The sequence below is a fragment of the Dama dama genome, chromosome 23 (assembly GCF_033118175.1).
Source record: "Dama dama isolate Ldn47 chromosome 23, ASM3311817v1, whole genome shotgun sequence".
NCBI classification, from domain to species: domain Eukaryota; kingdom Metazoa; phylum Chordata; class Mammalia; order Artiodactyla; family Cervidae; genus Dama; species Dama dama.
In genome coordinates, this window is record NC_083703.1 from 61202772 (window position 1) to 61318739 (window position 115968).

The 115968-nt window shown below is 49.9% G+C and overlaps 3 protein-coding genes, 1 long non-coding RNA gene and 1 other non-coding gene across 7 annotated transcripts; 4 read left to right on the forward strand and 1 right to left on the reverse strand.

Annotated features, from left to right (window-relative positions):
• The first annotated feature begins 8405 nt into the window (after nucleotides 1–8405).
• HM13 (histocompatibility minor 13) lies at nucleotides 8406–47061 on the forward strand. 3 transcript variants are annotated; one of them, XM_061127005.1, is made up of 13 exons: nucleotides 8406–8707; nucleotides 16704–16802; nucleotides 21882–21964; nucleotides 28335–28423; nucleotides 30226–30311; nucleotides 30410–30535; nucleotides 31223–31280; nucleotides 34136–34219; nucleotides 37107–37143; nucleotides 39387–39489; nucleotides 43604–43689; nucleotides 45566–45712; nucleotides 46620–47061. In XM_061127005.1, the coding sequence occupies exons 1-13, from the start codon at nucleotides 8525–8527 to the stop codon at nucleotides 46717–46719; spliced, it is 1281 nt and encodes a 426-aa protein (XP_060982988.1). In that variant the 5' UTR covers nucleotides 8406–8524; the 3' UTR covers nucleotides 46720–47061. The 3 variants fall into 3 exon arrangements, with proteins under 3 accessions (XP_060982988.1, XP_060982985.1, XP_060982986.1); XM_061127002.1 differs by lacking the exon at nucleotides 46620–47061 and having other exon boundaries at nucleotides 8407–8707; nucleotides 45566–45731; XM_061127003.1 differs by lacking the exon at nucleotides 45566–45712 and having other exon boundaries at nucleotides 8408–8707.
• Nucleotides 47062–50207: 3146 nt separating this feature from the next.
• Nucleotides 50208–57378, forward strand: LOC133045009 (uncharacterized). The gene is made up of 3 exons (XR_009690105.1): nucleotides 50208–50958; nucleotides 51463–51576; nucleotides 56358–57378. It is a non-coding gene; the product is annotated as an uncharacterized LOC133045009 (long non-coding RNA).
• Nucleotides 56107–56242, reverse strand: LOC133045357 (small Cajal body-specific RNA 14). Its single transcript, XR_009690231.1, has one exon. It is a non-coding gene; the product is annotated as a small Cajal body-specific RNA 14 (non-coding RNA).
• A 20431-nt stretch (nucleotides 57379–77809) lies between the features above and the next one.
• On the forward strand, nucleotides 77810–78964 carry ID1 (inhibitor of DNA binding 1). The gene is made up of 2 exons (XM_061125827.1): nucleotides 77810–78330; nucleotides 78502–78964. The coding sequence occupies exons 1-2, from the start codon at nucleotides 77908–77910 to the stop codon at nucleotides 78541–78543; spliced, it is 465 nt and encodes a 154-aa protein (XP_060981810.1). The 5' UTR covers nucleotides 77810–77907; the 3' UTR covers nucleotides 78544–78964.
• Nucleotides 78965–97174: 18210 nt separating this feature from the next.
• Nucleotides 97175–102642, forward strand: LOC133044442 (cytochrome c oxidase subunit 4 isoform 2, mitochondrial). The gene is made up of 5 exons (XM_061125828.1): nucleotides 97175–97231; nucleotides 98340–98421; nucleotides 99748–99912; nucleotides 100723–100854; nucleotides 102332–102642. Exons 2-5 carry the CDS (start codon nucleotides 98340–98342, stop codon nucleotides 102466–102468), a joined length of 516 nt encoding a protein of 171 aa, XP_060981811.1. The 5' UTR covers nucleotides 97175–97231; the 3' UTR covers nucleotides 102469–102642.
• The last annotated feature ends 13326 nt before the right edge of the window (nucleotides 102643–115968 follow it).

Consider the following 115968-nt stretch of genomic DNA (forward strand, 5'->3'; position numbering starts at 1 on the left):
TGTGAATCCTATGACCCAGCCTCCCTTGAGAGTGCTAGTCACTAGTCATGTCTGACTCTGTGCAACCCCATGGACTGCAGCTCACCAAGCTTTTCTGTTCATGGGATTCTTCAGGCAAGAACGCTGGAGTGGGTTGCCATTCCCTTCTCCAGGGGATCGTCCTGACCCAGGGATCAAACCCAGGTCTCCTACATTGCAGGCAGATTCTTTACCATCTGAGCCACCAGGGAAGCCTCCAAGAGATACAGAAAGGGGAGGAGAAAATAGAGGGAGCAAAAAAAAAAAAACAAATTAACATATCAGGTTATCCTGGTAGGTAGCACATTGCACATGGAAGGGCAATGCGCTATGAGGATTTTTTTTTTTTTTTTAATAGCTGAGAAAGAATAGGAAAGTGATCAGGGAAGGCGACAGAAGCTGAAATCCATGAGAAGGAACTAGCTTAACAATCAGGGAGAGAGAAGATCTGGCAAGGGAAGAAGCTTATGCAAATAGCCTGAGGCAGAAAATAGTTTAATACAAAAGAGGAGAGCAGTCAAGCATGAGTTGGACAAGTGGGCAGGGCCAGTCCAAGCAGGGCCTCAGAGGCCATAGTGAGGAGCATAAGGTCATTTCAAGGGCATTTGGGAGACATCAAAGGGTCTCAAACAAAGAGGCGTGATGTGCAGGTGACTTCAGGAGACAAATAAGGAAGTTGTTAAAATAGCCTGGAAGAGGTGATATGTCCTGGATTGGCCAGGTGCCTTGGACATGGACAGCTCAGATTTCTGCATCTGAATCGGCGTCAAATCAAAGTCTGAATTTAAGCCTCAGAGCAGACCTGCTGTTTTTACATCAGCCAGGCAGGGGCCTTCCCATAGCCAGGCCCGCTTTGGACATCCCCATTTCACCCAGGCCCAATCTGTAAACTGGCCTCGGCTGCCCTCTGCTGGCAGAGGAGTGGACTAGTGCAAGGGGAGCAGCTGCCTCCTGAAGCAGCACAGTTCTCAAGTAAAAGAGAGGATATCTGGCTGGCATCCAATCTTCCCCCTTTGAGTTAATAGAATCTCTGTCATCCAGTAGCTCTCCCTTAATCCCCACCAGGGAGTCCTGTTGATTCTATTTTCTAAATAAAATCCTAAATCAGGAATGTCTTTATATCTAATCACATCCACTTCTCTCCATCTCCATCAGCCACACCCTAGCCAAAGCCACCACCATCTCTTCTTTGGTCTGTTTGTTCACTATGATTCTTGTCCTGGCCAATCCATTTCCCACTCAGCAGGCAGAGTGCTCATGGTATATTCCGACTCCAAAATCCTTTCTCCTCGGTGTGTATTTCCCCATACCATTCAAGTAAAGTGAAGTGAAATTTGCTCATTCATGTCTGACTCTTCGCAACCCCATGGACTATATAGTCCATGGAATTCTCCAGGCCAGAATACTAGAGTGGGTGGATGTTCCTTTCTCCGGGGAATCTTCCCAAACCAGGGATCAAATCCAGTTCTCCCGCATTGCAGGCAGATTCTTCACCAGCTGAGCCACCAGGGAAGCCCCCCATGACATTCAATGTTGAACCAGTAGGGAAATCCCCAATATACACATAGCCCCATCCACCCAGGGCATACTGCAGGCATGGAAAACTGTATGAAGATTCAGGAGAAAAGAGACGTTCACATCAAAGCCTTACAAATGCACTTGCCCGCCCACCACTGGCATGTATCCCCTCTCTCTACACGGTGTCCCAGCCTCACCATCCCACTGGCTCCTCTCCTTTCTCTATCCTCCCTTTCATTTCTGTCTTGTTCTCTTCCACCCACAAATTACTGATCATTTCTAATGCAAAGCATATTTGCCATCTCTGTTTCTTTGGCACCTTCCAGAGAGGGTTCTTGGGGTCTCACATTCTCTCAAGCAGATTGTCAAGGTTTTTTTCCATGCGTGCATGCATGCTAAGTCGCTTCAGTGATGCCTGTCTCTTTGCGAACCCATGGACTGAAGCCTGCCAGGCTCCTCTGTCCATGGTATTTTCCAGGCAAGAATACTGGAGCGGGTTGCCATTCCCTCCTCCAGGGGATCTTCCTGACTCAGGGATCAAACCCACGTCTTTATGTCTCCTGCATTGGCGGGCGGGTTCTTTACCGCTGGCACCACCTAGGAAGGCTTTTCTTCCCACACTATATATATATATGTATACAGTTCCTGGGCTTCCCTGGTAGCTCAGACAGTAAAGCATCTGCCTACAATGCAGGAGACCTGGGTTCAATCCCTAGGTCAGGAAGATCCGCTGGAGAAGGAAATGGCAACCCACCCCAGTATTCATGCTTGGAAAATCCCATGAACTGAGGAGCCTGGTAGGCTACAGTCCATGGGGTCACAAAGAGCCGGACATGACTCAGCAACTTCACTATACAATTCCCTCCCCAGGAAAAATACCAATGCCAAGACAATAACATTTTTACCTGAGTACAGGGTGGTGCTAACATTCTGTGACTAACATTCCATCATTCCAACATCGTATGGTATGACCTGAGATTATGTAAATCCTCACTGACCCCAGACTCAGATCATGTAATAGAAGCTTCATTCTCCCCCTCCCTCCAAAGAGGACTTGTGTCAGTAGAGCTGGACACCCTGACCGCACTGAGTCAAGAGAGCCTCCTGGTTCCTGAGACAAACACAGCATGTTAACTCAGGCCATTGTCACGCACAGGTTTGCTAGAGAAGAAAATAAAGCCACTGTGCAGAGAAAAGCCAAGAAAAGATCCTGACAATACAGACATCCTGGTATCGAGTGGGTAACTGAAGCCCAGCTCTGTCCCTGCCTGTGCTGGCCAGGGGTTGGTTTTTCACCTCCTAGGAGTTCTAGAACCCGTACATTCCTACCTTTGCCTAAAGTACATCCGGCTGGTCTTCTAGCCCTCACCAGCCACAGCACCCTGCCTCGCTGCTGCAGAACAGCACTGTCTTTCCCTTGGCAAACCCAGCATCTGGCCCCAAACCAACAAGGAAGAAAGGGAGTTCAAAATGACAACTTTTTCTTAAAGTCTTCAAAGACCTTTTATTTCCTTTTTGAATGTCAGGAGTAGAGGGATGAGTTCATCATACTCTTTCCTTCATAGTAGACTACATTCACTATTTTCCACAAGGTCCCTACTTTACTTTTGTATGTTTTTTTTGCTTGTTTTCATTACCAACGCCCACTCTTATTCCCATCCCTCTGTATGCAGCCATTCTAATGTGCTCAATAAGTGTTCTTTAATATGTAAATATCCTTGTTAGGTTTGCAATGTTGCTATGTAATATGTACTCTTAAAATTTATTTTATTGAAGTATAGTTGATTTACAACGTTGTGTTAATTTACATGGGGGCTTCCCCTGTGGCCCAGCGGTAAATAATCCGCCTGCAGTGCAGGAGGCATGGGTTCCATCCCTGGGTCAGAAAGATCCCCTGGAGGAGGGCATGGCAACCCACTCCAGTATTCTTGCCTGGAGAATCCCTATGGACAGAGGAGCCTGGTGAGTTAGAGTCCATAGGGTTGCAAAGAGTCGGACACAACTGAAGCGACCTTAGCATGCACGCACATTAATTTATATTGTACAGCAAAGTGATTAAGTTATGCATTCTTTTTCATATTCTTTTCCATTAGGGTTTATCAATGTGATATGTACTTATAATTTACATAAACCGTATCACACATTTTCTTAATGCTCAGCTCTGTTTTAAAGATCTACACATGCTGAGGAGGGCAGGGGTATTGTAAGGGATGTAATTGGCACCCCATTCAGATGCTTTTTACCAGACATAGTGATCTGACCCCTACCCGTTGTGAGTTTTGGCTAAGAAACACTCAGCTGCCACCTTCTCTGGAGAATTGCCCTTGGTCAAACAGAAGCCAACTAGACAGGGAGACTTCCTCTCCCTCCTTCACCTCTAGACTGTGGCCAGTGACCACAGAAGCCTCAAATTTGTGCAGATAGTGCACCCCAGAGGTCCCCTTGGACTCATGCTGGAGCAAGTCCCCAGCTGAGACCCCATTCTCACCTGGCCTTTTATCTCCTGCCTTCCTTCCTTCCCTTCCTCCTAAGGACACTCCCCACCAAAGGGACTAAAAGAAGAATTCTCATCGTAGGCTCTCTGACCTATGAGAGTGACCACACATTATCATCCAAACTAGTATACACTTGAGGATGCAAGGGGTTCTATTTATATTAATAATCAGCCAGGGACATCCCTGATGGTCCAATGGCTAAGACTGTGGGCCCCCCATGCAGGAGGTCTGGGTTCGATCCCTGGTTGCGGAACTAGAGCCCACATGCCGCAACTAAGAGTCAGCATGCTGGAACTAAAGAGTCTATACGCCACAGTTAAGACCTGGCACAGCCAAATAAGTAAATATTTTCTTTAAATGATAATAATCAGGGAGGTTCAAGAAAGAGGGGACATATGTACACCTGGCTGATTCATGTTGAGGTTTGACAGAAAACAACAAAATTCTGTAAAGAAATTATCCTTCAATTAAAAATAATAATAATAACAATCAGGGAATTCCCTGTGGTCCAGTGGCTAAGACTCCGTGCTTCCAATGCACAGGCCTAGGTTCGATCCCTGGTGAGGGAACTAGATTTCACATGCTGCAACTAAGACTTAGCATGCCACAACGAGGATCAAAGATCCTGTGTGCCATAACTAAGACCTGGTGCGGCCAAATAAATAAATACGAATATTTTTAAATAATAATAATAAGCTATGGCAAAGGGCAGAAACCATACCTGTCCTGCCCAAACCAGGACATGCGCTAACCGAGCAGGTATTTGGCTTCTTGCTTCTTGTTGCCGTCTAGTATCCCATGGTATACACCCAGCACATTTTGTCTATTTGTTCCCCAGGGGCACACATCTGGGTTCACTCTAACTTCCTGCGACCACCAGGGGAAAAAAGAAAAACAGACAAAAAAAAAAAAAACACTGCGAAAAAAAAAAACACTGCAGGAAAATTCTTAGACAAGTTCCCTAATAGAGCTGGGTGAGAACTTCTCTAGGATAATAGAACTGAAAACAGCCACATGAGCAGTTTGGGCCTCCAAAAAGATCTTCGCAAATGAGGATTCCAGCCTTACTGTAAGGAGGTATAGGAGCACAGAGAATGCTTCCCCCTGTTTTTTTTTTTTTCTCCTTGTTTCTTTTACCTTAGTAAAAAACCAGAGTTTTACTAGCTGGCTCTGTGCTGCTAGAAGTAACAGGAGTTCCCTGAGGTTCTCTGAGGAAATCACATGTGACTCAAGCTTTGAGGGATGTGTAGGGGTTAAGCAGGGTTGTGGGGAAAGATAAAGTAGGTTAGGTGGAGGGAACAATATACTCATTCATTCGCGTACAAATATTTATTGAGCACATATATTTAAAGGCCCTGTGACCTCAGCAGATAATATAACAGTAAACATTTACACAGAGTTACACTGTTTTCCTGCCTGTTCTCTCCCAGGGATCAAGAGCACAGGCTCACCTGGGCTCCTGAGGCAGGAATATACCTCCTACAAATAGAAGAGGTCTCCTATACCAGCATTTATCACACTTAATGTGTGTTTGGATCACCTGGAGATCTAGTAGGTCTGGTGGAGCCTGGGAATCTTCATTTCTTATAGCTTCCAGCCGATGCTGCTAGTCCAGGAATCACACCCTGATCAGCAAGGTGCAACCGAAACACAACACCATCATCACACCCAAAAAATCCACATTCCAGTTTCCCCAAGCATCTGAAAATGATCTTTAAAGCCTTCTTGAAATTGCTGTGATCCAAGATCCAATCAAGGATGATACATTACATTTGCTTTTTACCTCTCTTCAGTCTCTGTTCATCTACACCATGAATTTTATTTTCTTTCACAGCGCTGGCATTTTTGAAGAGTTCTGGCTAGCTATCCTGAATATGCCACAGTCTGACATCTTCAGATTTTTCCTGATGTTTCCTCATCAGTAGATATAGATTAAACGTGTTTGGCAAGAAGACTGCTCAGGTGATGAGTCCCCCACATTGCATCACATCTAGTCCTTTTGTCCCATCCCATTCAGTAATGGCTAAGTTTGATCACTTGGATAAGGGAGTGTCCACCAGATCACTCCACTATAAAGGCAAGTTTTTGTTTTTATAAATAACAAGTCATCTGTTATTGTGTGACTATCCTGTGCCTTAAAAAAACCTTTCTCCCACAGCTTAGCATCCAATAATGATCCTTACTTAGTATTTTCAGAATTATTTAAGCACATAATAGTGTGTGCAAGTGTGTGTGTGTGTGTGTGTGTGTGTGTGTGTGTGAGAGAGAGAGAAAGAGAGAGAGAGCATATTTGAGAAAAAAAAACTGGAAAACCTGAAATCCATTTACAGTGACCAAACACAGTAATAAGTGAAAGGGGAGAGGGTAGGATCTACATCTTTCTTTGGAGCAAGTGTTTGGTAATTTAACTATTCCAGGTTAACTAGACAGGCCCTGTTTTTGACCTCGGCTCAGATCTCTCTGGGAAAGTAACACCATACAGGAGGTTCCAGCAGATAAAGCCTCAGGGCACCACCCCCCCTTCAAGATTGTCTTATCCCTGTCTCCAGAGACTATCAAGACAGGCTAGCTCCAAGCCAGAAATCCAACCCTTCAGAAGCCTTGACAGGAGCTTTCTGAACTTGAGTCGACCCCTCAGTTCCCTAGGTCATATTCACAGTCTCCCACGAGGGTAGAGGTAGATGGCCAGATCTGCCCCGGGCCAAACTAAATCAAGTGCTCAGCCTAGCACAAAGTGAGAGTGTCTCTGATTTCCAATTGTACGCTCTCAGATGAAGAGCCTGGAGCCATGAGGCCCAGCTGCTGGGCAAATCCTGTGGCCTGAATTATTGATGGATGAATTCATCAGGCACACTGCCTTCACCCATCCACTCAGGTCATGTCCAGCTTCTGAAAAACAGAGCCTGCAACTGTACACCATCTGCCCAGAACTAAGTCACTCTGGGAACAACTCCTTAGCCTTCTTTGTAGCTGAAATATGAGAAAAAGCAGAGACTTTGGAGCCCTACAGACCAGAGTCCAAGTCTCTCCTCTTCCTCTGCTGAACTGTGTGACCTAGCTAGCTAGTTTACCTCTGTGAGCCTGCTTCATCATCTGCAAAATGGGACTAATCGTATCTCAGCAGTGTTACTGAAATCAAACAGAACGCTCTTAAAGTTACTAGTATAGTGCCTGGCACTAAGTAGGCAAACAACTCTATTATTCAATTTTTTAGTCTGACTCCTTGCCTTTGTCTCCTCTCACTATGAACCCTATACTCCAACCCCACCTCACCACCTGTCTGGCTTGGATCCAGGCCGTGTGATTTTTACACTATCTATATCACTAATCAACTTACTGCTCTAAATCTACCATTTTTGCCAGCTCTGTGATAATGGAGCTGAACCTTGTAAATATTTCTCCCTTGCCAACCGACATATGTTAAGTCTTTTCAGTAGAGTGTACTAGAGGAATACTGGAAGAGGATAGATCTTCCCTTCCTGGCTCGAGGTTGGCTCACTTCCTGGGTTCCTGGAGAGCATGCTCTTTTCCCACTGCTTGGTCCAGAGTTTCTCCAGTGCTCGGTGCTTGCAGGGTGCAGCTCTTCAGTTTATCTGCCACCTACTTTCTCCAGCTCTTAACTAGGGCATCAGAAGCAGAGCCAGGAACCCCAGACAGCCCAGGCATGCACCCAAGCCCGAGTCACTCCTACCCACACCCTCTCCTCACCCCTGAACACACATGACACTGGGACCCCCACAGGCCTGGCCATCAGCAAAGCAAGCCTCCTGACCTTTGTCCCCTGGAACCGGCTGGAACCACTCTGGCCCAAGCCATATACAAAAGCTCACTAGATTCCTAGAGAGAGAGGTCTCTATAAATTATTAATCTCTCTTAACATGCTATATAACATATAACTACACAGTAATATCCTATCTATTGTTTTATTTTTATTCATTTTATTCCTCCCAACACCCCCTCCCATCACACTAAAATGCAAGTTTCATGAGGGCAGGGGCTGACTTTTGCCTGTTTTGTTCCCTTCTGTGTCTCCAGAGCCTAGGACAGTGCCTATTATACAATGGGGTATTCAGTATTTAAGGAATGAGGGGATGATTAAATATTGGATGAATGCATGCATGTGTAAACAAATTGTTAGTTATTAGGAATTTCGGGGAGTGGGACATCCCGGGATTAAGGAGATTGACTGGGAATGGGGAATGGGGTCCTCAGGTCTCCCTCGGAGTGGATGCCCACCGCAGTGGTCCAGAGCTCTTTTCCCTACCACCAGTATGTTGCTTAGCAACCGGCCTCCTGGCCCTCCGCCGCCGCTAGAGGGCGCGCGGGCGTGGAGACATGAACGCGCACGCGTGCGCGGCGCGGGCCGGCGAGGGAGGCACGTCACTTCCTGTTTCTTTAGGAGAACGTGGCTTTCCCCAGAGCGCCCGATCTTTCCCTCTGCGTCTCCGCTGCAGCGGCCGGAGCTGGAGTCGGACCCCGAGCGCAGCTTCGCCATGGACTCGGCCGTCAGCGACCCGCATAACGGCAGCGCCGAGGCAGGCGGCCCAACCAACGGCACAACGCGGCCGCCTTCCACGCCAGAGGGCATCGCGCTGGCCTACGGCAGCCTCCTGCTCATGGCGCTACTGCCCATCTTCTTCGGCGCCCTGCGTTCCGTGCGCTGCGCCCGCGGCAAGGTAGGGTCCGCGACAAAACCGGGTGCTGTCCACCTCCCACCCTGACACGACTGACACGGACCCTCCCCCCACCCCCGCTTTAGATGGGACAGACACCTCCTCTGTCCGGAAACTCACCCTTCCCAATATCGCCCACCACGGCTTCCCCACCCGAGGCCACATCCCGGGGCTGACCTTAGATGCCTCAGGATGTGGGCACCCATCCGCGAACCAGGTGCCCGAACTGACACCTTCCTCAAATAGGGACTGGTTTCCATCCCCTTTCGGACCTTGATGCGTCCCTCTCTCTGTGCGTCGTGCTGGAAGCCCTGTTGGCAGACCGTCACACTATGATTCGAGCATTGTTTTGAACCTGCTGGTCCCAGCCAGACCAGCTTCACCCCCGGCTCTGGCTGCTCATTCCATGTGGGACACTCACCGCATCCCAGGCTCTGGGTCAGCATCCTTCTGTACCTGCCGGGGCGCTGGTCCTAACACCTCCTGAATGGTACAGTTTCTTGTCATTCCTCACCCTACCCGCCTCCCCAGGTAAGTTCTGGAACCCAGGCTCATCCTTAGGCTCTCACACCTGTCCAGCTGGAATCTGTGACCCATAGAGTACAGATCAGACCCTTGCCCCACCTCAAAAAAAAAAAAAAAACTAACACAGAAATGTTAACTCCTAGAACCCCAGCTCAGGCCCCAGTTTTTTGGATCACTTTCTGGAACCAGTTCCAGTCAGCCAGATCCTCAGAACTTGGCACTTTGGTGCCTCTCTTTTTTAACCAGTCATAGACCCCAAGTTTGCTGGTTTCCTCTTCCCTGCCTAACACCCAAGTTTGGACCTACCCTAGCCTGAGCCCAGACCCTATTCCTAACCCTGTTCCCACCCCAGACCCTGACCCTACCTCAAAGTAGTTCCTCTCTTCATGCCCCTTAAGACAGTCCTTCCACCAAATTGGAGTAACTCAGCTGAGTTGCTGAGCTGCCATTGGCCTCTCTTGTAAGACTGGGCCAGACTCCATCCCTGGCCTTCAACATCTGTCCTGTTGTATACCTAAGAGGATCCCAGGGCCTTCCACCTCCAGACTTCCTCCCTCCCATCCTCCTTTTCTATAGGAAGCTCTCTAGCCTGTTGCACCAATGGCTTCTCACTTCCTGTCAGCCTGTCAGTCATCCTCCACCAGCTCCTGATCTGTGGCTCCCTGCTGCTCCTCCCCCACCCAAACCTGAAGTTGAACCTTAGCGGAAGCTCTCTTACCCAAGGAGGGCAGACCCGCAAAACAGCTGCCGCTTTTGAAACTGCTCAAACCCAGGTTCTCGAAACATTACCCAACTTGAGCAGTGGCTGGAGCCTGCCACCTTTCTTTCCCAAGATGGGAGAACTTGCTGCTGGTTCCCTCTAGGTCAGATGCAGGGGGGATTGGTCAGGCAGGGCTTAGGTGGCCCCGTTTGCCTTACTCTTCTGCCTCTTCTAAGCAGAGTTCAGGTGGCTTTCAGCCTCCCTGTCGTGCCATACAGGCAAACACTTGGTGCAGGGAGAAATTCCAAAATAGATCAGGACAAAGGAGGTGAAGGGCAGTGTGGAATGAGCTAGGCACTTGATGTGAGGGGCTCCCCAAACTTGAGTAATTCTCCATAGCACCTTCTACACATGAATTACTAATCTCTTTAGAAAACACCTTCCAAACAACAGAATTTCCTGAACCTCCACTGTTGTCCAGGACAGAGGGATGCTGCAAAGATGAGTGGGTCAGAGCCCTGTCACCAAGGAGTTTAGGTGTCTGGATGAGTGGGGAATAACTAGATCTGAGATTGTAATGCAAGTAGTGCTGCAGGGTTTAGGGAGAATATTGAGCACGCCTGGAGCTGGGCAGGGCAGCCTTGTGCTGGAGGTGGGCTTGAGCCTTCATGTAGAGGTTGAGTTTCAGCCAGAAGACATTCAAGGCAAAGGAAACTAGGGAAGTAGCTGCACACGGCAGTTTAGGAGTTGGTGAAAGGTCTGGAGTGGCTGGAGCAGAGGGTAAGAATCGAAGAGAGCTTTAGATCTACTGTAGCATCTAAATACCTCTCCCCAGCATCTCCTGAGAGACAGGGGAATTGGAAGACTATGGAATTACCATCAGCTTGACCATTAGTAGCCTCCAGCCACCAGGGTATCATAAAGCTTACAAGCCTTCACTCTCTGATTCTCCCAGCTACTGACTGAGGCAGGCAGAGCCAGTTTTATTATCACCATGGTACAGAGAAACTGAGAGGCAGAGAAATGATTTCTCTGCCAATTAGGGGCAGAACCAGGTGTTCCTAGTCCTGGGCTCTCTCCTGGATGCAGTTGCCTGCATCATACAAGTGGCATTTTGGCCTGGGGAGAGGAGAGGCCAAATGATTCCCATTTTCTACCCTGAGTCATGTTTCCATGATCATTTGACAAGGGGAGAAAAGTTAGCTTGGGGGCCGAGGAATTTTGATTTCTCACTAGTGTTGGACCCCCACAGCCAGCTGAGAGAGGGCATATGAGGACAAAATTCTCCCTGGAGCCAAGCTGTCCGTGACAGACAGACTTGTGAAGTCATGGGAGGAGAAGGTGAAGCGTCCAGGAGTGTGTTAGGAGGAAGTAGCCATCGGCACAGCCATCCAAGAGCAATGCCTATCCCTGTCTGAGACCTGTGTTCCCAAAAGGGAGCAGGTCCCAGGAACAGCTACCTGTCAGATTGATCAAAGGCCTTTGGCTGGTAACTCCGAGGAGCCCCCCAGCCAGCTGGACTGGGCTCCTGCTCTATGCCAGGCCCTGGGCTGGCTACCAGGAGTGCCAGACAAAGAGGCCAAGCCTTACCCTCACAGACCTCAGTCTCCAACGAGAAATAGCTGTGGGACCAGCCAACTGCTCAAGGAGGCAGCCATGATCTTTGCCAGGGTGGGCAAGAGCTCAGCAGGCAGGACAGGAGAGGGAGATGTAGGACCACAGGCATGTTCTGGGAGGCAGTGAGCAGTTTGATGCGAATCCAGTACACGTGCTGGGGTGAGATAACAAGAAGATGCTCCAGGAACCTGCAGCCTTTCTGAGGTATGGAATCCCGAAAGCAACGAAACAGCTAATCTTCATAGCCACTACATGTTTTGTGTTTGTAAAAGTTCAGGCAACACAGAAGCATGAAGGAAATCCCGCCCCATACCACTTCCTTGGAAGTAACCCAGTTTGTTTGGTGTGCATCCTTCCCCACCTTTTTCTGTGCGTATACAGACATGTACGTGCTCATGTGTGTACACATATGTAAATTTATTTTTATAAAAATGGGATTTTGCAGTACATGCTGCTCTGAAACCTGATTCTTTTTTTTTCCTCCAAAGCGGTATGTCTCAGTCATTCTCCTGTGTCGGTACATGTAGACTTACCTTGTTGTTTTATGGCGGGGAGGGTAGGTTACGCACACTCGTGGTATAGAATTCCAGAAGGACTGAGCAGAATCTCCCTCCCACCCCAGCTGCCCAGTTTCCCTCCCCAGGGGCATCCCCTACTACCTCTTTCTTGGATATCCATCGAGAGGTGTCTGTGCCTCTGCAAGTAAATAAGCGCACACTTCCCCCCATCTTTGCTGTATAACTGTTGCCCTTTGTTGTTTCCGTTGTTTAGTTGCTCAGTGGTGTCCGACTCTTTGAGACCCAATGGACTGTAGCCCACCAGGCCTCTCTGTCCATGGGATTCTCCAGGCAAGAATACTGGAGTGGGTTGCCATTTCCTTTTCCAGGGAATCTTCCCAACCTAGGGGTCGAACCCATGGCCCCTGGCGCGTCTCCTGCATTCCAAGCAGATTTGTTACTGGGGAAGTCCACATTTTGTTGTAGACACACTCTTTGTACCTTGATGTTTCGACCACTTGTATGCTTCAAATCTAGCACACCAGCACACATGGAGAAGTTATGTTTCTTAATAGCTGTATGGTGTCCCCTGTACCCCACAACCATGATTCTCAAGGTGTAATCCCTGTACCAGCAGCAGCAGCAGCACCTGGAAACTTGTTAGAAACACGTACCTGTTCACAGGCCCTACTGCCAATTCTGACATGTGCTCAGGTGTGAGGACCCCTGATTTGGAGTCCTCCGCTAGTCAGTCAGTTTGTGTCAATCTGCTATCATAAGCCATGCTGAAATTAATCTCATTATACATTTGTTACTTAATGCTTCTCTGTGTATTTGTAGGGTAAATTCCTTGAAATCGATTTACTGGGTCAGAGGCTCTATGCGTGTTTAATTTCGATGGATTTCATCAAGTTATCTAGTGCAGAGATTGTACCAGTTGATACTCCCACCCGTAGTGACCTTGATTCTCATTAATGGCTGCTTGGTAGTCCATTCTCCAGAGGTTTCTGAGCTGTTGTTCAATGTGATCAGGTCCTTCAGAAAGAGCTCCTGATAGAGGAAGGGGCAGGCGGGAAGGGGCTGGTGAGGTGGAGCTTGTGGAGACTGCAGTGGAGGGTGAAGGACTGGGGTGGGGGTAGTTTGGGAGATTCTTGGGTGAGTGAGTGCACATGCAGTGAGGAGAGGAGACCTGGGATGACAGAATGGTCCATGAATCCCAGATCCTTTGTAGGGCATGGCCTGGAAGCAGAACTCCCAGAGCTCCAGCAGAGCCAATGACTTGAATGAAGTTGGCATCCTGCTTCCCTTGCTGCTTTTGCTTCCGCCCTGATAACTAAGCATCCAGAGTGTCACTGGAAGCTAAATTTATTTCTGCTCTTTGTGTCAGCTCCCAGCCACTCACACCCACCCCAGGAGCCATTGTATTTGCATACGAACATCTAGTTTAAAAACCCAAATTCATTTGAACCAGTCCTAATGAGATGGATGAAGCTGGAGCCCCTTATACAGAGTGAAGTAAGCCAGAAAGATAAAGAACATTACAGCATACTAACACATATATATGGAATTTAGAAAGATGGTAACGATAACCCTATATGCAAAACAGAAAAAGAGACACAGAAATACAGAACAGACTTTTGAACCCTCTGGGAGAAGGCGAGGGTGGGATGTTTCGAGAGGAATCGGGTGGAGAGGGAGGTGGGAGCGGGGATTGGGATGGGGAAGACGTGTAAATCCATGGCTGATTCATATCAATGTATGACAAAACCCACTGAAATGTTGTGAAGTAATTAGCCTCCAACTAATAAAAAAATTAAAAAAAAAAAAAAAAACCCAAATTGAGTCAGTGGTGAATCCAGCCAACTTCTAGTATATTTGTAACTGCAAAGGTTCTGTTGCTGTCAGGATTCTGTTCCTCAGAAAAGTCACAGGCCCCCTGAGCATCTTGACATAACTTTCCAGCAGAAATTTCCAGATAGGAAAGGCAGAGGACATCTAGGGGGTAATAGCCAAGAGTTTGCGCTCTGGAACCAGACTGCCACAGCATGCCTCCTGGCTCTGCCACTTGGCCAACTGTGTGACCTTAAAGCAAGTTACATCACCTCTCTGAGCCTTGGTTTCCTTATCTGTAAAATGGAGGTATTAAAAGTACCTGCTTCCTGGGGTTATTGTGAGGATGAAATGATGTCAAGCACCTAGAATGCTTGGCACCTAGAAAGCCCTCAGTAAATGTTGTCAGTGTTACTGTCCTGGTCAGTCAGATTTCAAGTCTTCTGTGCTGACTCAACATTGCACGTGGGGTATTTCTAACAGTCACACGCAGAAGGCCAGATTTGACTGTGTGGTGGAGCATCTGTCCAACCTGGTTTGCCATCAGATAATATTGAGCCTCTTCCCACCCAGGATCCTGGGCTGAATTGACGTGAATGTGTGGAAACGAGCAGAGACACTGGTTTGCAGGTGATGCCAGAGCCTGTGGGTCCTTTCACACCACGTGCCCTGCGTCTGCAGGTCCCTCTGCCCGTAAACGCTGCTTGTACACAAAGCAGACTCCTCAATTCAGTCAGCATTTACCTGGCTTCTACTGCATACCAGACCCTGTGCTTGGCCTTCACAGCTTTGCCTAAGTAATATCTGCTCTAACCACCTCTGACACTCCCTGCTTCCTTGCAGAAGTAGTGTCCTGTCCACTTTTGCGTGACTCCCTTGTACGTAATAATAATGCAATTTGTACAACTGGTGGGAAGCTCAAGGCACAACACCAAGTACTTCCAATGCAAAAATCGTTGAATCCTGGCAACCCATTTTACAGCTGAGGAAATTAAGGCTCTGAGAAAGAAAATAACTTGCCCAAGGTCCCACCGCTGGGAAGAAGCAGAGCTGGCAGTGGGGCTGGGCCCTCTGACGTCCAAGCCCTCCCTCCACCACTGGGTACTCATGCCACGTATGGCGGCAATTCTACCACGGGTCATGCTACACGGGGATATTCTGTTTACATGTCAAGGTCTTGGCTGACCTGCCTGTGAACACTTTAAGGTCGGGAGCTCATTTAGTTTTGTGCCCACCCTGCTGCTACACAGGAAATACAGTGACTCTGTGGCGGTCCACGGAGAGGGCCATGAACTTGCCCACACCCTACTGCACAGTGCTGCCAAATGCAGACACCAAGGGCTGGGAGGAAGGAAGGAGGATGGGCCTGCTTCTCCATGTCATTATTGCTCATCTGCTCCTAGTGGAGCTGCCAGAGAGTGACTCACACAGCTACCTGTTCCTTTCAGAGGGGAGGATCTCCCTCAGCCCTGGCTGTGTTGGAGTTTGGCTTAGGGCCTCCCCACTTGCCCCTCCCTGATAATCACAGCTCCTTACAGCCGCAGTACTTTAGTTTGCCAGGTTCTTTGACATCTCATTTGGTTTAAGCCTCTTGGCCCTTTTAGAGGTAAGTAAAGCTATAGATAGCGTTGTTCTGTTTGACAGATGAGTGAACTGAGGCTCAGAGAGCACACGATCTGCTTGAGTCACCCAGCAAGCCGTTGTTAGAGCAGTCACTCTAGGTGCATCGTCATGCAGGGACGGTCGCTGGGTCCTTGTGGACTATGAGCACAGAAGTGGATGGAGAGCCTCATGGTCCTGAAAGCTTTTGACTTTTAGATTTATATTTTAAATGTTTTTTAATATAAATTTAAACCAGAAGTATTGGAGAAGGAAATGGCAACCCACTCCAGAGTTCTTGCCTGGAAAATCTCATGTCAGAGGAGCCTGCTGGGCTACAGTTCATGGGGCTGCAAAGAGTCAAACACGCCTTAACGACTAAACAACAGCCAGAGTTACACCAATATAGATTTTCATTAGAAACTCTTTTTGTCATGAATTCCATGGAGCTGATTTAATTTTCTGTGTGATACTGTTAATTCCATTTTCCATTTTAATAGTACTGAAGTGATTTTGCTTGCACTCAGTTGTTTCATGTAGGTATTTATCCTCTGTCAGCTCTATACCCAGATCCCATTCCTGCTAACTCTTTTATCTGCCATTGTGAGTTTAATTGTGGCTTGTACTCTGACCAGATTCATTTTCCCAGTCATGCTTCTTGAGTTTGAGTTTCATCAAGATTTGCTTCTCCTTGCAGTTGTTGTCTTCCCAATGCTCAGTTTTAGCCATTGTTAGTTTTGGTTTGTTGTTGGTCTGTTTCCACTTATAATATTCACTACTTACTGGATAAAAGACTGACCATATTTACACCTCAGCTAACCTGTAAGAAAACTGGAAGTAGTCCTCATGAGGCCTAGGACTGCTCTCCTGTTGCCAGTGTCCACTTTTTTTGTCAGTGTTTTTCTTCCAGTTGTTAGGTACCCACTGCCTCTGCCACACATGCACTGGGTCCTCCCAGGACTGTCCCTGTCGGGGTCCCAGTCTCTTCAATAGCAAGTCAGTGGGATCAGAGCATCCTGCCCCGGGGTGGATAGACAGTAGCCCTGGCAGAGGGAACAGCACTAGCAAAGCCTTGTGTCAGGAAAACATGGGGACCCCTGAGGCACCTCCATGACCAGGCAGAAAGTGGGAAGATGAATGAGCTGTCGTGGCACCAGGTTCCCACCAGCGTCCACAACCCTTGGAGGCCAGAACCAGTCCCCTCTCTCAGCATGGCCTTTCTTTCATCTAGAACGCCTCGGACATGCCTGAGACCATCACCAGTCGGGACGCCGCCCGCTTCCCCATCATCGCCAGCTGCACCCTCTTGGGACTCTACCTCTTTTTCAAAGTAAGTCCTCTGTCACCTGGTGTGTCATTTGGCTTAAATAACTTTATTTTATTTTGTTCTGTTTTTCCCATCACAGGAGACATGCATGTTCATTTCTAGAAAATAAAGAGCAAGAAAAGTAATAACAATTCACCCCTCGACCCACTTCCCTGCTGTGATGCCGGGGGGCTCCTTCCCACCAGTCTTTAGTTCCCTTCTCCGTGGAGCTTTCTGTTCTGTTCTGTTTTGGTTTCATTGTACTCTCCATGTTGGGGTGGGGTATAGCTGTGTCTCGGACATACCTCTACTATACTAATTGCTTTTCTTTTTTTTTTAATCTATCGAGGTTTATTTTCCCAATAAAAGTTACACAGGCTCAGTGTTGAAAACCTGGAAAGCACAGAAAAGTAAAAAGGGGAAAACAGCAGCCATCCAAACCCCCCCTGCCAGAGACAGTCACAGAGCCCCTTTGGAGGTGTGTCCTTCCTCTGCATGGTCCCCCGTAGCTGTGACCACGTGGCGTGCTCAGTCCTGCAGCTGCTTCCCTCACTTCACATTGATAACCTCATAAGCATTTTCTCATGTATCACAAACTCACAAACTTTTTATCTTAGTAGAACATGTACTGTTTTCTGATGACAAAAGTTATGCAGAAAACTGAGGAGAAAAATACACAGGTCATCACCATTAACACCTTGGCATATCTCCTTTCAGACTCTTCATAAGCATATTTTTAATGTAATTATAGTCATTTTATAACTTCTTTTTAAAAATAACACAGTACAAGCCCTTTTTTCCTGGTCATTGAAGATTTTTCAAGGGTAACTTTTTTTTTTCTTTGCCACCCTTCATGGCCTATGCATGGTTCTAGTTCCCTGACCAGGGATTGAACCTGTGCTCCTTGCAGTGGAAGTGCAAAGTCCTAGCCATTGGACCATGAGGAAAGTCCTTCCTTAAGGATCACTTTTCATTTACATTTTAAAAATACATGTATGTAGTTTAAAAAAAATTTTTTTTTCAATTTAAGAGAAGATGCAAATAAACCATAATACTCTCCCCAGCATAGTTTCTTATGAGTTACTCCATTATGCATAGATCTACATTTATGTAAAAATTTTCAAACAACTATATATACATCAAACATACAGTTCTTACCAGGGAGATATTTTTGTCTGAGCACCGTCAGATCTGCCTCGTTCTCTGTGACAGCTGCTTGTGGTTCTGTTTCACGGATGCACCCTAAGGGGGCATCCAGCGGTGGGAAGCCCCAGCCCTGCAGCCGTGGGCATCGTTGCGGGCACCTCTCGGCACAGTCACATGTTGTCAGGTGTATCTGCAGTAGGGCTGCCAGCTCACACAGTATCTCCATGTGGTAATCAGAACAAATGGTGCCACATCCATCTGATTTTACCAGTTTACATGCCCTCCAACGGTTACAAGTGTGCTGGCTTCCCTGTGCTCCCACCTACCCCGAGCAGCATCAAAATCCTTTACTTTTACCAGTCTGTGGGTGAGTCAAAAACGCCTGCTTCCCGTTCCATCGTCCCTCGTTCTTGGATCAGAACCACCCCTTTTAATGATTTCAGAATATCCCTCCCAGGCAGATATACCACGGCTGGCTGACAGCATCCCCCTCGCTTCACGCAGAAAATGTAGTTCTGATTTTTACTCTTGTTAGTAAGAAGGCATCGGATAACATTAGGTGTTCACTGTTTTTTTCCTTTTTTCCCGGACCTTGGGAGAAGAGGTGGATTTCTCACTTGCTTCAGTTCACAGCACACCGCCATCAGCCACGCCAGGCCACCCGCCTTGTTTTCTTCACCCCTGACACCCATCTCCATTTTTCACCTTCACTTCCCTTCACCAGACGCACCTGCCCTCGTGCATTTGTGTCCTTGGACGTGTGTCTTTTTCAAAGATGTATGGTCTGAGTGTGTCTTTGGAGAGAGTCTCGTCTCCATACGGAGCACCGTGTTCCTTTCCCTCTCCCCTGTACCCTTGCCGTCTCTCCGTGGCTCCGTGTACATGAGCACGGTGCATCCGATTTGGCTTTTGGCAGCTATTTCTCAAGTCTCTACTGTACTAAGTGCTAGGAATACACACCCAGGCCTTTGCCTCAGGACCATCTAATATTTTCAGTATTTAGGATTCTCTCCTTACGCTCGATTCCCCAGAAAGGAATTCCTGGCAGCAGAGGGTATGAACATTTTTATTTAAGGCTCCAGACACCTGTTGCTCAGCTTGTCCTCCTCTCCAGGCAGGTAAGCCCCAGCCTGCCTTGTGCCAGAGGACACAGTGTCCATCCCCGCCAAGTCACCAGAGTGTCATGTTGTGATTTCTGAAAGGCAGCTGCCTGGATAACACAGGCACCAGTTTCTTCCCAAACTCCAGGCTGACCACTGGATGTGGTTTGCATAACAGTGGCTCTCACTCTCTCCTTCGGCCCCTTTCCTCCTCTCCTGGTTAGGGCACCGGAGTTTGTTGCATTTCTCAAGATCATAAAATTTACCTTATCGCACCTCATTTAAACCTGATTGCTTTGAGGCAGCTTACGAAAATTAAATCCAATAGCATAAGGAAAATAAAGGAAGAAATTGGGGTAAAGGAGAAAAAAGGATAAAATAGTAGAAAGCAAGGAAGCTTTGGGTGAGGACCCTACCCAGACCCTGTGCTCCAGACTCTGCAGACTTGTACCCCTGCCAGAAGTGCCCCTGACACGGGTATAGCCGTGACTTTCTAGCAGCCGAAGCACAAGTTCAGAATTGGCCCACAATTCGTAGTCCACACAGTCAAGCTGACCAGAAGCTCAAAGACATGACCAAAGGGAAAAATTTTCCCCGGGCCCTTGTTAAAAGAGCACTGTGTGAGGGGGTAGCACATCCTTGCGAGTTAACTCGGCCCGCACACCTATGCGGGTAGGAGCGTTCGCCCTGTGGCCTGTTCAATCCGTCTACAAGTCTCTGTTGAGAACTCACGCCGTGTGCTGTGCTGGGTGCAGGGCACTGCAGTGGGGAAAGCAGCTGGCCCACCCCTGCCCTCTAGGAGCTTGAAGTGGTGGAGACAGACACCAGTCTAGCAATCAGTAGATAAACATGCGGTGAGAGTCTCGGGAAGCGCTGTGGAGTCAAGGCTTGTAGCGCCAGAACAGCACGGAGGGACCTGCCCCTGCCCAAGCCCCCACTTCAGACAGCAGCCCCTTACCTGCCTCGCTGCTCAGCCGGGAACCCTAGACACACCCTCCCTCCCACAGCCCACAGCCCTGGGCACGTCCTGCTTCTCTAGCCCAGAGATCTGGAGTCTGACCCCCTCTCGTCATGTCTTGCATCCTCCCACACGCAGTGCCCTCCTGGCTGGGCTGTCACCTCGGACCTCAGCCCTGTGGGGTGTGCCTTCCACACCGCTGCAGGGGGATCCTCTCAGGCCATCAGACCAGGTCACAGCCTCGCCCTCAGCCCTGCCTCACCAGCGCGTCTTACCCAGACGAAGCTAAAGCCTTATTCACAGCTCTGCAGGTTCCGTCTCCCTCCTACCGTCCCAGCCTCGTCTCCTGACGCTCTCCTTCCTCCCTCAGCTCCAGGCCTACAGACCCTCACTGTTCCCTGCACACGGGAACACAAGGCCCCCTCAGGACCTGTGCACCCACCCTTCCCTCCGCCTCTTCCCGCAGACATCCTCACAGCCGCTCCCGTACTTCCTTCAGGTCTACTCCTAAGTGAAGTGTCGGAGGCTTTCCTGGGCCCCCTGAATGACAGTCCCGCCCCACTCTGCTTGCACTGCTGTGCTTTTCTTAGCACCCATCTCCACCTGACGGGTGTTGCACGTTCATCTCTTGAGATTCTCCCTCTCTGGCGCCTGAACTCTGTGAGAGCAGGGGCTTTTCTGCCTATTCCAGTGCTGAGCACGGCGTGCGGCACATAGCAGACGGTAAACATGAGCTGAATTAATGAAGGTCATGTCGAGGAAAGCTGCTCAGAAGCCCAAGTGAGGAGAAGAGAGCTTCCCAGACAGAGGGGCATGTGCCTGGGCCACCCAAAGGTGAGAACATACCACACCAAGGCCAGTGTGGCACGAGCTGCAATCACGGAGGCCTGCGGTGGTCACCACGAGGACATGAGAAGCCAAGGAGAGGATGTGGACTCGAGCAGGGAAGCTGCTGAGAGGTGTTAAGCAGGGAAGCAAGGTGATCAGACAGGCGTTTAAACAGATCCAAGAACAGCCTTGTTTGAGAGTCGTCAGTGGCCCCGTGTCCCACCCCGCAGCACATTATTTCCCCCCCAGTAAGAGGGCCTCACAATAACAAAAGACGATATGATACTGTGATCATGGAGCCATATAGCGCAGCCTTCCCAAAGTCCAGAGTTAACAACATGTGACCACTGGCTCTGGAGCCCTGTGAGAGAAACGTTCCTCAGGTTCACCCAAAATAAGACCCTGAAGCATCTGTCAGGGCCTGCCATCAGAGCTTCAGGCAGCATTGTGGGAGAGGTGGCCCAGGAGAGGATGGAGAGTGAGCAGGGTGCAGGTAACTCATAACTGGGTGGCCACCCACAGGCTCCCTCAGCTTTTGAGCAGAGAGGAGGAAGCTTGGAAGAGTTTGTTCTGGGGTTCAGATGGCTCTCTTGGGACTTTGAACATCAGGCTCCCCTCCCCTGTGACTGCCACCCACACCCACACACACACAGCCACACACACCCACACCCACACAGACACACACACACACACACACACACACACACACACACACACACACACACACACACACACACACACACACACACACCCGTTGCCTGTCTCCAAGTGGAACCACCAAGGGCAGACCTGCAGACTCCTTCAGTCAGTTCAGTTCAGTCGCTCAGTTGTGTCCGACTCTTGGCAGCCACTTGGGGAGGCATATCTGAGGGCTTGAGGGTCCTTCCCTTTTTCCCATTGCCAGAGAAACTGGAAGCCCCCCCACTTCCCAGTACCATTTGAGATTCTTCTTGACACTGTTCCCCAAGTCCAGAGTGGGGAGACCATCTCCAGAAGAAAAGCAGGGAGTCTGGTTTCCTCATGGCCTCCGACAACCCTGACGTCCTGTTTCTCTTTGTATCTCTGCCTCAGATATTCTCCCAGGAGTACATCAACCTCTTGCTGTCCATGTATTTCTTCGTGCTGGGAATCCTGGCCCTGTCCCACACCATCAGGTCAGAAGGCATCTCTGCGACCTTTGAAGCAGCTTTCTCAAGAGCCAGTACAGGGTCTCGGATGAGAACGTGACCTTTGGCGTCATTCAGAGCCAGGTTTGAATCCTGGCTGTAAAAACCCAAGGGAACTTTTCCCCTGGGTTATACTGTGGGTGACCCTGCGTGAGAACCAGAGCCTCTCTGGGCCACGGTTTCTTTCCAAGGAAGGATAAGACTGTCCGATGGGTGTTTGCCACCACGGTTGTTGGGAAAATTATCTGTGAACAGTAATGTCGTGGTAGTTGTCACAGTACTGAGATGAGTTTTGCCGGTGCCACCTGCTGGATGTCGTGGCTGCTGCGCACGCGCGAAGCTGGCTTCTTGTGGTCTCAGCTCCTAAGAGAGCAAGGCAGTATTGAGAGAAGTTAGGAGCACAGGCTCTGGAATTTGACTACCTGACTTGGAATCCAGACTCTGCCACTTAATAGCCCTGTGACTTTGGGCAGGTTACTTAATCTCTCTGTCCTCAATTTCCTCACCTGAACGTGAAGGAAAATGATCATACCTTTCTCATCGGTCATGTAGAAACTTTTAGGACAGTATCTGACACTCAGTATGTTCAGTAGCTGTTAGCCATTGTTGTTATCATTGTAATCTGTTGCTTTTAATCCTATGACACATTCAGAAACTGAAGCTCAGAGAGGTTAAGAAATTTGCTATGATGACACAGCTGATAAGCAGCAGAGCAAAGATTCAAATCTGAGTTTCTGTGGCCGCAGAGCCCATCCTCTTCACTGCCACCCTGCTCTGATCGTCACGTGCTGTGTGTTCAGTGGGGATGAAGGAACTAAACCAGGAGTCCTCGGGTGGGGCGCTTACCCAATGGGAGGGGTGCCCCCAGCCCAGCCCCTGGCTGTGACTGCACAATCACCCCAGCCTGCTTCCATCTGGCCCCTTGAAGAGGTACAGCCTCAGGCTGACAACCACGGAGGTGGTCAGCAGACCAGGAAAAGTTCCCGGAAGGCAGGAACGCAACTTGAACGCAGCCCTGAAGGGTAGGAAACCTGAATGAGGGTGTAGGAGGGAGAGGCCAGGCCAGGAGCCAGAAGGTCTGTGCACATTGTAGGTGCAGTCAGGACCTTCCCAGAGCAGTCAGAGAGGAGGAGCAGGATCCTCAGGAAAGCCCTGGGAGTTGGGGGAGTTTGGCCTGGTTCCTTGAGGCAGGACCTGGGAGTCAAGAATGTGGGCCCAAGAGGCAGTCAGACCTGGAACCAAGGCTCAAGTTACTCAAGCTCTCTGAGCATCAGTTTCTTCACCTATAAAATGGAGTAGCTCCTTGGAGGGGCGTGGGAACGTTCAAGTGAGCATGTCTGTGACATGCCCAGAGCAAGAGGGTATGTCCAGAGCCCACCGAGGGTGAGAGCAACTGGCTCGAGTCACACAGCCACATGGGACTGAGGTCAGTGTTGTCTTCAGCTTCACCCACCTTCACCCACAAGGCTGTGTTCTAGGGCTACACTCCACCCCCAACCCCCCCAATCCTTCTGGAGATCCTGACTGACGAGCCCAGCAAGATAGTGGCAGAGCTAGTCACCCTTCCTCTATGAACAGACCTCTCCTCTCCTGGTGGACAAGGTGAGGAAGGTCATTTCCCATGCTGGTTGTGTCAGTAACTCAGTTGTGTCCAACTCTGCGACCCCTGACTGTAGCCCACCAGGCTCCTCTGTCCATGGGGATTCTCCAGGAAAGAATACTGGAATGGGTTGCTGTGCCCTTCTCCAGAGGATCTTCCTAACCCAGGGATTGAACCCAGGTTTGATACCGCATTGCAGGTGGGTTCTTTACTGTCTGAGCACCAGGGAAGCCCAAGAATACCGGAGTGGGCAGCCTATCCCTTCTCTAGATCTTCCCAACCCAGGAATCAGACCAGGGTCTGCTGCATTGCAGGCAGATTCTTTACCAGCTGACTTACCAGGGAATCCCATGCTGGTTAGGAGCCCCCCAGTTCTAGCGCATCCCACCCCCTCAGCATCTGCGAGAGTCCTTAACACAGCCCAACCACTGCCTTAGCATGAAAGAACCAAATATATTTTGTTTGACCAGGTGCTGAGGAGTTGATTATTTCACTTTATCTCAACAGCCCTACAAGAGAGATCACCAGCCACCTGCCCAGCAGGGTATTTTGAACCTGTGTCATTTTGACACCCTAGATCTTCCTATTTTCCTTTTAGGACAGTAACTGAGAAACATTGTCCAAAATTTCTCATGGATTAACCAAGAAAGAGTTGTCTATCTTTTAACCAAGTCATAATTTTTATTGATAGAAATTATTAGCAGAAAATAGAACTAAAGCCACTACAACTGCACGTGGTAAAATCTGTCAGTGACTCATTTTCCTGAGACGATTTAGAGCACAGTGTGACTTGGGAAGATGAGGCCTTGTGAAAATGATGACTGGCCATGGGCATAAGGGGTACTCACCATTCAGGGTCCAAGCTATCCTCTGAAAAAGAAATTGATCCAGACTGAAAAACTGGGATGAATGGGATGAAAGAAAGCCTTACTATAAAATGTACAGGGAAAAGAACTGAATCAGATAAAAATAATTTTCGCAGAAAAGGGGGAGGGCATAATTTAATCATGCTATTTAGATAGTTGATCTGAGAATTAAATTTACCTTCCTTTGAATGGAGTTTTCTTAAGTATTTTCTCCGAGAAGTCTACAGTATCGTTAAAATTTTGGTTGGGTTTGTATGTATCCCCAGACATAGTCAGACCTTCCTCAGGATCCAAACAAGGACTGCAGGTTCAAGACAGGAAAACTGAGGCTGAGAGAGCGTCACAGCTTTCAGGAGCAGAGTGGTTTTGAGCACGGGTCTAACTGTGCAACCAGGTATTTTTTGTAGTTTTGGCAAAAATGAAGGAGAAGAGAGAGCTTAAGGATGGGGCCCGGGCACGCTGTCTCTGATGGGCCTGTGGTTTCCTGAGGACCAGCAGAGGAGGGATCTGTTTGCTGAGAGGCTGTAGGGGCTGAGCCCCAAGGCACGGAGTCCAGGCGGTGGCGTTTGTGGGATTCCTTCCACTTCCCCAGCTGCCGTGAGCCTCCCAGGGAAGGAACCACAGCCTGGGGTGTCACAGTGAAGCGAGGACCCACAGCCTGCCTTCACCCTCTACAACCACCAAGACTCAAGCCTGTGCCAGTACCCTTCCTGCCAAGGGAACTGTGCAGCTTATTTTTACCACCTCTGAGCTCATATCCCACCCAGCTGACCTTTAGAGGGAAAGGTCCTTAAGACCATGATCTGCAACCCCAGGAGGGAGAGGCCACTCAGCAGTTTGCCCTTTGCCTTCACCCCCAGGGGAGAAGGGCAGTAGGATGTGGTTTCCCAGCAGAAAGCAGTGACCTTTAGGCTTGACGTGAGCCTTCGAGGGCTGGAAGGAGTGAGTCTCTGCCTTCTACAAAAACCTGCATTCAGAGGTGTTCAGCAAGCATTTACCAGCTGCCTGTCAGGATCCCTGCCTTTAAGGCAGGCTCACACCAGCCAGGTTGCTTGTCTCTTGCCCCGTGTTGTCCAGCAGCCCCTCTTTTTGGGATAACAAAGACATCTGTCTAGAGACTTCATACTTGGAGTTGAAGCTGCAGTTAAGCTTACAGGGTGCCAAGCATTCATGTAATCCTCTTAATGATCCAATGAGAAAGGTATTGTTACAGTGTTCCAAATGAGGAGACAGTTGCAGGGAACAGTTAAGTAACTTTGCCAAGGTCACACAGTTCAATGGCAGGGCCAGGATTTGAATCCAGGAAACCTGGCTCCAGAATCCATGCTCTCAAACCCTTGACCTCTGCTGGTCGGGCTCCTGAGGTACACGCCAGGCTGGAGTGGAGGGCTTAGCTCCTCAGGCCTTCTCTCTGCCTCTCCACACACCCTCTGGCTTCATGCTCCTGAAACATGATTCAGCGAACTGAGCTGAAAGTGGCTTCCAGCCTCATCCCTCCCAGCTGCTGCCCCCCAGCTGCTCAGAGCCTGTTTGTGGAAACCCACTCCCAATTGCATCTTGTATCAGTCATGTCTGCATAATCACAAAGCCTTGTCATTCATGCCACAGCTCTGTAGATGGGGAGGGATTGGCTGTGTGTCAAGTGGAAACTAAGGCCCAGAGATAGTTCTTCATCCACATTTTCTTCCTCCAAGCTCCAGGGTCTTAGAGAGCTCCCTTTTCCCTGCCTTTACTGTGCCCTGGCTACCCTTTGGCCTGGGTCCATTTTCCTATAGCTGGGAGCACCATTGTGGATTTGCATGCTTCATAAGTCATCAGTCTGATCTGGTGTTACTGAATGCTTTCAAGTTCAACCACCTACAATGATAGACTTTGAGTTCTTATGACCCCTGTTGAGGATCTAGCGCTGAGCTAAACTTCTCCCTCTCCTTCTCCCCTACTTTCACAGCAGCTCTTTGAATCAGGTGATATTATCCCCACATTCAGCAGAGAGACTGACCCACTGAAGTGAGCCCAGGGCCTCACGTGGCAGAGCAGGCATCAGGGCTGGGCCACCCCTGTTTGTGTCTACTCCACGATACTGCTGAGTATCCAGACCCGGGCTGAGCCAAAAGCCCTGGTTTTCTGTTCCTGCTCCGAAGGTGATCCAGAAAAGAAAGTCTCTGCTCCCTGCCAGGCCAGGAAGTAGACCATGCTGAGTAATCAGAATGCTTCCAGAGATGAGGCCAAGCCCATCCTGAGCCACAAACAGGCCCTGTGGAAGGAGTGAATGTGAGCCCACTCTCGCCCAAGGGGCTGTGATTCATCTCACTCATCAAGTCCAGCCGAGTTTGTAAAAATCCCAGGCCTGGAAAATCGTGGAGTGGGGTGACCATCAGGTCATCTGACTTAATAGATCCTGGAAGGGAATCCAGGAATATGCATTCTTTTTTCTTCCTATGTTTAGTTCCTTTTATTTGTATTATGAAGCTGACACCATGGTTATTACTCAAATAAGAGGTGAGAGTAATTCAGCTTATACTGTTTCCGCCTTTATCTGTGTTGGCACAGTTTATATAATAGTTAAGGAATCATCTAGAAGGAATTGCTGCTTGCCAACATCTCTAAGTGTTCTGGGAAACTGATAATTAAAGGAAATGGTCAAAACAAATCCCCTCAAGAAGAATACAGTATTCTTCCTAGTCAACTCAGGCTTGCTTCGGGTCTACTAACTGCTTAAGTGTGCTAGATTTTTGCAGGGTTTAAAAAACATATTAAGGTAGTTTCAGACACTTATAAGGGTTTTTTTTTGGGAGGGGGGGTGTTTAATCCCTGAGTCAGGAAGATCCCCTGGGGAAGGAAGTGGCAACCCACTCCAGTATTCTTGCCTGAAAAATCCCATGGGCAGGGGAGCCTGGGGCGACAGTCCAAAGGGTCTCAGAGTCACTGAGTTCCAAGGACACACACAAGAGGCTACCTGTGACAGAGTAATTAGATAGCCATTTTAATGGGAAGTCTCCAGTAGCCTCAGAATGCAAAGGAACACTGCAGCTTTGATTTGTCACACTGCACACACCTGGATTGTGTTTGAAATAAACACACTTCTGAGAAATTGGAACAGAGGGTTTACCTTTTTGCTTCTAGAATCAACAAGAAAACTCACGCCACCTCACCATCTACCTCTCTGCCTTGAGCCCAGGAGAGAGGGCTACGCATCTCATTTCCCTTATGAGTCTGCCCACAGTTTGTGCATCATGGCTTTACTGTGGACCAGGCTGGGTCCACTGCCTCTGGCTGGGCAGGGAGCTGGCAAGGAGGATGTGGTTTATCTGGGGCCACTTGTGGTTAATGCGCCTCTCTCAGCTGCTGGCCTTCCAGCCTCCTCAGCAACATGGACCCAGGCATTCTCACTCTTAAGGAGTCAGATCTCATCAGGCTACTAGTCGGCCCCTTAATTCAGCCCTGCTGTCTGCCTAGACTCAGTGGGTCTCCTTGAAGAGTAAGGACTTACCCTATGCAGGCTTAAGCCAGAATATGCATTCTTGACAGGGGATTCTCGTACAGATTGTGGATAAACCAGATTTTGGAATCCATTGCTCTCCTAAAAACTGTTTTATGTGAAAGTCTGCCTCTTTTGTGTTTTTGGATGATAACTAAGAGGCTGCATGGAAGCCGGAATCATAGAGACCTAGGTTCAGGTCTCAGCTCAAGATACTGACTTCCCATGTAACCCTGGGCAGTCACTTGCCCTCTGAGGGCCTCTGTTTTCACATCTTTACAATGGGCACAATAACACCTACCTCTCAGGGCAGCTGTGAGGTTGTTGGGAGATAACAGCTTGTAAACAGATGTCTGGGATTGTGGGGCCCCCACAGGGGCTTTGTTTGCCAACCTGCTTTGTCTTTCCTTTCAGCCCTTTCATGAATAAGTTTTTTCCAGCCAACTTCCCAAACCGACAATACCAGCTGCTGTTCACACAGGGCTCTGGGGAGAACAAGGAAGGTCAGTGCTGCTGCCATCCCCTGCCTTGGCCGTACCTTGGGTGTCTTCCCGCTCCCCTCCCCTCCCCTTTGTCTCTCCGATACTGGGATTCCCCGGTACAGCAAGTGATGGGCAAGGTGGGCTCTGGGATGTCATCCCCGCTCTGCTGCTGGGTGCACACTGTTATCTCTCTAAGCTTTGGGTGGTTTTGTTGGGCTTTTTTGGTTTTGTTTTGTTTTTTCATCTGTAAAATGCGCATCATAATGTAGTACCTCCCTTATAAGCATGTTGTTAGGACTGTGAGTAAGTGATGAGTGGAAAGCATTCAGCACAGCGCCTGGCTCAGTAAACGGTAAACAGTTGGCTCCTGAAGCTATTTTTATCATGTCTGTTTTTAGTGTGATTACTTCCCTAGCTAAGATTGGAAAAGGGGGTTCCACGGCTCTTGAAAAAAATGAAAGCCACAGGAAATTGGGGAAAGCCTGGGTCCTGTGAGTTAGTTAGGGTGTGGGTTCAACTGCTGTAACAGGATTATCAACAGCTTGGACAGGTGGAAGGTGTTTCTCTCTTATGTACATGTCTGAGCTTGTGAATGTCACACTTGTTGGGGATGTGCCCAGCACATTCTGCCTTGTCCCTGGAGAGCAGCGATTTTATATGATTCCTTTGTGCATCTGTAGGCATCTGTGTCCAGTCAGTGACATGGGGGTTTTCACCCGTCTTGTGCTCTGCCGCACTCGGGTCAATGGGTCCAGGGTAGCATACCATTGCTTCGCAGGCTGTCTCAAAGGACATAGAGGCAACTGTTCCCCAGGCCCATTTAGCTGCAAGGGAAGCTGGAAAATGTGGCTGAGAGCTAGTCAGCCTCAATTTCCAGTTGAAAATCATCAGGGTATTGTTACCACAGAGAGGAGAACAACGGTTGGGGCCAACCAGCAGTCCACTGCAGTCTGGAATCTGAAAGGAAAGCCTGTGCTCTGTGACCCTGGGCACGCTCCACCACCTCTCTGGGCTTCCTCATTAGGACACTCGGAGGTGATGGAGAAGGGGTCTAACATCAGGGTGTCTGCCACAGGCTCCCCAACAGAACAGCCTCGGGGCCTCCCACCTGCCACTTCTCCAGGCCTCCCTCTCTCACCTGCTTCCTCCTCTACTGGTGACGCAGGGCTACCAGCAACCTTCCTGACTCCTTTGGCGGCAGAGTAGAAAGATTACTGAATGAACTGGGACCTTGCAAGGGCCTTGGGCTTGGTGCAGTCAGCATTAGTTGAGCACCCACTGTATGCCGGCTCTGTGCTGAGTGCTTTGTAAGGACCACCTCACTTGCTCCCCATGGCAGTCCTATCAGGGAGGTGCTGTGACCCCCATTTTTTTGTTTTGTGTTTATTTTTTTGGTCGCACCTCTTGGCATATGGAACTTCCCCAACCAGGGATCAAGCCCATGCCCCCTGCAATGGAAGGGTAGAGTCTTAACCCCTGGGGACCACCAGGGAAGCCCTGTGATCCCCTTGTTACAGATGAGGAAACAAACTCGGAGAGGGAGCTGCCTCCCCTGAGGTCGCCCAGCTGCTAGTGCAGAGCATGGGCTTCCAGCACCATGGACCACCTCCCACTGACCCTACATCAAGTCTGGGTTGTCTCTGGGCCTCCATTCCGTCCTCTAGGAAATTGGAGGGTCTGGGGTTGGGGAGGGCTTCAGTGAGCACCCCCAGCCTGTGGGTCTCTGACGGAGCCCACAGCCATGCCCTCCTCCGTCCAGGGGCTGACAGGTGGGAGGGGCAGCCCCGCCCCGGGGAGTGGACTTACCCGGCCTCTCTGCCCAGAGATCATCAATTATGAGTTTGACACCAAGGACCTGGTGTGCCTGGGCCTGAGCAGCATCGTTGGCGTCTGGTACCTGCTGAGGAAGGTGAGTAGCCAGGGCCCAGGCAGTTGCAGGGGGGTGGTGGAGCACTGGAGGGACAAGGTGGTGACCGGTGAGGTGGCCTCACTCTCGCCTTCCCCCAGCACTGGATTGCCAACAACCTCTTCGGCCTGGCCTTCTCCCTTAACGGGGTAGAACTCCTGCACCTGAACAACGTCAGCACTGGCTGCATCTTGCTGGGCGGGCTCTTCATCTACGACATCTTCTGGGTGAGTCGGGCTGGGATGCACAGGAGGTCCAGTGGAGGGCAGCCACCTGACCTACGAGTAAGGCCCCAGATCAGATCCTTTCTGGGGCAGTGCCCTCAGCTGTGAAGTCGATGACAGAGCAGAGTCCCAGCCCCGCTTGCCGAGAGCTCACTTTCTTTGCCCTGTGCCTTCCAGCCGCCGTCTCTCCCTCACAGTGAGCCCAGCCGGGGATTGCTTATCCCTTGTCTTTCCAGCAAGCGAGTTGAGGCTCAGAACAGCTGAGGCAGGGGTGGTTAAAGCAGATGATTGGACACTGTTGAGCAAGACACTGTCCTTGACAGAGACGGCGCTGGGCTCAGGGACCTGCCACCCTCGCTCTGAGAGGCAGCCCTGACGGGGTGGTGCTGGAGGGCTTCCTCTCTCGGGAAGGACAGAGCCCTGACCTGACAGCCCAGCCAGGACATCAGAGATCCTTTCCTAACTCCTTGGAATTGCCCCTCATTGCTGCCCAGACAAGCAGCCCCAGGAAGTGTCCATTTGGCCATGTTGGTGGCCGCCTCCTCTCAACTTTACATCTGCTCTGGAGCCCTTCTTGGCTCCCTGTCCCTCTCCCGCCCATCGCAGGCAGCCCCTCGTTGAGAAGCCACACACGGCCATTGCTTCCCATCTGCCCGCACTTCCCTCCAGACTCCACTCTTCTCCTTTTAGGTATTTGGCACCAATGTGATGGTGACAGTGGCAAAGTCCTTTGAGGCACCAATAAAATGTAAGTGACCACCCCACCATGGGGAGCCCGTCTGCCCCCACCCTGGTGGCCCATTCCCGCATGGTCCCTGATTCAGTTAATAGCCTCCCTCAGCTGTTCCTTCTCCAAGTTCCCCGGTGTCTAGGGCCTGGTTTCCTTCTTCTCTGATTTGTCGACTGTTCCCACACAGCTGTCCTCTGGCCACCTGGTCATAGAGAGCGGTGTCTGAAACAGCCTGTGGCAGGGCAGGCAGGGGCCTCCAGAGGAGGACACCCCCACACCAAGACCTGGAGCCCCTCCCTGGCTCCCTGTAACACATAACCAGCAGGTGTTGTCTGCCCCATTCCTCTCTCACTTCCCTGGTTGTGTTCTTCAGTGTATCCATTGTTATAAATATTAGAAACCTCACCTACAGACATCTGTAATGTGGAAATGTTGTCATTTCACACGCAACAAGCCCGGTGGCGGAGCATCTAGAGTTGGGTTTATGACCATCAGTGGCATCGCCAAGAGCCAGGGCCACCTCAGCCCTCCACCCCACCATTCTCAGCAAGTTCAGGGACAGAAAAGAGGAACTTTATGTCTCCCTTTCATCAGAGAGGGATGTTTTTCCCTGAATCTCCCTGCAGCCTCTCTCATATTTCACAGGCCAGAATTGGGTCACAGGCCCAAGTTCATTGTTCCTTATCAGGGGGGGTTGAGAAAAGCATGATGAACTTGGAGTTTAAGCCTTAGACTGATCAAGAATCACTCCCTGGCGTCATGAGACCCAAAGAGGAGGACGGAATCCATCGGGCATGATGGAAGGAGGAAGGGGGATCCTGTTGGGCAGTCAGGGTGGAGCCTGTCCTGAGAGCCAAGCAACAGTTGCACTCTTCATGGTCTGACTCCACAGCTGTACATGGGTCCCCTCCGTGAGCCGGAGAGAGGCTCCTGGTCACACGGCTGCTCCTAGATGCTGTGCAGGGTCGCGGCTCAGTGACCCCAGAGGAAAGTTCCTCCCAGCTATGGCTTGGATGAACCCATGGGGCCTCTCCAGGCCCAGGAACTAGGCTCTGCCACTAGGAGTGGTACAGAGGACAGGGTCACTGCCTTCTCCAGTGCTTGGGGGCAGTGTTTTGAGTTGGCAGCCTCCCAGAACCAAGGGTCTAAGGTGAGGGCAGTCGTGCAGAGCAAGAGAACAGATGCTGGCCAAGCCCGAAGAGCAGCTATGCCTCACATGCTGTGATGGATGAACCCAGCCAACGGGTCAGGAAAGCTTTCCTGGGTTCCGAAGAATCAATATGTGTTTCACAAGCATGAAGGAGCAGTAGGGGCATTTGAAAGAGAGAACAGCTTCAGGCCAGGGCTGCAAGCAGAAGAATGCTTGGAGGGAGCAGAGAATCGGAGAGGGAGTATGGTGACTTCAGGGGAGCAGCAGAAAAGAGGCCAGATTTGAGGAAGCCGAAGATGGCATGTCAGGGAGCCCAGCTGCTGCCCAGTGGGCAGTGGATGAGCCATTGGAAGACTCTGGACAGGGAAATGACAGTCCCCTCTGGTTTCTGGTGTTTGGAATTGGGGTTTTTGTCTTGGGGAGAAAGCTTGTTGCCCTCTACTGCTAGGAGTAGTCCAGCAGAGTGGTAAAGTGGACAGTTAGTGAAGTCAGAAAGCCTGGATTTGGATCTCAGATCTGATATGTGCTGGCTGTGTGGCCTGAGTGGGGAGGCCTCACCTCTGTGGGCCCTGGTTTCTAGATCTGCCACTCAGGATTGAATGATGGCAGGTTTAGGAGGATCAGACAAGGAGAGCTGTAAATCACTGTGACTGTATTCAAGGCAGGAAAAAGTGGACAGGGAAGGACCTCTGTATGATTCATTGGGGAAGCACCATCTTGGCCCAGAGCACACCCATCTTACCTCTGTTTATATGCCATTGGCCAGAGCTGGGTCACATGACCACCCCTAGCTGAAGGGAAGTCAGGAGTTCGGTGACCAGATTGTCCTGTCTTAGTCCTTGTGCCACACTTGATTCATCATCTGGGAGGACAGCCTCACACAGAAGCAGGACTGGGTCAGTAAAGACGTAACAGTTAAAGCTTATAGTGTGTTCAAATAACCTAATCTTTACCGCAAGGCTATGGGGTCCGTTTGGTTGTTATACCCATTTTACAGGTGAGACAGTTAAGGCCCAGAGTAGTTAAGTAAACTGTGCAAAGTCACACAGCAGAGCCAGGATTCAGACCCATACAGTCTGACCCTGAAGCCCACACCATAACTGGTGAACTTTTGCTCCAAGGCTATCTGGATGAAATCCAGTTACAGCTGCCCCTTGCCATAACTGGACATACAGGGAGGCATTTTCCTCAATCTGTATTTATCCAAACAAGTTGGCCAGCAGGATTTCTGAGTAAGGGGCTGTAAGCAAGGGATTTGTAGGTATGTAGCCTCCTCCTCATCAACAGATGCACAAAGCATGTGGCCCAAGCTCTTCCTTCTTCAAAACGAGGGTCTGTCCACAACTGTGGTGAGACGGAAAGCCTATTAGATGCCAGCACCATGTGGGCCCTTTCATCTTTTATATGCTAGGCTTTGGGGTCAGTCCCATTTAACCAAAGAGTCCTGGCTATTAAAAGGCATTGAAATTGTATGACATGTGAGTTACAGCTCAGTAAAGGCATTAAACCTTTAGCCTAGGTGATTCTAGATTCTTACTGCTCTAACCAGCTGTGATTCCAGATGGACACACCTCCCTTCAGCCCATCAGCATTCTCTTGACTCCCCATTCCCATCCTCCCAACCAGCAATGCAAGTGTGTGAGTTCCATACACCAGAGGCGGAGGCTAGGAGTGCATGAGCTGGGCTCTCACCAACTCCTCACATCCCTGCCTCCCCCTCCAGTGGTGTTTCCCCAGGACCTGCTGGAGAAGGGCCTGGAAGCGGACAACTTTGCCATGCTGGGACTCGGAGACATCGTCATTCCAGGTGACGGGGCCAGGGCAGTGGCCAAAGTGGAGGGGGATTCCATGGAGAAGGAGTCGTCCTGTGAGACACAGCCTCACTCACCAGGAGAGGGAAGGAGAAAGGGTTAGGCTGTGCGATTCCCCCATCACCACCTGCCCGGGGTTTGGTGAAGGGGGTCTACCTCAGCCCGGTGTGGGCTGGACCTCAGAGGGACGGTGGTGAGCAAGACTGCCCTCATAGAGCTTCTGGTTGGGTGAACAGACATTGCTTGAGAGCTGCAGAAATAAATGTATATGACAGACTGAAATATAAGCACATTCGATCACAGTCTTAAAGGAATCTGACCCCCTCACACTTGCACGTACGCACACCGTTCCCAGTGTTTACAGGTGACACAGGTGTGCTAGAACTGCCACAGTCTCCTTGGCCCCCCTCCCCGGCGCTGGGAGGACACCAGGGAAAGCATGCAGTGTGTGTGGACAGGGGGCACACAGCTGTGCTCCTGTGTCTGCAGTTTTAGCAGAGGGACCTGTGGCCTGCACCTGCTTGACCACACGACCTGGCCTCTGAGTCCATTATATGTGTGGGTGCTAGTCAGCACACCTGTGGACATGGGCACAGGTACCCCTGTGTATGGGCCCGAGCATGGGCACACATCCTGGGGGCCTGCAGCCCAAACTGCCGGTCAAGAAACTCTGGGCAAAGCTGAGCTGCCTCTCTCAGGGCAGCTGAAATGGCTGAGACGTGGACGCTGTGTGCCTGCAAGACCTAGGCCCAGTGACGGGTGCTGCACACCCAAAGGGCATTCTGATTCCCTAGTCACAGAGGCCCAGAGTCAGGGTTAGAAGCACCCCTGGTGTTTGCTTACAAGAAGAAAGCTGGGAACAAATTAAAAGCCAGTTTGTTTTCCAGTGTAGGAAGTAATAGCCATCCTGCTAGTGAGCGGGAGTGAACAGGCACTTCTGTGTGACACTTTGCTTTTGTGATACATATGGTGGTGAAGCAGAGGCTTTCTCTCTCATACCAGTGAGCGAACTGAGGCTCAGCAGTGAAGGGACTTAACGTCAATTCACACACTAGCCAGCCAGAGGGCCAGGACTCAGACCAGGTCTATCTGACTGCAAAGAAAGGTGATATTGTCAGAACTGCTTTTATGATAGTAACAACAAGAGTAAGATTATAATCCTGGAGCCATCATTTGTCAAGCACCTGTTGTTTGCCAAGCAGTATGCTCAGTGTTTTTTTATGTATTATCTTTGCTACCTTTAGCAGCCTGTTGAGGTATAGAGTGTTTCTATTTTGCTGGTGAGGAAACAGGTTAAGAGAGACTTGCCTAGGGTCGTGGTCTTGAATCCAGGTGTTCCCATAGCACGTGGTGCTGGGAGGCAGGGAAGAAGCTCCATCAGGGATGAAGAAATGGATTTGGTTCACCCTGCAGAGCAGGGTCTGTCCCAGGCACCCGCAGACTTCCCCAAGTGTCCTTGTTGAGTGCTTCTGGGCTCCAGGCCTGCACAGGACATCTCTGCGTATCCACAAATCCCTGTATGTATCGGAAGTCTTCCAACAGTCACAGTTGGTGTGAGTTATTGCATCCTCACAGAGCCTCAGGGATAATCTTGAAGGAAGAATAGGTTGTGGGGTGTTATTTTAAGATCAAATGCAGTATTATGAGTAGAAGCTCTTGGGAGCTCTGGCCCGTGGATTAGTTAAAGAGCAGTTGCAGAATTCAGCTGCCAGGGGCCACTGAATTCCTAGTTTTGTTTCCAGAAAGGCAGCATTTGTCTGTTTTCACCACCCACCGGCTCCCAACTGTAGAGTCTTCGCTGGGGACTGAATCATTTTCTTCTTTGAAATGAATCACATGTTGCCAGTCAGTGCTTCTAATCAGCACAGAATGTTTGGTTCCTAAGAGCTTGCTCTCAGCCAAATGAGGTTCAGCCCTGCTGTGTCCGAGTCCAAAGACAAGTCAAGGACAGACACAGGGATGGCCGTGTGTGTGCAACATACAGAGGCTGGACTGGGTGGCTGTGTCTCAGGGACTCAGGTTTCTGGGGGTGAATGGGCCATATTTCAGAGTGCAAATAGGAGTGCAGTGGGTGGACAGAGTTCACCGTCCCTGCCTGAGCTCCTGTAGAGCCTCCTAGTGTCTGCTTCTGCGCTCTCCCACCGACCAAACAACTGCCACAGAGGTCTTTTTCAAAATCTTTTATGTTATTCTCCCACTTCGAACACTTCCAGGAGTGTCCCCTTACTCCTAGAATAAAGACCCAACTCCTCTCACCCCCACGGGGCCCTGCATGGCAGATCCAGCCCCCAGCATCTCCTGCTCTGGGCTGCAGCCTGCCCTGCCACACCCCCTGAGCCCTGTTTCCTCAAGACCTTTGCACATGCTCTTCCCTCTCCCTGGCAAGTGTCACTTCCTCAAAAAAGCCCTCTTTCCTCCCCACCCATGACCCCCAGCCTGGGTCTCATCCCATGATAGACCTTCCCATGACACAGGAGCACCCTTTCACAGTTACAGTCTCACATTGGTCTTTGTTAATGTTTGATCAGCATGCCCCGCCCCCAGGTCTTGCTTCCCACTGTGTTGCCTACGGCACCTAGTGTTCAGGCATCCTGTAAGCGTTTGGTTGGGCCCAGGGTGGTACAGCAGATGGTACTGTGAGGTGCCAGTCGGTGTGGTCCCAGGCCAAAGCAGTCTACCTGGGACAGTGCGGCCACTTGTTCCCTCTTCCAGTGAGTGTCCCCCATTGTTCCAAGTGGACTGAAGGTAGAGAAGCGATTTCTGCCGGCAGTTGGCAGTCTCAGCCACGCCTTGTCCCCTGATGATTGCTCTGTGGCTGGGGACCCAGTTGTCAGTTGTATGCTTCTTCCCTACTTCCATCTAACCCTGGTTTTCTCCCCGCAGGAATCTTCATTGCCTTGCTGCTGCGTTTCGACATCAGGTAAGCCACTTAGGAACCCTAGTCCTCAGGTTCCACAAGTGAGGCCCTCCCCTCACAGGCAGGAGGTTCTCTGGGGTTCCTCAGTTTGGAGGAGCCCAAAGAGGGTAACTCAGGTCCCAGACCCTCCACCCAACAGCAGCCAGAACAATTCTGATTTTATCTGCGCTGTACATTCTGAGGTTCTAAGTGCCCAGAGCCTGGAGAGGGTGGGGAAGGTGTGACTCATAGGCTGAGATGGAATCCCAGAAGGTCGTGGTGGCACCCAGAGTGCTTTCTCTGAGTGGTCTTGGCAAGGAAACTGACCTTTGCAGGCAAGGTTTCTCATCCTGAAGTTAGTGGTCGCTCCTGCCTGGGGCTGATGGGGACAGTGTGGAGGGAGTGCTGAGACAGGCTGGCCTCGGTGGCTCCCAGGACATCCGGCAGCAGTTGCAGTCCTCATTGCCACCGACTTTTTCAGCCACGGGTCAGGTCACCATATCCCAGCTGCTCTCGCTGCTCCCCACCCTCTCCTTCCTCAGACATTCTTCAGTCCCTTGTAGAAAGTGAGCACAAGGGAGAGGGAAGGGGGCCAAGCTGAGCCACCACTTGAAACTCAGAAAAGGTCACACCTTTTCCGGTGAGTGAATGCACCTGGGCAAAGCTGGGCCTGCCACCAGTAGGTGGCGCTCAGTCTTCCTAGAGGAGGGCTTTCTGCATGTATATGCTTAATTTTGAGCTGGTTCATGGACTATTTCTTAATCTCCTTATGTCCAGTAGTTGCAAAAACAGTAATAATGTTGAAAGTGGTAGTGAGAAACCCATTGCCAGCATCATGGAAATCCAGGCTGCATGCAGAACTGAACTTTTCCCCTGCTCACGTCGCTCTGCGTTGTTTGGGTAGGGCCACTGTGGAGCCTTTGGAAGAGACCTCGCCAGTCTCTTAAGTAGAAACACATCTGTGCTGGCTGCTCTACTGCTCAGTTTTCAGAGGTCATACAAAGAGAAACCTGTAGGAGTCTCCAGGCCATTTGCTAGAGAACCAGGTTCAGCTGGCAGCACCCTCTGAGGAAGCATTCTTGTCCTGCAGGTCCTTGGGAGCTTGTTCCAGAATCTGTGCACCGTTCCCAAAGGGAGTCTCTTGCACTCCAGGCTGCACAACAGGACTGTTCTCAGTGGACTGCGGCTCCCAGCTCAGAAGCCGCCAGGGCAAAGGGGAGGGAGTCAGTCCTCCTTCATTCCACAGATGTTGCTGGACACACACAAAGGCCCTGAGCTGGCACTGTGAAAGGGCATCAAGTGATGGCAATGCCAGGATGCTTGTGGGTCAGCTCTTCTGAAGCTGACCTTCAGTGAATTACCCAGGAGGCCACTGGCGTTTTATCCTTGTAATCAGCATCTTTTTAGTATCCATGATGAGTTACTGAACTATTAGCTCCACTGCAGTTAAAAGTAAGAACTTAGCTTTACAGTTTCTGATCTGTGTTCCTCAAAACATGAGCCCCAAACCAGCAGGGACCTACTCTTTAGCACAAGAAACTGTACTTAATACTTTGTAATCACCTATAAGGGAAGAGAATCTGAAGAATATATGTATATCTGAATCACAGTGTTATACACCTGAAACTAACATGATATTATAAATCAACTACATATTTTTTTAAAGCCAAAAATAAAGTTATAAAAATAAAAAACACACACACACAAATACCAAAATGCAGATCCCCATATCTGTTAGATCAGACTCCCTGGGAACTAGGCCTAGCACTCTGTTCTGTTTTTCGGGGTTTTGTTTTTGTTTTTTTGACCACGCTGCTCAGCTTGTGGGATCTCAGTTCCCTGACCAGGGGTTGAACCCAGGCCATGGCGTTGAAAGCCTGGAATCCTAACCGCTAGGCCGCCAGGGAACTCCCACACAGTTTCTATATTTTTTAACATGCTGTCTGGGTGATTTTTATGCTGACCTGAGCTTCACAGCCACTGTTCTCGATTATAACATTTGATATTCAGCAACCATCGGGGAGATGGCATGTGGCATTCCCATTTTGCAGATGATTAAACTGAGGCCGAGGGACGGAAAATGACTGGTCCAAAGACACTTAGATGGGGCAGAACCAGAATGCACGCCTATCTCCACACCCCCCAGCCCATAACCTCAGCCCCACACAGCTTCCGGGGTCTCCCCAGATCCTCTCCTAAGAGGGCATGTGGCTCTGCAGTGCTTGTGTCTCACCTTCCTCCTCTGTCTCCCCATGCCGTTGCTGAAGCTTGAAGAAGAACACCCACACCTACTTCTACACCAGCTTTGCAGCCTACATCTTCGGCCTGGGCCTTACCATTTTCATCATGCACATCTTCAAGCACGCCCAGGTGAGCACGACCCCTCTGTGTACCGGGAGTGCTTTCACTGCAGGTGACCGGGACTCCCGTGTCACATGTGCAGGCGATCCAGTGGTGCAGAGCAGGCGTGTCCATGATTCTCTTGAACTTTCACCCATAGTTGTTGCAAGATGACAGCCCGGCTTCAGGTAGCACATGCATGCCAGTGGTGAGAAGGGGGAGGAAGGAGGATGCCAGCCGAGCCTGTGACCGTCAAGGAAGGCAAAACCTTTCTCAGAGCCCTCTCAGCAGATTTTTGCCCACATCTCCTGGGCCACATCAGTGTTGCGTGGCCCCAGCTGTGGCTTCTCAGCCTCAGTAGTGGTGGCAGACAGAACGGAATTGGGTGGGTGTTTGTTGCGGTCTCAGCCCATTGCCTGCTCCCCAGGCAAGTGATAGGATGTTAGGATCTCCCTCCCATTACTCCCTTAGCCAGCCAGGCTCTGCCTTCTCCTAGATGGGTGCTGAACTGCCAGGTGGACCAGGCTGGGAGCTGTCAGTGTGGCCTGGAGAGGAGGAGTCCAGGAGGGGAAAGCCGCAGACAGGGTGCTCTCTGCTGGAAATCAGAGCACTTCCTTTGTGCCAGGCTCTGCTTGGTGCTTTGTGAGGGTTCTGTGAACAGATGAGGAGCTGCAGTTCAGGTGCTCCGTGGAAAGTGTGGTGGAGCCAGGGTTCAAAATGTGTCACATGAAGACCACGCCCAGGTTATGAACCCCCAGTCATGGGAAAGGCTGTGTGGAGTGGAGTCTTAAGAGAGCCCTGGTGGGAATCCAAGCTCTACTGTCTGAAGTTACACTTAGGATTCCTCATTGATTCATGAAAACAGAAAATGAGGATAAATAATTGTAGCCACCTTGGGGTTGTTTGAGGGTGAAATGAGTTAATGTAAGTTAAGTGCTCAGAGCCACGTCTGACCCAATTGGTATTGCTGAGCTCCCTCCATCCTCCCCCCTTCCTCCTCCCTTTCTCCCTTCCCTGGGCACCGGCCACAAAGAAGCCACCTCTGAATTAATCACAAAAGCTGCTGACCCAGTTAGTCTGTTAGTTTGCCAGGCACTGTGCTAAACCCTTTCACTCATTAACTCATTGAGTCCTTAGAGACACTGTGAAATTGATAGTAATACTATACAGAAAGTTCAAGGTCCCCATCAGTAGAGAAACCAAGAACCAGTGAGGAAGCCCATTTCATTCACATCTGCTCCAGATGACCTCAGGAGCTGTGCAAGCTGAGAGGGACATGCACTTGGCAAGGAAGGCGCAGAGTGCTTGGGCCTCCTCTTGGGAGGTGGCTTCTCCAGCTGTCAGCCCCAGCAGATTCCAAGCCCAGAGCTATCCCCTAGGTGGCCGCCAGGTGGCAGGCTTGCCTTCTGCCTTAGACTCGGAAGGCTCCACTGGGAGCTCTCACACAGGCTGGGGGCAGAGGTGGAAGAGGTGATCCTCAACATGAGAGAAAAGGAGCCTTCCCTGCGTGACACAGCAAGTCAAGCTGGGCCCTGGCTGGAGCCCTAGACTCCTGACCACAAGCCGACCCTACTGCCTAGCAGCAGCCCGGCTATTCTCCCTGATCATCCACATGCGTATTTCCCTGAAAATCTTTGAGGTGGGATCTGGACACAAGGGGAACCTGTTCTTTGAGCTCCTCCTCCCTCACCAAGACATACGCAGTCCCTCTGCCAGCAATTCCCTATCGAGGGGGTCACCTCTGCCTATATGTTTTTTAACCTCTATCAAAAATGTACTCCAAGCCAGGACTAGCAATCTCCAAGAAAGGTCATTAATATGATCAGGTGCTCTCACTGTACAGATGGATAGGAAAGCCCAGACAAGAAAATGGCCTATCTGTGGTCACAGAGTAAAGCCGAGGCCCAATGGACACCCAGGAGTCCTGATCCCCAGCTCACTGCCCCAAGCTGTACATCCCATCCTCTCCTTAACACTGATTTTCTTTGGAGAGGGTCCCTGATGCCTGAGAGGAAAGAAAAGAATAGGTTTGTATCCCTCTGATACTAAGCAAACACTTCTTCCCAAAGGAGCACCTCAATTGCTGTTGGCTCTTAAGTGAGGTAGACCTTGGTGGGGCCAAATATCTACCCACCTTCCTCCCAGGAAGCCCTCTATTTTGCCCAGCCTGGCCTTGATGAAGAAAAGACACTGGACTTAGTGACAGAGGAATCCGTGTCTGTATCCTGACCAAGTGTGTGATTTAGGGCAGATCTTTTTTCCTCCTCTGATCCTCAATTTCGTCATCTCTTAAGTGTTCTACTTTTCAGAAATTAAATTTTAGTAAGTTTGTATTTGTTTTATTAATTTTTGCTTTGCCTTCATTCTTTTCCTCCTTTGGGCTTCCTGATTTGAACACTTACATTGTTTATTTCTAGTCTTTCTCATAAATGCACTTAGAGTTATAAACTTTTCCCTGAGTACTGCTTTGGCTGCCCCTCCTGAGTCTTGATGCAGGCTTTTGTCGTGATTTCTGTTGTTCCTGGCCCAAAGCCGATCTCATAGCAAAGACTTGATGCAGGGGAAGAAGCTCAGCTGCCCGAGTTTAAATCCCAACTCAGCCACTTACACACCCTGTGTGACTGCAGGGAGGTCATTTCCCTCTGTCTGAACCTCAGTAGCATCATCTATAAAACTCAGATCGAAATGCTCAGGGTGTAATTAGGTTCAAGGATAATCTGTGTGAAGTGGGGTAGTTCACAGCCCATCCATGGCAGGAGTCCGAAAATGGCCTGATGGTCAGCCTCCGGGGACTGTGGAGCCCTGTCCTCTAGCCAGGGGCTGGCCTGGATTTAGGAACGAGGCTTGGCTTTAGGTACGATGTCTTCTTCACCCTCTCCTGAGTCATCTCCAGGACACCCTCTGAATTTTGTGAGGGAGCCATTGGCTTAGTATTTACCAGGCCCTCTTCTAAGTACTAGGAAGACAGCAGTGAAGAAGACAGCTGTGGAGCCTGCCCTCGTGGAGTTAACAGCCTAACAGGAGGCAATCTCCAGACTGTAACGGCCCAGGGATGTTTCATTCCAAGTTGCTAGAGAATGCCGTGAAGAATTGCAGGGGGCCCAGGAGTGTGCAGCAAGAGGGCCTGACTCAATGCGAGCGAAGGCTTTCCCACAGAAGTGACTGCTGAGCTGAAGTCTGAAGGAGAAGGAGAGTAGGCACAGATGGGAAGAGCATCCTAGAAACGGCACGTGCCGAGATCCTGTGGCTGCAGGTGACAAAGAGGACCGAAATGAGACCAACGTGGCCAGTGCAGAGCAGGGCGGGTGAGGTTGGAGAAGGAAGCAGGGGTCACATCTCTTGAGGATGTCAGGCCACTGGGAGCAGTAGGGGCCATGGAGGGCTGAGCAGTAGCATGAGGTCAGCTTTCAGACACTGTGAGCGGAAGAATGGCTTTGGAGTCGGGGTACCCGAGTTCAACCCCCAGTTTACCATTTAGGCTTTCCAAGGCCTGAGCTGCCCCCTCCGCACTCCCAAAGCATGAGCCTTCCGCTTCTACACAAGGAGAAGGGTCATGGGGGTATGGAGATGGACTAAAGTACTCTCTAGACCCTGTGTTCAATGCACACAGTAGGTGCTCCGGGAACAGGATCGGCTGGTGTAATTGCCCTGTCCTCCAAACCCAGCTTCACTAGGAGTCTCCTCACAGGCTCTGGGTCCTGACCAGCTGGGTGACCTTAATCCCGGGCCGCAGCAGGTGCTCCATCCATAGCGGCTATGTCATCATCATTGTCATTATAACAGCATCTCCTGGAGCGTTGTTAAAAGTGCAGACGTCCAGCCCCAGACCGAGGCAGTCAGGGTCTCTGGGAGTAGGACCAGGGTCTCTGGGAGTAGGACCAGCTCACCAGGAACCTGGTGTCCTGGGCAGTTGGGGTGCTGCCAGCCAGACTCCAGGGCGCCCTGAAAGCCCTGCATGATCGAGTTTCTTTGGGCTTCTTGCTTCTTCTCCCAGGGAAGTCAGGAGCCCCAGTGTAGGCCCAGGCACTGACTTGCTTCGTGAACCTGTCCCTGAGTCACACCCAGCAGAGAGCTGGGGTGACGGGCCCAGCCCTGAGCGGGTGCCCTGCCCAGCATTGCCTCACCAGCCTTCGTTCTCTCGCAGCCTGCCCTCCTGTATCTGGTCCCTGCGTGTATCGGCTTTCCTGTCCTGGTGGCACTGGCCAAGGGAGAAGTGACCGAAATGTTCAGGTAAGAGGGGGCGGGGAGCGGAGGTCTGCCTAACACTGCAGGCTGCTGGCGGAGCCTGTGGGGACTGTGGGTACATGCCTCCGGGGGAACACTGTTTGCACCACCAGCCTTGCCCTTTGCATCAGCACATGGGTGCCAGGCCCATGGGCACCAGCAGAACCCTTCTGTGGGCCAGTAGCCAGGGGTGGGAACGGCCTTGGGGCTTTCGAGGCAGCCCCCACACCAGATGCCAGCTGAGTCATGAGAAGGGACTGGCTGGTGTAGCCTCCCAACCCCAGGCTGCCCCACTGTCGGGAGCCCTGGGTTCCCATCCCGACCCTGCTGCCATATGACTTCAGGCAGGTCTTCCCCTGCCCCCAGCCTCAGTGTCCACACGTGAGTGATACAGGGGACTCTAGTGGGATGGAAATGCCCGATGAGAAGTTAAGCGTCAGCCTATGTCCAGTTGCCGCTGTGGCTGTAACCCAGAGCTGGCTGCTTTCTGTCTGTCTTAGTGACACACTTGCCCCTTCCCTGTGGCCATCCGCACACCTGCCACACCCGTGATCAGCCCCACCCTGACCCCCAGGCCTGCGTGACTCCAACAGGTGTCTCCACCCCAGCAGCACCAGCCCCGCCCGCCAGGGACCCAGAAATAGCTGCCAGCTGCAGCTGAAGCTGCCCACTCGAGGGCCTTCCACCAGCTCCACCTGCCTGGCCTCCAGGTTGTCCTTCGAGTGCCTGCCAGAGCTTTCTGCGCACCTGGCTGCCTGTGGGGGAGCCTGTGACTCACCCCTCCCCCGTACCTGCCCCTGCCCTGCCTCAGAGCCCCGTGCTCCCAGCCTGCCTGCCCAGGGCTCCTGACCTGGCAAAGCCCTGTGGACTCAGGCGAGGCTGGGGGTGAAGCAGGTGGCAGGTCTGGGGGCAGGAGTGGGGCCTAAGCCCTGAGCACGGTCCCTGCCCTCACCCTCCGCCAGGACTGAGGGTGCCCGCCTTCACCCACTTGGTGCTTGGTTTCTGTAAAAGTTTGCCCACGTGGGTACCCCACTTTTCTGTCCCCCACCCCCCAGGAGGTTTTTAGTTTGAGGTAAATAAGCAAATAGTCTCTCTTCTCTTCTGCCCATCTCTCTCCCTAATTCTCCACCTTACCTTTGGTTTTACTTTTCGCTTTAGTGGCACTATCCTTTTTTTATTCATTTACTTCTTTTTAAATGATAACACATTCACATAGTTCAAAATTCCATAGCATGAGCGGGACAACCAACCCCCTCATACCCCAGCCACCCACGAAGCCAACTCTGTCCCTGGACATTCAGAGATATCTCTGCACCTGAAAGCATGTATGTGTATACACATTCTCATGCAGGTGGTGGCATTCTTGGAACATTCTGCGTCCTGATTTTTCACACCAGGGTGTGTCTGAGAGATGTTTCCACAGCAGCAGAACATCTCCGTGTGTGCTCAGTCTCAGCCATGTCCAGCTCTTTGCGACCCCATGGACTGTAGCCCGCCAGGCTCCTCTGACCATAGGATTCTCCAGGCAAGACTACTGGAGTGGGTTGCCATTCCCTTCTCCAGGGATCTTCCCAACCCAGAGATGGAACCTATGTCGCTTATGTCTCCTGCATTGGCAGGCAGGTTCTTTACCACAAGCGCCACCTGGGACACATATGTATACATCTAGGGCATCCTTGTTCTTTTGCAGAGTGTCTCCCTGTATAGGTGCATCTTTTCTTTTTTATCCTCCAAGTAACACTGGCTTCTTTCCACAGAGTTCGAAAGTGCAGAGATAGATAAAAGTAAGACCCACTTCTGCTCCCTGGAAGAGAAATCTCTGTCCTCGTTAGTCTTTTCCTCTCCATCTCTTTTTTTCTGTCTCTGTCTGTCTCTCACACAGCTACGAGTCCTCAGCGGAAATCCTGCCTCACACCCCGAGGCTCACCCACTTCCCCACAGTCTCGGGCTCCCCAGCCAGCCTGGCGGACTCCATGCAGCAGAAGCTAGCTGGCCCTCGCCGCCGGCGCCCGCAGAATCCCAGCGCCATGTAATACCCAGCGGGTGCCCACCTGCCCACTTCCCCCCACTGCCCCGGGGCCCAAGGTAGGGCAGACCCCCCTGCTAGAGTGTACGGGGCAGGGAGCATTGCCGGGGCAGGCAGCAAGAGGCAGCTCCACCACCACCAGGCAGTCACAGCGCCCAGCCGAGGGGTGGGGGAGCAGGGCCCCAGGACCCCAGCGGCCTCACCGGTACTGTGGGGCTCACCTGAGATTGGGAGTCAGCAGCCCTGGTCGCACAGCAGTGGACACTGTTCTCGCTCTCTGTATATATATAACCTGGGGCAAGTGTAAAACCTTCACTTTCCCCCTTCGGAACCTCTCTTTGTTCATATAGAAGTGGGCACATACCTGCCTGACGGGGTTGATGTGGTAAGGAAATGTGAGCATTGTCCTTGGCATGAACTCACTTGCTCAGTAAGTGGAGCCCAGAGGAAGAGCTAAGCCAGGGTGCCTGCCTGCAAGAGTGGCACCTTGCCACTTGTCAGTAGAGCAGCCCCCCTGCCCGCCCGCCCACGCCCCTGGGGCTAAGCTTTTTGACTCCTGTCATGTGCCCTGGGAGGCAGCCCTTCGTCCTGTAGCCTCATCCTGGCTGCCCCTCTTTTTCCCCACTCTTTCCCCAGTGGAAGGTCCAGGAAGCTTAAAATGGGTCTGCACAAGCCCAACCTCTCCTCCACTTGCTGCTGCCCTTGGCACCACCAGGCACAGAGAAAGTGGAACCCAGCAGCCGGTCTGAGGAGGGTGCACGGCAGGGCCGGGCCAAGTCCTGGAACGTGCTGGGCCAAGGATATGTGTGCCCAGGGTTTTCCTGCGATGGTGGGAGGTGGGCACAAAGATTCTGCCCTTCCCTTCTCTAAATGTGTCGTCCTTGTTGTTATGTCTTGTTTTTCTGGTCAGTTATGAGGAGTCAAATCCTAAGGATCCAGCAGCAGTGACAGAAACCAGAGAGGGAACAGAGGCGACCACATCGAAGGGGCTGGAGAAGAAGGAGAAGTGATGGAGCTGGTGCCTGACCCTGCAAGGGCCGGACACCCTGGCGGGCTGGCCGCACGCTGGCCCGCACAGTGCGGGCCTGCCGCTGGGGCAGGCAGCTCCCAGAGAGGGGCAGGGGCAGCAGGCTCCCTCCAGCGGGGCCTCCGGGGCCTGGTTCCCTCTCCCCCTTCTCTGGCCTTCTCTGCTGCTCCCCGTCTCCTGCCTGCAAAGGAAGCCCCCAACTGTCCCCACCCCCCCAACCCCGGGTGCCAGGTGGGAAAAGTGGGTCTGATTTTTAGACTTTTGTATTGTGGACTGACTTTGCCTCAAATTAAAAACTCATCCCGTTGCCTGGGCAGGCCACTGTGCTTCGAGAAAGTTCTCACCCAATACCTTAGAGTGGGTTTCCTGCTTCTCACCCTCCCACCCAGAGACTTTCATGTAAGCCCCTTCCTGGGGCCGTGGACTGTCACAGCCTGCAGTGAGGCCCTGACCTTCTAGCCCCTCCATCGTGGCTGCCCACCCGCAGGTGGCCAGGGTGCCAGCTTAGCACCCCCAGATGCCCTCTAACCAGCAGAGGGGGCCCTTGAGCCCTGTCCCCAGCCATCCGGTTCTCCTGCCATGCTCCTCCCAGTACTTGGGGGCAGTGAGGGTGCCGGACAGGTACTGGCTGCATCACCTTCTGGAGGAAAGGTCTGCGGGGAAGAGGCTGTGGTACCAAAAGGCTGGCCTGACTCAGCAAGAGGGCCATTATCTGTGAAGCCAGGGAAGCAGCAGGGCCACGTGGGCCCCAGGAAAGAGTGGATTTTATTCCCACACTGGCAGAAGCCATCCTCTGTGATTTCAACGTTCACATGGCTTCAGCTGGGGAGCACTGGGACTCTAGGTCACCCTAGACATGGAGGACCCACCACTCCCCTTCTGCCCATTCCTGGGATTCTTCCCAAAACGACTGCTGCAAAGCCAGAAGGATCCTGATTCTCGGAGCCATCCCAAGTGCCCCTGGAGAGGCTGGGGAGGGGGCTTCTGGGAGGCCGTCCAGGCACGAGAACCGGAGATCACAGAGCCAGGGTTTCTCCACAGTTTGCCAAAGACAGCAGCCCTGGCCTGAAGGAGAACCCCCAGTGGACCAGGCAAGGGGTGGGCACAGCCTTCATTTACCTGCCTAGTATGGGGTCACTGGGTAGAGAAACTAAGGTCAGGGAGGATGGCCACTGGCCTGAGACTCAGACTTTCAACAGCCCAGAGATCTCTGCCTAAGCTTCCAGGTTTAAAGGCTGAAAATGACAGTGCCACCAGTATGGAGCTTAAGAACAAGTGGGAGCAGATAATGGGAGCTGCTGCATGTATCAAGCACCTCAATACAGGATTTACTTAATTCTCATACTCTCCATCTATAATATTAGCCCCATGTACAAGTGAGAGAAATGAGGCAGCTTACCTACCCCCTAGCAATCTGAATCAAATTCCACAGTTCCTAAGGACTTTGCAACTCCTCTGCAGCAGACCCCTGGGCCTGAGTCACTATCAACTTCTCTGGGCTTTCTGGAAAGGAAGGATGGGAAATCTCAAAAGCTTCCCCCAGCCAAGAGGGTCCGTTTCAGGGGCTTCTCGGATCTCTGCCGCCTCCAGCCGCCTCCAGAGGGGAGGCCGTGTGGTCCTGGAACAAGGCCTCTCTGAGGGCGGCAGATGGGGCAGGCAGCCCAGGCACACAGCACGGTTGGTTCTGCGGTCCGTAGCCTACAAAGCCCTCATTGAGTCACCGCCGGCCCCCGGCAGAGGCTGAGGTGGCAGTGGCGCCGGGCGCCTGCCACCTAATGACCATCCCGGCCCCGCCAGATGCTCTACAGACCTCGGCAGCGGCCATCCAGGGCCCGCCCGGCCAGCCGGCACCGCAGAGGCCACTCTAATTCCAATTAACCAGCTTCAGCTGAGCAAACAGCGGGCAGTGGTGGCCCAGCCCGGGCGGTAGGCCCGGCCCGCAGAGCCTCCGAGTCTAGACTCCAGATGTGAACCGCCACAGCCAGAGTCCCATGGAAAAATGGCACCAGGCCGGGCACGGATCGGGTCTGCATGCTCGAGAGGCGGGGGTGGGTGGCTGGGCAGGGCCCTGGGTGGGCCTACTGCCAGCCTCACCCTGCGGGTGGGAGTGGATTCTTGGGAAACAGCTCCAAAACCCCCAAGTTCGCCCCTGATTTGTTAGGTGTCCCTCAGTGGCCTCCCTCTCTCCTGACTACGGTTGAGTAGAAGGGGGCTACTGTAGGGGAAGAGGGAGGCCAGCCCTGCGGAGAGCTCCAGGACACTATTTCATCTGTATTTAACATGTCTAGCATTATGATAACCTATTTTAGAAATATTCATGTAATGGTTATAACACCCCTGTGAGGGAGGTGTCATCATTTTTACAGATAAAGGAAATGGAAGTAGACATTAAGGGCCCCAGAGGGATTTGAACCTAGGATGCCTGGTTTGGGGGATGTTCACCGCAGGTGCTGCTAACATAAATCAGGATGCTCAATTCCGGGTTCCCTGTCTTGGAGTGGCAATGGAGAAGAGGGTCAGCATCCACAGCAGGGCTGGCTGCCCACTCTGTCGTGTTTGCTCAGCTGTCAAATGAGTAAGCTCCAATTTGGAAGGGTGGCTCCAATTTGAGGGGTGGCTCCAGTTTGGGGGGAGGGGGTAAAGCCTTGACATGCCCTTTTGGGGCTTCAGCACCTGGTATGAGTTGGGCACAGGTCAAGCCGCTGGGCAGGGCAGGGAACACGGGTCAAGCGCGGGCTCCCCAGCTGACGTTGTGATCAGGCAGACAGACTTTAAATGGCTGAAGGAATGGATAATGTCAAGTCAATGATCATGTCACGATCCTCAGGCAGGAGAGGTGCCTCCCACTCCCACAAGCCTGTCTGGGGTCGGACCCTGAGTGGCAAGGCAGGATCCTGGGCGATCCGGTCAGAGTTCAGCCATTCTCGCACAAATGGGAAAACCGAGTGCTCTCTACACCCGTCCCACCCACGCCAGAAAAGGGCCAGACTTGCCCGAGGTCTCCTAAGGAGTGGAGACCAGAGGCGGGGCCTGCTGCTCCCTGCCCAGCCCGCTCTCCCACCGCTAGCGTTCCCTCCCCGTTCCAGGCCAGGTCGTGGGAGGCGGAGGTTGGGAAGGAGGCAGCATCCTGCCCGGGTGCGTCAGGAAGGGCCGAGCGGGAAGGAAGGCACCACCCCCACCCCCGCCGCGGCCACACCTGGGCTCTCCAGGCGGGCATGGGGGCCCAGGCCGGCGCCTGGCTCCAGCGAGTCTGGGCCGCCTCCCCGCGCCTCCCCGTGGGGGCCGCCAGATGGGCCGGCCGCCCGCCCGCCCAGCTACGCGGGCAGGAAACAGCCGCCAGGGCTGCCAGGAAGGCAGGCGCGAGCGGCGGGGCGGGGCCCAAGGTGGCCCCGCCCCCCGAGGGGAGGCGCCGGGAAGGCCGAGACCTTGAGAGCCTGGGAATCCCGGCTCTGCCTCAGTATTTGTTGAATGACTCGCTGAATGTCCCCGCTCTGGGACAATCCTAGGGCACATAGAAAGCGCTTCACAAATGGACGTACATTGTCTCGGATCTACTGCTTATCAACCATGAGGCTCTGGTCTCTGAGCCTCAGTCTGCCCACAGGTGGCTGTGAGGATTTCAGTGAAATAATCCATGGAAAGCACACAGCAGATCTTCAATAGATGATATTTATGGAAGAGTCTTTAAGATGTGTAAAAAGAGATACTAATCTGAGGAAATTTGAGGGCAAGAAAGATATTAAGGTCTGGGTAGCTTGTAATCTTTTGTATGCTTTGTATTTTCCAAATCTTGAGTTTTTCAAAACCAAATACAACTGAAAGTAAAACTACATCCATCCCCAGCAAAAGAAAAAAAGAAATATCAGCTATTATCTCCATCTGGCAAACTGAAAGTCACCCAGTCGTGTCCAGCTCTTTGGGACTCCCCCCTGTGGGAGACAGTCCATGGAGTTTTCCAGGCAAGAGTACCGGAGTGGGTTGCCATTTCCTTCTTCAGGGTGTCTTCCCGACCCAGGGATCGAACCTGGGTCTCCGGCATTGCGGCCAGATGCTTTACCATCTGAGCCACAGGGAAGCCCCCATCTGGTGAAGGAAGGAGGAAAGGAAGCTCATTTAGCTTTCATTGCTGTTTCCAGGAGAGGATCCCAATCCAAGGAGAAGATCCCAGTCTGAGGAGAGGGAAGAGGCCGGCAGAATGGGAAAGACTGAGGTATAAGGAAAGGTGAGCAGATCCCACAAGGCCAGGCCACAGAGCGTAGGCCTTATTCTGGAGGCAGTGGGAGCCAAGGAAGGATTCTGAGCAGGGGGGTGACATAGTCCTTTCTAAACATTAGATTGGGGAAGGCCTGGAGGCCAGGGGTGGGGCTCCAGGACAGTAATGATAATGCTGTGAGTGATAAAAGGGCAAGGGCCATGGGGGCAGATGAATAAGAAAGATGTAAGAACTCAAAGCAGTCCAGAAGGTGGACGGTCATAGATATTCCTCAGCAGCATGGCAGGACCATGAACCCACGTGTCCCAACACTTCTTACCACCTTCCTCTTCCTTGGAAGTTGTTCAGCCCATACTACTCCCAACCTTACAAATGTCCTAAGACCCCTAAAGGAGCCCTGAGTCTAGGCCAATGCCGGGAAGAAGCCTAAATTCCCAGCAGCTCTGAGCTGAAAGGAACCAAGGGATGAGCATGCTGGGGTAGAAAACTGAAACAGTATTTCCTCCTCCCCAGCGATCAGAAGCAAAGGACCTGTGATCTTGTTTGCAAGCACAGTGCTCGTCCCTGATACCCCATGGGCGTGCAGTCTCCTCGTGCAATGTATGGACTTCAGTGCTCGAGGGACACGTAAGTGCATGGGCAAACCTATATGTAGGTGAACCTGTACGTGAACCAGCCTAGGGAACTTGTGCACACCCATCCTTGCAGGCAGCCAGGTGGTGTCCAATCTGTTCTGGGAAATGTTAACAGAAACCTTCCTGGAAGAAGAAGAACAGCAGCTGCCATTATTGAGCACTTCTTGTGTGCCAAGCACCATCCCCAGTGTCCACACCCTCCATGTGCCGAGTCTCCATCGTAGGGATGAGGAAATAAAGGCACAGAGAAGGAAGCTCCCCACATAGCAATCAAGAGCCCTGAAGTCGGGACTTCCCTGGTAGTCCAGTGGCTAAGACTCCAAGCTCCCAATGCAGGGAGCCTGGGTTCAATCCCTGGTCAGGGAACTAGATCCCATATGCTGCAACTAAGAGTTTGCATACTGCAACTAAAGAGTCCACATTCTGCAACTAAGACCCAGCACAAATAAATAAACAATTTAAAAAAAAAGAAAAGACTCCTGAAGTCACGTGAGGACACCACTCCCTTGTCATTTTTCATGTCATTCAATATTCATTGATAAAAACCTTTTATTGGGCTTCCCTGGTGGCTCTGTGATAAAGAATCCACCTGCCAATGCAGGAGACATTACCTAATTTAGGAAGATCCCACATGCTGTGGAGCAACTAAGCCCGTGTGCCACAACTACTGAAGCCCGCACACCCCAGAGCCTGTGCTCGGCAACAAGGAAGCCATTGCAGTGAGAAGCCCGCACACCACAACCGGAGAAGAGCTTCCACTCGCCACAACTAGAGAAAAGCCAGCGCGCAGCAACGAAGATCCAACACGACAAAAAATAAATGAAACAAATAGATCAGTTCAGTTCAGTCACTCAGTCGTATCCAACTCTGCGACCCCATGACTGCAGCAAGCCAGGCTTCTCTGTCCATCATCAACTCCCAGAGTTTACTCAAACTCATGTCCATCAAGTTGGTGATGCCATCCAACCATCTCATCCTCTGTCATCCCCTTCTCCTCCCACCTTCAATCTTTCCCAGCATCAGGGTCTTTTCTAATGAGTCAGTTCTTTGCATCAGGCGGCCAAAGTATTGGAGTTTCAGCTTCAGCATCACTCCTTCCTGAATGTATATTCAGGACTGATTTCCTTTAGGACGGACTGGTTGGATCTCCTTGCAGTCCAAGGGACTCTCAAGAGTCTCCAATGCCACAGTTCAAAAGCATCAATTTAATTTAAAAACTTTTATTATCCAGAAGTTACATCCATGCTTTGTAGAAAATTAGCATATATGTTTAAAAATGGGAAAATAAAACAACATTTTCCTGCCACCCAGAGATTACTGTTAACAGCTAAACATAAATTTCAGACTTTTTTGTAGTATGTATTTTTTAACACAAATCCTATCTACAGTGCAATCTATTTTGATACCTATTGTGTTACCGTAGTTAATAGCCTTCCTCTTCTTATTTTGGTCAGGTGTAATACCTGTAATACCCAGACAGCCTCCAACCTCTTTGTCATTTTAAGGCAGACCAGGTGAGACAAACAGGCCATCTGCATGTGAAGGCAGATCCTGGTGAGGCGGATGAGCCCCTCCGGGGTCTGTAATGGGCCCTTCCTCCCCAGGGCACCCTGCCCTCTATAAAGCGGTGGCAGGGCCTGGCCCCTTGCCCTCCTGGGACGAAGCGTTGGGGGAGGGTGATGGCAGAGGGGACACAGAGAAGGCTGAGCCCCTGGGCGCAGAATTTAGGGCCTCTCCACATGTCTGTGCCCCTAAAGTAGGCACCTCTCTTGCTGCTAAGACCTGAGTTGCCCCCCCGCAACACCCTGGGGGCCCTGGAGTGGGGAGGGGAGAGGAGGTAGAGACATATGTGTCAAAAGTGGTAGGTGCTCAGGGGAGGAGGGATGGGGGGGAGTAGAAAAAACCTGGGCTCAAGGCTGCAGAGCTAGCTGCCGTGGTGCAGAGTCCAGGGGAGGGGCCGGGCCCCTTCCTGCCTTAGAGGTTCTCTGTGCAACTACACGTGTGAGAAAGAGAAAAGAGTGTGTTTTCTTGTGGAATCTGTATGAGTTTGGGGTTTGTATAAGTGTGTGAGTAAGCGTGAGGGCACGGAAGCCTTACGTGAGGCAGGGCTGCAGATGTATTTCTGCGTGGCGGTGGTGAAGTCGTGCTCACACATCTGGATGTATCTTGCCCATTTGCAAGAGTGTGTGTTTGTGAGAACACTTATGAGCCAGCGCCTGCACTGGTGTGTGTGTGAGAGAAAGAACACGATTCCATGCAACTGTGGCAGCGTTTGCGTGGGAAAGGGCTCGGGGAAAGGCTCTGCTGTTTCAAGCTGGTGAACCTGTGCTGCTCCACTTGCTCTCTGCCCGTGTACACGAGACCGCGTGTGCTCCAGGTTTCCTGCTATGGTCTGTGCACCCCTCTGCCTGGGCCCCTCCGAAGCCTCCGCTTCCTCATCTGTAAAATGGGGACACCAGGTCACTCGGTGCCCTTGTGGTTCTGATTACCTCTCTACTACCGACCTTCTATCCAAATGCTGGCCAGTCCTTTCTGCTCCAGTCAAACTGACAACACCTTGGGGAACATATGTATACCTATGGCTGATCCATATTGATGCATGGCAGACACCAACACAATATTATAATTATCCTTCAATTTAAAATGTTTAAAAAAAAAAACTCACAACACCTTGATTTTTAAGTCTAAAACCTGCTTCTCCCAATTTGCTCAGCAACTATTAATATTTGCTAATCACCCTGGATTCCCCCAGGACATATTTTCCATGAATGAAAGAGCTATTCAGGGACCGGTGCTGGGAAATGCCCCCATGGAGATGCTGACCCATGTGCACTCTGTGAAAGGCTCCAACTCTAAGTGTTGAGACCCAAATATGCAGCACAATCAGTGGGAAAGTTGCAACTGGGGCGGTGGGGGGGAGGGTTTTTTCCTTCCTTAAAAACAACATTTTGTGTTCAATCTGTGTCTCTTTTAAGCCTCACAGGATGGAGATGTCCTAAAATAAGAAATTAAACAAGAGGGGAAATCCCATTATCTGTTTTCTTAATGGGTCCCTCAGGATTCCATAAGGACTCCCTTCCCAGTCACTGTGTGGTCCAGGCCTGAGAACACCCAGCTCCCCCCACCCACCCCCCGCGGCCCACGCCCACCCACCACCCAGCCAGGGAGGCAGTTTCCCAGGATTCACATGGTAATGAAGGCATCCATCTTCTCCCAGACACACACTGGGCCCTCCGACCCTCCCAGGCCCCTGCACAATGGTCCCCAGTGCAGAGGCCCCACCACCTGTTGGATTTTCCCAGGGAAGTGTGGGAGAGAGTAGAGGAGGAGCGCCTCTTGCTCCCAGCCCCCAGTCCATTGGCCCCCTGGACCTGGGAGTCAGACAGTGAAAGAACTCAAGTCCTCATCACCCCCTTAGCTGACTGCATCCTCAGTTACCTCATCTGCAACATGGAGGTGGTGGGACTCAAGTCACGGTGTGACTGGAAGGATTCCGTTGGGAATAGTGTGAAGTGAAATGCAGACAGGTCGGGAGCGGGGTCAATGATAAGTGCTCAGTGATCACTACCTCTTTACGTGGGACCAGGCGGGATGAAGCATATTGCACTACTGTCGCAGTGCATCGCAATCCCGCGGGTAGCACAGCTAAGATCCACTTACAGAAGAGGACACCCAGGCCCAGGAAGATGGGCTTCGTGCCAGGAGCACCACACTTCCCAAAGCCACAGAGCCATGTTTCAAGTTTGCCTCATCCCAGAGCCTAAAATCCTAACCACTACTTTAGATCATCACCATCATCATTAGCATCACAATTATTGACTTAGATAGTGATCCTGGCAAAGGCCACATGAATGTCCCTAGGGAAACTAGGAAGGGTGGGAGACCTGAATATTATTCATCTATGTCTCCCCAGGACTTGGCCAGAGCCTGGCACAGGGTAGGTGATTAATAGCTGAGGCCTGTGTGAGTGACATAACTGAGAAACAAAACGCACAGCTTTATATTCTGGGTCATGGAGTCGGTTTCATTATCTTTTACTTTCTCTTGAGCATCTACTACAAAATGCTCATGAATAAATTATTTCCTCAAATAAATGCATAATTCCACCTTGTGGTAATAGAGGCTGGGGCAAGGAGGAGGAGGGCATTCAGAGCACGTAACAGAAAATCAAAATCACTGACTCTGTAAGCAGAATCCTAGAAATCCCTGGACCACAGAACCTCCTTCCCACCCCCAAGTTACTGCTCCCTGGTGCAGAAACTGCCTCTCCTGTACCCTGCCCAGATCCCATCCCCACTTCCTTAAACATTCAGAAGGAATGTCTCTATGTATTTACAGGTAGAAAGACAGAATTAAGGATGACTTTATTTTGCTTAAGGTGAACTGTATGTCCAACTTCTCTATAATGAGTATGTATTATTTAGGTTGGTGCAAACAAAATTGCAGTTTATGCATTATTGAAATTTTCCATTTGATATTGGAATACATTTTCTTTCTTTTTTTTTTTTTTTTCTTTTCTTAACATGTATGGAGCCATCGCACAGAAAATCTGATAACTATACAGACCCTGTCGGCAGGAACCATATGTTTTGATGTATGTGACTGCCTATGGTTGCACTGTACAACTAACAAATGCAATCAATACCAGGAACAGTCACAAGATATTGGAATACATTTTCAATAAACGTGGTTATGTTATACATCATCTTAATACACATTTCTCACTTTGGTTTTTGCTAATAACTTATTGCTGTTTGTTTTTATTTATTTCAGACTATGGAAATGATGTTAGACAAAAAGCAAATTCGAGCAATTTTCTTATTTGAGTACAAAATGGGTCGTAAAGCAGCAGAGACAACTGGCAACACCAACAACACATCTGGCCCAGGAATGCACAGTGCAATGGTGATTCAAGAAGTTTTGCAAAGGAGATGAGAGGCTTGAAGATGAGGAGTGCAGTGGCTGGCCATCAGAAGGTGACAACAAGCAATTGAGAACACTCATCGAAGCTGATCATCTTACAACTACACCACAAGTTGCCAACGAACTTAGTGTCAGCCATCCTACGGTTGTTCGGCATTTAAAGTAAATTGGAAAGGTGAAAGACTTGGTAAGTGGGTGCCTCATGAGCTGACTGCAAATAAAAAAAAAAAATCATCATTTTGAAGTGTCATCTTCTCTTGGTCTATGCAACAACAACAAACCATTTCTCAGTTGGGATTGTGACCTGCGATGAAAAGTGAACTGTATACAACAACCAGCAATGATCAGCTCAGTGGTTGGACAGAGAAGCTCCAAAGCACTTCCCAAAGCCACACTTGCACCAAAAAATGGTCATGGTCACTGTTTGCTGCTGCTGATCTGATCCACTGCAGCTTTCTGAATCCCGGTGAAACCATTATATCTGAGAAGTATGCTCAGCAAATCAATGAAATCACCAAAAACTGCAGCCGGTATCGGTCAACAGAAAGGGCCCAGTTCCTCTCCATGACAACACCTGACCAAAGGTCACACAACCAAAAGTTGAAGGAATTGGGCTACGAAGTTTTGCCTCATCCACTATATTCACCTGACCTCGGCCAACCAACTACTATTTCTTCAAGCATCTTGACAACTTTTTGCAGGAAATACACTTCCACAACCAGCAGGATGCAGTAAATGCTTTCCAAGAGTTTGTTGAATTCTGAAGCATAGATTTTTATGTTACAGGAATAAGCAAACTTATTTCTAGTTGGCAAAAATGTGTTGATTGTAAAGGTTCCTGTTTTGATTAATGAAGACGTGTTTGAGCCTAGTTATAATGATTTAAAATTCGTTGTCCATAACTGCAATTACTTTTGCACCATCTAAATATCATTTTTGTTGTTCAGTCCCTAAGTTGTGTCCAACTCTTTGTGACTTCACGGACTGCAGTATGCCAGGCTCTCCCATCCTCCACTCTCCCACAGTTTGCTCACATTCAAGTCAGTGATGCTATCGAACCATCTCATCCTCTGCCAACCCCTTCTCCTTTTGCCTTCAATCTTTACCAGCATCCAATGAGTTGACTCTTCACATCAGGTGGCGAAAGTATTGAAGCTTCAGCTTCAGCATCCGTCCTTCCAATGAACTATCATTTTAACCAGCCTTAATACAAGAAATACATTATTATGAAAAAACAAATCATGTAGAAGTACATGTCAGAGAAAGAGGAAGGTCCACTTTCAACCTGAGTCGGAGACCTGATCCCACATCCCAACCCCAGAGACAACCCCTATACAGTCTGCTGGAGTAACTGGGCATTTTATTTTATTTATTTATCTTTGGCTGCACTGAGCAAAATGAGGGACCCTGGAATCGAACCTATGGCTCCTGCAGAGGAAGCTTGGAGTCTTAACCACTGGACCATCAGGAAAGTCCCTCTCTGGGCACTTAAAAGTATATTCTAGGGAAAGCTTGAAAACGTTATGCTGCATAAAAGAGACCAGTCACAAAAGACTACATTTGTATGATTCCATTGATAGGAAATAGCCAGGACAGGCAAATCTATAGAGACAGAAGGTGGATTAGTGGCTGCCAGGGTCTGAGAGGTAGTGGGGGGAATGGGAAGTGACTTGCCAATAGATTTCTTTGGGGATAATGAAGATGTTATAAAATAAATTGTGGTGATCACTGCACAACTCTATGATATACTAAAAACCATTGAGTTATGCACTCTGTAATTCTACTTTATTTATTTTAGGCTGCAGTGGGTCTTCGTTGCTGCATTCTTCGTTGCTTTCCTCTAGTTGTGGAGAGTGGGGTCTACTATCTAGTTGTGGTGCTCACTTGGGCTTCTCATTGCCGTGGCTTCTCTTGTTGCAGAGCATGGGCTCTAGGGCACCCAGGTTTCAGTAGTTGAGGCGTGTGGGCTCAGTAATTGTGGCTCCCAGACTCTAAAGCACGGGGTCAATAGTTGTGGCACATGGGCTTAGCTGCTCCACACCATGTGGGATCTTCCCAGATCAGGGATCGAATCCTTGTCTCCTGCCTTGGCAGGCAGATTCTTTACCACTGAGCCACAAGGGAAGCCCCCAGTTACATACTTTAAATGGGTAAATTGTATGATATGTGAATTATATCTCAATAAAGTTGTTAAATAAAAGCTTTCTTGATGGCTCAGATGGTGAAGAGTCTGCCTGTAATGCAGGAGACCCGAGTTCGATCCCTGGCTTGGGAAGATCCCCTAGAGAGGGGAATGTCAATCCACTCCAGTATTCTTGCCTGAAGAATTCCACAGACAGAGGAGCCTGGTGGGCTACCAGTTATAGTCCATGGGGTCACAAAGAGTCAGCCACGACTGAGTGATCAACACTTACACAGTTGTTAAAAAAAAAAAAAGTAAATTCTATAAATACTCCTATCTTGGAGCCCTCAGCCCACTGACAGGGTATTTCCTGCCTCCAAGCCCTGAGTCCCACCTCCAGGTGGCCGTGACCCTGAGCAAGTCTCAGGTCCTGTCACAGGTCCAGCTGAGTTTCTCAGGTTGTTCACAGATGTCTCCTAACCACATAATACACAATCTCAAACGGGGAGGAAGCCCCAGAGACAAAGCACTCTCCCTTAATCTTTTCTGGGTCCAAACCTTTCCCTTTTACATTTTTTTTTTTTTTGGCCACACTGTTCAGAATGTTGGATCTTAGTTCCCTGACTAGGGATTAAACCCATGCCCACTATAGTGGAAGCACAGAGTCTTAACCACTGGACTGCCAGGAAAGTCCTCTCCTTTTACATTTTAATTTTATTTTATTTTTAAATAGATAATACATGCTCATGGTACACAATTTAAAAAGTAGAAACATCTCCCTTTGCACCCCAGAGGCAGTTTCCTAGTGAGTTACATGCAAATATGAATATTTTATTTTTCCTTCTTTTTAAACAAAAATGGTGGCAGTCTTTGCATACTACCTTACAACTTGTTTTGTTTTTCCACTTAAGAAAGTACTAAGAGACCTTAGTATTTCAGGATAAAGGCAGCTTTCTCATTTTTTCACAGCTGCATGTATGTATTCTGTTATATGGAGAGAATGGTCTTTATTCAATCCCCTAGTGATGGACAAATGGGTTTTTTTCCAGTTGACTCTTCTTCCTGGACATACCTCATTTCACATGTTGAGTTTGTCCTTAGTATACATTCCTGAAAGTGGAAGTGCTGTCTCATGATTTCCCAGAGCCCCATAGTATTTCACAGTGGAGTTAGCTATTCTCCTTTTGATGGATATTTAAATTGTTTCCAATTGGGTGCTCTTATGAACAAGACTGCTATGAACACTTTATATTCCTCACAGACCCCTTTGGCAATGTGTTAAAAGCTGTGGATCTTTCCCCACAAAAAAAAATACAGTAAATTTACCCAACAATGAAACCCATCTAGAAGCCTCAAATTAAGAAACTCTGATCTAAAGCAACTGCTGTCATCCAAACAGAGAAACACAAGGGTGGAGATAAGCAGGGGCCACCCTGCAGTACAGAGATAGGAAGCTTACAGAAGCTGGATCACAGTCCTTAAGATTCTGCTCAAGAAGTCAGACCACCATCCTCCTCTGCTCAAAACCATCCCAGGATCTTGCCTCACCAAACTCCTCACTGTGGCCTCTGAGATCCAGCTATGCCTCTGCCCCCATATCTCCATGACCTTCACCTTCTAGCAGCCTTCTCCTTGCTCACTCAGCCAGAGTCATATTAGCCTCTTGAACATACCAGGCACCTTTCTGCCTCAGGACCTTTGCACTGATTTTGACTTCTGCCTGGAACGTTTTGTCCCCAGTAGCTGAAGGAAGTGTGAGAACCAGTTCTTTACTGAGCTACCCACCTTCCCAGAGAAGACTTTTGCCAGCCCCTGAGATTGCAACCTATCCCAACCCCGGCCCTCCCTAACCTCCCCCTCCCTTTCCTGACTTATTTTCCTCTATAATATTTATCATCAGAAGAGATAATATATACTGCATTTACCCTGCTCTCTGTGTGCCCTTATCCCCTAAATACAAACTCCGCAGGATAGTGACTTCCCTCTGTTCTGTTCACTCTAATATCCCAGTGTGGGCCCAGAGCCAGAGGTGCAGTAGGTGCTTCATAAATGTTGATTAAATGAAGAAATGAGGTTGGTAAAGAACTCAGCACAAAGGAGGGTAAAGGAGGCATGATACATGGGAACCCATAGGCTTTGAGAAACCCAGACTTCAAGCCTAGCCTTGCTAAATTCTTCTTCGACCGTCACCAAGTCACCAGTCATTCAGGACCTCTGTGTTCATCATCCCTCAACTGGAGTTGATGGTTAGAGCATCTCTACTCAGAGTGGCTGTGAGAATTAAATGAACTCCTGAGAAATCTGTATGCAGGTCAAGAAGCAACAGTTAGAACTGAACATGGCACAACATATTGGTTCCAAATCAGGAAAGGAGTACGTCAAGGCTGTATATTGTCACCCTGCTTATTTAACTTTTACAGACTACCTCATGTGAAATGCCAAGCTGGATGAAGCACAAGCTGGAGTCAAGATTGCCGGGACAAATATCAACAACCTCAGATACACAGACGACACCACCCTTATGGCAGAAAGCAAAGAAGAACTAAAGAGCCTCTTGATGAAAATGAAAGAGGAGAAAAAGAAAAGAAAAGAAAATGAAAGAGGAGAGTGAAAAAGTTGGCTTAAAACTCAACATTCAGAAAACTAAGATCATGGCATCCGGTCCCATCACTTCAGGGCAAATAGATGGGAAAACAATGAAAACAGTGAGAGACTTTATTTTGGGGGGCTCCAAAATCACTGCAGATGGTGACTGAAGCTGTGAAATTAAAAGACGCTTGCTCCTAGGAAGAAAAGCTATGACCAAACTAGACAGCATATTAAAAAGCAGAGACATTACTTTGCCAACAAATGTCCACCTAGTCAAAGCTGTGGTTTTTCCAGTAGTCATGTAACGATGTGAGAGTTGGACTATAAAGAAAGCTGAGCACCAAAGAATTGATGCTTTTGAACTGTGGTGTTGAAAAAGACTCTTGAGAGTCCCTTGGACTGCAACGAGATCCAACCAGTCAATCCTAAAGGAAATCAGTCCTGAATATTCATTGGAAGGAGTGATGCTGAAGCTCAAACTTCAATACTTTGGCCCTGTAATGAGAAGAACTGACTCATTAGAAAAGATCCTGATGCTGGGAAAGATTGAAGGCGGGAGGAGAGGGGGATGAGAGAGGATGAGATGGTTGGATGGCATCACCGACTGGATGGACTGAGTTTGAGCAAGCTCCAGGAGTTGGTGATGGACAGGGAAGCCTGGAGTGCTGCAGTCCATGGGGTCGCAAAGAGTCGGACATGACTGAGCAAATGAACTGAACTGAACTGAATGATTTCAAGCCCTGATAAGTGCTTAATAAATATCAGCCAGCATTGCTGCCGAGAGGCTGATGACAGGGCTTCCCTGATAGCTCAATTGGTAAAGAATCTGCCTGCAATGCAGGATACCCGGTTGGATCCAGGGGTCGGGAAGATCCGCTGGAGAAGGGATAGGCTACCCACTCCAGTATTCTTGGGCTTCCCTTGTAGCTCAGCTAGTAAAGAATCCACCCGCAATGCCCGAGACCTGGGTTTGATCCCTGGGTTGGGAAGATCCCCTGAAGAAGATAAAGGCTACCCACTCCAGTATTCTGGCCTGGAGAATTCCATGGACTGTATAGTCCGTGTGGTATTTTTGTTAGGCTTCCCTGATAGCTCAGTTGGTGAAGAATCCGCCTGCGACTGAGCGACTTTCACTTCCCTTCTTCATGATGATGACGGTGGAGGTGTGGTGATGCAGACAGGGGTGTGTGCTGACACCTCGCCCCCTAATACCGGAGGCCTGAGGAAGGAGGTAACATGGCGGGGGGAGGGGAGTTCAGCCCAATTCCTGAGCTGTCTTACTGGTACTTTGCAGAAAGAAGGTAGAACTTTCGGGGTGGGGGGTGGGGGGAGTGGGGGGACGCTAGGGGTAAAATGCTTCCACCAGAGAGCCCCTTAGACCCTGTCGTGGGCTCCCCGCTTCCCAGCTGCCCCTGCCGGTGGCTATACCAGCTTCACCTCGCCCGCCGCCCGCCCGGAGCCGCCTTGGGGGGAGGGCGGCGGGAAGGCAAGTCGGTTTTTCCCAGAGTAGCCCCCCTCTCCCGCGAACATCTGGCCGCGAACATCTGCCCTTAGCCTTTGTCTCCGGGCCCAGGCCGGCCTCGCACCCATCTGCCGCCGCCCGCGGCCCCCGCCCATCTGTGCGCGGCTCCCGGCGCCCCCGCCCCCGCCCCCGCCCCCGCCCGCCCGCCGGGTCTGTTCCCACCCGGCGAGCGCAGGAAGCGGGCGGCCCATCTGCCCGGCGCGGCGGGTCCTGCCGCCAAGCGGCCCCAAGGGGCGGGTCGCCCTCTTTCAGGCAGGTGCGCGCCCCAACAAAAGCTGGGGTGCGGCGCCTCTCCCCTCCGGCTCACCCCGAAGTCACTGCCGGGGCTGCAGAGATGAAGGGCGCTCGGACACCCCGCCTCTTTGCAAAGCGCTCCTTGCTGACCTCCCGCCAACCCTGGACGCCTGGAGTCCCCCGCGCAACTCTCCACCTCCAGCCCCCAACCTTTAACTGGACTGGCCCTTCTGCCTGGAAATGCCTTTTTCCCTTCTTGTTTGCCTAACGTTTTACCTAATGCGGTGTAGAAATGACGGAGAAATATAGCGATTTGTGTTCCCAGTACCTTATTCCCACCACCCGGAGCTAACAACCCAGCAGTTCGCTATCTTTGTTCCCCTCACATCTTTTAGCTTGTTTCCCCACTCCATTCCACGGCTTGCAAGATCTGACCTGGGATGGAAACCGCGTCCCCTCCAGTGAAAACGTGGAGTCCTACGCCAGGGAATCCCCCTCCCGTATTCTTTAAAGAATAAAATTTTACAGATGCTGCCAGCTTTCCCCTGTAGTCAGTGCCCCTGCCCTTTTCTCCAAGACTACTTGCCACCCTCTCCACTTCCCAGTTAACATCACAAAGTGGCCGTGTTTCTTCCAGGCCATGTATATTTTTTTAAGATTTATTATTTTGGGCCGCTCTGGGTCTTCTGGCTGTCCTGTACCTGGGCTTTCTCTAGTTGCCACAAGCAGGGGCTACTCTTTCCTTGCCCTGTCGGGCTTCCCATTACAATGGCTTCTCTTGTCGTGGGGCACAGGCTGTAGGCGTGGGGGCTTCAGTAGTTGCAGTGCACAGTTTAGTTACTCCAGGGCGTGTGGGATCTTCCTGAACCAGGGATCAAACCCCTGTCCCTGCATTGGCCGGTGGATTCTTAACCACTCCACCACCAGGGAAGCCCTCGTATACTTTTAATACACAGAAATTTATTAACGTTGTTTGTGGCTTTTAAAATTTATACTTAAAAAATCCTTCTGCATTTCCCCCTAAGCAGCAGCATATTTTTGCAGGTATCCAGCAGCATACATACAGGTCTAGTTCATTCCTATTAATGAATGTCTACCACTCCACTCAATGGGAATGAATTTGAGCAAACTCCAGGAGACTGTGGAGAACAGAGGAGCCTGATGTGCTGCAGTCCATGGAGTTGCAAACAGTCTGATATGACTTAGCAATTGAACAACAACCACTCCACCATTATTTCATTTCCCTGTTCTCCTGTTGTTGAATGGGTGGGTAGTTTTCAATCTGCTCTGTTGTCGGCATAGCTGCCATGTTCCTGCCCCATGCCTTTGGCATCTCGAGGGCAGGATTTTCAGAGTATGTCCGTGGGAGTGAACTGCTGGGTCATAGGGAGTTCCCATGTTCACTTTTACTCAATATTGCCAAACTGAGCTCTCAAGTGATCATACCAGTTTACATACCAGCGGCAGTTGAGGATTTTTGTTTTCCCACACCCTCACCAATTTACATTATCAGACTTTGAAGTTTTTGCAATTTGATGTGGCAGTTGTCTCCTGTGTACATCCCAGATGTACAGATGTTCAGGCTCAGGAGCCTCTGCCTCGCTCTTCCTCACTCTTTTCCATCTCAGCAGGCATATTACTTCTTCCTACAAGAAGTCCTCCCTGATCTCCCTTAGTTGTCTGGGGTATCTCCCAGGCCACGCCTTCCACAGCACTTTGTGCTTCCCCATCACAGCCCTAGGAACTGGGGGGTGTCTGCCTGATCCCCAGGTAGGGATCAGGTTTGCAGGGCCATTGAGCAGGCTGCAAGGACCCTGCAAGTGCTCCGGAGAGCGCTCCTGGAAGGTTCGTTCCTCTCCAAAGTGCCCCCCTTGGAAGGGCAGTAGTTAACTTACTGGTGGCATCTGGTCCCAGGAACCGACCACCTGGCTCCCTGATGGCATCAACTTGCACCTTGTTCTTTCAGTGCTGTGCCTAGAGTTTGTGTGTGCCAATTACAGAGTGAGTGGTTGGCATTTCATGCGACCCAATGGACTGCAGCACACCAAGCTCCTCTGTCCTCCACTATCTCCTGGAGTTTGTTCAAATTCATGTCCATTGAGTCGGTGATAATAACTAGTGTCTACTGAATGCCAACTTTGCTAGGCACTGTCCTAAGCTCTTTGTGTGACTTAACTCATTGAATCCTCATAGAGAGGGGAGCTCCTACTGTCCCCAGTTTCAAAGATCGGGAAACTGAGACACAGAAAAAATGAAGTGACGTACAGACTCATAGCTTATAAGCAGTAGACAAAGATGCAAATCCAGGCCTCTTTTCACCTAGGAAAAGGGCCCCTTTCTCCCTTGAGTGTTTCTGAGATGTCAACTTCTTTTTAACCAGAACAGTTCTGCTTTTGCATCAGCAAAAACTAATGAGACTTTTTAAAAGACCTGAGAGATTGACCTGAGTCACAGTATTTCAGGTGTATAGCCCCACCCATGACCTGAGGCAAGGGTGCAGTCGGAGGGTACTTAGGGTTGGGGTGAGTGGAGAGGGTGGAACTGCTTCAGGCTTTTGGGGTGGGGAGGCACCTGGGCAGGCCCTGAGAGACACACCCTCAGCCGTTTCCGGGTTCCGGGCCCCAGGGTAAGAGGGGGCACCAGGTGTTCGGGGCAGGTGAGTCAAGGGAGGGCCCTCTGTTAGGCACCAGGCAGGAGTGAGGATTTCTGCTTCCGGGAAGGGGAGCTCGGGGCCACCAGTGCAGCCCCAGTGGGCATAGGGGGAACTTACTAAAGCCCAGCACCAGAAGGCCCTTGCCCAGTCTCCCTCCTTCCACCTCCATGGGCCTGCTGGGCCTTGCAGCAGGAGTGGTGGTCTCTGCAAGCTCTGCAGACGGTACCCTGACTTGGGGCATCCCTGGCGGGTGGCATCAGCTTCTATGGCTGCCAGGATCAGACCAGCTCTCATGCATCTGCCCCTGGCAGAGCCCAGTTCTACATTCTGAGGCATGAGTTCCTGAGCACTGGGTGGGCATGGTTGAGTGTTTGTGTGTCCTCGGGGCTTATGCACAATACTGAAGTGTCTGTGTGTATATGTGTGTGTTGCAGGAGGTGTCTGCATGCTGAGTGGCTTCAGTCATGTCTGACTCTTTGCCACCCAATGGACTGTAGCCCATCAGGCTCATCTGTTGATGGGATTCTCCAGGCAAGAATGCTGGAGTGGGTTGTCATGCTTTGCTGCAAGGGATCTTCCCAATCCAGAGATTGAATCTGTGTCTCCTGCATTGCAGGCAGATTCTATACCCACTGAGCTACCTGGCAAGTGCTGTTGGGGGAGGTATCTACATCTAAAAAGACTATGGGGGAATTCCCCTGGCAGTCCACTTCACTTCTTGGTGGCTCAGACAGTAAGAATCTGCCTGCAATGCAGGAGACCTGGGTTCGATCACTGGGTCAGAAAGATCCTCTGGAGAAGGGAATGGCAACCCACTCCAGTATTCTTGCCTGGAGAAGTCCATGGACAGAGCAGCCTGGCAGACTACAGTCCATGGGGTTGCAAAGAGTCGGACACAACTGAGCGATTAACACTTTCTTTCCAGTGTTTAGGACTCCAAGCTTTCACTGCCAAGGACGCAGGTTCAACCCCTGTTTGGGGAATTAAGATCCCTCAAGCCTCCCAGTGCAGCCAAATAAATAAATAAATACAATTTAAAAGACATTGGGGGACTTCCCTGGTGGTTCAGTGGTTTAGACTCCATGCTCCCAAGGCAGGGGACCCAGGTTCGATCAGGGAACTAGATCCCACGAGCTGCCACAACTGAGATTTCACATGCAGCCACTGAATGCTGCAGCTAAAGATCCCACGTGCCTCAAATGAGACCTGGTGCAGCCAAAAAAAAAAAAAAAAAGACTTTAGGAGTGGTGGGAGGCAGTATGGGGTCTTTGAACTGGTGAAGGTGGTGCTGGTTGGGCATGTGCCCTACAGGGAATCAGTGCCTGGGGGAGCCGGCTTGTGGATTTGCATTTGATTGTTTTCTGTAAGACGTGGGCACTGTGGGAGCTGTGTGTCAGCATCTTGATGTGAGCAGTATTGATCTGGGTGTAAGTGTCTGTTGTGTTTGGTGAATGTGTGTTGCAGTGTAGGGTGTATGTCTGGGTTGTGCTGTTGAGGGTGCTTTTGCAGTGTGTTGCTTTGGTGTGGTTCTGCTAGGTGTGGCAATTGGGTGTTTCGGTGTGTTGCCTCCTCGGTCTCTGTGTGTTCACTGATGTGTTGGTTGTACAGATCTGGGTGTTGGTTGTGTGCTCTGAGGTCAGCGTGTTGATTGTTCTTATCATGTGGTACTGTGCTGTGCATTTGGCAGGTTGCTCTGCTGGTTGTGTGTTGAGGTGTTGCTGTCAATGTGTCAGTCATGGTGTCAGTTTGCACCCATGTGCTGTGTTTGTCGTATGTCATTCAATGTGTGTGTAGCAGTGTATCTGTGCAGCAGCTCTGCAGGCTTGGCCTGTGCTGAGTGACCTAAGATGGGAGGTCCCTGGGACCTGACTCTGTCCCTCCCTTTGGTCCTAAGACCCCAGGGCAGCAGTGGTCCTTTGTCAGACCACAGGAAGGCCCCACCTCACTCCTCAACTGCAGGGGACCCAGGGAGGGGCCCAGACTGGAAGGCTCCAGCCTCCTGTTCATTGTTCTGGGGCGTCTTTGGAAAACAGGATGGAAAGCAAAAGGTGGACTCAAGCCTGGACCCCTGTACTCTCAAACATGACCCAGGGGTCCAGCACAAAACCTCTAGGATGGAGGGGTGGCAACAGGCCTCATTTATAGATGTGGAAACGTAGGTCCAGAATGGGAAAGGGACTTGGCAGAGGTTTCCACAGCTATTAGGGACAGATAGCTTGAAGTCCCCACACCCTCATGCCCCCATCCACAGTCTCCTGCTGGTTTGGAGGGCTGAAAACTTGAGGACCCTGGAAAGACACAAAACTGTGTTCTGGCTCCCATTTCTGAATGCTTTCCAACTGATGTGTCATAACCTTGTGGATTAAGTTCAACTTTTGTCTCCATTTTGCACACGAGGTAACTGAGGACCATAAGGTAACCATTCATTCAATATTCGACAGATATTACTCTATTCTAAGTACTATGCTGTGTGACCTTGGGCAAGTCACTCCCCCTCTCTGAGTCAGGCCCTCTGCTCAGCTCCGGGGACATAGCAGTGACTGAAGGAGCTCACAGCCCGGAAAGGGTGTGGAGAAGATGGACAGTTACCAAGAAAACGATGATCATTTCAGATGGTAATAAGTTCCATGAGTGATGAAGACCAGGAGAACGGAAAAGAAAGTGAATAACCCAGGGAGGCTTTAAGAAGGTCTCTGAAAAGGAGACATCTGACCTGAGCCTTGCCGAATGAGCAGTCTTTTAAAGACCTAGATGGGCCTTCAAGGCAGAGGGAAAGACCCTGAGGCAGGACCACAGTAGGTAGTAAAGGAGGCCCTGGGGCTGGTGAGACAAAGGGAGGGGCAAGAGGTACGGTTGGTGGGGCTGGGGGTGCTGTCAGGGCCTGCGCTTGGATTCTCTTCTCAGCATGATGGGCAGAGAGGAGTGTTGGCTGAGCACACAGTTCTGGGGGTAGAGCGTGCAGGGGACGCTTGTAGTCTCCCATTACGGGGGGGTGGGGACAACCAGAGCCAAAGGTCTCTCCCCCGCAGCTCCGGCAGCCCCAGCCCAGAGGCGCCGGCCTGGCGGCTGGAAGACTGCGCTGTGGGCACATCTGGGGAACAGCTGCCGGGCCAGGGCCAGAGCGGGTCACGTGGTTCAGGCAGGACCGCCCTGGAGCCTACAAGGCCAAGACTCCCGGGAGGGGCAGTGGGGAATGTGCCGGACATGTACACAAACCCTGCAGTGTAGACACACATGCAGTGTAGACACACATGCACACAAGCCCCTCAGCCCCTCACAGCCACTCTTTTAGGAACCAGACCACTTAGGTTCAATGCCACATCCCAGATGTGTGATCCAAAGCACTCAGCTTCTCTGGTCCCCAGTGACCTCAGCTGTAAAGGGGACATAGTATCACCACCTAAATCATGACTCGTTTTTCTCTCATCAAGAAATACTCATTGAGTGCCTCCTGTGTGCCAGGCACTGCGCTCTGCTTTGGGTCACAGCAGTGACGATGACCGCTGTGGTCCCTGCCCTCCTGAGCTCCCTATCTTAGGTTAAACTTGGAACCAGGCCTGACCCAGAGTGAGCACTTAAGAAATGGGAGCCATTTGCCTTGAGCCCTGGAAGCCAGAGGAAGGATAATAAAGGCAGAAAGGAGCCATGGTGACAGAGACATAATAACCAAAGACCTCGCCATTCATCACTTCCTGGAATAGCTTGTTTCATTCTCATAACCGCTCCACAGAGACAAATAAGGGTTAGGTCCAGTTTACACTTGGGGAAACTGAGGCACAGTTTATCAATGGAAGACCCAAGATTTCAAGGTGTGAAGGGCTGGGCCCTTCTCCTCTCTGGGCCCCAGTATTCCCATCTGTGAAATGGAGTACTATATTCACACAGCTGCTGCCAGTCCCAGACAACAGCTGTGAAACTCAGAGGTGTGTGTAAAGGCTTTCTGAGGGACTAATGACAGACTTTATTTTGGGGGCCTCCAAAAGCACTGCAGATGGTGACTGCAGCCATGAAATTAAAAGACATTTGCTCCTTGGAAGAAAAGCCATGATCAAACTAGACAGCATATTAAAAAGCAGAGACATTGCCAACAAAAGTCCATCTAGTCTCATCTATGGTTTTTCCAGTAGTCATATATGGATGTGAGAGTCGGACCATAAAGAAAGCCTAGCACTGAAGAATTGATGCTTTTGAACTGTGGTGCTGGAGAAGACTCTTGAGAGTCTCTCGGACTGCAAGGAGATCAAATCAGTCAATCTTAAAGGAAATCAGTCCTGAATATTCATTGGAAGGACTGTTGTTGAAGCTGAAGCTCCAATACTTTGGCCACTTGATGCTAAGAACTGACTTATTTGAAAAGACCCTGATTCTGGGAAAGATTGAAGGCAGGAGGAGAAGGGGATGACAGAGGATAAGATGGTTGGATGGCATCACTGACTCGATGTACATGAGTCTGAGCAAGCTCCAGGAATTGGTGATGGACAGAAAAGCCTGGCGTGCTGCAGTCCATGGAGTCTCAAAGAGTCAGACACGACGGAGCAACTGAACTGAACTGAAGGGCTAGTAGCGGAACCCTGGGGTGGGACTGTTGGGGGGTCATTTAATGAGTCCTCCAAACTTTCTGGCCAAAAGAGTGGTCTGGGTCTGTTTTCCTGAGCTGGCTTGGTAGTGGGGTTGGGAGGCAAATACTCCCCTAATTCACACTACCAAGGAGAGGGACGAAAAAATGCCCATTTGGTAAAAATATAAACAAGGAGTCTTTATTCCAACTCCTTGTCAGACCTTAAAAGTGCTGGAGATAAAAACCAAAGTCTGGAAGTACTGAAAATTTTCTGGAGTGAAATGAAGCCAGATTTTTTTGCCCCCACAGGCTTAGGTGTGTGTATAGGGAGTGTCATTATTTCAACTGGCAAGTTTGAAGGGAGCACAGTGAAGGGAACATTTCAGGGGATCTGAAACCCCACCTTCCAGAGTTCACTAAAAACTGCTGGGAGCTAGGACTTCCCTGGCGGTCCAGCAGTTAAGATTCCACGCTTCCAATGCAGGAGGCACGGGTTCGATCGCTGGTCAGGGAACTAAGATACCACATGCCCTTTAGCATGAACAAAACATAAAAAAAAAAAAAAAAAAAATTGGGAGCATAATTGCAACCAAACGGTTCCCAGAGGGCCAGGCCTAGACTTGAAAAGATGCTATTACTGTCTACTGTATGGTGAGTATCTGCTCTGTGCCAAGACCACAGTAGGAGCTTTGCAAAGCTTAATCTCAGTGACTCCTAGAAATAGCCTAAGGAGTTAGGAACTTCTATCATTTTGTCAATGAGGAAGCAAAGGCTCAGAGAGGTGAAATGTCTTGGTCCAGGTCACACAGTATAACAAGGATTTAAATCTTGAACTGTTAGACCCCAAGCCCTAACCCTTTACACTATTCTGTAGCCAACTGTCTCTCCTCAAATGATCAGATTTTTACAGGTCCCTTACACGTCTTCATTCAGGCCTTATCTCTTTGTGCTTTTCCCTCATAAAGTGCCTAGAGGATAAGTCATCTCCTTTAGGACGCTTCCCTTATTTCCTCCAAAATAGGACTCATCCTTTCTTTGTGTGGCTAATGCACATAGCAGGCAATTTGCATAATATAGTCTTGATACAGCTAACACAGGACCTGGCAGGAGGTGGACGCTCGTGAATGTGAGGTACACTTAACTATTGGGAGTCCTAATGGTCTCTTGACTTTCTCTCCTCTGTTTGTCTGCAAAGGATCTTTGAGAGTCTACCTCGTCCTAATCAGCAGTCAGGTCAGAGGGAGGTATACTAAACATTTGGAGTTCGCTTTTTTCTTACATAAAGTAGTACATGAATACACTTCTGTTTAAAAATATATTCAAGGGGACTTCCCTGGTGGTCCAGTGGTTTAGAATCCACCTTCCAATGCAGGGGACGTGGGTTCAATCCCTGGTCAAGGAACTAAGGTCCTATATGCCATGAGGCAACTAAGCCCACATGCCACAAGCAAGAACCACCTCAATCAAAAAAATATCATATATGTGCAAGTGATAATCACTTAGTCATGTCCAACTCTTTGCAACCCTATGGACTGTAAGCTGACAGGCTCCTCTGTCCATGGAATTCTCCAGGCAAGAATACTGAAGTGGGTTGCCATTTCCTTCTCCAGGGGATCTTCCCGACCCAGGGATCGAACCCGGGTCTCTCACATTGCAGGAGTTTCTTTATCATCTGTGCCACCAGGGAAGCCATATATAAAAAATACCTGGTGTAATGGATCATAGACCTAAAGCTATAAAACTTCTGGGGAAACAAAAGAGAAGAGCTTTGTCATCTTGGGTTAAGCAGAGATTTTTTAAAAATATGACAAAAATGCATGACTCATAAAATTAAAAATTGATAAATTGAACTTCATCAAATTTAAAACTTCTGCTCTTCCAAAAACATTATTAAGAGGATAAAAAAAACCTAGACACACACTGGAGAAAACATTCATAAATCATTTATCTGACAAATGATCTGTGTTCAAAATTTATGAAGAAGTCTCAAAAGTCTATAATATGAAAAAAAAACAACCAAATTAAAAGAAATGGACAAAAGATGAAAGGGTGGCATGAGGGAGCCTTATGATGGAACTGCTCTGATCACACAAGTCTACACATGTTAATAAAAATGCACAGAACTAAATACACACACAGTAGTGCATGTTCAGTTCAGTCCAGTCACTCAGTCATGTTAGACTCTTGGCGACCCCATGGACTGCAGTACACCAGGCTTCCCTGTCCATCAGCAACTCCGGGAGCTTACTCAAACTCACGTCCACTGAGTCGGTGATGCCATCCAACCATCTCATCCTCTGTCATCCCCTTCTCCTCCTGCCCTCAATCTTTCCCAGCATCAGGGTCTTTTCCAATGAGTCAACTCTTTGCATGAGGTGACCAAAGTATTGGAGTTTCAGCTTCAGCATCAGTCCTTCCAATGAATATTCAGGACTGACTGGTTGGCTCTCCTTGCAGTTCAAGGGACTCTCAAGAGTCTTCTCCAACACCACAGTTCAAAAGCATCAATTCTTCAGTACTCAGCTTTCTTTTTTTTTTTAATTTATTTATTTGGCTGTGTAGGGTCTTACTTGCAGCACATGGGCTCTTTTGTTGCTCCTCATAGTACGTGGACTTCCTTGCCCTGGGGCATGTAGGATCTTACTTCCCCAACGAGGGACTGAACCCACATCCTCTGCATTGCAAGGCAGATTCTTAAGCACTGGGCCACCAGGGAAGTCCAGTACTCAGCTTTCTTTATGGTCCAACTCTCACATCCATATATGACTACTGGAAAAACCATAGCTTTGACTAGATGGACTTTTGTTGGCAAAGTAATGTCTCTACATTTTAATATGCTATCTAGGTTGGTCATAACGTTTCTTCCAAGGAGCAAGCATCTTTTAATTTCATGGCTGCAGTGCATGTAAATCAGGTAAAATCTGAATCTCACCAGAAATCAGGTGAAATCTTGTTGTGATATTGTACTGTAGGTAGGCAAGTTTCCCATTAGGAAACTGGGTAAAGGATATAAGGTGTCTCTGTTATTTCTTACAACTGCATGTGAATCTACAATTAGCTAAAAATTATTTTTATGAGCAAAAGAAATGAATATCTTCATCAAAGGAGATAATGGATAGCATATAGGCACATAAAAAGATGCTCAATATCTTTAGTCATTAGGAAAATACAAATTAATACCACAGTGAGATACCACAACTTATCTTTTGGAATGGCTTTTAGCTTTTATTAGCCATTCTCATGGATAAGCATACAACTGTTAGAGAAGACATGGAGGGAAAATGAATGGAATGGGATACTGATGGGAATGTAAAATGATGCAACAACTGTGGAAAAGAGTTTAGCAGTGTTTTTTCTTTTCTTTTTTGGCTGCAAGGCTTGCAGGATCTTAGTTCCTGGACTGGGGACTGAACTCATGCCCTCAGCAGTAAAACTGTGGAGTCCTAATCACTGGACTGCCAAGGAATTCCCAGCAGTTTCTTAAGAAGTTGAATAAATATCTTCTATGTAACCCAGTCATTTCACTACTAAGTGTCTACCTAGAAGAAATGAAAGCATTGATTCATAGAAATACATGTATATAAGAGGTCATTGCCACTTTATTTGTACTAACCGAAAACTGTAAACCCTGGTGGTCCAGTGGTTAAGAATCCGCCTTGCAATGCAGGGAACACAAGTTGGACCCCTGGTTGGGGAACTAAGATCCTACATGCCTCAGAGCAACTAGGCCAGCAGCTCACGGCAAGGACTGAGCCCTCACACAACTAGAGTCCACAACCGCACTGATACAACAAAAATCCATCGAAGATTCCCGCCTGCCGCAACTATACTAGAAGCAGCCAAACCCAAAAAACTGTAAACAACTCAAATGCTCATCAACAGGGGAGCATTTGGTATATCCACAGCCTACTTACTACTCAGCAATAAGAAGGAATAAACATTCTCAAAATAATTATGCCAAGTTAAAGAAACTAGGCTGAAAACGCTTTAAGAAATTAGAGTATATACTGTGTACATTATATGCTGTACTTGGGTATATAAAATGATAGAAAATGCAAACAGATCTATAGAGTGCTTGGGCACTGGGTGGAAGAGGCAGGAGGGAGGGATTTCAAGCGGCAGATTAAAACTTTTAGGGGTGATGAAGTATATAATTTTCCTAAACGTGGTGATGATGCATGGGTTTATGTATATGTCAGACCTTATCAGATTGGACACTTTAAATATTTGCAGTTTGTGTATGTCAGTTATACTTCAACAACACTGTTTTAGGGAATTCCTTGAAGGTCCAGTGGTCAAGACTTGCACTGTCACTGCCAAGGGCCCAGGATCAAGCCCTGGTTGGGGAACTATGATCCCACGAACCGAGTGCTACACCACAAACAAACAACAAACAAAAAACATTGTTTGTTTGTTTGTTTTTCTCAAAAAAGGATGAAATATCTCTGTGAAGATTACAGTGAAATTTTGATTTCATATTGCTTCCCTTCCCTTCTCAGGTAATCTTAATAATTTAGTGTCTACCTTAGTATTCTTTTTTTAACTTTCTTATACTTCTTTTATTGATGTGGAGTTTAAATACAATGAAATGAACAAATGTATATAATTTAAAATGTTTTGACTAACTCATACACTGTGTAACCTACACCTGTAACCTGCATGACCATGGACCATTTCTATTCCTCTAGAAACAGTCCCTAAATTCCTGGCAACTCTCACTCTCCACTCCCAGAGGCAACCACCATTCGGATTTCTTTCCTCTAGATTAACTGTGCCTATTCTATTCTTCATGTAAAAGAAATCACACAATGTTGTGTTTGAATTTTTTTTTCTATAGCATAATTTTCTTTCTTGTTTTAAAATCATTTCCAGATTCACATGTAATTGGGATCAGTAAGAGGGCCTGCCTTGACCCCGGTCTAAAACTTGCTTTCTCCACCAACAGTAGGATCTAGAAATGTCTCAGAGCCATGCTTCCCACCTGCTGCGCAGCCAGGTCACTGCGTTGATGCCTCATTCATAATTTATATCATGTTGATGGACATTTACATTGTTTCAGCTTCCCCCCTTGCAAGTGGCACCTCAGTGAAACATGTTGAACAGATATCCTTTGTGCCCCTGTGTGTAGGTTTCTCTGGAATTGATTCCAGCAAGTGGAATTGCTGGATCAATTAATAAACACTAGGTAATGAATAAATATTCTAATTTCCTCTGGTTGGTCCTTCCAATTCTTTAGCAATTCTTTTGCACAGCACAATGTTCTCTCCAATCATTAGAGGGGGTTCCAGGTGGCACAGTGATAAAGAATCTGCCTGCCAATGCAGGAGACACAGTTAGATCCCTGGATCGGGAAGATACCCTGGAGTAGGAAATGGCAACCAGGTCCAGTATTCTTGCCCGGAAAACCCCACGGACAGAGGAGCCTGGTGGGCTACAGCCCATGGGGTCACAAACAGTTGGATAGGACTGATTCACTGAGCACACACACACACACACAAACAAGACCTAGGGAGTTGGGAGAGTTTGTTGTTGTTGGTATTGGTGGTGGTGGTGGTAGGGTGTTAAAGGGGTGGATGGAGGAGTCCAGTTAATTAATTAGTGATCTCTCTCTTTTGAAGCTGGTCTCAGGGATCAGTTTTCCTGCTTTCCAGATGTGGAGGCAGGGGGCCGGTTTATCGGCCCCTCCCCCCAAACAGTAGGAAAAGGAAACTTGCTGATACTTAGTGAATTAATTGCAGGGGGAAAAGGGGCCATAACATCATCCTCTCCTTTGTGAGCACAGAATTTTAGCTTGGCTAACGCTGTGTGACTTACGGGGACTATTCTAAGCCTCAGTTTCTCCTCTTCTAGCCTACTCAGGGTTCTTGAGGCTGACTGCCTACCCTGGCAGGAAGGCACTGCATGGCAATCAAGTGCCCTTATTATCACAATGCAGCCATTACAACTCAGGCTCCTGGGGAGCTTTTTGAGCATCAGTTTCCTTCTTTGTGTAAAGAAACCAAAGGTGTCTCTGGTGGCTCAGCCATAAAGAATCCGTCTGCCATGCAGGAGACCCCCAGTTCCATCCCTGGATGGGGAAGATCCCCTGGAGAAGGAAATGGCAATCCTCTCCAGTATTCTTGCCTGAGAAACCCCATGGGCAGAGGAGCCTGGCGGGCTACAGCTCATGGGGTCACAAAGAGTCCGACACGACTTAGCAACAACAACATAAAGATGCCGGGATCGGGTAAGGTTGATAAAGCAAACTCTTCACATAGTGCCTGGCTGGAACGGAATATTATTCTTACGAACGGAATAATTCATCACCATTATCATTACCGAAATACCAGGCAGACGTTAGGGCTCAGAGAGAGCCCGAGAGGGTTCCTCAGCTAAATTCACCCAGCAGCAAAGTTGGAATCCGAAGTCTTTCCCCAGGCGGGAGCGGGGAACTAGAGAGGTGGGGAGGGGGGCGGTGAAGAAACCTCTCAAGCGGCCCGCGCTGTGGGCCTGGTGGAGAGATTCCCAGGTGTGGGGCCGGGAGGTAAGGTGACCCTTGCTCAGCGACCGCGCCCGCGAGGAGCACATTCCCAGGCTTCCCACCCGAGGTCTGCAGGTGACTGGCCGGGCTGGGGGTAGCTAGGGAGCGCTGAGGCCCGGTTTGCCGTCACCATGGCGACCGCCCTCACGGCGCCAGCCTGACAGCCCGTCCGGGTTTTATGAATGGGTGACGTCACGGGCCTGGCGTCTAACGGTCTGAGCAGCTTGTTCAGACGCTGACACAGAGCAGCCCTGGGAGTGGGGGGTTGGGGGAGGGTGGGAGGGGGACGACGAGAGCTCCGCAGCTGCCGCGCCGTGGGAGGGAGACCCTGATCCCAGCGGTCTTTGGGGGGAAAAAAGCCAAAAAGGGAGAAAAAAATTTAATTACTTAATGATGCAGGTTTGGGGCTGCAAATTCAGGGGAGAAATCAGGGAAGACAGCCCACTCTGGGTGCCTTTTTCTTGCTCAGGTCCCAGGGGCCCAAGCCCCCAGTCGTGGAGGAAGATTTTCCAGAATTAGTTGCTCCCATCCTGAGGGGCCTGGGTAAGACTGCCCGGTCTCAGGAACAGTCACCAGCAGCGTTCTCTGGGAATTGGGAAAGGAGAACGCCACCCCCCCCCCCGGGGGGGGGGGGGCAGAGTGTTAGAGGGCCAGCTTTAAATATCAGCTCAAATATTGGGAAGATCAGAGTCCCAGAGGTAATCTTCCAATAGGGTCCAGAAGCCCACGCTGCTTCTCCATCGGAACCTCAGTTTCCCTCATCTGTAAAATGGGACTGGAGAAAAGAGAACATATCCCTGAGAAAACTGACTCTTGGAATCTTTTCGTGATCAGTAATAACCGGTTTCGCCTTCTGGGCAGCCCTCGGCTCCACTAGCCATCTTGTCCCCCGCCTCCCACTCTCTCTTGTCTTGCGACTCGAGTCGCTTTTCCACGCGAGTGAGGGTGCTCTAGGAGAGCAGGAGGCGGGACCCAGAAGCCCTCCAGGCCACGCCCCTATGCCTTCCATTGGCTGTTTTTGAACATCTGAGCCCGCCCCCCAAGGAAGGGGCGGGGAGGCGCGCGGCATCCTTATAAAAGTCGGATAGGGGTACTCGAGCAGCGCTTTTGCACTGCCGTCTTTCTCGGGTTCCCAACTCCTTACCCCACTCCCGGCGTCCTTTTCCTCCTCCGTCCGCTACGTTTCTCCCGACGCCGGTATCATGAAGGTCGCCAGTGGCAGCGCCGCGGCCGCCGCGGGCCCCAGCTGCGCGCTGAAGGCCGGCAAGGCGGCGGGCGGCGCGGGCGAGGTGGTGCGCTGCCTGTCCGAGCAGAGCGTGGCCATCTCGCGCTGCGCGGGCGGCCCCGGGACGCGCCTGCCGGCCCTGCTGGAGGAGCAGCCGGTGAACGTGCTACTGTACGATATGAACGGCTGCTACTCGCGCCTCAAGGAGCTGGTGCCCACCTTGCCCCAGAACCGCAAGGTGAGCAGGGTGGAGATTCTCCAGCACGTCATCGACTACATCTGGGATCTGGAGTTGGAGCTCAACTCGGAATCCCACGTCGGGACCCCCGGGGGCCGGGGGCTCCCCGCCCGGGCTCCGCTCAGCACTCTCAACGGCGAAATCGGCGCCCTGGCGGCAGAGGTGAGGTCCAAGTTGGAGTAGATCACTTTTCTTTTACGGAAGAGGACACTTGAGGCTCAGAGCGGGAGGGGGTGCTTGACCCTATATTCGCCCCATCCTTTCGGGCACCTAGGTGCTCAAGGATGCCCAAGTAGATCGTTTAAAAACAACAACTCTTCTCTCTCTTCATAGGCGGCGTGTGTTCCAGCGGACGATCGCATCTTGTGTCGCTGAAGCGCCGCCCTTGGGAGCCGGCAGACCCCAGCCCCCCAGGGGGCGAGAGGAATAAGTGTTTCTGGTCCTTCCAGGCGCCTCGCCGGAGCTGGGAAGGAACAAGACCGATCGGCGGCCACCGGGGCGCTTGCAGGATCCAGCCCGGGTCTGGGGGACTGACAGGGCAGGCTGACCCTCCCTCCTCATCCACCAGCCACCAGAGACTTGGGGGAGTCCCCCCTCGCGTGTTTCTATTTTTTGAAAAGCGGACATTTAAAAAATGGTCACGTTTGGTGCTTCTCAGATTTCTGAGGAAATTAATTGCTTTGTATTGTATATTACAATGATCACCGACTGAGAATATTGTTTTACAATAGTTCTGTGGGGTGTTGCTTTCTTTTTTGGTTGTTGTTATTAAACAAATACTTTAGATGATGATAAAGCTTCAGTGACTTCTTGGATTGTTGGGAGGGACCTGGGCTGGTGGTGACCCCTGACCCTTTTCACAGCTGCTGCTGGGGGAGGGGAGGGAAGGCCACATCTGGACGGCCGCTCTTACCGACCTGAAATGAATGTTTCCGGTGTCTTTAAAATCTATTCTTCCCCCCCACCCCGCCCCATCCCTGGCCATTTCCCCGCTCCCCAGTGTCATAAAATTAAATCCTTCAGACTTTAGGGTTTCTCAAAGTGGTCATGGGGCCATCTGGGTCACCTGGGGAGGTTGTTAAATGCAGATCAACCTGCCAAGGCCCCCTCTGGGATGAAGAATATCAACAAGCCGGTTACTTGGGAGAACCGGGTCACTGGACCTGCATGTTGGCTTAAATGGGGGTAGTGAGAACCTCAGCTTGTCAGGGACAAGACTTCCAAGTTGCCCCATTCCCCAGGAGGAGGCGCCTATAAACCCTGGGCCACTAAACCCTGGATCCCAGCAGGCTGCCCCGGGGCTTCAGCTTTGTCCAAGTGGGTGAGCAAGTTGGCAGGACCAGACCAGTCACAGCTGCTGGGCCACCTGCTCTTGGGTCTGGACTCTGCCCCCTCACCCTGGCCAGGCTGTGCCAGCAGCCCAGGGCTCCTGTGTGGGCAATGAGGAAGAGTGGGCGAGTAAGTCCACAGCTCCTGAGCTGGAAAATGGTGTCCTTGGCAAGGACCTATCTGCCTGGACCTGTGTGTGGGTTTGTACTCATGGGGGAGTGCACATGAGTGTCTGGGCCTGTGTGACATGAGTGAACTGGTAGTTACCCTGAGGGGCTGGGTCATCTGTTGGTGTGCGGGCCTGGGGGTGTGGATGAAGATACACGTGGGGATGTGTGCAGAAGGGCAAATGTGAGCGCATGTGTTCTGCAGATAAGTGAGCCAACTCCAGCTGTTTGGGCTTGTGGGCTCTGCTGAAATGCATGGTGGCACCTCTGCCTGGATCTGGCTTGATGGTTGGGTGTGAGTGTCTGGGGACTGCAAAACTTCACTGGGTGTCTAAATGTGTTCTGTAGATTGGCTGGCATTCCTGGGTCTCTGCTGATCTGGGGATAGCGGTGAGGGGTAGGTAGCTTTTCATAGGCAAACCCTTCCTCAGAAGTTTAAGTACCAACTTTCAGGGCAATTGTTAGACCCCTGGGGACACCAACAGTCAGTATCCCTACCAGGCAGCTGCCAGGTATTACACAGGGAGAAACAGCCCCAGAAAGGGCAAAGAACTTGTCCCAGAGAGGGCAAGGACTGTTAATATATTTTGTCAATAAAATAAATAGCACCTACCACCACGAGCCTGACTCTCCTCTCAGCCGTTTACATAAAGGATTTTGTGGATCCTTGTGGAGCCAACAGCAGGATTGCGAATAACAATAACAATGAAGGCTGCCTATTGAGCACTAAGCCAGGTACCACCTCCTCCCCGAGCACATTCTAGACTTTATCAAAGGGAACAGTATTTGGAGGTAAATCGGATGCCTTCCTACTGCCCACCCAGCTCACTACGGGCTGCTGTTTGACAGCATCAACTTCCCAGAACTGCTGTAGAGAATAAATGAAATAGAGCACTTAGCATGCAGTGTTTGATAGCTGTAAATTATCATTATTAATTGTCGCCTGTACGTCCTTGGAGTGTCCTGAGTCACACGTGTGCACTCCCTCCCTCGCGCCCCCCTCCCAGCCGCCCACCCACCGGGCCGTGGGCGTGTCCCCGCGCGTACCCCCTCGCGGCAGGGCCCTTTTCCAGGGGAAGAAGGGGCTGTGCCGCGCCGGGGGTAGGCGGGCCACCTCCTCCCGCGTGCAGGCACACTCTGGCCTCCACGTTTCCCTCTTTTCCCCTTTGGCCCAGGCCCAGCCCATCTGGAGGCCGGCTCGGCGGCGGCCTGGGAGCGTTTCCATCAGCTGGGCCCGAGGAATGCGGAGCTATTTAACCTGAGCATCCCCAGGTGTACGGAGGCGCCTGGCTGTCTGGGGCCCGCCGCCTTTGGCACGGCCGCGCTAGACAAACAGCGAGCCGCCCCCGCCCTGCCCCTCCGCCCGCAGCTGCAGCCGGGCCTGGGAACGGGCGGGCGCCGGCGGCTTGCATAAGAGGCTCGGGCCCCGCGCAGGGAGGGGGCGAGGGGGGGACGGGGCCGCCGCGGGGTGGGGGGTTGTGAGAGCTAGAGGGTGTGTGTGCACGTGTGTGCGTGCATGTGTGCTGCACACAAGACCCTGCTCCTTTTGGGCCGCCGCTTGGGAAATCATTAACTCCTTAACTGTGTTGGACAGGGCGCGGCAGGAGCTGGGTGGGGGGAAGGCCGCAGAGAAAAACCGGGACAAAGTTCCTTGCACGCTGGACCTTGCCTCTCCAAGACTGTGGGCCCCAAGACCTAAAGGATATTTTTTTTTCTTTAACAGACACTTTTAGAGCGCTTATTATGTGCGGGTACTATACTAAACTCTTAAAATTAATTTGGTTAATCCTACTCACAGCCGTCTGGGGGCAGTGCTGTCATATACTCATTTTAATAATAGCGACGACAGCAGCACAATAGTAATGGGAAGATAAACGTTTTAGTAGGTGGGCTGGTAGAACACAGCCTCTGAAGCAGCCTGGAAGCTTCCCAGGCTGGCAAGGAGAAGGCTGGGAAGGGAGGCCCTTCCCTGGAGGCTTCACCTGTCTTAGCCTCCACTTTCTCATCTGGGAAATGGGCTCCAGAACCTCAGCCTCAGGGATCCATTGAAGGGCTGCAGATGGAAAGCTTGGCACCAGGACTGGCTCCCTGTAGACTCTAAGGTACATGTTGGTGTAAAGCCCTTACCAAGGGGGTTGACTCATGAGCCCGTTAGGCGTGTAAACCCACTGCTAGTCCTACTTTTCAGATGAGAAAAGGGAGACCTTGGAGAGGTGAAGTGACCCACACGAGGCCACGTGGGAATTCTGACTTAAACTTTCTGGAAACTTAGCTTCTGAGGGGCTGCACTTTTCCCACAAGAGGTCCAGTCTAGCTTTTTCGTCTTATTTCCAATTTAAATCACACCAGGTCATTACGTATGCTTGTTTTAAATGCGTAAACTGGAAAAATGCAAGGCATAATATATATCCCAATTTTTGCAACTTATGTTTTGCTTAATTTTAAAAAATCTTAACAAGAGCCTAGAAAAATAGAACTCGCCCAGGCTCTCTTGTCCTCTAAGAGGTCCTAGGCCAGGTCCCATGTGACCTGGCTCTGAGAGGACAGTGGCGCAGCGGTGTACAGGTCTTGAACCCGGTAGAGACCAACCGAACTGTGGACACATCTGCTTGAGGGACGCCTGGTGGCTGAGGGATCACTAGGCTCTGACCTCTGGGTGCACATGCCCCTCTCCACAAGGATCAAGGGGGTTTCGTGGGCAAACACCAACCTTATACCTGCCAATCTGAGTCACTCAGACCTCAGAGTGCTCCTGGAGCCCCTTTCCCTACCCCATTGCCTCCTGAGACTAAGACTCAAGGGTGAAACCTTTCCTCATACCAGCTATTCTTATTGAGGCCTAGGGACTGTGCCCAGGGAGGGCTCCCCACTGTCCAGGTCACAGGCTGCAAGGCTTTCTAATGACAGGCAGGCCTGGGAGCCCAGCCTGGCTGCCAGAGGGAAAGGAGGTGAGTCATGGCCCAGCCAGGGTCCAGGCTCTGCTTTCCGGGAAAGGGAAGGGAAGGGAAGAGAGGAAATCAAAAGGCCTGGAGGCACACAAGGGGGCGGGCCGTTCTTATCTTCCCGGGACCCACCCTGGCTGGTGCTTCCTGACCCAACTCTTGCAAAATTGGTTTCCCAGCGATGCCCCCAAGAGAGGCGCCATGGGCCTTACAGGGTTGCATCAGAGCCTTGTGCAAGGGCTAGCTGACGGGGAGGGCGGTGGCTGCAGGCCAAGAGCAGGCAAGGGAAGGCAGACTCAGATTCTAGGCCCAGTGCCACGTCTCACGGACACTTGCCACCTCCCTGGACCTCAGCATCCTTACCTTTAAAATGGGTTGTCACAGTCACTGTTCTGAGGTTTCAGTGACATCATCCTTGGCCCACCCACTCTTCAAGCCCCACCCAGGCCAGGCCTCGGTCATCCCTACCTGGAAAACTGTACCAGCCCCAACTGGTTCATTCAGCGAACACAGTTGGCTCTTGAACAACATGGGTTTGAACTACACTGGGGTTCACTTATAAGCGGATGTTTTTCAATAGTAAATATTATAGGACTGGGTTTCCCAGGTGGCGCTAGTGGTAAAGAATCTGCCTGCCAGTGCGGGAGAGGAAGGTTTGATCCCTGGGTCGGGAAGATCCCCTGGAGGAGAGCATGGCAACCCACTCCAATATTCTTGCCTGAGAAATTCCATGGACAGAGGAGCCTGGCGGGCTACAGTGCATGGGATCGTGAAGAGTTGGACCCAACTGAGCACACACACGTAGGACCACACGGATGTGGGGTTGTTGGATGAAACCACTGATGCAGAAGCATGGATACAGAACCCAGGATAAGATGGCCTGACTATAAATTTTATGCAAGTTTTCACTGCATAGGGTTGGTGTCCCTAACCCATGCATTGTTCAAAGGGTCAACTGTAGTTACAAAATTTCTACATATGCTTGGAGTGGGTTGCAGAAGCTAAGAATTTAAATAAAAATCCATGCCCTCTTGAAACATTCCTGGTAGAAGAAGACAGACAGTAAGTAAATATGCATAAGCATAATCAGAGGTGGATTTACCCTGAAAAAACTGAAGCTTAAACTTCAAGCCAAAGAGCTCTAGCAGTGAGGTGGTTTTGTGTGTGTGTGTGTGTGTGAAAAAGTGTAAGTGTTAGTTGCTCAGTCATTTCAGACTCTTTACAACCCCATGGACTTCTCTGTCCAGGCTTCTCTGTTCATGGAGTTCTCTAGGTAAAAATACTGGAGTGGGTAGCCATTCCCTTCTCCAGGGATCTTCCCGACCCAGGGATCGAACCCAGGTCTCCTGCATAGCTGGTAGACTTTACGGTCTGAGCCACTGTGTTTGTAAAATGTGCAAGATGTGCCTAGATTGCAAAAATCTAGGCCCCACAACACTTAGCCTCCCCTGTATAGGATTCAAGCTTGAAGGTAAGGCTGCTGGAAGGGATGCAGAACCATATCTAACTCAGCTGTTCGTTTTTTCAACATGAGACCCTCGCCCACGCCCCCACCCTCGCCTCCCCAGCTCCGATTGCACAGCAAACCTGGGCGCCCTGCCGATCTCCAGCCTTCCTCGGACCACTAGCGCCCCCTCCCGGGAAGATTTGGAAATGCGCTAGCGCCCGCGAGAAATCAGGCCTGAGTCCTGAGGGCTGCGAAGGCTGGTGCCTTTGCGACCTCTAGTGGACTATCGGGAAACTGCACCCAGAGCTGTGAGTGTCTTAAAAGTGTGTTCGTCTCTCTCAGCCAAGTCCGACTCTTTGAGACGTCATGGGCTGTAGCTCACCAGGCTCCTCTGTCCACGGGATTCTCCAGGCAAGAATACTGGAGTGGGTTGCCATTTCCTTCTCCAGGGAATCTTCCCGACCCAGGGATCCAACCTGGTTCTCCCGTATTACAGGCAGATTCTTTACTCTTTGAGCCACCAGGGAAAACCCTGAGTGTCTTGGAAGAGTTATTTCTGTATCTGGCATGTGACTGTATGTCTGTATATGTGTATACAGCAGGCGACGAATCAAAAAATCACCACCCTCAGCTCCTGCTCTGATCAGGGCCTTAGCTACTCTTTCCCCTATTCTCTCATCTTTGCTGTATGTCAGCCCCCTCCGAGCCTCATTATCTCGTCCACAAGAGGAGGAGATTTTAGGCAAATTCTTGACCTTTAAAAAAATTGTAAAATGTATTTTACACACAAAAGGGTACATATCAAGAATGCATACAGTTTAAAGACAATAGTAAACACTTAGGTACCAGCCACCCTGCTTAAGAAGTAGAATATTAAATCTTTCACTGCCCCTCTGAGTAGAATCCCCACTCTCCTTGTAAGATGTTGTCACTATTCAGAACCTCGTGTTATTTAATCATTTGTATTTTATATAAATAGAATCATACTGAAAAATAAATACATGGAATCATACTGTGTGTAGTTTTCTACACTTGCTTTTCGCATGCAACATAAATTTCATTAGAGCCATCCATACTGATGTGTGGTCTTAGGTCACTCATTTCTCGCTGCATATGGTATTCTGTAATGTGATTCATGTACCCAGTCCCCTACTGATGGACCTGTGGGTCGTTTCATGGTTTTTGCTGTTATCAGCAGGACTGTTCTGGGTGCCCTCATGCAGGTCTCCCAGTGAAGCCGTGTGTGAAGCGGTGAGATGGCTGCATCACAGGGCATATAGTTTAAATGCCGCTAGGTTGGACTGGAGTCTATTCTGATTAAATAGAGGAGTCCAAACCTGGAGGCCCCTTCCTTATCACTTAACCCAACACACTCACTCTAAGAGGTAAGAAAAGGAAAACCCAGAGGCCTTAAGTGACTTGCCCAGAGTCCCCAACCTTGGTCTCTCAGGCTAAGATCACAACTGAGGAAGCAATTTTGGGCGTGGGCGAGGAGAACATATTTCGTTCCCATTTTGACGATTAGCAAAACTCATTAAAATTGTCCTCTGGCCTGGTTTTAGAATTCTGGACAAAGTAGAAACAAGGATACTCCTTGAAAACTGTTCCACGGATACACACACACACACATACACATTTACTCCATGTCCAAGTACTGCCAATTCTAACCCCTGAATGTATCCCCAAGCCATACATTTCCACCCATCCCCCTGGTTTCCATCATCTCTCACCTGGGCATTGCAGTAACCTCTTCATTGGTTTCCCTGCTTCTAGCATTGTCCCCCCAACTCCAACCCCATTCTCCACATGGCAGCCAGAGACATCGTTCTAAAATGTAGGCAGAACACATTACTTGCCTGCTTAAAAGTCTCCTGTGCCTTCCAGTTGCTCTTAAAATAAGGTCCTAACCCTGTACCACGGCTCGTAAGGCACAGTGAGGCCTGGCTCCTGTCTGCGTCCATCCTGCTTCTCACCTGCACCCGCCTCACTGACCTCCTATCACTTTGGTTACCTTCCGGTTACCCTTCCCCATCTAGGAGGCCTTTGCATGAGCAGAGCCTGCTGCCTGCAATTCTGTGCCGCGCAAAAAGCCTTCTCGTTACTCAGGTCTCAGCCCAAACGTCCCCTCAGAGGATGTTTCTTCCCTGACCATACCACCTCCTTCCTTTCTTTCTGTTTTTTTGGCCACTCCACTTACAGGATCTTTGTTCCCTGACCAGAGATTGAAAACACCGGGCCCTTGGCAGTGAAAGTACAGCGTCCTGATCATCGGACTACCAGGGAATTTCCACCATCTCTCTCTCTTTTTTTTTGAAGTATAGTCGATTTACAAAGTTCTGCCAATATCGGTTGTACAGCAAAGTGACTCAGTCACACACATGTATACATTCATTTTTTAATACATTCATTTTTAATATTCTTTTCCATTATGGTTTATCACAGGATATTGAATATAGTTCCCTCTGCTATACAGTAGGTCCTGGCTTCCCACCATCTCCTTTCATTCTCTGCCTTTCACCCTGTTTTTTGTTTCCTTCTTAGCACCATTCATATTCATAACTGTCCTTGGGGAAAGTTGCTGAAGCTCTCTGGACTTGTGGCACTGAGAACAACTTATCCTTGTGGCATTTTTTTTTTAAATGGCCACTGTTAGTCCTTCCATCGAAAGGTGGGTCTCTGTTCCCTCCCTGTGAATCTAGACGGGATTCTGTGACCGTTTCGACTAACATTTTATAGGAAGTAATGCTACATGACTTCAGCGGCTATATCATGAAAGGCCAGCTTCTGTCTGGTTCTCCTGGAGCGCTGGCTCTGGAGGGAGCAGCCGCCAGGTAAACCTGCCGTGAGACTGTCCAGCTGACAAGGCCATGCGCAGGCACTCCTGAAGACACTGCTAGCTGAGCTCAGCCATCCAGTCATTCAGGTCTGTGTGAAGCTGTCTTGGATCCTCCGGACTAATCTGTTGGTCAGCAGGGTCCCACTGAGTGACCACGGATGATGCCACAGGGAGCAGAAGAATTGCCCAGTTGCCCAGCCAAGTCCTGCCTTAATTTCTGATCCACAGAGTCTGTAAGAAGTAAGGAAATGGCTATTGTTTTTAAGTCACAAAGTTTTGGAGTATTTGTTACCAAATGGTATAAAACCAAAGCAATCTTGTGTGCTTGTTTCCTTGTTTATTGCGTCTCCTTTCTCTAGGATGGGTGTTCCATGGGCTGCCTTATTCTCTGCTGTGTGACTACTGCCCAGCACAAAGCCTGGCAAACAGTGGTGCTTGGTAAATACTTGTTGAATAAATGACAGCGTGGATGAATAGATGTATGCACGGTACCCTCAGCTCGAGCTCCATTCTCCCTGCTGGGTGGGGTTTTGGGGACAATCCTATGGATATCTTGGCACTGGGAAGGGGGCACCCAAGCTCCTGCCACCCCCTGGCAGCCAGCTACCTAGCACTGGAAGGGGGTACTTAGAGTTGCTTTGGTCCCCAAAGCCCACTAGGGCATGAGGGCCTCTCCAGTAATTGTCCACCCACCTGGACCTCTCTTCTATGGTCCAGCCTCTGGACTTTGCATAAGTTCCTTCCAATATATCTTTCAAGCCTCCTTCATCTGAAGTCATCTCCTCCCGAAATTGGTCCAGTTTGGGAACGCTCCTCAGGCTGTCTACCTGACCTCCAGAAACAAGTACCCTCAACTGCTTATTGGCTGCAGACAATTCCAGGAATTTCTCTTAAGATCATTCCTGCCCCATGCCTGCAGAACACCTCCTTGCTCCATATCGTCATCTCCCAAGGAGCACTCACAGCCCTTTCTCCCATAACTCAGTCCTCTGACATCAGCCCCATCCCAAGATACCTCAGCTGGCTGTTTTGCTGCCAGGATCTCATTTCAATGTCTCCACAATCCAGTGAGGTCAGATTCATAATCATCTCACTTTATGAAGAAGAAAGCTGAGATTCCAAGAGGAAAAACAGGTTCCAGGTACATGACTGGCAAGTACTCTTCTGGGATCCAATTCATCACCGTCATCATCATGACTATAATTTCTTAAAGTACTGACTGGAAAGGTAAGCAGATTCTTCACCATCTGAGCCACCAGGGAAGCCCTAATGATCCACTGAAGGATGCTAAATGTAATGGGTCAAACTTTAAGCAGAAATGGGATATTTTCACAGTTTCAAAGTATCTCCCTTAATGTATTTAATAATTACAAAGAGTAAAATATTAATTTTAGTATCAATCCAACAGATGCTACCCTAGACAGGTGATCAAGGTGATATTACCAGTTAAACATATCAACCTCGAAAAGTCCTGGGGGAGGGCAGTGCACAGAGGAAAGCATACCTCAGTTCTCTGGTGTTTTCCCCCCAAAAATGCATAACCTCAATATGATCATAAGAAAACCTCAGACAAGCCCACACTGATGGACATTCTACAAAAGAGCTGGCTAGCACTCTTCAAATGTGTCAAGACCATAAAAAAGATGGAAAGATTGAGGAACTGTCACAGATCAGAGGGGACTAAGGAGACATGACAACCGAATGGGATCCTCCCGGCACTGAATTCCAGGACAGAAAAAGAACATTAATAGGCAAACGGTGAAACCTAAATGACTTCTGTTGTTGTAACTTTAGTTAATGGTAATGAACCGAGGTTAATTTCATAGTTCTGATAAGGGTTCTATTATTATGTAAGACGTTGACAAAAGGGAAAGCTGGGAGAAGGACATACGGGAACTCAGTACTATTTTTGTAACTTCTGTAAGTCTAAAATTTCTGTAACTTCTGTAAGTCTAAAATTACCTCAAAAGGAAGGAAAAAAAAAAACCCTTAAGGAGGGAGAATGAAGGCTAAGCTAAAATAAGCCTCCTACAGCCCATCTCTCCCACTTGTTACAACTGAAAACTCTGGACAAATTTTAAAAAAAAGCAACTACTTAAGAAAGAAGATGGTAAAGTAAATAAAAGAGAGCAGATTGAGTGAAAAGTCAAAATTCGAGGAATAACCCACAAAGCAGGTGAGTGAAAACTCTCTACCAGGTGAGTTTCCTGGTAAATTTTTTTCCTGTATCTTCTTGCTTAGAGCCAGGATACTTTAAATCAGGAAACCACGCATCTGATATAGGCAGCACACACTCCCACAGAGAAGCCCAGCATTCTGGTCAGAGAAGAGGAAAAATGGACCTGCAGAAGCTGGAGAGTATAAGGAAACTCCTTATTATTTCTTTTTATTTAATCATTGCTCTCAACTAGCCCTGCTGCAGGGCAACCCTATTCTGCTCTACAGTTCCAATGCCTTTGAGAGAAAAGTTTGAGAAAACCCACTCCCTGGAGAAAAGAACTTGGAAAAGAACCCCTGAGTGTAAATAGTGTGGGGCAAATCTTCATTTTTTTTGTCTTTTGGTTTTTTGATGCTTTGCTCTGAGGGTAAGCCCAGTGGTGAGGAATTGTATGACAGTGCTGGTGGTTAGAATTCTGAGAGAACTTCATGTTTCTGACCAGAGGACCAGAAAAACAGGCCTGTGGAGCCAGAGAATGTACATATAATCCTGGCAACGAGAGAATGGATAAAGGAAATCCTCCAATTCTGTGTTGAACCAGCACAAGTCCTGGGCTCAACCCCAAGCTGAGCCTGTGTGGAAGACACCCTCAGAAGGGTGAGAAAATCTTTTGAGTATTGATACCATGTAAACCACTGCCCAAATTCCAGACTAACCTTTACATCAGGTAGAACCAAACCACATAAGAAAGCTTTGAAAGTAAAACTGATACTAGAATCACTGCCTGTAGAAGGTGACAAAGAACATGCAGTCTGAACCTATCCAATTTTGCCTGCTACTAAAAAAAAAAAAAAAAAAAATTCCAGAGGCTTTTACCAGTACCTAGATTCTCATAAGATAATATTGAAAATGTCCAGGATGCAATACAAAGTAAGGCACATCCAACCAATTCTCAAAGCAAAAGACAATCAGTAGATTCCAACCATGAAAAGACCCAGATGTTGGGATTGTCAGACAGAGACTTCAAAGCAACTATTATAACTGTACACTGTGAGGGGAAAATGGATACTTTAGAATGAATGGGAAAACAGACGTTCTCAGCAGAGGAATAAAAAACATTTAAAAAGACCAAAAAACAGGCAGTGTTGGTCAAAAAGTACAAAGCCTCCGTAACACAAGACCAACAAGTTCTGGAGAGCTATACAGCGCAGGACCTGTAGTTAATATTGTTTTGTAGACTTAAAGACTTGCTGAAAAGGTAGACCTTATGTTAATCGCTCTTATCACAATAAGGACATCAATATTTTTTGTGGGGGGAAGGCAGGAGGAAACTTTTGGAGGTGATAGATAAATTTATGACCTTGATTATTGTGGTGAAGGTTTCAGGGGTGCATTCTTAGCTTCAAACTCATCAAATCATATACATTAAATATCTGTAACTTTCTGTATGTCAATTATACCTTAACAAAATGATTTTCAAAAGAATCATTGAATTATACTAAAAAAATCCTAAAAGGGTCAAACGACCAAATGGCAATTTTAGAACATAAGAAATAAAATATCTCACATCTTAAAAATGTACAGGATAGTCTCAATAGTAAAGAGAGGTGACAAAGGAAAGACTCAATAAACCTGAAGCTAGATCAACAGAAGTGGTCCAATCTAAAGAGGAGAGAATATTTAAAAAACTGAACAGACTTACAGACATGTGGGGAAATATCAAAAGATTTAATATGCATGTCATTTCTGTACCCTTAAAGATGCAAAAAAAAAATTTTTAAGATGCCTTAAAATTTCTCAAATTGGGTGAAAAACTTAAATTTACAGATTCAAGAAAACGTGGTCGCTCACACAGTAAAGAATCTGCCTGCAGTGCAGGAGACTTGGGTTTGATCCCTGGGTCTGGAAGATCCCCTGGAGAAGGGAATGGCAATCTACTCCAGTATTCTTGTCTGGGAAATCCCATGGACAGAGGAGCCTGGTGCGCTACAGTCCATGGGGTCACAAAGAGTCAGACACAACTTAGTAACTGAATAGCAAATATTGATTCCAAATAACATTTGGTTACGGTTCCAGTTACTACTGTTGCATGACAAGCCACCTGAAAACAGTGTGTAAAACAGCTGTCTGATGTTAATGGATTCTGTGGGTCAGGAATTCAGAAAGGTTACAGCAGAGGTGTCCCATAATGTCTGGGACCTTAGCTGGGAAGACGCAATGGCTAAAGGGGACTTGGTAGCTAGGGACTGGGATTGTCTGAAGATGTACATGGCTAGAAGGCTGTAGGCTGGCACCTCAGCTGGGCTGCAGTCAGACCACAGACAAATGACTTCTCCATATGTACATCTCCACATGGGTTAATTTGGCTTCCTCGTGGCATGGTGGCTAGGTTTTAAGAGAGTATCCTGAGAGAGTCCATGGCATCTTATGATCCAGCTTTGGAAGTCACACAGCATCACTTTTACCATGTCCTATGTTTAAGGCTGTCAAAAAGGTGCATTCAGCTTCAGGGAATGGGGACACAGATGCCACCATTTGATGACAAGAGGGTCCAGGTCACATTGTAAAGAGAGCATGTGGAATTGGAGATACTGTTAAAGCCACAATAATCGAGATGCTTGTTTGTAGACCATAGTCTAAGCCTGTGGGTGAGAAGTGAGGTGTGTTGCTCCAATAAGGCCTTCTTGCGTGGAAACATGCAAGTGGGAATAAATTGAGAGGAGCATTTTGGCAGAGGGAGGCGCAGTTACAAAGGCCCCGCCGTGAGCAAGAGTGGAGTGTGTTCCAAGAACTGAAGGCCAGCATGCTTGCAGTGTGAAGGGAGAGAAGGAGAAGTTGATGAGGAGGCTCCATTTGTGGAGTTTGGCAGAGGGAACCTTAAATATCAGGTTAAGGAGGTTCCTGGAAGGCCAGTGAGTGGTGGTGGAGGCTAAAGGATACCAAGAGGCTGTCCCCACAAAGGCTGGGCCACATAAGGGGGCCTATCCCCATGACCATGAGACTGGTGAGTTTGAGATCAGGACATAGGCCAAGGCCCCTTACGCCCTGCCCTGTGAACCCTCCGTTTGGCCTGTGGTACAGAAGGCCCTGGAAGGTCAGGATCAGAAGCTGAAGACCATTCCACATTAGTGTGGGGCCCACATTAGTGTGGATCCCAGATCCACTGGGATCTGAAGGGACCAATGCCTACCCTGGAGTTGATTTGACACCCTGCACCCTGCACCACCAGGATCCCACTGCTGCAGCCCTTTGCCAAGTGGGACTGTTCTCTGGTGGTCAGAGCAGAGCACTGGGCTGGACCTCAAGGCAATATTCACACTGCCCATAGCTCCATCCAGAGCTTGGCTTATATATCACAGTCATGGGTGCCTCTCAGAGAAGCCCCGCTTTCAGTTTAGTTCGATCACTCAGTCATGTCTGACTCTATGTGACCCCATGGACTGCAGCTTGCCAGGCTTCCCTGTGCATCACCAACTCCCAGAGCTTGCTCAAATTCATGTTCATCGAATCAGTGATGCCATCCAATCATCTCATCCTCTGTCATCCCCTTCTCTTCCTGCCTTCAATCTTTCCCATCATCAGGATCTTTTCCAGTGAGTCAGTTCTTCGCATCAAGTGGCCTAAGTATTGGCGTTTCAGCTTCAGCATCAGTCCTTTCAAAGAATATTCAGGACTGATCTCATTTAGGATGGACTGGTTGGATCTCCTTGCAGTCCAAGGGACCCTCAAGAGTCTTCTCCAGCACCACAGTTCAAAAGCATCAATTCTTTGGCACTCTGCTTTCTTTATGGTCCAGCTCTCACATCCATACATGACTACTGGAAAAACCATAGCTTTGACTATACGGACCTTTGTTGGCAAAGTAATATCTGCTTTTTAGTATGCTGTCTATATTTGTCACTGCCATGGGTGCCTCTCAGAGAAGCCCCCACTTAGACCATCGCATTCACCCTCCTGGTCCCCAAGCAGAGCTTGGGTGTGATTGGCCTTACAGAAATGTGGAAACCAAGGCCATGGAGGCAGTCAGGAAGGGGGCTGAACCCAGCAGAGGATGGATCTGGGACTAGAAGCCCAGCAGTGGGCCTCCCAAGCGCTCAGTTTCACTGCCCCTAATATTAACCTCGGGGTCCTTTGCATGTCGTTTGTATACACCTGCCCAGCTCACAGGTGGTGGTGATGAGGACCCAGGATCCTAGGCCCCAGGATTCCAAAACAGCAAGTTCTGACCAAACCCCACCCTCACGCCCCATCTCCTGGCTCAAGGCGAGTTCAGGTGCCCTTCCTGCGCCCAGAGTGTGAGGGCCTCGGTGCCTCGGTGCCCGATAGGGGAACGCCTTCGCCTACTCTGCTTCTGCGATGATCGCCTGGAACGTGGGGTCTCCAGCTTGCACCTCAAGGACCACCTGGTGGGGGGAAGGACCTGAGCAGGCTGGAGGGGGCGGGGCCCCAGGGATCAAAGGGGCGGGCCAGTGGGACAGTCGGCGCGAGGCGCGAGCGGCGCGCCCCGGAGGGGAATGGCAGGCCGGGCAGGGCCTCGGGGGCGGATCTGGGGAAGGAGGCGGGGCACTACGGAAGGGGCTTGAGTGACTGACAGGGTGGGGGCGTGACTGGCGCCTGCTGCGGAGACTGCAGTGAGGGGGTGTTTCCGCAGATGACCGAAAAAACAAGGCGGGAGCCAGGGCGAGGGTTTAGCGAGTCTTGGGAAGGCAGTGCCAGAATGACGGACTGGCCAAGGGGCTGGCCCGGGCTGAGCGATTAAGGACGAGCCTCAGGGTAGGGGCGGGGTCGACGGGCTGGGACAGGGCTGGAGACGGTGGAATGCTAGCCTATGAGGTAGAGTCCAAAAGAGTGGGCACGAAGACTGCCCGAGGGACTAGGGAAGGATGACTGGCAGCTCCAGGACGGGAAAGGAGGGAGGAGACGACGGGCGTAGGTGAGTAGTGTGAGAGACAAGACAGGTGGCAGGACCTGGAATAAAGGCCGCTTATAGGTGGGGCCAAGGGGCCATGAGTGACAACCGGTTGTCACTCATGGCCCCTTGGGATCGGCCTCAAACATCTCCCCTGCAACTCTGAGAGGAATTGCTCTTCCAACTGAACATCTAGGGCTTCGTGCATTTCATGCCCCAGGTGTGGTGCAGAGACATCAGACCTGCCGGAAGGAGGTTTCCATCTTCCAGGCCACCGGTCCCAATGAAATCCAGCCAAGGGCGTTCACCTGCTTCCGACTGCACCATGTGGGTCTTTCCTAGGACCCGGAAACCCGCCACTAGCGATTGTCTCCGTGGTAGCCCTGGTTCGGCGTCGGTTCTGACTCGGCCCGCCTGTCCGCAGTTGCAGAAGCGCTGTCTGGACTGCTTCCTGGTGTATCTCCGGGTCTTCGAGCGATGATCTCCGAGCCTGCGCTGCTGCCCGGAGCCGCCCGGGGCCCTGAAGGCCTCAGTGTTCCGGAATTACAGTGTCTGCTGGGAGTTGGCGCGTCAGCAGGCATTCCACCTGGAGAGAAGGATAGGGATCGGCTCTTTGTCGTGACCACGCCTCTCTGTTCACTGGCCCCTCCCTCCGCCCAGATGGCCCCACCCACTTAGTGCCACCGCCCCTGCTCTTCCCTGGCACCCCTCTAACTCGCAGTCCCGGCCCTTAAGGATAAACTCCGTCCACTCCTACTCTCAGGCTCCAGCTACCCGCCATCTCCCGCCCAGTCCTTGGCCTCGTCCCGCGTGCTTCCCGTCCCAGGCTCCCCATATTCAAACGGCTCCAGGAGCTCCCCAGGGGCTGGGAATACGAGTCCGCGATGCTTTGTCCAACACAACAGCTCTTCCTACTTTCGCCTTCGGGTGCTTTCTCGGTACCTCCTCTGGGCTGGGAGAATGAAGGTGGTCCTGCATGAAGTCTGAATTGGGCGAGGGGAGACGGTCGTACCAATGGGATGCTGAGATCGTGGCTCAGGTGCTTGTGTCTGGGCAGAATCTCAGGGGCTCCCTGAATCTGATCAAGTGAGTGAGAGCTGTTCCTTTCTGTACTATGGGCTCCCCTGGGGAGGGTTGGAGCCGCAGGGCCTCTCGCCTCCCATTCCTGCTGTTTCAGAAATCTCAGCCTGCATTTGCAGAGAGGACCCCTTGCCCTGAGTCGGCTGTAATAATCTATCTGGAGCCCACCTTGTGCCCACCAAGGTTCCCAGGGAAGACTCCTACTCCCTGGTCCCCACACCTCTGAGTGATCTGTTTTATGGAAGAGCCTGACTATTCCCAGGTTCCAGGCCTTGAGAGGCTGCTGAACATCACCCCCCAGATGGTCCTGCTGCCCTATGTCAACCTTGAGCCGCCTGGAGCCTGCCATCACCCCATCACCCTCAGCCCTGGGGCTAGCTTCCCAAACAGATGTTCTTTGTCACAGCATCGCCCCACATCTGGAGACCGGAGTTCCCACAGAGGCGGGAGTGAGAGACGGTAGAGGAGAACAGAGGATTGAGTTCTCCAGATGACTTCTCTTGGGAGGCCTGTGAGCTCTGGGGAAACTGAGGCTCAGAAATGGGGCTGCTTGGTCGCCATCGAGGCAGCAGTAGTGTTGCCACTTACACGTCAGCCACTCACTCCAGTGCAACCGGCCTGGAAAGTTCTGATGAGACTCCCAGTGTATCCTCCCCAGGCTGCCTGAAGGCGGATCTTCCCTCTTCTTCTATCCTTAGGCCTACTCTTCAGGACATCCTGGACAGCATCCAAGAGGTAAGGTGATCCTCTTGGGGTTCTCTGAATCCCCTTGATCACGGGGAAGAGGGAGCAGCAGTCCCCAGGAGTAAGCAGGGCCAATCCTGGGTGCTGGGGTCTCTTAGACATCCAGGAGACTCCCACACTGCCTTCTCATCTCCCAGAATGGAGGTGGCCTGTATCCTGCCCACTGTAGGGTCTCTCTCTTCAAGGCTCATCTGCCTCCGGGGCAGTAAGCCCCTTCTTCCAGGCAGTAGCTAGAGTGGGTCTCTATGGCCTCATTGGGCTACAGGAACCCTGATGGATGGTTGGGTGCTCAGCACACCTCATTTGACCAGAGCTTGGACATCTAGAAAGCTCTGGCCCCAGGTCACAGAAGGGACTCACAGCCTTCACCCATCAGTCCAGCATCAGTATTCTAACAATCCCAAGCCACATTTACTGAACTCATGTTCTGCTCCAATAACCACACCACTCCCCATTTTACCTTTGTTGGCCTCCCATCTTTAAAATAAAATCTGAGATCCACCCCATGACTTCCGAAGCCCTGCTTGGTGTTCTAATCTCTCTCCAACTTTCTCCTTTGCCCATTACAATCTGACCAAGATGGTCTCTCTCTATTCTTTGAACGCATCTGTGTTTTCCTGCCTTTGGGTCTTTGCCCAGGCCTCTTTCTACTTGGAACTAGATTGTAAGCCCTATAATGGCAGGGACTGTGTTCAGTTTTGTTTCTTCCTAAATCCTCATGTGTTTAAACAATAGACAATAATGCCAGCTCTAACAGGTCTTAATAAACAGTCCTGGAATAAATGTGCCTGATGCTTCTTTATTGATGTATTTAATCTTTACACAAAGAAACTCAGGGAGGTTTAGCCTTTTGTTGAAGGTCACACGGCTAAGAGTTGAACCCCAAAGGGAGGGGTTTTCATCTGTCATTGTGAATGGGGGCATGAGTGCCAGGTGGTATACCACAAGCCATCCCCAAATTCTAGATGCTTCTAGCTTCCTGCAGCAGGAAGCATTGGGTCTGTGCTGCAAAGCTGGCAAGACTTGGGTCCTCAAAAGCCCTCTAAGAGTATTCCAGGTAGAAGAACAGCAGTGAGCAGAAGTGTGAAGGCAAGAAGATCCAGCTCCTGGGACAACTGGACTCAGAAGGCTGGGCCAGCCCAGGACACACAGCTGGCTGGATCCCGGGCTATATCAGCTGGTGGTCTCCAGAGGCCAGACCCTGAAGGGCAGGGAAATTGAGGCATGGTGTCAGTGTCACTGTGCAATCACTCTCCCCAGGCTGTGGGTAGGAGCCCCTAGGGACGCGGGCTGGGCGTTTGCAGGCAGGACGTTCCCACGCAGGGGCGGCCCTGGGGAAGGCTGTGGGGCGGGCCCGGGGCAGGAGCCAGAGATCCACTCCCTCTGCAGCCTGTTCTCTGTTACTTGCTCTGCAGACCCGGGTCGCATTCTGGCTCCCTCCAAGCTGCAAGGTGAGTGAGTGGCTGCCCAAACATGGGCCGGTGGGGGATGCGGCTGGGACTCTGGCTTTCATCACCCCGTCAGGGCCTGTGGGGTCGCTGCTATGGAGGAGGATCTGGGGTCTGGGGGCTACTGGCAGCTCAAGGGTGAGGGGAATTTTCCTCTGTCCACATATGGGGCACTATCTCTTTCCTCAAATGTAGATTACTCCTTCCCCCTCCCCACAGGTGGGGCTCTGTCATCCACTTATCACTGATGGGTAACCCTTCCTTTCCAGGTGTGGGGTGTCTGTCCACTTTCCACATATGGTACACCCTACCCTCTCTCTAATTACTGGGTGCCCTTCTCTTGCTCTCTAGATGTAGGGGTCCTTTCAGTTTCTGGAAGTGGGATACCCTCTTCTCCCCAGATGTGTGCCCTCTCTTCCTACCTCTGACCCAGTTTGGTTTTTGTCCCCATCTGAATCTCCTCTTCAAGGCCCCCCTGCCCACCCCTCAACCCTCCCTGCCCTAGGTTGCCAAATCCTGATTTTCCCTGGAGATCGGGGGTTGGGCTCGCCTGTCCCTCTCCCCCACCAGGTCCAGCAGAGCAGGCTTTCCAGGCACGTAGGCAACCAATTATGGCAGGCGGGGGTCGGGGAGGGGGGTGGCGGGGCAAGCCATCTGCAGGAGACCTTGGCAGATGGCCCTGTAGCAAGACAGTTATCCCAGGAACTGCTCCCTCCCGACCTGGACTCCCACTCTGTTTCCTCTGGGGGGCAAACAGTTGAGGGAGCTTGTCTAAGCTAGCCACCCACTGTGAGCTGAGGCTGGAACCAGAACCAAGGCTCCCAGATCCAAATTGTTCAGGCCCTGGCTTAAGAGTTAGGCCTTGTCCCACTTCTCAGATGGCAAATTGAAGCCCCAGGAGGGGGCTCCAAATGTCTAGAACCCCTATCTACCCCCACAGGCATATCATACAAACTTAGAAGGGGGCAGGGGCTGGAGATGACCTTGATATCCTGGAAATCATGCCCTTCCCGGTCACCACACCTGTGTAAACCGTGTATCTCTGTCTGGGTCCTGAGGGGAAGGGCAGAGGGCAATGTGAGGGCAGGACTCACCCCAAACCACGCCCCAGATGTCCTTCAGAGCTGCCTGGAGCTTGACCCTGAGGAAAGGGGGCCTTGGAATGCGAGGGATCCACAGCCCAGGAAGCACCGGTAAGATGTGGACATGCCCTCCCTTGCCAAAATCCGAGGCTCAGGGCAGGGGTCCTGTCTGCAGGCTGCCCCTGGTCCCTTCCATGCTGCTCTGGGCCTGCCCTGAACCATTTCCCATAATCCTGGTCCTTGGGGGCGGGGGGGGGAGCCACGTTCCTCCAGAAAATAGACAGCAGCCCCCTCCCCAAAGCATTCTCAGGGCCTGACCCTATACCTCAGGTTCCTAAGGCCTTTGTGTCCGGAGGCAGAGGGTGCTGACAGAACCTTCCGGACCTTTGTATCCAAGCCAGTCAGAAGAAAGAGGCCTAAAGAAAGAGAGACTTGAGCCAGATAGACGGGCCTTCTTGACCCTCTGGAGAATGATGACAGATAACATTTATTGAGCCCTTACTGTGTGCCCTGAGCTGGGATCGATGTTTTGCACAGATGAACACATTTGGATTTCATAGCAGTCACACGAAGTGGACACTGTGCCATTATCTCCCTTTCTCAGATGAACAAACAGGCCCAGAGCCGGGACTCTTTTTCTCAAAGCGGTTCCCATGCTCTCTGGGCAAGGTTCCAATGCCCTTTTGGAGGGCATCCCAGGTGACAGTAAACAGAAGAAGCTTTACGGAGACTCTTCTAGGGCCCAGCCTTGTTCTGGACACTCACACGGAGCCCTCGAGGGCTAGGCTATCAGGCATGGAAGTGAGAAGTGAAACCAACATCTATCAGTGTAAATCATGTGTGCCCGGACCCAGGCATTATCTTGAAGCTTCCACAATAGTGTGAGATAGGATCGCTTAGTATCCCCATTTTCCAGATGGTGGGCTACACTGAGGTAAAGAGGGCGTGTCGGAGCTGGGGTGGGGTGGAACTGGGGTCCCACGACTCCAAAGCCATGCCCATGACCACTCACTAAGGGCACAGGTCTAGTGCTTTGCAGTTTGCAGAGCAGTTTCCCACCTGCCATCCCAGGTTCATCTCTCCGAGCCTTTCTCTGCCCATTGCCTTTGCCTGATGTGCCCTCCCCACCCCAGATCTTCCCAGAGGACACAGGGTCTGGAGCCAGAGGGGCTGAACTGCCGCCCTGGCCCAGCTCCTTATTTCTCTGTGGATTTCAGCAAGTTCCCTACCTACTCCATTTCTTCCTCTGTAAGATGAGAATAATATCACTGTCTCAGAGCCATACCAAGCCAATGAGTCAACTCGCCCAAAGGCCTTAGCATGGTTCCTGGCACACAGTTTAAGTGCTCAATACGTGCTACCTTCTTTGTTAATCTTATGGTTGGTGCTGGGATACCTCAGGGGCAGCCTCATTTCCGCTCCTCCCTGTGCCCACAGCCCACGGCAAGGAGAAGATGCCCCCCTACACTAACTACCATGCCCAGCGCTCCTACCCCATGCCGGAGGAGCCCTTCTGCATGGAACTCAACGCTGAGCAGCAGGCCCTCAAGGAGAAGGAGAAGGGCAGCTGGACCCAGCTGAGCCACGCCGAGAAGGTGGCCTGTAGGTCTCAGGGTGGGGATGGGAGTGATTTTGCAAAGAAGGGCCTGGCCTGTTAGGGAGCAGCCTGCAGGGAGAAACCCTGGCCAAGACAGCCAGAACCCACTCCCCGAAATACTCAAATGCATACCTGAGTGGTGAAATTCATTCCTTTGTTCATTCACTTTTTAATTCATGCAACTGTTTGAGCACAGTCTGATGCTAGGTGATGCTGGGGACACAGAAGTGAATCACGGGAGGGTTCCTGCCCCTAGGGTGCTCCCAGTCCAGTGGGGGAACCAATGCAAACGCAGAAAGCTGTAATAGCGGATATGCTGCTGGGTGAGGTGTGTTCACGGTGTTGTGAGAACCCAAAGGAGAGAGAGAGATGCAATCCTGGTAGGCTTTCCTGAGAAGGGTTGTTCTAGCTGGCCTTGGATGGTGAGGGGGAGGGGCTGCCAGGCAGTGGGAACAGCATGGGGAAGGATATGGGAGCTGGAGAGCATGCAGGGTCCTGGGCTTCACTGAGTCGTGTTGGGGGGACGGAGCAGAAAGAGGCAGATGAGCTGGGTGGGAGAGCAGGGGTCTGGTGCTTGGAAGCAGGAAGGATGTGTGACACCAAGTGCTGCCCACCAGAAGTGCCCCCGGAAAGCCTCGAGCCTCATCATCAGCTCCTAGCCATGCTTTGCACACAGTAGATGCTCAGTAGGAATTTGCTGAATGGACAGCTTCTGCTGCAGGGAGTGGGGTGGCTGGAGGTCCCCAAGGCCAAGAGTTGGCCCAAGAATTGGATGTATCTGAAGCCCCTCCCCCCTACCCCCCACCTGCCTCCAGTGTACCGGCTCCAGTTCCATGAGACTTTTGCAGAGATGAACCGTCGCTCCAATGAGTGGAAGACAGTGATGGGCTGTGTCTTCTTCTTCTTTGGATTCACAGGTCTGCTGATTTGGTGGCAGCGGGTCTACGGTGAGTGGCAGTGCCTCACCCAGCCACAGTCCTCCCAGGCCCTTGTGGTCACAACCATCAGCCAAGTTTTGATAAGTGAACTAAGCTAGTATTCATCTGAAAAGTTTTTGAAAAGTCCTCCAGCATGATGTAGGGTGAAGGGCAGAGCATGGCTGCCTGGGTTGGAATGTAGGGACTCTGCCTCTTTGGGTCTCAACTCCCTCATCTGTAAAATGGGAATAACAGTGCCTACATCTCAGGGTTCTTGTGAGGAGTTATTTATTTACTTATTTATTTATTTTTCATTTATTTTTATTAGGTGGAAGCTAATTACTTTACAATATTGTAGTGGTTTTTGCCGTACATTGACACGAATCAGCCATGGATTTACATGTGTTCCCCATCCTGAACGCCCCTCCCACCTCCCTCCCTCTTGTGAGGATTTAATGAGAGGGCTGTAGGCTAGTGCCAGGCACATAGTTATGAATGGCGTTGTTACTGATTGGTTACTGATTGCTGTTATTAGCCATGAACTTTTCAACATATTGTTTCAGCTGCCGTAATATACAAGAGCTTAAACAGCATAGAAGATGGTTTCTTATGCTTCCCCCTTCCTTAACCCCAATAAAGCTGGCTGCTCTCATCTTCTTCTTCCTCAGGGGAAGCATAAGAAACTATTCATCCTGGATGCTTCCCAATAAATTGGAACAAACTCAGTACTTATAACTATGGTGGTGGTGGTTTAGTCACTAAGTTGTGTCAGATTCTTGCGGCCCCATGGACTGTAGCCTGCCAAGTTCCTCTGTCTGTGGGATTCTCCAGGCAAGAATACTGGAGCGGGTTGCCATTTCCTTCTCCAGGGGATCTTCCTGACCCAGGGATCGAACCTAGGTCTCCTGCACTGCAGGCAGATTCTTTACCAACTGAGCTACCAGGGAAGCTATGGTAGCTATCATGTATTAGCTTAATATCTGTCCCGCTTATATCTCATATTAGCTAATATCTGTATTAGCTTAATATCATGTATTAGCTTAATATCTGTCCCGCATTCTGCTAATTGCATTATAAATACTAACAAATTCAGTCTTCACAAGCCTAGTGGACAGGATCTGTTTTTGACAGGTTAGGAAACTGGGGTTCAGAGATGAAGTGACTTGTTCAAGGTAACGCAGCAAGGGAATGGTGGAACTGAGATTTGGACCCCAAAAGACTTCAAGTCAGTGCTCCTCCTATCCTTGGGTCCCAGAGTAGATGAGGAACCTGAGTCTGAGAAAAGGGAAGGACCTCGCCCAGTTCCCCCAGTGAGTCCAAGGAGGAGCTGGGGACAGAACCCGGAGTGCAGCTTTAGTGGGGAGTCTAGTGGGGAATGGAGAGAGTGAGGAAGGGGCCTCAGGGCAGGGCATCTTGACCCCGTGCCTGGACACCCTGACTCAGTGGGAGGGGGTGGGCCTGGCAGGGTCCCATATGCCCCTGTTCCTACCTGGTTCCTTCCCTGCAGTGTTCCCTAAGAAGCCCATCACCCTGACGGATGAGTGGAAGGCCCAGCAGCTCCAGCGCATCCTGGACATGAAGGGCAACCCCGTGCAAGGCCTGGCCTCCCGGTGGGACTATGAGAGGAAGGAGTGGAAGAAGTGACATGGAATCCCGGTGGCTCCCCCTGCAGCTTCACCCTCGTCCAGAGGCCTCTCCCCTCCTTTAACCCCAATAAAGCTGGTGGCTCTCATCCGCCTTTAGTCCCCCCAACAGTCTCTACCTGCCAAAAAGCCTAAATATACTTAAGATTAGGCAGGACAATAAGGGGCAATAAGGGGCAATAAGCCCCATGCCAGGACCCCACTTATCAGGGAGGGCTTCCTGGAGGAGAAAGGGTTGGGGTTGAGCCTTTAGTGATAGGTGGGATTCGGAATGGCAGGAGGGAGAAGGAAGGTATTCCAGGCGGAGGGAATGGCTTGAGCAGAGGTAAAGACACTCCTTTATTCTGTCAATTAGCAAATACTTCCTGGGTATCTGCTGTGTGCCAGGTACTAATCCAGGCCCTGGGGATGCAGCAGTGAACACAACACACAGTCTCTGGCTTCATGGAGGAGGCGCTTCTTTCTGTGTGTGTGTGTGCGCGCGCGCCCGTGGCGGGGGAGACAGAAAAGGGAATAAGTCCGTACAGTACACAGTGTGTTACACTGTAGTCAGTGCTATGAGGGAAAAAAACAGGGCAGGATAAAGGGGCAGAGCTAAAAGGCGCTTGGAGGGTGGTAGGTGAAGCCTCTTAGACGAGGTGGCAAATGAGAAAACAAAACAGCAAGTGAAAAGATCTTGAGATAGGATTTTAGTTTGTCTGTGGAACATCAACGAGGCCACAGTGACTGGAGCAGAATGACTTGGAGAATTGTAAGAAGGTGTGTGCTGAGGGAGAGGGCTGGTCTTGCGGCAGAAAGCAGATTATATAGGAATACACACACACACACACCAGAACCAAGAAAAGACTCCTTTCTTCTTGGTTTGTCCCCTCCAGCACCCTCTACTGGCAAAGTTCAGCATCTCACTGTACAGGGGACAATGCTCAGAGTCTCATTGTCTTAGAGGGTGCTGTAAAATGGGAATAACTCACTAGGGTGAGTTTGGGGTGGAGAGACAATACACTGAAAACTGGCCCAGCAACTTTGGGAAAGTCTTGACCAGGCCAATAGGGAGCTTTAGAGCAAAAAAGGAGGAGTCTTGCATTGGGAAAAACTGACTCATCCCTAGAGCCCCACTGTGCTCCGTCCTTGGCTAGGAGCAGCCCAGGGGGACGCTGGCCTTGGCAGGAATACTCAGGAGCTCTGAAAGTGTAGCAGCCAGAGATGGTCATACACCTACCCTCCTCAGAGCAGGTTCTCATGAGAGACATCTGAGCAGCACACGTCCGTGATGCCCTGGATGTGGATGGAGGGTGCATCCACTACATGCAGACTCTGGGGGACAGAGTGAATGAGACCTCATTCCAGTGTTATGAGTTCTGGTTCTCATGAATCTGAAAGTCTGCTGTTGTCACCCTAATCAATTACAGAACTAATGAGTGCTAAGAAGGGGAGGTACGTGGTACTGATACTTGGACTGACCTAATCTAGAGCAGTCAGGGTGGGCTTCCCTGAAGAAATGTCTTCATATTGAGATATTGTTGCCAAAATTCAGCCCTTGTACACTGGTGCCTGATTAAACCTCACAGATGGAGTTTTGAGAGAAGTAGGAAGAAATAGCTTTATTGCTTTTCCAGGCAAAGGGGGCCACAGTGGACTAATGCTCTCAAGATTGTGTGACCTGCCCTGAAGGGGACAGTGAGCAGGGTGTGATCAGCTTGTGGACATTGCTCTGATCGGTAGCTGGTGAGGTCATTGGGAGGCAGCATCATCAGCCTTCCAGTGCCAACCCGTCGGGGTCTACATGCTTGTGGGTAGCACCGAGTTAACTTCTTCCACCTGATGGGTATTTCAGTGTCCGTAAAACAGCTCAAAGGACATGAATCAGAATATTATCTATAGTCCTTGAGGAAGGACTAAAAGTCCTTGACTTTGTTTAATGGATAAAGTATTATTATTTTGTCTTGCTTGACTGTTTTCTTTCTGCATTTTCTCACTTCTCTGATTAAATTTACTCTTTGACTAAAGTTTTTCCACAGAAAAAAGGCAGATGGAGGACACAAGAGGGCATCTGTTCTGGGAAGGCCTCATGGGATCCTGTTTGGTTACAATATGAAAGATGACTAGGTATAAACTAGGTGAAAGGGGTGGTGGATCAGCCTTTTAGGCAGAGAAAAGCATGTGCAAATGCCCTGTGCTAGTGAGGACCATGGCATGGAAGACATAAAAGAAGCCAGTTGGAGGAGAAGGAAGAGATGGACAAGGGGAGACAGGGAAGCAGAAAACTCACCTGGAGCCTTGGAATCTCTGCTTCCTCTACTGAAGAGACAAATCTGGGGGAAAGCAGGAAGCGATGGTGCGGAGGGAATATGTGGGGGCCAGAGCATGGGGAGCCTTGAACATCTATATTTTAAAATAATCTTGTTTCTTTATTTATTTTTGACTGTGTTGGGTCTTAGTTGCTACAGGAGCTTTTCTCTAGTTGTGGCAAGCGGGGACTACTCTCTAGTTGCAGTGAGTGGGCTTCTCACTGTTGGTGGCTTCTCTTGTTGCAGAGTACAGGCTCAGGTGTGTGGGCTTCAGTAGTTTCGGCTCCTGAGCTCTTAGATCACAGGCTCAGTAGCTGTCATGCACAGGCTTGGTTGCTCCTTGGCATGTGGGATCTTTCTGGATCAGGGATCAATCCCATGTCTCCTACATTGGCAGGCAGATTCTTTGCCACTGAACCACCGGGGAAGTACCATATGATTTTTTTGATATTTATTTTTATTTATTTATTCTATTTGACTGTGCCGGGTCTTTGCTGCAACATGAGGGATCTTCAGCTGCAGCATGTGGGATCTAGTTCCCAACCAGGGATTGAATGCTCTCCCCAACTCCCCCACCCCTGCATTGGGAGCACAAGAGTCCTAGGCACTGAACCACCAGGGAAGTCCCCATCCATTTAATTTTTATCGGAGAAAGGCCACTGCCTTGACACCAGGCTCTGTCTGTCATGAGGGATTCATCTTTTAGTCACTTATCATGGAAGATGCCGGGGATACAGACATGGAGCAGACAGGAGCCCTGGCCTTCTGGTCTCCTCACCTGTGGGCAGGACTGGCATAAACATGGCCAATCAGAGACTAAGGGAATAAGAGCAATAGAAACTTCTGATGGAATGTTTTGACCCCACTGTTTTGTCCTTTTGCTAGCAGCAGGAGCGGTTTGGACATAACTGAAGATGTTGAACTATGCAGGTGGTAAACTTTGTTTGGATTAATAAATTGCTAAGGAATTATGTCATGGGTAATAAAGATAATTGTCAAAATGGGCCTAGGGGAAAATTTTTATTTTTTTTTCCTAGTCATTTTTTTCTCTACAATAATACTATGTAACAAGCACCCCCACAACTTGGTGGCTTATAACTTTGAGCATTTATTTCTGTCTTTCCTGGGCTCGTGGGTTGGCAGAAGTTCTGCTGGGATCCGCCAGGTCTAGTTCCAGGCTCTCCATTGGTATTTTAGCTTCCTAGGACTGCCATAACACAACCACAGGCTGGGTGGCTTAAGCAGCAAAAGTGTACTTTCTCATGGTTCTGGAGGATAGAAGTCCAAGACTGAGGAATTCCCTGGTGGTCCAGTGGTTAAGACCCCAATGCAGGGGGTGCAAGTTCAATCCCTGGTTGGGGAACTAAGATCCTACATGCTGCGCAGTGTGGTAAAAAAATGAAAATAAATAAAAATGAAAAGAAGTCCAAGATCGAAGCGTTGGTAGGACTGGCTTCTTTGGATGCCTCTCTCCTTGGCTGCAGATGGGTTCCTTCTCACTGTGTCTTCATGTGGTCATTCCTCTGTGTGCATATCCATGGTGTTTCCATGTGTGTCTAGATTTCCTCTCCTTCTTTTGAAATTATTTATTTACTTATTTGGCTGCACCAGGTCTTATTTGCAGCATGTAGGATCTTTGATCTTCATTATTGCACATGGGACCTTTTAGTTGTAGTATGCAAACTCTTAGCTGAGGCATGTGGGATCTAGTTTCCTGACCATGGATCGAACCTGAGCCAGGTTCGAATCTCATTGGGATTGCAGAGCCTGAGCCAGCGGACCACTAGGGAAGTCCCCAGATTTCTTCTTATAAGGACACCAGGCAAATCAGTGAGGGCCTCCCCCAATGACGTCATTTAAGTTTATCACCTTTTTAAAGGCCCTGTCTCCAAATACAGCTTCTCCTGTGGCTCAGCTGGCAAAGAATATGCCTGCAATGCAGGGGACCTGGGTTCAATCCCTGGGTTGGGAAGATCCCCTGGAGAAGGGAAAGGCTACCCACTCCAGTATTCTGGCTTGGAGAATTCCATGGATTGTACAGTTTGTGGGATCGCAAAGAGTCGGACATGACTGAGCAACTTTCACTTTCATCTCCAAATACTGCCACACTGGACATATTGGGAGTTAGAGCTTTGACATATGAATTTGCAAGCAACACAAACCAGCCCATAACACTCGGGTTTAGGGTTATTCGCGTGTCTCCTTGTTCTGACACCAGCAGGCACCCAGCACGTGTTCTTCTCATGACAGAACTCAGAGACTCCTGAGGGGGCAGAGAGACGGTGGGGACCCATGGCACTCTGAAAGCCCAGGTTGAGAACCATACACAAAGAAAGTCCTGTGGCTAAAGCACGTCCTGTGGTGCGTCTGTTACAACTGCTACATTCCAATCCCCCTTAAAACTTAAAAGCATGAAATAACCATTTCCTTAGGCTCACCAACTCTGTAGTTCAGAAGTTTAGGCAGGACACACTGAGATCTGGGCTTCCCAGGTGGCTCAGTGGGTAAAGAATCCTCCTGCAATACAGGAGACACAGGTTCAATCCCTGGGTTGGGAAGATCCCTTAGAGGAGGGCATGGCAGCCCACTCCACTATTCTTGCTTGGAGAATCCCATGAACAGAGGAGCCTGGCAGGCTACAGTCCATGGGACTGCAAAACTTTCATTATTGCCAGGTAGGTGTGGAATTCCAGGCTCCCAATGTGTTTCTCCACGGACACTGTGGGGAGGAGGGGTGGCAAGAGAGGGCTCATTAACTGGCAAGCAGAGATGAAAAGTCCTGCTCCCTTGGCCTTACAACACCCCACATTGATAGTGGGTAGTCAGGGCACCTTGAATCAGGGTGGAAGCCTAGGGTCCCCACTCACCTTTTGTTGATGTAGATGGCCATAATTTTCAAAGTTTTTCTTTTCCCAGTGGTATTTGGCTGGAGTAGAGCTGCAATCACCTAAAACTTCTATCTTGCTAGGATGTTTCTCTCCTAGTCCTTTGAATAGAGAGAGCTGGCTTCAGCTGCGGCTGTTTTTCTTTTCTGTGCCCACTGGCTTTTTTGAGTAGCCTGCTACAACATCTTCAACCCCAAGTCTGGGATCTCTGAGACAGAAAACCCAGAGAACTCACCACTGTGTTGTTCCTCAGGTTCTCAGGTCCCCATCCAGCCTGCCTTCTTTTTACCTTTCGGGGTTTTCTTATGCTTGTTGCATATACAATGTCCAGGGATTTTAGTTTTACTTAGCAGGAGAAATAGAGGAAAGCGCATCCTCTCCATCTTCATGGAAGTGGACGTATAGAAGAAGAGGCATCATCTGTCCTGAGGGGTGTCCTCCAGGCCGCATTTTACTGATTGCCCTCCCATGTATCACTCACTGTGTTCCTCTGTCCCCTGTATCTTCCGTTTAGGGGTGGTCACATTTAGAGGCTCTGGTCAGATTTAGATTTGACTTTTTGGCAAGAGTATTTCGTGAACGTTCTTTTGCCAGGAGGCACACATGATGCCTCGCCGTCTTTATGTGCCATTTGCAGCCTTCGTTGGTCATTGTGTAGATTCATTAACTCGTTAGGGGTACAGATGGCTTCCACATTATCAAAAGATGTCAACTTCAATTAGAGGCTTGAAAATGAAATTTTAAAGTATGGGATACTATTTTTCCATCGGCCAGATTGACAAAGATCAAGGAGTGTTAACAAGGATACTGGCAAGGGTTCAGAAGACAGACAGTTTCACAGGATGCCAGTTTTAGATGTCTCCATCAAGATGACAAAAGGCCTGGTAATTCTACTTCTATAAATAGCCTGTGGATACACATGCACATGCGCAAAATGATGGATCCGTGAGGTAGCTCAGACAGTACAGAATCTGCCTGCAATGCAGGAGACCTGGGTTCGATCCCTGGGTCAAGAAGGTTCCCTGGAGGAGCGCATGGCAACCCACTCCAGTATTCTTGCCTGGAGAATCCCATGGACAGAGGAGCCTGGCAGGCTACAATCCATGGGGTCGCGAAGAGTCAGACACAACTGAGCGACTAATATTACTAGTACTACTACACATGTACATGTACAAAATGATGGATCTGTGAAGTTGTTCACTGCAGTATGGTTTAGATTAGCAAAAGTGGAGAACCATCAGTGGTGCCTCCCTCAAGCAGAATTTTCCAACTGACATGCTACCAAATTTTTCATAAGTTGTGGTAGATGTGATGGTGCCCCATCATGTGTCTTCAGACCACCCTCAAAGGTCATGTGCAGCTTTGGTGGACAGTTTTCATTCAAGAAACAGGTACCTGGGTCTTCTTGATCATAGGTGTATGCTTGGCAGGTAGGAAGTGCCAAGTACTGAGGATAAATGACCTAGGAGCTGCCCTAGGAATGGGAGTTAGTATATAAATACCTTGTGTTCTTGCCTTTAGAATGCTCCATGGGTCTATCAGTGGATCCTCTGAGGAGAAGCCCCATTGCCTGAGGTGGCAGGTTACTCATCATTGCATCTTCTGTTGATTTCCAAAGTCCCTCCCTGATCACCCCCTGATTCACTGTCCCCACTGCCCTGGGATCACCATTTAAACTACTTAGACTTAACTTAGTGTGCATGCTCAGTCATGTCTGACTTTTTGCGACCCCACGGACTATAAGTCCATGGGATTATCTCAGCAAGAATATTGGAGTGGGTTGCCATTTCCTACTTCAGAGGATCTTCCTGACCTAGGGACCGAACCCATGCCTCTTTTGGCTCCCACAATGGCAGGCGGAGCCTTTACCACTGAGCCTATCTGAATCCTTATTTTAGGCTTTGCCTTTGGGAGGTATCCATGGTAAGGTTAGAGCTTAGCCCCAAGACTAGTCCTCTCACCAGTCCCTAGAGCACTGGTGGTAAGGGGTGGGAGGTCTGACAACATAGCCTGATAAAGTTTATATAATATTTATGGAGCCAGAAACACTTCTTAAGCACTTTACAAGCATAAAAATTTGCACGAAATCTGCATAACTACCCATCAGGTAGGTATAATTATCATTTTACGGATGAAGAAACTCAGGCACAGAGAGGTTAAGTCCCTTGTCCCAGGGCTCCCAGCTAGCCCTGGCAGTCTGGCTTTATAATCTTGCTACTAACTGCTATATAGCCCATCTCTCCTCTGGTCCCTACTGCTCCACCAGAATGAGATGAGCCTGGCCAAGGTTGGGCTCTTACTTCTTGGACACCTAATTGCAGTGGTCACCTGCATGGCACACGACCACCCACCTGAGAGCACCGCCCACCTTCCACAAGGACCCTTCACAAAGGCCATGGAGCCACTGGAGGAGTTTGCTTTCCAGGTACACAGGGAGCTTGGCCTGAAGCCTGGGGGAGACTGCCGTTCCTAAAGGTGATGGCCAGCTAGCTGTTGGGGAATGTTCCACCGCATCAGTGGTTTGCAGATAAGGGCCTTATTATTGTTGTTGTTTATTGTTAATATTTTGTACAATGCAACTGGATGGGGGCACAGCTGTTTTCTTTTCCTTGGGTGGGTGCAGGGCAGCATTTTCACACCAGTGCAATTTAAGCCAAGCTGATATAGGCCCTGGTCATTCCCCACTCGGCAGCAAATTTACAAACCATGAAAAACATGTAAGACAAATGTAGTGGACTAGGCCACTACATTGTTATATATTTAAAAATTTTACTCTTAGAAGACTGTTTTCTTAACTTTATGTCCATAGTCTTGGTACCTTAGTGTTTTAGGATTGACTCCCTCCAACTTCAAGATGGAGTTGTTAAAACTCTGTGATAAGACCATTTAAGTTGATAAGAATTCACAGACTCTTTATCATGAAATTATTCAAGTTAATTATTCATGTGTGAACCTACTGAAATGGGATGGTTTAAATAATTTAGGAGGGAATTAATACTTCACATGCCCTGAATTCTAACATTAGTGCATGGATATATGGATATCTATCAAAAATCAAAGAAGACAAATTAGTAGGGATCATATATATTCATTTCTATTATTTATTATAGATTAAGAAAAAAATTCTTATTTTTTTTTTCCCCCTGATTCATGACAAAGGCTGTGATGGTGGGGACAGAAAAATGGAGAGCTGGACATTATGTAATGAATCCGATCATAAGTTGATGATTTTTCTCAAAGATTTGTTAACTTTAAAAAATTGCACAAGCAAAACACACAATCATCTCACTTAAATTCAGAAGGGTATAAAAAAGTGAAAGCTAACTTTCAACTCTTAGCTTGATAAAAGATTTTTTAAAGTAATAAATAGGTGTTGAATTTTACAAAATACTATTTTGGTATCTACTGAAATACCATAAGGATTTTCTTTGTTAATGCTTCAGTACAATTACACTGAAAGATTTCTTATACTGAGGCAAACTTATTTACCTGGAATAAGCCCTACTAGGTCATGAGGTATTCTTTTTGTTTTGTTTTGAGGTATTCTTTTATATGTTGTTGGATTCCATTTGTTAATATTATACTTAGACCTTTGGCTTGCATGTTCATAAGTGAATTGGTTTAGAGTCTGCTTTCCTTTCCTTCTTTCCCTTTCTTCTTTCTCTTCTTTTGTGCTGTACAGTCTTGCTCAGTTTTAATAAGTTATATAATTTAAAAAAAATACTTTGGGGACTTCCCTGCTGCCCCAGTGGTTAAGACTCTGAGCTCCCAATGCAAGGGGCCCAGGTTCGATCCCTGATCAGGGAACTAGACCCCACATGCTGCAGCTAAGACCTGGTGCAGCCAAATAAATGAATAAATATTTTTAAAAAATACTTTGAAAGCTTTAGGTCATTTCCTGTGTTCTAGAACCCACAGTTATTTTCTTAAATACCCAGAATGAAAAAGTTCATTTGGATTTGAAATTCACTTGATTACAAGATTGCATTTGTCAATTTAAAAAAGGGAAGAGCAATTGGAACATTAAAAATATAATCTCAATTGTTCTGGAATAGTTTAACATTTTCTTTTATCACCTACTTGAGGTGACAGAGTCTTGTAGTGCTGACTACCAAGAATTTGAAGAGATCATCATTAATCTTGATCAGGAATTGTGTAAACCATTTTGATCATAAAACCTCTTATATATCAAAGTTGCAAAAAATTTTTTAAAATGAATTAGACAAAAAAAAATGCTGCATTCACAGGAACAAGATCAAGTTTTTTAAGGAATATATTTTAAATAATATATTTAGATATTTTAGTCAAAGTTAATTCTTCATATCCTAGGAAATGTTATATTGCTATATTTTTCTCATCATAAAAATATACGGAAATGAATTTTTCCCCGGGACCCACATAGACACCCAAAATCCTTTCCAGCTTTTCCTCAGCGTGCAGTTTCAATATTTTATGTGTGCGCCATGCCATGTTTGGGATTCCCTGGTGGCTCAGAGGGTAAAGAGTCTGCCTGCAATGCAGAAGACCTGAATTCAATCCTTGGGTCAGGAAGACCCCCTGGAGAAGAAAATGGCAACCCACTCCAGTATTCTTGCCTGGAAAATCCCGTGGACAAAGAAGCCTGGTGGGCTACAGTCGATAGGGTTGCAAAGAGTCAGGACTGAGCGACTTCACTTTCACTTTTCATGCCATGTTTAAGGTTGAAATCACGGAGTTCAGGGTCTGGTTCAAACATTTGTGGAATATAATACAGCTAGAAAAAAGAATTAATCTGCCATGAGTTAATTGCTGAAGCTGTATAACAATCAGGGATTCATGTATGAACATGGAAACTTCTATAAGGTAAACTATTTAGGTAGAAAAAAAACCAGGTACAGTGTGTCTGTTACTCTTTGTGTAAAAAAATGGATCAGAATGTAGTTACATATTATGTGAAAGAAATGATGCTTTCAAATTGTGGTGCTGGAGAAGGCTCTTTTGAGAGTCCCTAGGACTGCAAATCAGTCAATCCGAAAAGAAATCAACCCTGAATATTCATTGGAAGGACTGTTGCTGAAGCTCCAATATTTTGGCCACCTGATGTGAAGAGGTGACTCACTGGAAAAGACTTGATGCTGGGAAAGATTGAAGGCAAAACGAGAAGAGGGTGGCAGAGGATGAGATGGTTAGATAGCATCACTGACTCAAGGGACACAAATTTGAGCAAACTCTGGGAGATAGTAGGGACAGAGGACCATGGAGTTGCAAAGAGTTGAACACGACTTAGTGACTGAACAACAACAACAAAATTCTGTAAAAAGACGTTTTTGGAAGAATCTCAAGAATCTGGAGAGGGGACTTGAGTTTGGTTAAGTTACCGGCCAGGGTCATATCCTGGGCCTAAAGATATAGAAGCCTGAAGGCTTTGGAGAATGGTGACCCTGAGCCAGGAGCCGTGAAAAGCTATGAATCCGGTAGCTAATGGTTGGAAGTGTAGACGTCCTTCTTGGTGAACAGGGCAGAAATGGGGGACACAGTGGAAAGCTGGCCAGTCAGGAGACGGGCAGGTCCTCTGAAGCACTGGGAGCAGGCATCTGGGGTGGGAGTGGCTTTCAGGTGGAAACCCCTGACCACCAGGGGGCAGTCAAGCTAGCTCCTGAAAGCAGACGGGGAGGGGCGCCCGTGGCAGGTCCCGCCTTCTGGCCCGCCCCCCGCCCCCAGCTGGAGAGACCGCCTCCCTAGCTGGAGGGCCTGCCTCTGGAGTCCTGCTCGTTTTTCCAGACCCTTCCCGGATCTCCGGCCACAGCCACGTTGAACTCCTTGAGGAGCACCTCCTTCTTCCTTTTGAGGTTCTTCTTGAAGGCAGGGTCATCGCTGCATCACCCCTTGGGTGAACTTCCAGTTCACCCAAGCTTTGTCGGGTTATCTCTCATTCACTTTTGACCACTATTGTTTGAGATGGGTACTGCAATCCTACCCATTTCACAGATGGGAAAGCTAGGACATAGGCTAGGTTACTTGACCAGAGACCAGGAGTGGCAACCCAGGATACACACCTGGCTGACCACCCTCAGAACTGGAGCGTTAACCGAGCCACGGCTTCTCCACTCCGCTCTCCCTCCAGAGCCTTCTTCACATAGCAGCCAGAGGGCGCTTTGGGGTCTAAGTGGTATGCTGCTGCCGCTGCTAAGTCGTTTCAGTCCTGTCCGACTCTGTGCGACCCCACAGACAGCAGCCCACCAGGCCCCACCGTCCCTGGGATTCTCCAGGCAAGAACACTGGAGTGGATTGCCATTTCCTTATCACTCTCTAACAACCTTCCTCTGGCTCTCACTGCCCTCAGGATCAAATCCAGTCCTCCCCATCCCACCTCTCTAGCATCATATTGACCCAAGAGCCACCAGACACACCAACTTTCCTTCAGCCTGAAGAAAATTCTTGATTGTCCTGTGCATTTGCTTCTTCACCAGGACCACTCTTCCTGCCACCCCGCTTCTTTTGGTGAACTCTTACAGACTCTTCAGGCTCTGGTTCTGATATCACTTCCTCCAGGGAGCCCTCCCTGACTCCCGGACAAGCTCAGGTTCCATATTAAATGCTGTTAGAGCATTCACTATGAACTTCTTGGCCTCAGATGGGTGCTTCACCTTGGGATTACAATGGTATCACTATTTCAAAACCTTGAATCACCCATGGTTTCTCTTTCTCTCTAGAGCTCTCTCCAATCCATCAGCTGATCTTGTGGGATTATCTTTAAAATGTTATCTCGAGTCTGACCCCTTCTTATCTCCTTCCCCACTAGGTCTTTCATGTCTTGCCATGCTTCCTCAGTCATTCTGTTTCCACCTTTGCCCTGCAACAGTCACAGCCATCCTTATATTCATTTCCCTGTCTCCTCGACCAGAATGGAAGCTCCATAAAGGAAGGGGCTTTGTTCTCTGCAGAATTCCCAGTGCCTAGGGCTGGGATTGCCTGGTGCCTGAGACAGTAGAGAATCTGCCTACAATGCAGGAGACCTGGGTTCAATTCCTGCGTCAGGAAGATCCCCTGGAGAAGAGAATGGCAACCCACTCCAGTATTCTTGCCTAGAGAATTCCATGGACAGAGGAGCCTGGCGGGCTACAGTCCGTGGAGTTATAAAGAGTTGGACAGGACTGAGCAAGACTAACACTTTCACTTTCTTTAACGGCTGTGCCTACACAGAGCAGGGCTCAGTAAACACTTGCCAAGTGGGCACTGGACTGTTTCTCCCACTAGAATATCAACCCCTGAGGGCAAGGACTGTGTCTGTCATGTTCACACAAAGTCCCAGTGCCCAGCACATAGCAGGTGCTCAATAAAAACCCAGTGGACAGGTGGAGAAATTCAGGACCAAACAGAGGAAGAAGGGACTTGTCCAAGGTTAGGGCAGCCGAGTCAGCACGGGTACCCAGCTCTCCTGCACCTCTTCTGCCAGCCAAGCGTCCCCTCCCAGGCACACAAGAGGCCAGGCCCTTTGCTCACGAAGAACACATTTTATTACTGAACTGCACCTTCACTTTCACACAGACTATTTCAAAGAGCTGGAAAAAGTGTGGGGTAGGGGTTGGGGGAGGGACAGGTGCCTCTCAGGAGCCAGGACCCCCGGCTGGCTTTCCCAGACCAGGGTGGGGGGTGGGGTGGGGGGGGTGCAGGGAGCATCAGGCTGTTAGACCTCCGGGCACCAGCTCTCCACGTGCACACGCACTGCAAGCCAGCAGCTCCTCACACATAAATACAGACACGCTTAACAAAAATAGTATATCATCTTCACAAGGAATAAAAACTAGTTTCAAATATGTACAGCAGAGAGCCCGGGGTGGCCGGGGCTAGGCCTGGACACCCAGGGATGAGACAGGCCGTGGGTGGAGCAGAGGAGAGAGAGGGAGGTCAGAAGAGCTCCTGGCCAGGCCGTGCTGACCTTGGCAGCCCGGCTGTTCAGGCTGAATGGGGGTGGGGCACAAATTGTTCAGGCCAGGCAGGGCTGGCCCCTCCGGCCAGTCCCAGCTCCACCCCATGCACAAGGCTCTCCTTCCTGCCCTTCCTGCCTGAGGTAGGAAGACCCTAGGGCTCCCACAGCTGCTCCCTGTAGCTCCCCCTCACCTCTGGGCCACGGCCCCTGAACCCCATGGGCAGCAGCCCAAGGCAAAGACGCCACAGGCTTATCTTCTTGCAGGAAGTGAGGCAGCTGAGGCCATAAACAGCTCTGCGGCACCTATCTCGGGCCCAGGTGGTCCCTCAGTCATGGTCATGGAGCCAGGGAAGGGGAAGAACTGGGGTGGTGCTAAACTGCAAGGCCACCCCAGCTTTGACATGGGGTGCTTCCTGCAG

What these genes read in the sequence shown, in the direction of transcription:
- HM13 (XM_061127005.1), top strand. Translation starts at nt 8,525, where the DNA reads ATGGACTCGGCCGTCAGCGACCCGCATAACGGCAGCGCCGAGGCAGGC. An exon ending in CGGAGACATCGTCATTCCAG is followed by an intron (nt 34,220 to 37,106) that starts GTGACGGGGCCA and finishes TTCTCCCCGCAG; the next exon opens with GAATCTTCATTGCCTTGCTG. An exon ending in CTGCTGCGTTTCGACATCAG is followed by an intron (nt 37,144 to 39,386) that starts GTAAGCCACTTA and finishes CCGTTGCTGAAG; the next exon opens with CTTGAAGAAGAACACCCACA.
- ID1 (XM_061125827.1), top strand. Translation starts at nt 77,908, where the DNA reads ATGAAGGTCGCCAGTGGCAGCGCCGCGGCCGCCGCGGGCCCCAGCTGC. An exon ending in TCGGCGCCCTGGCGGCAGAG is followed by an intron (nt 78,331 to 78,501) that starts GTGAGGTCCAAG and finishes CTCTCTTCATAG; the next exon opens with GCGGCGTGTGTTCCAGCGGA.
- LOC133044442 (XM_061125828.1), top strand. Translation starts at nt 98,340, where the DNA reads ATGTCCTTCAGAGCTGCCTGGAGCTTGACCCTGAGGAAAGGGGGCCTT. An exon ending in CCACAGCCCAGGAAGCACCG is followed by an intron (nt 98,422 to 99,747) that starts GTAAGATGTGGA and finishes CTGTGCCCACAG; the next exon opens with CCCACGGCAAGGAGAAGATG. An exon ending in TTGGTGGCAGCGGGTCTACG is followed by an intron (nt 100,855 to 102,331) that starts GTGAGTGGCAGT and finishes CCTTCCCTGCAG; the next exon opens with TGTTCCCTAAGAAGCCCATC.